We start from the raw sequence: 144,179 nt of genomic DNA on the forward strand, positions 1-144,179 counted from the left end.
TGAAAAAAATGTGTTTGGGTTGATTTCAATATATTTTTTAAAAAGTGTTTTAAAACACCATGTATGTATTCTGTCCTAGAACTAGCACATACTAGATACGAAAAAAGCCCAAAAGGACTGTAAAAGAGATTTTCCCTCATGGAGGCAGTACTTCAAGCTGTGCACTTTGCTTGACCATTCTATTTTCTGTATTTATTTCAACCAGTTGTGTTCAGCTGTATGGTCATAGAGAATGGGGCATCCCTGTGCCTTTTTGTGCTGGATGAGTTTCGCTGGGCAACGGGGGAGTTTAAAGTACTCCCTCTGTGGTTGTTTATATTGTCATGTTTTTGTGGTTGTTTTTTTAATGCAGCCGGACAGAAGAGGGTTTGAGGGCACAGGCTTAGAGAATAGAAGAGACATGAAATAGGAATGCAAAACCGCAGCAGAACAATAGCTGAGCAATCACGATATATGAGTACTAAAGTGCTGCTTATCAGAAGCCGACCCTGAAAACAATGCAGCTCAGCTTCACTTTTGGCTTTGACACGAGCGCTTCAATAAGTCCAATCTTCCCCCAGCCTAGCCTCCAAGTCACGGGCAGAGAACCTGTGTGGGGTGGTTATTATGTAAATTAGGTGAGTGGGATGTCACAATTTAGCCAAATTCAGAGCTTGCTAATAGATCATTTGTGGAAATAGTCAGCTAATAAAAGATCGACTTGTTTGTGTACGTTCACACGTGATCTGTGGGCAGGAGTGCCGGAGACCCAGCTGTACATTTATATTTTTCAAGACATTAACGAGTCTATTTTCCACAATGTGTCCCCTTTAATAGAAAGCTTAGTTGCTAAAACAAAACAAGGAAGAAAGAAAGCCACGTTCGTAGGCGTATAATGGTAAGGCTAAAGCAAAGCGACAGCCTCGGTTGAATGCAAAGACAAAAGACTTGTAATGATGTTGCTCAGGATGTGACGTTCGCGGCTGCCGTGCGTTGTTGATGCCGTCGTGTGAGGCCGACAGACAAGATAACGATGTGCAACGCTTACTTGGAGAGCTGAAAAGTGGGTCAGCCGGCCCTCTGAGAGTCCGCCTGTGCTGTTCGCCGATGTGGAACTAAGTTTTCCCGCATCGAGACTGCCAGCAAGGCTGCTTGCTCTCCCAAACGCTGGCTGGTTTGACCAAAGCACCTCCTCTCGGTGGTCACGCGCTGGATGACTCGCCCGTTTGCCAATTGCCAACACACGCTGACAGGACAACGCGTTGCACATTGAGTCTTCTTCACAGGGTCACGAAGAGAGTGGCCGCATCTACACTTACGTCACATTTTTTTGAAAAGATTCTCTGTGGACCATTGATTTTTTAATTGCTATATAAATGGTTGAGTGCCCAGTGGCCACCCCTCAAGTGTGAAATTAAAGAACCACTTCATGTTTTGACAAGTGAAAATGGCGCCGGCCGAAGCATGTGTCGATGACAGAAAGTAAGCAGAGTTGCAGTGGTAGCCCATTTAGCGTTAGCTAACACAGATTCTGACAGCAAATGTTTTTTTATAGTAGTATAGAATTTGTATTTGAAGTGTCAATGTTTGGTAAAAGAGTCTTTGTAATTGACATTTCACGCGCTGCGCTGCTAATTTGGCACCTGAGTGATGAAATTAAAAATAAATACAAACATTGAAATAGCAGGTAACTGCAGAGCTGTTAGACGCGCAGATTAGCATTAGCGTTAGCTTCTGAAATGGAGCATTTGCTTGATTGCTCTTTGAAAAAGTGCACAATAGCCTCCCAGTTGTCAGTCCAACGATTGTCAAATTGGCCTTTTGACCCTGCACAATGTAGGGCAAGATGAGGGCCGGCGGAATGCATGAAACAGACGAGTCCCAAAAATGAGCCACTTCCACCAAGGCAAGAGTATGCTGTAAAATATCACAGACAGGATTAGGATATCAGGGAAATGCTTTAAGATGTGCTATAAAAGTGCCTAATGTTAAGTGTTAATGGAACAAGAGCCAACATCCTTGGCAAATAAACAAAAAGTCAGTTCAATTTGGGCTGTTAAAAAAAAGCACAATGTGTGGAGAATCCAAATATGGGACAAAAATGAGACACAATGAGACATTATAATCTTGATTAAAAAAATCTGGGTCAGGGAAAGGGAATGCAATAGCTACACTTGACCGTCCAGAAGAATTAGTGGCGGTTACCTGCTTCGTTGGCACGATGTGCATGCACACCACAGCCTTTCCTTTTAGCAGCCATCTTGTATATTTATGTAGAATTTGCGGCAGCAGATAAGAAGTTTAATTGAAGATGACTTTTCAAATCCCCGTCTCCCAGACTTCATTCATTGACCTCCTCCCTTATCCTTCCATTGCCATCTCCTCTGTTTGCTTTAGGGAACGTTTGATTGGCAGCGTATAGCCCCCAGTTGCGCTGACAAAGGGGGGAATGTATCTTATCTGGAAAAGGTGTTCAAAGTCATTTTGCAGAATTGACGCGTGAGTACAACAAACGTAAAGACACAAACTTTGCGAGTTAAATGCACTCTGCGGCTACCATAATGCAAAGGGCTTGATTGAAAATTCATTCAATATTACAATCTATGAACATCCTTGTCCTGAGGCACCTCACTCTTATCTGCAATGTTGCATACATTCAAGTATTCACGGTAGTCTGCAGGGACAACTCAAGTTATTAAAAATTAAAACAAGTAAAAGAGCCAAAACTCAAAAATTGACTTCAAAAACTAAATAATTTACTTAAAGCGGAAGTCAACCCCTATTATTTTTTCAAGAATATTTTCTATGCAGGCCCACTAGTTGAAAAAAGGCATTATGATTCATATGAAATATGAGTTACGCGGCCAAATCAAACCGTTTTTTGTCCATTTTGTCACTTCTGTCGACTGAAATTGACGTCACAGTTGCTCAGGGCTCAGATGACGGCCAATCGTGACTCAGCTTCAGAAAATAGATAAGCCACGATTGGTCATTTCCTGAGCCCTGTTACCTAAATTTACAGTGCACAGGTAGCGAATAGTTCGATTGAAAGTTTCACTTTTATTCGTTTTTTTAACATGTACTTGCACATTCATTGTTTTAAGGTTTGAAAAATGACTTTGTGGCAGTGAAAGACGGTCAAAACAACGGTCATTATTTTTATGTGTAACACATGGAATCCGTTTGCATTGTTTGCTGTCAGGGTACAAATGGCGCCCACGCGAAATGAAGGTGGACCAGCGTGCAGGAAAGGATCTTGTCAAGGCCGTCTGTCACCTTTGCGGAGCAGCTATGTGAGTGACGTGTGTCACATATGCGCTTTGACTGGAATTCTCCAGGGATTGTCCGCAGGTGACGTCACCGCACACCTCATGTCTTCGCTTGCATGGCGATCTTATCTTGTCACCTTCTCTTGTGTTGACCAAACCCACTCGCAGTCTTTTAAGGGAAGTCAATTCTTCGTCTTTTTCACGTCCTCTGCATACATATTTCAAAGAATGTTTGCGGAGCTCGACCAGCGGCTGATGGGAGTGGCACGTATCCAGTATTTATTTTTCCCCACCTCTGCTGCGTTTCAGGAATCTTTGCGAATGACCACACTGCCTCTTTGTGGTTATTATACAAATGACAGCTACATTCGTTGCCCAAAAATTAGGTACAGTCCCTCGACTTTCATGAGGGCCAATAAAAGAGCTGTATCAAAAATTCGGCCTTTATTGCAACTTAATTACTAGTTAACTTAATTAAAAGTTAATATTATTAAGTATTCATTGTTAACTTGATATCTTCCTAAAGGTGTTAATTAAAAGTGAGTAGGAGACCTAATGAAGCTAGTGAATGAGTATGTGTAAATTCCAGACTGATACACTCATTGATAATGCAAAAATAATACATTCTGATTTTTAAATCAATTTAAAAATCTCTGCTAAAGGATCTTTCGTGAATTTAAAATTCAGTGTCGTTTTTTTGTTCGCCATCTTTCAATGATGCATTATCTTTCCAGAACTTCAAGTATATAGAGTAAAAGATACCCTTATTTACTGATCTACATTATATTTTGAAATATGGGGGCTGAAAATACCCCCCACACACAAAAAAAAAAAAACACTAAGAAAATAACGTATATATCGCCTAAAGTTGCATTCCTTTCGGTTTTTTTTTTTAACCAAATCCTACTAAATGCTCGTAACAATTAAGTTGTTTTTTTGGGGCAGTTTCTAATAACTACACATTGTTTGAGACTTGCTATTCTACCACAGAAGTTTCCCACATACTTCAGGAGGTGCAAAATATGAAGAAGATTAGACTTTTTCTTTTTCAAATTAGGGCGTAGAGCATATTAAAACTTGATAAGGCCTAAGTGTTTTAGTTTCACATGATTTCGTTCTTCATCGGATGACACTTTGCTTTTGTAGATATGATTCACTTCTTAAAACTGATCAAGAAAAAAATATATTTTTCTACTTTCCCTACTCTATTTTTGCCACTGCTAGTTAAAAGATATACAATTCACGACTGTGGGTTTGCAGTTGCAAATGAATCTTGAAATGAGCAGATTTCTCGATTTATTTTTCCAATTTGCCATTTTTGACCCTCTTCAATTGGAAATGCAAAACACACAAAAAAAATGTAGATTTTGAAATAGGTGAGGAACAGATATGGTACCACCTATTTAGAAAAACATCGTTTGCTCATTTTTTGGCTACAAAATCCTACTAAACTCTCACGAGCACAGGTCCATTATTGCCAGAATTCTTTTTATGCTGCCTGGCGTGCTCGAGGTAAGGGGGTGCATTTTTTTTTTCACCATTTCATGAAATGTACATACTCCACTTCCGGGATCTTTATTACTTCACGTTGGAGGTATTCGCTGAACATTCTATTTACACTTGGCACAAATGTGTTTGTGTGTCTTTTGTGTAGCAATATGGGAACAAACTCAATCATGAAATAATACTTGAAAGCAGCACCGGCTGGATCTGAAAGAGAGCTCTAGCGTATAGTGACATTAAGGAAGCCGAAGTGACCCTTTAAAAAAAGCCTCCGGCTGATCTGGTTTTGAACACAGTCATTTCTGCCCCGATTTGTATTATTTTACCGCCATCATGTACTTAAAAAAAAGTCAATTGTATTGCATTGGGATGTACTTTCACGCTATGTTGTACACTGCGTACCAGCTTTTGAGCAACCGACCAACTGTGCGTTGAGTTACTTGCAAACCTAACAACGGTGACCAGTTGATAAAATGTTAATAAAAAGTGTTCATAAAAACATGACAATGAGCAGCCCAAATTTTCATGACAAATCTTGAAAATTTGACGCCATGCTCCATACAGAATTGATGTTTAATTATCAGGCCCCCATTAGACTTTTGTCATGTGTCCTATCATGATCCACGTCAGTAGTGTCAAGGGCTGTTTTATTTCTCTCATGACTTTAAATGGGTTGCAATTTGCGACTTACTGTGTTTTGGGGGGTCGTGTCAAGGACGGCCCAAAACACATACATATTGGATACAGTCACACTTGCCAATCATAGTTGGGACTTGTCGGGCATGTTGACGCCCTGCAATACACGGCAAATTTAGGTGGATGCAAAAACATTCATGGCCTGCAGGGGGTGCCAAATAATGATGAATGCGCTTCTTCCAAAGTAACAAAAAAAATTATATATATATATATAATTTATAATTTTTTCTTTTACTGGCGGGAATGGGATTCCATACAAGGGCCTGTATTGTTGAAAGTAAAAACAACAACAACAACATACAATCATGTTGTTTAGCAATAGAAAGTGAAAGTCAAAAGTGCAGCCCAAATTGTTGTCAGTTTTCCACTAAAACACTGTTTCTGCAGTAAATGCGAATCCTCACAAGAACCGGTCGAATGAAGTCAAACAGCAAATAAGCATATGGTTTAGAACTGAAGATAAGTTATCGTCGATGCAATCGAAAGCAAGGAGGGATATGCTGATTGGCAGCCAGTTGACTTTTTGAGGTAGACGTATTGTCATGCCAATTTCCATACAAACTAGGCTGTGATAATTGCTGATATGGAATACAACCCATAACATCAAATTCATGTTTTGCTGTATGCACTCACATTTCTTCATCATGATGAAGCAAGCTAGAGATGAATTTTCCCAAGAACAATTGGAGATAAAATCGAAAAATCACATTTCTCTTCTTTTTTTTTTTTTTTTTTTTTTTAGAATGAAACATTGCAGCAACATAATGGTAACAATTACATGACAGACAATTTGAAAAATGTAACAATACACAAATGGCTTAAGACGAGAGATGGACCATTTGACTCAATTTCAACCATGGTGGAAAATTCTTTGCCTGGGAGAATCTTTCCAAAGGTTCTAAACTCCTGTTTCAACATTGCCGTCATACTGACTGACTGTGTCCATTCTGAGCCGAGGCCCCAAAAAGCACTTGAATGGTCACATAGTCCACGCCATGATCGGCCGTTTGAAGTTGGGGAGGCTCGGCATATTTGTTTTGTGAAACTAGGCCGTTTTTGGAGAATACATTTTTAATGAAATGGGAAGAGCAACATTCGTAAAGGTGCCAGCCTACACTGATGCCACAAAAGCACGGTGCAAAGCTGAAAAAGAAACGAGGTAGTGTGGTTGGTAAGGAGTCGGGATGCACCAGTTCATTTTTTTTTTTTTTACAATGCAGAATTTTACTTCTCCAACTCAAATACTTGTTCGGCCAAAATTGGGAAAAAATTGTAGTGTATCGAATTATCTTTTTCAGCCGCGAAAAAAAAAAAATCCCTGGTTTCATGCCGATGATAACACTAAGTTGCAGAACATTTACATTCTTTTCAAATGAAGACATTCGTAAATGAAAAACGAGAAAGTCTTCGGTCCACAAAGAAAATTACAACAAAAACGACCAGATAAAGGAAAGACAAAAATTCATGTGAGAAAAAGAAAGTCAAAATCTTACGAGAATCGAGTGGTACCTTTCAGTAAATCTTCAGAGAATAAAGTTGTAATTATATAATGAGGCGTAGTTTCGCACAAATACGTTTGTGTCGAAATGTGGCTATTCTCACAAGATGATGACTTTATTTATATTACAAATGTATTTTCATATTCTTTTTCTACGTAAAAATATGTCATCTTTGCGTCTGAACACAGACTTAATTTTCCAAGTATTTTTCACAAATGACTATTTTCTGATGTTTTTCTTCCCAAGATATTCTATATTCTTGAGAAAATAAAGTAATCATCTTAAAAGAATAAAGACGTATTATTATGACAATAAATATTTGAGATTTTTCACAAAATTCTCGTAAGATGACGACTTTTTTGCCCTAAAACAGAAAATCTTATTTCCGCCCATAACAGTGTATCAAATTATTGAGCACTTTTTAAAATGATAATAATGACCACAAGATTTCATGAAGCAGATACCAGAATTAGCTTTGTGTGCAGTTAAAATTATGAATATTCTTGCAGGCAAACATTTTGTTTTACTTGTTGAAATGCCAATTCTTTTCTCAAGAGGATGATTAAAACACAACTTTCTCTTGTATTATCAATCTGAATTTATTGTCATTTCAGTACCACTGTATTCTGGCAAGTGTTTGTTTTTATGTGTGCAAAATCTGGAATCGTTTGAGCATAAAAATGTTGCATAACGGGCTCATTTGCAATTTGACACTTTATGCAACATGGCAACTTTCTGTTGCATCAGTAACAGTCTGATTTTATGTTGTCTTTTCCCAACGTTGCTGCTAAAGTCTGTTTGGGTGTTGATGGGTTGATGATTACAGGTTCACATTTGAGCCACGAAGAACTAGATTGGGCTAACTCCATCTTTGTGCTTTTCAAGTTGCGGCAAGTGACTAATAGAGAAAAGGCATGTCCTCTAGAATTGAATACTTGTTTAAATCAAGCTTTCGTTTTGACACACGGCTCGACTTTCATCTACTTTGTTCATCTATGTTTCGTGTTGGACCACCGAAAAAAAAGAATCCTAGTACCTGCATATTTAGCCTAGCAAGTGTGCGGAAGATCCGCCCGACAGAATGACAATTTATATTATTTTATCCAAAAAGTTACGCCTACTCGGACCACGTCTCAAAACGGGAAAAGCTCATCCAACGGGATTTTGGTGAATTTGATCGGGGCACAGGCAGACAGATTCTGAGCCTGACATTGTACGGATCTTATTTCATTCATAAAAATGAAAACAGCTGGCATCAAAACTATTGAGAGATACCTCCAAGCCAGATGTAAGTGTGCCACATTTAAAAGAAATGAGAGGAGCTGCTTTGATTTCCGGCAAATGACATGGGCTGCGTTCACGGCCACAGCGGCGCAAACTGCCCCTTTTTAAATGTGCCGGCTCGCATGCGTCTGCGAAATTACCAACACCCGATCTAACGTGTCCATTATTGCTCTCAGAACTTTTCCCCGCTCATCAGTACAACAACTGGGCCGACTGTCATTCGCCAGATGGCTGCGACCATGAAACCGGGCTTTCGCGAAAAAAAAAAAAAAAAAAAAAAAATCTCAGAAAAAGAGCTTCGGGGATTAATAGAAGACTCATAATGTAATAGTGCTTTAGCTTCGGTACCAGTACATCTCCATGTTAGTATAAGTGAATGTTATCTGTCAGTCTTTCATGACATGTCGAAAGATTTGACAGATGTCTGGGAGAAACCGCAATCGGCAGAAGTTCTGCAAAGCGTTTCCAGAAGTAACCGTTGCCATACAAATAAGAGCCGAGGATTTATCGCAGCCCCAAAACGTTAGATGGCGGCCCTGCCAAGTGACAAAAATGGAATAAGCTCATTCTGGCTCTCAATGGCTCATTTGGATTCAAGTGTTTATGCGGTCGTAGTACGGCAACACAAAACAAAGGCCGCGCTCCCAAATGTGTGTGTGGTTTCGTGTGTGAACAGCTGAGATACAAATGGCACATCTTCCACGTGTGTGTACGTGACCCTGAGACAGCGTGAGGCAAGAGAGACACGCGGGTGCTGGACATTCTTCAAATTCTCTGTTTGCATCCTCACTTCTAGACCCACCGGAGCGGCGCCCGCCATTTTGGTTCCCGTCGTCGGTCTGGCATGGAGACGTCTGCGCTGAATCCTTTTCTGCTTTGGCAGCCCACAGGAATGTATGGTTACAATGCGGACCCCCGAAACAAGCGCTCTACCTCTAAAAGTAGACTTGATCGCAGATTTACATACTGTATGTATGAAAGCGTGGATTCAAAGTACAAAAGAAATGCCACAATACACAATCGTCCCTGGTAAGAATGTCTCCGTGTGCCCGAGCCAGGCATGCGGAGACTACGGGCACAAGTAACCGTGTGCTACTGAGGTAGGGCGCACCAGGCCTGAAGTGACAAAAGGAACCGGGGTGAGACCGGCAGTCTTGGTCTTTGCTTGTGCTGAAGGGCAGCGTGGAAGGTCCCCGGACTCGGGCGGCGGCCGCGGCGTCTTCGGGGAGTGGAAGCCGTTGGTCAGCTCCGAGTCCCGCTTCGCAGCGGCGCAAAGCGCCTCCGCCGCGCCTTCCTCTGGTTCCCCGCGGCGGTTGGCCGAGGGAAGGCTCTGCCGGCTCGGACCCAGCGATCGTTTAGCGGGAGGGTTCTCCTCGGTCGGGCCTAGCGAGAGGGTGACTTCGGAGTCCTTGGGCCGCCCGCAGTCCGCCTCGGCCTTCCCGCCGACCGGGTCGGACAGCTCCGAGTGGACGATGACGTCGGCCTCCACCCGGTTACTGGACGGGGACGCGCTCGGGCAATCCTGCGAGGACAGAACGACTCGGGATGCTCGATACCACTTTTTTATTCAGACCGTTACCAGTACGAGTATGCGACTCTTATACCCTCTAATACCAGGTAACCGATTAATCGAGGCGGATGGATTTTAAATGGATCTTGGATGAATCGTTACATCCCTCGTAATTCGTCTATCTGTCTATTCGTTCACACGCTCACATCGCATCCAAATGTCAATCTTCCACAAAACACCAAAGCGAACTGATCCAAAGCACATTCCTGCGGGAGGTCGACAGACGATTGCATCACGCGCGGTGTTCATTTACCGCATTGCTTGTCACGTTGAGTTCCCCGGCGGCGAATCCCGGCGAGTCGGGGGCGACGGTGTCTCTGTAGCGGGTGATTCTGTTGGCCCAGTTATGACTGATGGAGCCGTTCCAGGCAGCCTGCAAACGGATGCGCCACAATCAAACATTTCCACCTTGGGTTGAGGTGGCGGGGCGTCGGCGCTCACCATCAGGCCGTGCTCCTCGGCGGCTTCGGCGCACGTCTGGCCGCACTCTTGCCCGGCGGAGGAGGGCATGAGCGTCTCCAGCTCGTGGCAGTCGCTGCACTCTGGCACGTGGCCGGGGCTGGGGTAGCCCCCTCGTCTGTACTGGGGGGTCACTGCCGTGGAGTCCAGGCCGCCAGATACCCCCCTATGTGAGACAAGTGTAGGGGGGGGACTCTATTGAAGTCTTACCCGGTGTTGCTGAACGATGCACTAGCTGCCCTTGGTGTAATATGAAGTGCCATAATATGGTGATACCTTTTATACCAAGTATTGATGCGTTGATGAAGTATCGATACCTTATGTGACGTTATGTTTGGCACGTTCTATAACATACTTTTGGAACATTTGACGTCCTTAACGTCCTTGACGCCCGCAACAATTTTGTACCCCAAGCCTCACTGTTTCTTCCGTTACGAAATTGTACATCTGCTTAAGTATTGTTGTAAGATACAATGATGTGTACTGTATGGAATGCATTTTGATTCTGACTCTGTCTCGCTGGCTCTAAAACCAGGAAATGGGCGCGCTACATTACCTGGTCTTTGTGTTGCGGAAACTGAAACACATGCAGAGGAGGATGCATATGAGGCCCAGACACACTCCGACGATGATGCCCGTCACTGCATGGATGTCCAGCTCTATTGAAAACAATATCAAACAGACGTACACATTTGTATTGCATATATGGGTGCTTCTCAGAAAGCACGGTCCAAATGGATGGTCAAGCGCTGACTCACTTATTTTCTCCCCTTCACAATCAATCACCAGATTTCACTGCGTTCAACATTGCAGACCAACTTCACTTGATGTAAAATACACGAATCAAGCAGCAAACTTACCTGCGTCTAATGAAACGATCATCATCGATTACATCGAAAACCACTTCCGCTTATGTTTAATCCACTTAAAAAAAAAAAAAGATTTGCCGTTTATCGCCGTCAAAATGGGTGTCCATCATTCGCGGGATAGACAGGCTGGTCCGTCGGCTCTGCTAACAACAATACTAAAATAAGTAACAATCATCACGAATAATTATTGTTATTGCTTTTGATCTTGTTTTTTTTGCATCAGACTTAATTGTAATGATGTTGTTGAGCACTAAGCTTACAACGACAATACAAACAATCAATCTATCAATGCCATTTACTTATTTTGCGACATAATGCTGACAAAGAAGCGATTTGAGAATTACTCAAGTGGTCATGCATTGCTTTCATCCATAATGATGCTTTCGTGATGCATTTCCGTGTCTGCCCACTAATGTTTGAAGCATTATTGGCAATTTTCCTGCACAACAACAATCCACAATCAAGGAGCGGCAGCTATTACGTACTTACGCATTTTCTTCCCAGAACCTACACTTTGCAAACTGAAATTATTTTATCATTACGAAATTGGCAAGTAAAGTTTTGGTCTGGAGAGCAAAAGAGAAGAAAAGAAAGCAAACGTCAACGCCACTTCTTTATATAAGGCAAGGCTAAAATATAATAGCAATCCATTCAACTCCCTTCATTGATATTCATTTATGCCGGCTTATCCTTTTGGCAGCAGAGTAGAGAGGAAACAGATGGCACGAACCAACTCCCCCAAACACGCACACGCACGCACGCGCGCGCGCACACTCGCGCGCATGTACACCATCCATGTCATTTCAATTCATTGCGCATCGTGGCCAGCGCGGCGGCCCACGACAACGACATGATACTGAGACGTCACATGAAACGGGACATATTATGGAACAGTGACTATTTTATGGCTTGTATACAAATAGCTGTGTGTGTGTGTGTGTGTGTCCGGAGAGACTGCCCACCTTCTCTTTAGGACACCTGGCAATTGTCTTAAATTGTGAAAAAGATGGACGACATTTCTCCTTTGAAGAAATGCGAATGTAACATGAGTGGCACATACCGTATTGGTCTGGGGGTGTATGAATGTCCTTTACAAGCGAGTAAGGCCCGGCTCCCACCACTGTAGATGCTCCCAACTTGAAAAAGTAATGGGTGCCACTGGATAAGCCCTTCACCTCAATACTGGTGATGCTGCCTGTTTGGTAGAGAAAATTCAAGTCACACGTGCTGTGGAGTGCATAATAAGTGCAGTATCCGCTTCATAAAATGAAGCGGTTCAGAAATGGGATTTGCGCTAAGGCCTTTCTAAAGGCGGGGGGGTTTGCATGTTCTCCTCTCGCTCGTGTGGCTTTTCCGTCTTCCTCCCACGTTCCAAAAACATGCATTTTCTGTTATGCTCCCGAGGACGAGGACAATGTTTTTGACGCCCCACCAACTCTCCGCCAGCATGACTACAAAGAGTATCATTTGTCTTTAATGCTGTTGTCCGTACATCTCTGCATAACATTGTAGCCTCATTAACATGAAAGAAAATCAAAGAAGGAAGACATTTAGATCAATTTACAAGAATGAATAATGTTTATTAACGTTGTTTTTTTTTAAGTCTGCCTTTCTTTCCGTTAAATATTTTTACAGGGCCTCTCCGAAGGGTTTGTTCACTGAACTTTATATCGCCTGCTCTGTACTTAGTGTGCGCCTGCTCCGTGCAATAGAAAAAACAAAAAAGGAAACGTACACTTTGGAGCTAGTACTCCCTGCACATACTCTGACAATAAGAGCGCCACTGACATCTACAGTCATGGACATTACACTTTATACAATACAGAAAAAAAAAAAAATCACATTGCCACTACATTACAAAAAAAAATATATATATATATATATACTATATATTATACTTAGTTACATGGATACATATATACATGAATATACATTAATACGCCCCCTCTACCACTATATTAACAACTAGCATGGTCATTGAATCTAATTTGCTTATAGAATTGTGATTTTACTGTCAGAATGACATATTTGACTTCAGTATTTCTACCGTTTTATTTCAAGGAAGGTCATGCAAAGAATTGTGACCGTACGCTTATTCCTTGTCATGGAGACCAAGCGGTCACTTTCTCACCGTCCTGCGAGAGGTTCGTCCACGTGTGCTCGGGTCGGCTCAGGTTGCTGCTGAACAAGATCCTGTAGCCCACGACGACACCGTTTGGCTCCAGCGGAGGGCGCCAGCTCGCCAGCACTGAGGACGAGTCCACGGCGCTCAGGCGCAGCTCCTGCGGTGGCGAGGAAGGCCCTGGTGGAACCAAAACAGGACGGAGGGGGATGGGGGTGCAGCAGTCGGTAATTAAAAGTCACAAATAAGGTTCTCAGCTGGGCGGGGGGTGGGGGGGCGGTGGCCCAGCTTGATGTTTTGTCTTGGCGGGGGATTGGACATGCGATATGACAACCATCTGCGTCCTCACGATGCAGCCACCTGGGTACTGCCCGGAGACCACAGGCGGGCCAATGGGAGGCGAGCGAAGACTGGCGGTGGTCATTTGATGAGAACACACACGCTCATATTACTTGCCTAGCCTTGATTGACAGCACAACTGCACCAGCTGATGCCATCCAGTCCTCAACATCTCGCGTTTGACTTTCCAACACTACGGAGCCCGGAATATTAAAAACAGCTCTCGGATCAATGCTGCACCCAACCAAGAGAAGAAAATACGACTTTTTTGCCACACAATAGCCTATTTTGGATTGACAGCCGTGATTACATGGCAGCAGCGCATATTATTAGTCAGTCATAAGTCAAACGGAAAGCAACATTGGCGTGAATACTATGTTCAGCAAATAGTTGAGAAAGAAAAAGCAGGGGGAAAATAGAAGCTCAATGTTGAAATGAGGACAACTTTGAGAGGGGAAGTGACATAATGGCGACAATGTGGAGCTAAGTGGATGGGGCTGTATTCAGAAGTAACCGTTCCCCTAACTCAAACTCTTGTCAGCACACAGCCGCTACCATTTCAAGTGCCTACGATGAACCCCAAATGAAGTTGACATGTTCTAGTGCTTTGTCATTTTTTTAATTCACTTGTATATGTTATAAATCGCATCACTGGTGGGATTTTCAAAAGATGTACCTCCATTTCGGAGTTTACCTGCCATTTAAGTCTACTGTAATTCCTTCAAATATATACCGTACACTGTACTGTACACTCAATAGCTAACATTTCAAATATATGTAGATGCTTGGTGTGCTTGAGAAAAAAAAAAAAAAATCAAACAAGCACCGCACTGGAAGGCCCGCATTCAACCTCAGAGCCTTAACACTGAACTGGCAGTATTGTTTTGGCTTGTTGTGTTTATTAACCTTATGCACATCCATTTATTTCTTGATGTATTTTTGAAAACCCAGCAGGTACTCACGGTCGGACAAGGTGGACTCCTCCACGGTGCCGCTGAAGGGTCCCGCCGCATCCACGCCGTTGGACTGCACCGCCAGCTGGTAGCGGGTGAAGGGCTTCAGCGCCCCGATCAGGATCTCCTGAGCGGCACTGCAACACCACACGGCGGGTCCAAAACCAAAGTCAGTCAAGTCAGTCTGCAACGGTTGCAGAAAGGCAAGGATGCGGCATGTATAAGCGGAAACATCGTGTAGCCTGGCCGTACTGCGGTACATCTGCAATGCATCATGCTGACTGACATTTCTAACACACTTTCCTTTCAACCTCAAGAAGCTAACCAAAATATAAACATGCAATATTTTTGACAAACGCCTCATATTATCATCTCAATCTGTTTAGAATCGATGATCCCATTGATTATTCCATGGGCGAATCCATGGGGTGCGTAACCATTCAAGGACGGTTCCATTTGAAAGTGAAAAGATTCGATTTGGGTCGATTCGATTGAATTCGATACGAATGGCTCAGTTCGAGACGGTATGAAGCAATGACTTTTTTGTTGTCGTTTTTACAGACGTTTGAATGGACCGACTTAACTGTTAAGTTACAAACTGTGAATGAATATTTAACAGTCTTTTACAATTATAACAAAAGACATTACCATAATATTTTTAAATTCACCATAAAATTACACAAAATCGTTACAGTGTACTGTGAACCGTATTTTGCCATGATTTTTTTATTGCTTTTCAAATCAGCCTTCAATGCGCCCGCCTCTCCCAATGGTTGCCGGTCCGCAACGAGCACATATTTGTTTGAACTGGTCAGTGGCACAAAAATGTTTGGGGCCCAGTGCAATCTATCCAGCCTTTGACACTTTTTACCATTCGTCTTCTTCTTCCTTTCATAAAAATGATGGCGCACCCACCATAAATGTTCTTAAGAGACAAAAAAGCATCCCTGTCTGGACCCGGAGTGGCAGCAGCCGAGACAAGGAGCTGATGTTGCGAAGGACGACGGATATGCGGGCTCACCTGCTGTGGTACGTGACCAGAGAGGCGTTGGTGGTTCCGGCCGGGCTGCAGCGCACCGTGTAGTTGATGATGCGCACCGTGCTGAAGCGAGGTTTCTCCCAGCGGAGACGGATCGACGTGGAGCTGTTGGCCGCTGCCTGGATGGCGCTCGGTGGTAAAGGGGGCGGCCGCACGGGGAGCGAAGACGCTTGAATGTGAAGACAGGCCTTTGTTATTGAACAAATGTTTCTCAATATATGTTGGCTCTGAAACTTCCGACTATCCGATGAAATATTAGGGTTGTGCACCTCTCCAATAAAGCACGATTCCCTACATATCGCGATAGATGAGAGGTGATACGATATGACAAATTTAAGAGTTTTTTTATTATTATTATTATTTTTTTTTTATTCAGACGCCAATACTTTTTGCTGAAAACGGATATCGGCTCCAAATATCGGTTATCTGCCTCCTGCTTCCTACACTACTAATAATTGGTATCGGCCCTAAAAAGACATATCAGTCTATATCTAGATATGATTCAATCACGGTTCATTTTAAAGTGCTACGATTCGATTCGGTTCCATCCAGTGGGATTCCAATTCGATACGGTGCGGCTCAGTTCAGGAGGTTGTGATGAAACGAGTTTCTTCTTGTCACTTTAGATTCTAAATGAACCTGTCAGTACTTTCAATGTGGCATTATTTACATATTAGTGTTGAGCATCTTGCCAAAAGACGATTCCGTACACACACTCTTAAAAGGGGAACTATTCGAGGCACTCCATCTTCTTCATCTACCATTTACCGGGGCCACATTAAGTCAAGTTAAAAATGGATTAACTGCTTTTAACTGTACGCAAATGTACTTTTCATTGTGTGAAGGATGAGGCCTTCATTTTATTCATTTTTTCTTAAACTGCGTGTAAACACGTCAAGGGGAAAAGAGTTTGTTTGAGCCGGTTGGGGGCGCGGCATCGACAAGTGTGCGGTACCACCGCGGTCTCAATTTGAGCCAAATTAGCTTGTCTTGTTTTCAGGCATTCTGCATTTCTTTGGGATTTGTACCTTTATCGGCCTTTTCGGTCTTTCCTTTCCACACTGCAGCCGAGCCATCTGCCTGCTTGTTGAATGCCCAGACTCTCACCTCATATTGCTGGTCTGGAACTAAAACAAACACAGCAAAAGGAACAAGGATTGAGATACCTTACTACTAGCAGGAATTCATTTTTAAGAAAAATGGCCTTCAACAGACAGCAACAAGCCAACCTAATACATGACCTAAGTAGGCGCATGAACGCCGAACACCACAAGTATTTTGCTTTCTCTTTGGCTTTTGTCCAACAAAAGTGAGACGATAAACATCAAACCGGAAATGGTAGGAAAGCAGTACACTCATTGCTGCCATGGCTGCTCGGTATAATATGGTGAAGTTGACAATACCGTGCCCCCCCCAGTAATTGGGGGGGGGGGACACATCCATGAAATTTTTTGGGGGGGCGGGGTTTGACACTCAAGGAGCTCCTCAAGTCATTTCAACATAGTTCCTTGGCATCAAGATAGTGCCAAAGCAATATTTTTATATTAGAAACGCATGTGACCCTTAGGACAGAAACAGCAAAAAAGTGAGGTTATGATAACAGAGGATAGCTTCCTAAAATAAAAAGATAAAAACTGGGCAAATAGGTGAATCCACACGTGGAGGCGGCAGGAAGACAAGACATTCAGCTCCCAGGCTCCGAAACAAAAGGAGAGCAACTCACCAAGTCCAGTGAGCAGATGGTATCTGGCTTTTTTGCGGAGCCTGACCACGCGAGTCTGCGTCGTCGTCGTCGTCTTCTGCCCGTCGACGTCCACCTCTCGGCAGGACAGCTTGTAGCCGGAGACTGCCGTGTGATTGGGCGAGGGCTGCCACGTGACGTTGAGCGTGCTCACTTGCGCTCGCACCTTCAGCTCAGCGGGAGCGAACATCACTGGGTACACCAGGGAATGCGCTTATTTTAGTATCCAGGCGGGCAGGCCGGCGGATAGCCTGAGGACTAAAGCGGGTGATATGGGAGTCGCCATGGCAGCTCATTAGGCATCATGGAAATACTTCTCAAAAGCTCCATTCCCATTGCATTTCTGTCTTGAAAAAAAAACAAAACATTTCCAGTGCTTCTTGTCTAATAATTCATACAATGGTGAATTTGGAGGTGTTGTTAGCTGTCGACTATAATCATCCAGATGATACAAAATAAAATGATGAAATATTTCCCTTCCTATCTCCTGTAAACAATTTTCAGTGTTGGAACCGAACTACTGAAATTAAATGTTCAACATTATTGTGATACGTATCAATAGCTACAACTTCCGTTGTAAATGTACATATCAAGTATTAATTTGATTTTTTAAAAATAATTTCAAAGCAAGTTGGTGTTCGTCGTTCGAGTACCCACCCACTCAATTCTAATTCCCATGGAAAAAGAATCATATTTTCGTTCTTTTAAACCATTATCCTATTAGCATCACTAGCATGTCACATTTGGATGATTTTGCAGGCCTTTTGCCTTTCAAATGCTCCCCCATGCAAACGTCAAACGGCACAGATGTCAAACTCAAACCATTTTGACTGAATTCACACATAAAACAGTTGAGCAAAATGAACTTTAGCAGCACTGGGACTTCAATTGGATTCGGGTGGACAAATAGTCCAGACTGATGACATGTTTATGTTCAAATAAAAAGGACTCCAGTATTTCAGTGGGACATTTTTTTGTTGCAAGGAACACGTTTGTTGCTTTTTTTAGACTCATTTCAGCAACACAGATGTCAATTCTAAAAAAAACGAAAAACATCTTGGAAAACTTCACATCTACAGTAGAAGGGGGCGAAATGAAAAATGAACATTTTGTAGAACCCGCTAAGCCTTCCGCCTTCTCATGAACGGCTTTGAAACTCGCACACAGTTGACATCCAACCTAACGTGCGTGTCAGTGTGATGGGCACACACCTCCATGACTGACACCTCTTAGTGGTGTTATTAAATGGCCACGTTCATTATGCTTGCTCTCCGGAGAGTCTTAAGAAGCTTGACCTAGCTGCATTTTCCCCCGCTAAATTAATCCGCGTCCCACATGTTCTCCCGTTTGAGTGACAAGCCGATGCTGAATACTTGGCAATTCCTGCAAAGGCTGGCACACGCGTTGTTCTGTGCGTTTTGTTCGCGCCGCCGACTAATGCCCATAAGTGCGCGCTATGTGAAAAAATACAATTAAAAAAAAATCTTCTCACAAGTCAGACAGAAGCCGCCAGGCTGCGTTGTGAAAGCTAACACCGACAAACACGCCTTTCTTCAATGAAAAAACAAAACACAGCACATAAATCCTCCTCCCAAAGTGTGGGAATTCCCACACAACGAGTGCAAAGTCACAAGGCTTACCCACGCGGTGGCTGCTGTGGTTGTAGTGGGCCAGCGTCTGGTGCTGAGCCCACTCGGACGGGACCCCGAAGCCCACACCTGTTCCAGCTGCTATTCTCAATCTGTACGCCTGGTTGGGCTGCAACTCCCTGAGCGTCAACTGGGTCTCGTTACCGCCCACCTCCACCGAGAAAACGCTGTCCGCTGTGGGAAAACAAACACGGAAACACTCGGGTTCTTTCGCTCCACCAAAGACGACCTAACGTGACGCTGAGCATTCACCAGACCACTCTCACCATTATCTAGAGCGCTGTACTCGATACGGTAGCTGGTGACGGCACCTCGACTGTGCTGCGAGGACAACGGATGCCACATCAACCTTATGTCCGTCGGTGACATGCTGGCAATTGACAGCTGGGGGGGGGCGCTAGGCACTGGAAGACACATGAGGGCAACAGGACTTTCCAGGCGAAAGAATGGCTAGAATCGAGATTCGTCCCCCCCGCAGGGGTGATACGTACCGTCCTCGAGCATGTCGACAGTCACGGGCAGGGACGGGCGACTGGCTCCCATGGGAGAGTAGGCCACCACAAAGAAGGTGTAGGCGGTGTGCGGGAGAAGATCCTTGACGTGATACTCGGTGGTGTCGTTGTTCATTGCAAACTGGTACTCCACGTTGTCTGAATCTGAGCAATAATCCACATCAGGCCCTTTGTTGCATAGTTGCCTCTCATCACCTTTACAGGGACTGACACCATTAATATCGTGGCATGACAATGACGATATATCCTGGCAATTTTCGCGATATCACGATATTGCGACATCCCTAATGCCTAGTCTATTTTTTTGCTGGCTAGTACTAGGGTAACAACTGGTGTTTAGCCCGTTAAGGACGGGAGCGCATTACCGCGTTTCTACCACTAAAGCCCGGAGCGCTGTTGCGCGTTTCTCCCCTTCAAAGCCGGGCGAGCGTATACCTCATTTTCTTTTTTTTAATCCGATTCTCGGTCTCTTAGCCAATGAAATGCATCAGAATATACATGTGACGTTGTCGGGAGTTGCCGCAGGATATCCGGACTTTTTTTCAAGGAGTATTGGAGGCACAGTCGATCGCGGGAGCTCTGCTATAAGTCACGGCAGTGATATAGACGACACGCTCACTTTAAAGCAGTGAAACTGTCCAAACGTGATGTGTGGTTAAGATATGTGTTCGTTGACAACGACGACTTCAACGTCTTTATGAGAAAACACAGCATGTAATCGCCACTCGATTTTCTTTTTTAAATATTGCTTCACTTGCATCTTTGATTGAAACACTAAAGATGAATAAACTCGGACCTTTGTGAAAGCCACATGTCTCTAAGGTGTCCAATTCTTTTGGAATAATGTCTGCTACAGGGGCTGAGATATTCATTATTTGGTAGGTGGCGAAAATGTCAGGTTTTCAAGGGTGACGCCAAAGACGACGGTAGGTTTTAGAGGGATGTCTCACGAGGGGCTTCGGGCTTTAATGGGTTGAATGAAGATTGGATTGTGACAAACACCTTAGCCCTTGGAAACACCTGACATGTTCTGCGGTTGAAACAAACACCCCTGGCCACGATTTGAAGACGTAGCGTACGTATGCACGCTCACCCGCAGCCCGCTGACAGTGCACCGAGTAGCCGATGATATGGTCCGAGTTGTACTCTGGTTTCTGCCACGCCAGCAGGGCCGTGGTGCTGGAGTAGGGGGCGACCGAGAGGCGTCGAGGGGGGCTGGGGAGGCCCTCCCTCACAATGACGGTGAGTTTGGCGGTGGCGCAGGCGGTGCCTAGGCCGTTGTCGGCAATGCACTGGTAGTAGCCGGCGTCCTCCAGGGCCAGCTGGTTGATGAGCAGGACGCCGGGGTTTTGGGTCTTGGCGCGACGCAAGGAGCGGATTGGCTTGCCGTTCTTCAACCAGCGCAGCACGGGGGTGGGCTCCCCGGAGCTGTTGCACACGAACCTGGCCGTGTTTCCCCGGGAGAGGGACACAGTTTCTGGGGGCTGAAGAATGACTGGAGGGGCTGGCGAGAAAAGCAGATTTTAAAAAAAAAAAAAGGGTAATGACCACGTGGAGTGAGTGGCGACAGGCATTTTACCTGTGCCGTCTGTAAAACCAGTTAGAAATACTCATTATACATGTCCAAATGCGGTTCATGAATAAATCAATCAATAAATAAGCAAATAGTAAAATAAAAGAATTATTTGAAAACACATTGTGATAAATATGCGAGCACCCGGTGTAAATCATTCTCGAGGTGAATAATTGTCCATTCCAATAACGTCCATTCATTAGGAACACAAATCTACTGTATGCAGAGTCCCCTCCAAAAGTGTTGGAACGGCAAGGTCGTTTTGTTGAATACTGAAGACATATACATATACAGTACTTTGCTGTACTGTATTTGCTACATTCCGAAAACATTTGCTTGGGTAAGCCCGTCCCCGGATTTCATGAATTTAGTGCAAAGTGTGGCCAGCCTTGAGGAATTTCAAGTTTTTTAATACTGGACCAATCACTTGTCTCTTCAATTTGGTGTGTTCAAATTTTGTGGCCTATTGTGTTGCTGGAATTGGTTGAGACAAATAAGAGTCCTTGGCTGCAACACTTTTTCTGTATTCCCTCCTGGGAGAAATGTCGGCATAACAGCAGATGTTCGGTTCACTTGTTTGCTGCCCTTCAAGCACGAGAGGCCGCCATAGACACATGTTAAGTTGAAAAGTGGCAAAAGTGAGATGAAACCAAGAAAATGCTGTAACGTCTACTATAGTACTAAAATTTTATGTCCGTTTTATAATGAATCCAAAGTAATATTTGCTGTTGGCACAACTTTTACTTCTTCATGCAAAAATGGCCACTGTGTGGTCTTTGCTCCCACTTTGTCATTTGCTGAATTTTCAAAGTGTTTCTTAAAGACTCTTTTTGGAACTTAATTTGACATCCACCTAAATGGAATTGGGTCCACCGGCAGATCTAACTACAACTTTGAATTGTATTCATTCATCACTACCAGTGGTGGCTAACCTTGGTGAATCGAAGGCCGAGTGCTTACTTTCCTTTCTCTTCTCCCTCGAGGAAGAGAGTCACAACAACACTCATGTTGAGTTCAATTATTTGCCTGCTTGAGGGTATGTCAACGCAAGAGGCAAGTGTCACTTACCCGGCACATGCAGCTCGGCAGCGGCGGTAACGAACTCTCTGGTGCGAGGCTTGTTGGCCCTGCAGACGTAGATGCCACCGTGGTGGCGCCTGGTGTCTCGGATCAGCAGGTTAGTGGCGAGGACAACCACGTCCGTGGAAATGGGCTTCCCGTCTGATCCGTGCGGACAAATAAACAGTCTGTCGTGATACTTTCGACGACACAAGGAAACGCGAGTATAATATTGCGTTTTTGGCACTGAGAAAGAGGGGATTTTAGTTTTCAATCACGCTCATATGCCGGACATATCATTTTATTTTTTCCGATTTTTCCGTTTTTTTCTTTTTTTTTTTTAACATATCTCTCCATTCTCTCTGGAGAACATATAAGGAGTGTTTATCAGCATTTTCTGAAGAATCTTTTGGGGTTGTCAGAATTTTATTTAGTTTTGTTTTGCGGAGCCTTGAGATAGCCTTACTGTACGTCTCCAAGAAATGCATAACAAGACTACACCGGTAAGACTGTGTGAGTGTGTGCGCGCTGTGGAAGTGCGCATGAGCTTGATGTGACAAATCACCTAATGGAAAGCACAGCATAAGAGAACAATGGAACAATAGAGGTGACGTCTATTGTTCGCGGAGCTCTTACAGCCGAAGGTATGCAAACGTAGATAGAAGACTGACAATAAGTGACTAATCGACACGTAAAAAGAGGAAGACGGCAAAGGGGATGAAGTCCGAGAATTGTGTCAAGACGTCGGGTGGAGGTGGGTTGGCGGGGGGGGGTTTCATTACCTAGCCGGCTCCAGGACACCAGCGGCTTGGGCTGGCCCTGCGCCATGCACTCCATCACGGCCGGACGGCCGAGCACCACCGTCGCATTCTGAGGCGGTGCCACGATGGCAACTCTGTTCAGGGCTTCTGCAGAGCCTGGAGAAGAGGAGGGTCGGTCGGGGTGGGGGGTGGGGGGTCGGGGCGGTCGGGTGCCGGATGGGGTGAAGGATAGGAACACAGTAGGGCGAAAGGCTCACTTGAAACAGCTTCATTTCCTTGTCGTTAATTTTTCTTTTGGCCAGATTTGGTAGAGGTCCCAATGGTTTCATTTGGAACATTAAATGTGGTAGGAATGTCTATCAAGATAAGACCCACAACTAAAAGAGTGCGAGGTTGTTTTTCACGCTCCACTCGAGAAATGTCCGCAAGTATCAAATCAGTATGATCGTAAATGTGCTGAACATAACTCTCGGTTGGGTTGGGGTGAAAAAAAGTAAGAGCAACACTTAATCATGAAATCATACATTTGAGTTGAGTTGAGTTGAGTAACGTCTGCATACTCAGAATGTGCCATATGTCAAAATCTGGGGGGAGTGAACATGACATTTGACTCTTAAGGAAGGCTTTAGTAGCAAACCTATTTAAAGTGATATCAAAGAGAATTAAGGTTAAGATGACACACTCAGTACATCTTCTCCAGGTCATTAACCTTAAGTAGCAAACCGCTTCTTTTGTCACATGGAATTAAATTAAGAGGTGCTAGGGAGAGATCTCCGACGTGGGAGACAGAAGCTTCAGGACGCAAAGAAACATTGGCCCTGAAAGTCCAAACAATGAGATCAAAGATATGGAGAGTGTTCCTCACCTACTCCCATGCGATTGACTATATTTGTGTTCATTGTTCCGTTATTCACGTTTCAGTCTTTGGATGTAAGCTCGAGAAAGACGAAGCAAAACTACAATCTCAAACCAGAGATAAGCGCGCATTGCGGGCAAGTCGTGGTCATTTCTTTGTACGTATAAAAAGACACGACTGTCCTCGCTGTCATTTGTTGAGATCTTGGAACTGATGTCTCTCTCTCTCTCTCTCTCTCTCTCTCTATATGCTCATTTGTATTCATTATCCTGACTGCACACCGTGTCTGATGTTAGTATTACGCAAATGAAGCAAAGCGGCCATCTGAAAACGTTACATCTGTAGTACCTCACATACTATATTCTCAGATCAAACACGTTTTGGTTGAAGCGTCTTGCATCTTCGAAGGCTTCTGGTGCTTATGTGGTGGAGAAGTGTGTTTACTCTTACATCCATTTGACAGGGCGAGTGAGGGGGCCTGGATCCGGACCCTTAAAAATGTTCTCAGGGATTGTCGGGGAAACTTCAACAACAACAACAACAACAACAACACGAAAAACACAAAGCTGTGCAGCAGACCGACCTGCGGTGACAGCAAGCCGGGACTCGCGACTGACGTGCCTCCCGGCAGAGTTGGATGCGACACAGCGGTATGCGCCCTCATCCTCCCTGGTAACCTCCAGAATCTGGAGCACGCCATTAGGAAGGGAAATGAACCTGCGTCACACAGGCGAGAGATGAGAAAAGCAGACGGCAGTCAGAAAAGCAAATACAAACAGCACGCAGGGAGTCCACAAAGCCGAGTCGCGTCCGCAGGATTTCGCCCGCGGCCTCTCAGGGCGTCCATCCTCAATTTCCTTCAATTTCCATAACTTTACTCTTGTGTATACTGTAAAAACTGGGGCTGCATGACATTGGAAAAACATGCACCACGCCAGTGTTGAATACTGCGACTTCTAGTAAAAGAAATGCATTTTTTTTTGCGGCAAAATAAGCAGGATGGATGTATTCTTAGCTAATTAATTCTTTTTCAATCTTTCATATATATGTATTTTTAAGTGATTTAGTGTTCGCAATGCCGTTCTCCTATTGGATGGCAATGCGCATTTAAGGTTGCATCTGATTGGTCACAGTCAGATAAAATCAGACAATTCCATATGAAACTCATTGCACGGGCCGTTGTCGTGATGACAGTATTTTTTTTTTTTTTCGCTATATTGTGCAGCCCCCATGAAGAAAAAACAAGAACAACAAATGCGGCCGTGTGAATGAGGAAACGTGATTTAAACTATCCTCCCAAAACACTTTCACATCATTTCAAAATCATCTTTCAATACTACCCTTAAAAATAAATGGTTTACCAATTACTTGAAAATGCACAGCGGCTGTGCAAGGACACCACTTTGCAACCTTAAAAGCAACAATTATTCCTTTGCTATTAGTCATTTTCTTTCGTTTTTGACATTGTGTTCCATAGACACTGGCCTATTTGCAGTTGGCTAATAGGAAAGTAGCAGTTAGATTCATGAAATCAATTGTCACCGCTTGAGGAGGTGAATGGTAAGTTGCGAATTGGTAGGGGTCCACTCTAACTAGTAGTTATGCTGTAAAACAGGAGAACCAGGAGATGGGTAAGATAGAGACCAAAAGAAAAAAAATAGGACAGTGAAAAAAAAAAAAAAAAAAAAGGCTGCTCATGCTAGCAGCAGCGAGTGAAGACAAAAAGGCAGCTCTCAGTGACAGGCCATTAGCAACGGCCGAGCTGGCGGAGCCTCATCTCACCCACGAGCCCGCATATGTGTCGAGCCGCTTGCAGGTCACGCGAGGCTACGCCAGCCATTAGTGCCGAGTCGGGTGCGAGAGAGCCGGAAACGACGGCGGACCGGGCGCCAACAAATCTGTCGCCAACAAATCGGTCGCGTACAGCTCCCCAGGACAACACGGGAACAAACAACATCGAGACGCCGTCTCCACGAAAAGAAAAAACCCGTAAGAAAGCCTTTAATACGGCACAGCAAACTCCTTTGAACATGCGGTTGAGGCTCCACGCTGCATTTATCGGGGAGACTGTTGCTGCTAGATGCTGCTGGTTTTGCTTCGCGACAGAGTTCAAACGAGCTCAACGGTGTCGATGAACAGAGATAATTACAGTGGCTACAATAAATTAGAATATTGCCGAAAAGCTAATCATTCTACTCTGTGTATAGTGAATCTATAGAAGAAATGATTTTCCCTTTTTGAATTGAACTACTGAAATAAGTGACATTTTCCACAGTATCATACTTTACTCAGATGCACCTCTGCTAGTGTCAAGAATACAAGTGATCAAATCTGCGTATTTACAGAGTAGAAGCGAGGCTAGAGCGCGAGGCCATGAAAATTGCTGTCCAATTAGCTACTACGTTCCGTACGGCCCTGCAATGTACCAAAAAATCAGACTCTGAATGCTTGTACTGTTACACCCTGAGTCACACTAGGCTCCCAGAAATATGGGGTCCAGGTGAATAGGGGCCATTGTTGAAGGCGGTGATTCTCAACCAGTGTGCCGGGGCACATCAAATTTCAATTAATTGGTTCCAAAAATTCTTTATTTATGACAAACAATGCATCTTTGTTCCTCAATGTATAACAATGACGTATAGTTACAAACAGAGAAAATCAATGATCTTCTATTTGATCATCCGAAGTGTATTATTGACATTTGTATCCATTTTTCGCCACATTTTTGTTTGGTGGTGTGCCGTGAGACTTTTCAAACTTAAAATACGTGCCGTGGCTCAATAAAGGTTGGGAACGACTGGTTTAAGGAAACTAGGCTATACAAAAAGTTTCTTAGCAGTTTTTGTCACCTTGAAAATGTGTCAAAGAAAAGGCAAAGAATATGTAAGTGAAGAAAATAAATTAATATATAACACATGCCCATCATATGCGGTGCATCGTATTATGTTCGTTCTATCCAGCAAACAGTAAAAACCACTTAGCTGAATTAGCTTGATAACCAAGGTCATAGCACAAGCATAGAGTTGACTTTATTGTACCGCGCATTCCGGTAATAAATTCAATCAGACCCATCTTGAATGCATTTAATAGAAAATGTGATGTATTACGATTTTGTCATTAATTAACCACAACAAAAAATATTCAAACAAGGGACGTTAATGGAGTTTTAGCCAAATGACCAACATGCATCACTTGGAATTGTCCGACTGCGATCAGTCCACGGGATGACATTCACACGCACGCCCGTTAATAAAAGTGGACCATTTGCAGTCTAGACGGAGGCAATATATTGATAAATCAATTGCGCTTCTGTGGCACAAATCAGCAGCAAATCCCACAAACACAGGCGTGCTGGCGAATACCATCGGTGCCGCTGCGCTTTAGATCTATGCCACGATTACGTAAGCATAATGTCAAATACCGCCTACAGAAATGAGTTTTGCGTGTATTCGATGTGAAATACTGCGTGCAAAACGACGTATGCGATGACCTGGCGGACGCCTGCATACCTCAATTTCGTTGTAATTGTGCAATGATAATAAAGTCATTCTACTCTATTCCAAATTCAAAAACAATTATCACGCCTGTATTGCAAGCGTGACTCAGTGTATTGTACACGTAGCGGAGAGAAGTCGCGGGCGTAAAAACAATTTTGTGAGTGAGTGTGAACGGTTTTGTAGACGGGAAACACATTTTTTGTGGCATAAATCTAATGCAATGGAAATGGGCATTTTTGTCTTCTGGATCTGTAACCAAGCAAAAAAAAACGTTATTTTTTTATCCGAATAGCAGAGTTTAGAAATTTTCAGCAGGATATCCAAATAGCAAAATATTTGATAGCTGCAGCCCTAGTACCCAACACCAGTATCATCTTTCGACACCAAATTGGGTGGATGCCAATATGACAGCATGAAAAATCTCAAGGACCCATACATTCAATTTTGAGGGGTTGTGGGTTGCCCACCCCTGTACTAAAGTAGTCCACAACCACTGCAGCAATGCTGGTAACCCAAAAGAGGAAAATGCGACAAAATCCGAGGTGTAAAAGCAATTGAAGCTGAGTCACCTTGAGTCCTGCGGGACAGCGACTTTGTCCTTTTCCCAAGTAATTACAGGTGTGGGCACGCCATCGATCTGGCACTCGAAGCGAGCGGCCCCCCCAGCAGGCAGCGTCTGAGCTGAAGGCTCCTGACGGAAGGAGGAAAGACCTGCGGAAGGAGAGCACGGCGGTGAAAGGCGTCGCACCCAACCATTCTGGGATTTTTGCTTTCAAGGTGGTTCGCCAGGTGACACAGTGCAATGATCTCAAATCCCTTCCCAACAGTGCCAGTATACACAGCGCATTTTTCTTTTGAAGCCTGTCTGGTCAAAGTGGGAAAAGCACTTCCAGCATCCAGTTGCACCTTCTGCCTGTGATTCACAAACAAACCCAAAGAGTGAGTTCCTTTGTCCTATTTCATTCAATCAACGTACAAAGACTCAGAAGAAAGAAAACAACGTCTAAGATTATGGAAATATTTGAAAGAATATTCTAAAAAGACAAGTCAACCCAAACGTCTTTTTTTCAAGAATATGTTCCCAGCAGGCCCACAAGTGGAAACACGACATTCTGTTTGGTTTTGCGTTTGTGGAATATAAATTAAGCAGCAGAATGCACTCGTTTTTAGCCACCTCCGGGGGCGGCCATTTTGTCTTCTGCCGACTGAAAATGACATCACAAATGCTCACAACGACCAATCGCGGCTGACCCGTTTTCTGAATCTGAGCCGTGATTGGTCGTTGTGAGCAGTTGTGATGTCATTTTCAGTCGACACAAGACAAAATGGCCGCCCCCGGAGATGGCTTAAAACGAGTGCATTAACACTTATTCCACAAAGGCAATATTTATCAGAATGCCCTGTTTCAACGAGCGGGCCTGCATAGAACATATTCTTGAAACAAATCTGCTTTAAGAGGAAACTAAAAACGCAATTATTGTCCATGTCCGTATGATTAATAATCATAAATTTATAATTTGTCCGCAAAGTATTAATTGTCTTTTTTTTTTCTTTTTCGGAGGGTTGCTCTTTTTTTGTATTGCTTTGTTTTGTTTTGGCATGTGTCGAACTGTCCTGAGCCCCCATCCAGTAAGCTTGAAATTGCTTCTATGGGATATCCAACCGCAAGACACTCGGCACTCTTATTGTACTTGTTGCACTGAAACTATACATTCATTTCAGCAATGAATTCAAGCAAACAAAAGCATGTTTTGTCCCATCTAACTTGCCTTGCTAATAAAATGAGCCATTTGCAGTAATGCATCTGCATGTTAATCGTGCACACAGGGATCATTGACTTCTGGATATGTGCCTCTGAAACATAATTCTTTTTAATAAGGCACTTTATTCTCATCTTTGGTTTGTACCAAACAGCAACTGGCCACTTTCCTTTGTGCTGGAGGAAAAGTTTCATCTGCACGACGTTCAAACTAAGTGGAGTTAAACGCAGCGATCGGGACAAAGCGCTGGGATTTAATCCAGTGTGGCGGGATTACTTCGTCTCTTTAGCCGGAATTTGTTGGCAGGGCTCCAGTGTTCACAGCTTGGCACTTTCACACGCAGGGGGGGGAAGGCTTCCTGCGAGATCAAGCTGTGCACCAGGGGGCAGCAGCGAGCACGACGTCACCGGTGCGTTGAAGGGGCTCTTACTGTACCTTTGACCCTTTCTGGCAGGCTTTTTTTTGGACTGGGGAACTACATTTTTGGCCTGCTGCACTTTTTTACAAGTGGAGAGGAGCGAAATTCCAATGTGTCCATTCGCAAGCAAAATGACACGTAGACAATAACTGAGTGAAATCTTTTCAGTCTGCTCGATCTAGTGCCAAGTACAAAAAGTAATAAGTGCTAAACTGACATATTTTGGGTTCATTTAAAACAAAAAAAAAACTGTTCGGACAGATCAAGGGTCAATGTATGTGTAATGAAGTGAATCAAGTGAATCCTCAGCAAATTGTGGCCTGATCATCATTTCTCATCTCTGTTCAGTGTGCGCAGAGGTTGACATGTTTTTCTTTTTCCTTGGCTTTAACTCAGAGGCAACCATCTTTTTGCACAAAATGCTAAAATACGGATACTTCTAGTGACACTGGAGCGAAAGACAAGTGTCAAGTGATTGACAAATTCCTACAAAATTCGCTTGACAATCCGCAAATCGTCAGTCAATTGCTTTGCTTTTTCTTCGGCTTTTTTCGAGTTACAACAAAGTTAGACTTTGCGTACTCATCGAAAGCAGTAGGAATCCAGTGTCAAGTTCCAAGAAAGGTTTCATCTTGGTGACAGTCTGACCCCGAAACAGATTATTAAACAGGTTTCCATGATTTCATAAGTACAATTCATCATCGTTGATATTATGGATAAACAACATTAAAACACATGTAACATTCTATGTGATTATATTTTGTGGTTTCGCACACTTTTATGATATGATGTGCAGCAGATAACCTGTGCAAACTAATGACTTTTGAATTCCACTTTGGGCAGTAAGTAACCAAATAAAAATCCTAACTTACACCCATTTGCTATAGCTCCTCTTTTCCTTTGTCAATAGTAATGGCAGACTTAAAAAAGTTGCAGCCTGAATAAATGACAAACATTTTTGTGGAATCCCAGCATGTGCTTTTCTCCCTTTCGTGTTTTTCATTCCACCATACGAACGCGAAACATTCGATTGTGAAACATAAAACGAAGCTATCACTGTTCCAGTTGGGAACATTGTTGCAACTCAGGATGGTTTAGTCCCTTTGTGACCTTTTCCGATCATCTGAAAACGATGTCATCAGTTCATGACAACTCTTATTTTGATGTCTATGATTAACCATTAGAAATGTTAACACGTTTTACAAGTTACAGTAAATCCCTCAGAATGGCAACAGCATGACCCTGAAATGGATTATTTGTCAAATTCCATTATTTCCTGTGGGAATTGTGTTCATTCTTTGCGATTCCACAGTATTCATGACATGACTGTTTGATTTAACATCCCGCACTTTGCCGACTGCGCCGCTATCACTCATAACAACTGGACACTGATTCCCCCCCCCCCCCCCCCAAAAAAAACCTGGCATTTCAGAAAACTGGCATTGATTTTTGTTTGGCAAGCTTTGCAGGACGAGCTGATGATTAAACTTCAACTTCCATCTATTACATCATCATGTAAACACATCAACTACATCGGCACCAACATGGCCGCCACGTGTGCGTTCGTGCGCGTGTGTGTGTGCGTGTAAAGTTGAGAACAGCTGACCAGGGAGGGAGAGCACGATATCATCTATGAAGTCTTTTCCCAGGATGTGTTTGGGAACGTGGCGAGTCTACCAGGAACCTATCAGAGCTGGCAGCCATTCATACATGTCACATCCTTTACAATCAGGATTGTGTTCTTTTAACGGTTTTAATGGTTGACACCATGGTAATACTGTACGTGCAATATGACTTCACCGCCACTCTTTGGCCCCATAGCTATCAGATTGCAGCTATTCGCCCCCCACCTCCACTTGTGCAAGCAAGATCATCCATCCTATCCAATGACCTGTTTTTGAGTGAGTGTTACAGGCTGAGATCCCATCAAACATGACCCTGGTTTCGTATGTGGACTAAACTATTGGGACGCAAAGCTATGATGCCAGCAAGGGTGGGGTGAGGAGGGTTCTTGGATACACTGTTGACCTGAATATAGGTGTAGTAGAAATAGATGTATCATCTGTGTCATCTTCCAAAGCGCTTATCCTGTACAGGGTCGCGGGGAGCTGCTGGAGCCTATCCCAGCTGACTATGGGCGAAAGGCAGACTACACCCTGAACTGGTCGCCAGCCGGTCGCAGGGCACACACACGCAGACACCGTCACTGAGCGGGAAGCGATCCCGCGCTGCCCGCACACAACTCAGGCGTGTGTCCCACTACACCATCAGTGACTAGAAATAGATGCACTCATGGTAATACTTAAATGAAAAAGGTCATCATGATGTCTGAGTGAGGGCTTAGCTCAGGATCCTGGGGTACACCCAGGACTGGCTGCCAGTCAATAAACCATCTTATCGTGTTAGTAAACAACGATGGAGCAACAGCTTGTAAAATGACACACTGGAAACCACAGCTCCACCATTGGGTGTGTGGAAGGCAGGTATTTTCCAACAGGTATGGATAAAGTGTTTGGTTGAGTGCATTAACAAATCATAACGGCTAGACTGCTAGTAGACTGCAGAGCGCTGACTGCAGACTAAAAGAGCACGTCTGTGCTCCATCCTGTTGACAACGCGCATGTTTTCGCCATGTGGAACCAAGCCGTAGTACTCATATACACGGAGGGATTGGAAGCCCCAACCTCGGAACTGCGATGCAGACATGCTAACCACTCGCTCCGTGTAGGTTTGTTTCTATTGGAGTATGGTTCATCCAATTTCCACTTTGGAAAAGTTTTGAAAACGATGATGAGAATGAAGACATACAGTATTTACATGGCCGGCCATAAGGAGAAAGGTTAATTAAGCCAATGAATTTCAAAAGCTGTCTCCTTGAGGGGTCTGCAATTTTAGAATGTGACGTGCAGGCCATATGTTGTCGCTTCCAATGGAGTTATTCCCATTCAAATGTGCACTCCCGTTCACATTCCTGCGCATGGCCCCACTGGGAAAAAGCGGCGAGGCAGGTGGCTCGGGTAATGCGCTTTCACAGATGCGATGTGTGATATGACGTTTTCTTTTGTCCAGCAAAGAGGAGAACATCCTCTCAATGTCAATGTTGAAGCACTTTGGCGTCGACCTCTCAATGCGCTGATCAAATCTCCCTCCGTAGAACCTCCGCCACTGATTTAATTCAAACGCCGCGCGCACGCACGCACGCAAACAGAGTGAAGGTCACTGATAATGGTCTCGGAAACCTTTCTCTTCACCATGACTACTTGCCGGCACCATCCGCCTCCCCTGCATTCACACGACGGAGCCCCCCCCACGCCCTTTCTCCTTTGCCCCCGCCCGCCTTATTGTCCCTCAAACAAGAGCTCCTTATAAATAGGCATGTGACAGCTGACAAAAGCGCGGGCATCCGCAAAGTACACGGTCTCGTTTTCCACAAAGCTAATGACTCAATAAAGACTACCACCTAAGAGCCGCCGACAAAGAGGCCCTCCTCGGAGGGACCATTAAAAAGCGACTGTCTGCCATGTTGTCCCGCGAAGTGACGAAGATCCTCCGCGAGGGGCGAACACCTGCGGACATTCTTTCATAAGCTTCCTGACTGTTGCCTTTGAAAGAAGGCGCTTGTTTCCAACTGAAGCCTTTGTCGTCGTACGGGGTTCAGTGTGCCGTGCGTCTGTTATGCAACTACAGTGCAGCGGAACTTCCACAGTTGAACGCGAGCTGTTCTGTGGCGCTGGGACAATTCTTCACATTGGAAATAATGTCACGTCAGTCAATTTGTTCTCCTGGTTAAAGCTGTCATCATCTTAAACCCAGGTGGCGTCCCGGTCGCTTGAAATAAACGGAAGCCGGAAGCTTGTACGCCTCCGTATTTTCCAAAGAAAATACGTCACGAGCTGTGTTGCATAGAGTCCACGATGAATTAAAAAGATTTTTTTTTTTTTAAACACGATCGTTCCCTGGATTTGGCGGGACGCTGCATGTGATGTCGACTTGCCAATGCATTCTCACCAACCGGCGTTATCAAGAAAAACCTCCAGGATGACATTTTTCCGCTTCATTATGCACATCACACACACGGTGGACGGCCACTTACTGGCCAGCAGCACATTGACAGTCCGGCTGGTCAAGGCTCCGTGTGCGCTGGCGCTCACACAGCTGTAGCCTCCCTCCAGAGCCTGAGGGGGCGCTCCATCCTCGGAGGACGGCAGCAGGACGAGGGACCGGTCGGCGACGTACCGCCGCGTGTCGCTCCCCTCCGCAGGAAGGGGCTGGCCCTCATGCAGCCAGGTGATGTTGAGCGGCGTGTCGCCGGCCCCCAGGTTGCAGTCCAGCGTGAGGGGGAACCCCGGCTCCAAGACTACATGGCTGGGTCCGGCCCCGCAGCTCAGCTCCACCGGAACGGACTTATCTGGGAAACGGGAAAAAAAATGGAATCAGACACGTGGACTGTATGAACTCTTAAGGTGGTGCTATAACCCCAACGTGTAAAAACAATTTAAGAAAGTTATTTAAAAGGCACGATATAGACAGTGATGAACTGATAAAAGGGATTGATACATAAAGCCCGCAAACATGATACACATACGCCTAAGGATCAGCCAATTTTCACCAACCAGGGACTGGAAGAAAGTTTTGGAAAGGCACAACAAGAATTTGTAATGCATCCATGTGCAAGCCACAAGCAGATCACGGTTATTAGAAATTTGAATTTGCAAGCCGATTGCGGTTATTTTGAAGTGTAACGCCTCGCTCGGAATGACTTGTAAGCTGTGGCTACACAATCGTGACGCTCCGTATCAACCTTTTGATTAGTCTTCAGTTCAAGTTAAACATCACCATTTTCCCTTTCACATTATTGCGTTTTTGGCCTTTGGGCATTTTGTCATTTCATACCAAGGCTTCCAATGGAGTCAATAGTGCTGGCGGCGCACACACGCACACATACACACGCATGGATCGGAGGGCGGCGCATTCCTGAGGTGGGGTGTATGGTGGACAGAGTGGAGTCGAGCGAGGAAGCCGAGGAGGGGCAACGGGAGGCGCTTCGGGAATGAAACGGCCACCGGCGCTCGCAAAGGATTTGGATGTCAGCAGCGGAACATTAAATTTAGGGAGGGCCAAGTCCTGGAGCCGGAGGTGTTGGGAAATGAGTCATAGAGTGCCTCGCAAGCCGCACTGCAATGAGATTTTATGCATAATATCTATGAACATAGGAATTGATTTCCAATCCTATTTACGGATCCTATTGACGGACCAACCGACTTCTGACGGTTGAACTGACGGACTTAACTGACTGACCGACTGACAAACGGACGAAATGAATTCCGTTCGTCGCAAAGAATGACGGACTGACGAATGACGTGCCCTGGCGCTGACGGATGACAGACCGGCAAAATGTAGTAAAATGCCCACCTCTACTCATAAGTAAACTCTTGCTTCCTCAAATTTGACTTTCCCTAAATAGATGCCATTCCCGATTAGTTGCAGTGGACGAAGAAAATGCGATCCTTCTGTCCATATAGCCATCCATTTTCTGTACGGTTGATCCTTTTGGGGGTTGCGAGGAGCTGGAGCCCGTCGCAGTTCGCTTGAGGTGAAAGGTGGACCCCACCCCGGATTGGTTGCTCGTCATTCGCAGGGCACGTATATCGAGGCAGTCAACCATTCAATCTCACGTTGCCGGTGTCACTGGGTGGGAACCGATCCCACGCCGCCTTGCGCGGAGATCATGGCCAGCACGCCTGCCTCACAGTCCCGTTGTTCCTCCGTGGCCATTTGTCTATCTGGCTATAGCTGTTCTATTCCATACACAAACACACTTGTCATCCTCATAATTTCCTACTTTGATTTTGAATGAATAGCATCTGACCTTCATAGTTCAGTTGGTGTATTTCCCCCCGCTTTTTGAGAGTGCTTCTTAATTTAGTTCTGCGGAAAACAGGACGATTGCTGAGAAAGACAGAAAGAAAAGTGTGTGTGTGGGAGGGGAGGGCGGGGGTAGGATCTTGGGATAAAAGGTCCTAATGACTCAAGTCTGAGATAAAAAAAAAAAAAAGGAGCTGAAGACTCAATATCTGTGACAGGCAGCCAAAACGTGATTGGTTTTCATAAGGAGTGAGGCTAAGACAGGTAAAATGGGGGCGCTGGAATTGCTTTCAAAGGCCACTTAAACGCTCACACACACACACGCACACGCGCGCACGCGCACACAGCGAGCGATGCTTAAAGCTGCTATCTTGTGCTTGGAAGGCAGCCAGGTCATTGGGTTTATCCACTGCTGCACACAGCCCATGCATTTTCAACCATTACTGCATCTTCATCCATTATGCACCAACAGCTGTGATCTCAACTTTGAGGAAGCGCTTGCATCAAATGTGCCCAAATTTACAAATTAATAAATGAATCGGCTTCCCTCTCTACTCTGGATGGATGGTCTGTTTTATTTTATGCTCTATTCTGAGGGGGGGGGGGCAAAGAATCTTGAGGAGAAATTGTTACACTGCCTCTTGTTCCTTGTTTATCTTTGAATTGAATTATATTGTTTTTGTATAATCCATTGTTACTTCATTGTCATGGTAGTGACAAGCAGTTTTTCCCAAACACAATAAACGGGTCTTGCCCTGGTACGAATATGGAGAAGCTCTCGTTTTTATACCAAGCACGCATGCGCCTGTCTTTGGCAGTAAAGTCCATTATGCTACTTATATGCTGCATACATCTATGGCCTAAAGACAATTTTAAAATCGTGTTTGCATATTTTTCTACTTGAGCCTTCCTATCTGTTGTAGTTCAACAAATACTTAAGGACAACGTATTGTAAAAAAGTCAAATGTTCTGCCTGTAATTCATGTTTGTCATAAACATTATGGCACCCACCAAAAGTTATTTCATTCATTGTAAATTTTAATCAATTGTCCGACGAATCCGTTCTCAGATGTTTTTTTCTGACAGATATTGGAATCAACCTCTAAAAATCCCTATCACTTCAAGAAATTATGCTGTTTTGGTTAACAACGGATTTCAAATAAGCTCAGCAACATCTATGAACACAGGTAATAACAGTACCATAAAAATCCCTGTTTGGAACGTCTTTTATATGCCATCACAAATGAAATATAACAACTGCAACCTGATGTCTGCTGCTAAATTATCCAATAAATGAGAAATTCTCAGATAACATCAAAATAAAATAAAGATGTCATCAAATATAATAGCTTACATCTGTTTGTAAAGTACAACATCTCTAGGCAGGGTGAGAAGCTCGGTCATCGGGAGGGGCTCAGATATAGAGCCACACTACTCCTCTGCATTGAGAGGTGTCAACTGAGGTGGCTCGGGCATCTGCTCAGGATGCCTCCTGAACTCATCCCCGGTGAGGTGTTTCAGGCACGTACCGCCGGGAGGAGGCCCCGAGCGCGACCCAGGACACGCTGGAGAAACTGTCTGCCGGCTGGCTTGGGAACAAAATGGGATTCCCCCGGGAGAGCTGGACGAAGTGGCTGGGGAGAGGGAAGGCTGGGCTTCCCTGCTAAAGCTGCTTCCCTCCCTCTGCGACTCCACCCCGGATAAGCGGAAGAAGAGGGTGGGTTGCATGGCAATCTCTCTAGTTTGTCTTCTTTTTAGGAACGTAACACCAACAGGTTGTTTTCTTCGGAAATGGGCAGTGAGGACAAGTACAACGGCAACGGCTTGATCAGTCTGAATTATTATGTTATATCGTTATTATGTCATTTTATATTAAAATTACCGTTCCCTGATTTTTGGGCGAGTTGAATGTGAAAAATGGATCCAAATTTTGAGTTCTTCAGACACACAGACTACTGCTGTATCATCGCAGTACCGTTAGACTGCGATTCGACTTGTGGACACCCACGAATCCCATTTTACTTTGCAAACACACGTGCACACACATTGATGTCCTCAATCTTTCTCTCTCTCGCTCTGGTGTTGGATTAATTACCTTAATGGGAGATGGAATTTTTCCCTTGATTAAATGAGGCCCGACCCCCTGCCGTCACTTCCTGATGATGAGGCTGGGTAATCCACAGAAAGGCTGCGCCATGCTTTCACACACAAACATACACGCACACGCACGTCTTGGAGACAAGTGCATATACAGTACATGCATCCACATTTAAAGAGGATTTCAGAGGCGCATACCGTATTGTAAAACACGCCACTGCTCCTCATCCCCATTTCAAATGCAGTCATTAGGTCTCATTAAGTCATTAGAACAACCATTACCCAGCCAGCTCAATGAGAACTTGGCAAAAGGCAGGGCTCAGCCTGTATACGTGTTGGATGAAACAGAAGGAGAATGTGCCCCCAAAAAACTGGGCCTTCACTGCGGCGTCCTCACTTTTTTGCTTGTTTGGTGGTCTTTATGCCTGAAAATGCATGCTCTATTGGGCTGTGATCAAGCGAATGAAATGGCTATCGAAATATATTTCAATAATTTAGGTAATTAAAAAAAAAAAGTATTTGTCAGGCGGCACGGTGGTCGACTGGTTAGCACGTCCGCCTCACAGTTCAGAGGTCGCGGGTTCGATCCCGGCTCCGGCCTCCCTGTGTGGAGTTTGCATGTTCTCCCCGTGCCTGCGTGGGTTTTCTCCGGGCACTCCGGTTTCCTCCCACATTCCAAAAACATGCATGGTAAGTTGATTGGATACTCTAAATTGGCCCTAGGTGTGATTGTGAGTGCGGATGTTTGTCTCTGTGTGCCCTGCGATTGGCTGGCAACCAGTTCAGGGTGTCCCCCGCCTACTGCCCAAAGACAGCTGGGATAGGCTCCAGCACGCCCCGCGACCCTTGTGAGGAGAAGCGGTACAGATAATGGATGGATGGAAGTATTTGTCATGAACCCACATTTTTTGCGGCATTAGCCTGCATGTGACCGGAGGATATAAAGTGGCTCTGTACTTTTCATGTGGTGTGCTCTGGATCTTGAGCTATCCCTTTCCTGACCGATAATATCCATACAAATTTTTGAAATCTACAATGATCATTTTTACTTCACTGAGTTCCTTCACCGGTTTTGGTCAAGTCCATGGTGGTGGGATATAAACGTAAAAGCATAGAAAGTAACTGTCCAAATACGTCTTACTCCAAGGCTAGTTTCACACCGCAGGCAAATGCAACCCAGATCAGATTTTTGTTTGCCCGTATGCGACCCGAATGGTCGCATATATATCCGACATTGATGTCATCCAGAGCCCCAAATGCGCTGCGGGTGGGTGGAGGGAGAGTGCTGGGAGCTGTTTTGAGTAACAGTATGGACTTTATATTTGACTTTAATTTCATCCCACTTCAAACTCCAAGCATAATGTGGACACTTCTGGTAATTCAACCACAAAGATCGGTTAATGTTTTACGCACGGTAATGACATCAACGTCATCTTTAGTGACGACTCCATGAAATGAGATCCAAAAGCCTCGCCTCATCATCTACCCCAATTACTATATTTTCTTCCTCCTACCGAATCGCCTCCGCTGTAGAAATGTCCCGACACGCTGGACCACACGTACTTCAGCACACACTACATCGTCTCTTCTTCTGCGCATGCGGGTCACTTTAGGGACGCATATGTTCCCACGCCGGACAGACCGAAGTTGCATTTATAATGTCATGTGAAAGCTCACACCTAAAAATGGGATTGTACCCCAAAATACGAATTGAGCATTAAGACCTTGAGTGTCAACCGGGTCTTAGTGTATCATAATCAGTAAGAGCATTAAAAAGCGAACTGTTCAACCAAAACAACATACTGAGCTTGACTTGGCCTACAAGGAACCACCTGGGGCTCAAACACGGTATATTCACACATATACAATCCAGAAAACTTCATATGCCCCGATTTTGTGAATACATGCACACGCACACACTTACGCAAGCAGCCTATTCGTTAAGGAAGCCATTAAAGTGCATGAATGGATAAGTGCCAGTGTCCCTCAAGCAGACAGGGCAGTGGCGAGGGGGGTGCGGGATGCTCGCGGTCCCCGAAGCACTCCTTTTGCCGTTTTACACTCGACAAGAGGAGGATGGCGTCAAAAGGACAGGTTTCACCTGAGCAAATCTGTAATGAATGATTCCGATGGCACTGTGCCAACAAGTTCATAGCTGACTTTGAAAGGGAAGAACATATTGCATAACAGAAACAACTACCGCAGTTTAATTTTGCTCCCAAATGCAAGATTACAAATTGTACTGACAAAAATACTGATAACAACCGATTTAATATTATATAATTAAGAAAAAAAAGCAAATACCGCTTCAAGTTTAATTTTGCTCCCAAATGCGAGATTAGAAATTGTACTGACAAAAAAGACAACTAATAACAACAGTCATAATATTATATAATTTAAAAAAAACGTACGATAATAACCGTGGCCCTCTGTCGCCCAAATTGCCCCGCAGGATAAATAAAGACTTCCGACTCTGAATTACCACAAAAGACTCAAGCACCTGAGACAAGTTAACAGACCGTTTTGAGGATTACGAGCAAATGTATTGACGGAAATATGTTGCACCACTGCTCACTTTAAGGCAAGAAATTCAGCATTGCTCCCAATACAAAGTGGCGACTTTAGCTCAGAGAACGGTTTCAGCTGCAAGTCCAATTTTTACAAAATGACACAAATAATCTGTAAGTAAACAGTACTCAGAGAGTTCCTTTCTGTTAATGTATCACTCGAGTTCTTTAAAAGGTTTTAGGAAAGAGAGGCCAGAGAGAAAGCAGGAGGCCATCGAGAGTGACGCTGCCAAGTGAATATTTCACCGGGTCAGGCTCACTGTCAACACACGCGGCCCGTGGACCCCCCCAGTGGCCCCTGCGAGACCAAAGCTCAGGTTTCGGCAAGCCTCTAAAGTGGAGCCATAGCGAACGTGTGCGAATACTTTCAAGAAAAACAAGACCACTTCAAATAGCCAGCATTAGCACTTTAAACAGCATTGCTTTGCTGTTAAGACATCTGGTCCGCCAGTTGGCCAACTCGCAAGTTAACTTATCGAGTGTTAAAGAGACACTTGGGTGAGCTTAACATTGGCTCCTATATAATAGGTTTGCACGTAAAAATGACATCAGTACTAAAGTGCCCCCCCCCCATCCCCCAAAAGAGATTTAAGTCTTTTTTTGTGATTAAATTTACGACAAATTGCCCCTCCCCCTTTTGGGCCGTGGCTTATGTTATGTTTTCGGGTCTCAGCGGTCTACGTCACGGGAGGGAGCCAAGCGTGGTAATATTGCTCGCTTTGTCAGTTCTGTTGTCTGAAACGGCGACCGATCGCCACCAAAGTGCAAATGCGCATGGCTACTCTTGTCCACTTCAATCTGTGAAAGCATAAAAGTGTTTGGCACAATAGTTTGGATTTATTGACATAAAATGTGATCTCATCATGATCACCTCCACAAAAGCAGTGGCGTGCGTTGTCCGACACCGCTTGCAGCCGCGAGAGTGAAGCGGCGTCAGAGTGAAGTAAGACCTCACCGGACACCGGGAGTGTCGTGAACGTGCGCATCCGACTCCACGACCGAGTGTGGCCGCATTAGAACGCACCATTTCGGCTGTTACGTTCCATTGTGGACGCCGTGTTGTCGGTCGAAAAACTGGGGGCATTCCTCATCCAAATAAATGTGCACGTCCACTCATTCCCACTTCGGTCTTTGTAAATATCCTGACTGGTGTTAAATGCCTCGCCCGTCCTAACTGTGATCAGCAAAGAAGCAGTGTTTTTTTGGTATTGTTTTTTTTTTTTTAGCAAAGAAGCAGTGTGCGCTCGTCCGAGCATAAATCTATGTAGTTCTGCTCGCTTCCACATTTCCTCATTCTCATATAAATCAGCCACGGAGAGGTTAATCCTTTTGATATGTTGAAGTGGTCATTAGTAAGGATGTCCACATAAATTTTGGTGCCAATTAATCACCGTTTTTGGACGTTATAAGCAATGAAAGCACAATGATTTGCAATGGAGAGTTTGTAATCGGTTCCTCCAGTGACTCCGACCGAACAAGGATAGAACGGTAGGAATTCTCCTCATAAACAAGAGGCGTTATTCATGGAGTCACTTATTTCCTAATTTCTCCCAAATGTATTGATAAAATAGAAAATGACAACTCGTTTAATTTTCCTGATCAAAAAATATATCAAATGAACTTGTTAGTGAAAACATGGCCCCACCGTCCCTTTAAGTTGCTTCGAATTTTGATCTTTCAATCCTTTTGAAATGATCAAAAGCAAAGGCATTGGCTTTTAATTTAATATAGCTACTGTGACTAAATGATGAGGAGCTAATGGTGATATGGCCTTAAAAGAAAATCTCTTTTGCCAGCGACATATATTGACAAGCAGATCAACGATGGCAGACAACAAGGTCGTTGCCATTCATACAACAGAATAAACTAGTGGCGTCCTGAGAGTACACCAGCTTTGTGTTGGATTAAACAGGCCCACATTTCACACCAATTAAATTTGTCAGTAAATTGAGGTGAGCTCAAAAGGATTTCACTACTGTGGTGTGCCGTGAGGAATGGGTGGGTGCCTTGTCTCAATAAAGTTGGGGAAACACAGGTCTAGAACAGTGATTCCCAGCCACCCACCAAAAGCTATCACTTTACTAGAAAGAATGTGCCTTTGTACCCCTATCTATGCCTGCAATGTGTAGTGTACTTGTATTTTGTAATGTACAAAATACTGCCCTTGGCGCAACGGTTTAGAACCTCTGTTATAGAAAACAGATGGACAGTTGGATCTTGTGGGTCACTGCCCCACTTGGCCCTAATGCAACCAGACTCTAATGGCAAATAGGAAAAGCAACTATCCGGGTCTGTAAACCACATTTGATGGCTTCTTCCTTAGCCACGCCTCTACAACGTTTTGCACATGAAATTTGTAATGTTGAAACCAGACCAGCATGCAAGCCGCCTCCTGCCCAAAGTCGGCCGGGATAGACTCCAGCTTTTTCTGATGAGGACCAACGCGACGAAGAAAAAAGAAAGAAAAAAAAGACAAAAATCGATGGGTGGGTGATGATATAGCTTTTGCACTAACTAGTGGCAATCAAAGCCTCCCGTTTATGAAACAGACTTCTTTTGCTCTTGAGATGGATCTTGTTGGATTTGCAACGCTCCAAACAGAGGACTGAATGTTTTCCCTGAAGCCGCAGTGAGGCGATGATTCACTCAACAATGTGAACAGCTGCCCTATCAGGAGCGCAGACGTTCTAGTTGCATTTCCTCCCATGACGAAACTTCAATGCGCTTCTCACAGCGACTCATCTTCCTCGCAAACGACTTCTGGGAGCCGCTACAAATAACATCTTACGTGGTCAAAGATGACCAACACGACTGGCTGCGCATACCGCATGAGGAACAGATGAAACATTTTCTTTCTTTGCGTATTTTTGATTCCCCCGCTGGTGCCAATGAGTCCCCTCGAGCCAAACTGCATAGCTTGTTAAAAAGTGATCATTTGGAACGGCAACTATGTCAGGCTGTCTGCATTTTGCGGGCACAACGCAGTCCACACGCATGCTCAAAATGTTTTTTACGTGTCGTAGTTTGCCTTTTGAGCTTGGTTTTGTACTTGAGTTTTCCTTGCGTTCCTTTGTCTGTCTCTGGTTAGGTTATTGAGTCCACCTGTGCTCGTCATCCCGGTCCCTGGTGTGAGCCAATCAGCTCCCTCCTAGCCTCTGTGTCTTGTCCAGGTGTTCCTCGTTGTTTCGTCAACTTGTCTGTATTTAGTTCCCCGCTTTCTTTCAGTCGTGCTGTTGTCGTTTGTCAATGGTCATCGGTCTGTTAACCCAAGTCCTGGCCTAGTGTTTGTTTAGTTTCTTTTTGATCCTTCGTATTTTGGAATTATTCCACTGACCTGTGGCCTTTTTCTTTTCTTTTAATGAAGTACCTTATATTGCACTTCATTTTTGCCTCCTGCTTTTGGGTCCTTCTTTTTATTTTAATTCAGCTTTGCAAGGGGACTTTTTTTGTTTTTGTTTGTTAAATAGAGCAGCATGTTTATATGAAAATGCAAATTTTGAATGAAAAGAAGCACAGAGAAAAATGAATGATAATTTTTTGGGGGTTTTTATAAAAGGAAATATTTACCTTTTCACTTTTAAATAACCCAATCAGAAATATTCCCATAATGACTTTTATACTCACCATTACTGTTAGCTCTGAAATATTCAATCAATACCATGATATGAATTTCAGGCCATATTGCTAAGCCCTCAGTCTCTGTTTGAAGCAGTTAGGTGTCTAGCAAAAATATGGTAAAATATTGACATGTAATCTTACGTTTATGTACAAAGAACATGTACATTAGTACAAAATTGAAAACATTTACATACTATGACACATAATTGTATATTTATACATGATGGCAAGTAGTACAGTAGGTCTTGCCTTACTTGAATCCTTTTAACAACCTTGAAAAAGGACAGTGTCCATCACAAAAACCTCTTTAGTGTACTTGCATCATTCAAGTAAAGGTTTTAATGTATTTGATGGTATGATGTCATTTGATGTCATATTTGTAAATGAATCTTGTAAACGCGCTGAAGCTTCATTTGAGGAACGTCGCAAATCGAATTGAAATCTATCAGAAAAATCGCGCTACAATTTTTTTCCTCAAATCGTTCAGCCCTACTTAAAAGCACTTCAAGCTTCTTCCTGGGGTCTCTCTTGCATCCCCATTGAGTGTACGTGTGTGGGAACCAGATCATAAGTGGACAGAGGAGAAGCTAAAGAATGAGAGTGTGGGGGCGGGGGGGGGGGGGGTGGATGGGGGTGCGGGGGGTTAGTACGGCAAGCCTTCATACCTCCTGCTCTATGTACAGTGCTCATTCATCCTTGCCTGGCGTCAGCCAATCAGAGAGAGGCGGGGCCCCTCTTGGATGGGGGGGGGGGCCTCCGCATGGCCAGGACAAGCACTGAAAAGTCGTACTCAAACCAATTTCAATTCCTGATCAGACCGATCATCCAGCAACGTTAGTAAATCCAATGAATACGCACTAGACAAACCCCAACGTTTAACTTTCTTCTTCTTTTTTTTTTTTTTTTAAATAAATGGCCCCAAAAGAATATAAGTAAGGCTACAACAGGAAAGTGGAAACAACAGATACCAAGACAAGGGAAAAGATATGGGCAGAGATTTGGAAAGGACTAACCCACCTCTCTCGTTCTCGTCGCTGCTCACCGAGGTGACATGCACAGACTTAATATTGCCTCTCGCCCCAGAATGATAAATGAGGCTGCGGTGTGACATGCTGAATGTGCCACCAGGGAACAGAGAGTAGTGACGGATCAACATTTCCACTATTATTCACCGTCTCACATCTGCATGCGCGTGACCACCTCCAGCTGAGCTCCTCCTGTACAAATAACTCATTCCCAAGTCATTACTTTATATCACGCCCGGTCGATGCTCATTTAAGTGTCTTACTCCCCCGGAAAAAGTCGTTCCTTGCAGCTAAATGTGTGTGTGTGTGTGTGTGTGTGTGTGTGTGTGTCTGTGAATGTCAGGGTAGTCAATGGCAGCCTAATGGTCCCAGCGCCACGTGAGCAATTCGATTGTTTGCTCGGTGAATCCTTGTAAGATCGAACGAGATAGTCTCGGAAGAAGCCGAAGCTACCCGTGAGCTCCTTGTTGTAATATTATTGTAGATCGTTTAACGTGTGTGGGGGTGTGTGTGTGTGTGCGTGTGTGCGGGGGGGAATGCATGGATGTCATTTTTTTTTAGATTTCAGTGCTCAGGCACACTATGATATTCACCTGGCGGTCACTGACATTTCTTGAGGAATTCCTTAGTTAGAAATGCAGGTACCCTGGCACAAAGAGAGGGACAACTATTCCTACCTTGGGCCAAATAAGAGTTTTAATTTGTTTGCATTTGTCACCTCTAGCTGGACAATTGCAATTAAAGTTGCAAACTTTTCAAAGTTGCAAACTTTCTGTAACTAGCTGGAAACACAACTCCACTACACAATACAAAAGTCTCCTTGTATGTGTAGGCAGGGAGAGGCAAAAACCAAACAAAAAGATTTGCACCAGTCCAAATATTGGTTGTCTTCCTTTTGACATTTCAAGTAAATGAATGAATCCAAGGAGACCAGAGTTAGTTTGAGTTTTGGAGGAGAATGACTTTGCTAATAGGGCTTAAACTGAGGCAGTTGCTCAATATGTTGGCGCTCAATTCAAGGCAAACCTCAAATGCATAGTAGGGCTGGAAAATTATGAAAAAAAAAAATAATGATTATGCTTATTTTGACTGAGATTGAAATCAAGATGAATAAAATGATTATTAACTGACTTCAGAACGTACCATTTATTCAACTACTAAAACTCAAGCAATCCAAACGATCATTATAGCTTCATTGAACACTTTATTCTTGATCTCTATTTTTGTCAACTACAAAACGACCTTGTAAATATCATGTACAATTCAAGCTTCTTGCATTTTATTTCTCCTACAGCAACGTATCTTTGATGCCTTGAATTTTGAGGAAAGCAAAATCCTTGAAAACTCAACTTGAAACATAACTCGAAAGGACAAGGAGAAAATAAATGAGTAAGAAAGTAAAATAAGAATAAACTAAAATAATAGCAATAAATAAATGAAAAAAATACTGACTGTTGGCTTGCATAAATGAAATACACCCTTACAATGAGATAAGAAGACAGCTGCGATGAAACTTCATAAATATAACTCATTTTTCACTGACTGGGAAGAATTTATGCCTTTTGAGTATTGTTGTTACCTTTTGTGTACGTGTTTCTACAACATTTGTGTGCGTGTGTATACATTGTTTAAAGGAATATCATTTCGTAAGTCGATGCTAATTTTCAGCTAGCATGTCAATAGGATATTACTATTACTTTAGCATTAGTGCTAGCAATGTTTTTTTTAAAATGAAGCATGTCTTGAAGTTACATATACATGTTGTGTGTTTAGCTTTACAGTAAACTCCAATTAGTGTGTCATTAATCAGCCAAAAGCAGGATCAGGGACAAAAGAATCACACATAACGCTACACGCTTCATACACAAGCAGCTTGCAACTTGCAAACACACAACGCCATTTTGCACATTAATAGCTTTACTTCGATTATAATGTTTTAAAGATTGAGAGAAGCTTTACGCTTCAATTTCGATGAATCGTCTAGCCCTAACGCCTAGTGTGGGCAGCTCCTTAATACTGATATTATTTCAATTTCTCATAAAAAACAACAACAACTATATATAAAACAAACCTTGGGAAATAATCAATGTATTTGAATTAAAAAGTCGTGTTATTCGTAAGATGGACGCACAGAACATTGCAATGTTTTTGCACGTTAGAATCTAAGAAAATGCCAATCGTTGTGAAGGGAGATCAGAGTATTCAGAGTTTTTTTTTTGCTTCGGGAGGTGCTGCCGTTTCCTTTAGCAACTGAGTTTAAACTGTTAGTGAAAGCAAGATCATCCCACAATTGCATTTGGTCGGCAATAGGCTGTGAAGGGCAGAAATGTAGAATAGTGGTCAGCACGTCTGCCTCAGAGTTCTGGCGCTCGCGGTTCAAAATCTTAGCTGGGACTATGTGAAGTCTGCATGTTCTTCCCGTCATGCCGTGCGTACGTTTTCTCCACGTCCTCTGGCTTCCTCCCACATTCCAAAAACAATGCACATTGAAGACTCTAAAGTGGGAAGGATTGGGTGTACCCCTCTCGACCTAACTGGGCCGTGATTGGCCCCAGTTCACCCATGACCCTAAGGAGGACACGCGCTAAAGAAAATGGCTGGCTGATGGATTCGTTGAACTCGTTTTGCGCAACCTCTGACGGTACCACTGTAATATGAGACAGATAGATATCAATGCAGCATCAATTCGCCAAATTAGATCACATTAACACTCGGATATGCAGTGTCGGGGGAAACTGAACATTTCTACGAAACCAATCGAACATTTTTCTTCCTGCTCTCTATTCGGTCAACCCAACCGAGGTAGAGATCTGTGAGACCGCGGGAGACAGAATCAGCAAAACGAAGCGTCCCCGCGCTGCCATGTGAGGCGGGTCACAGCAGCAGGGAGCCATTCGTGCAGCATGACCTCACTCAAACTCCATGAGAAGCACGTGAAAGGCGACCTCAGCTACATTAAGTAGGACCACTCCGTCAGTGAAATGAGGATAGACAGGCCTTGAAAGACCCGCATTGAGGAAAAACGCTTTAGTTCTTCAAACTTAACTCATCCAGGGAAGGCAGTTGAGAAGAGATTTGCAGACAGCAGAGTAAAACAAACGGGTAGGCTTTTGGGTTAGGGAAATAATTGGATCCCCAAAAGTTGAATTCTCCTTGAGGACAATGGAAACGGCAATCCAACAGGTTACAATAACCTCCAAAGTCAAATGCCTCTGAGATCATGACATTCAGAATTTGACCCAATTTTGGAGTCCTAAATCGCACAAAAGTTCAAAGATCCATCCGCCATCCCATAAGGCGTGACATCACCCATTGCTCATTCTTTTTTTTGGACAACTGTTATTTTAAATGAACAAGTTCAGTGGAGAGGGCTTCGAGTTAGTATTGTTAAAAGTTGAACGTTTTCATTATTGTAAAGTTACACAGCTTAACACTGGAAGAAATGATTTCTATCCCCACTCTTTCCTATGGTAGAAATAGCTTTGCAATCAGAAAAAAAAATTGTGACTAGCATAGCATAACAACACGACACCATCCTTTTGTTTAGCTGCATTTCATCAAACAATTTGTAATTTGTGTCATCATTATTTTCCTTTGCCAATTTGTTGAGGAAAATGATGTGCTATCAAGCCCACTGCATCCCAACCGGGAATTCATCCAAGCTACAGTGGACGTCAAATCAGCTTTGGACTGATGTGGAAAGAGTAAGTAAATACATCACATCACCTTGAGATTCATGTCATTAGAGAAATATATACTGTATAATAAAGTCGTTTAAATTCCGGACGAATCCAAAATAAATGTAAGACTTCTTCTGTGATGGGCTGAAAATGCATATTCAGAGGACTATCGTATCTAAAGAGGAAGAAGAAAAAGATCAACATATTCATCACACGAATACATCCAAATGAAAGTCAGCCGAAGGCCCCTTTAAATAATATACACCTTCATTTAGAATGGACTCTCAAGGGATGGGGTTGAGATGCACTGACAAATCACAGCTGATGCATTCACAAAAGAATGCAGCCACACGCGCTTTGGTAAACACACACACGCGCACACCCCCGCACACACACGCGGCTAATTTACCACTAATGTGTAACGGACTATGCTGTCCAACATGCTCATATTTAAGTCCCAGGAGGAATACCTTTTGGAGGACTATAAAATTGTGCTCCATGAATTTTATTATGCGTGCATAATATTTTACTTGGATATGTGCTAAAAGTATTTCATGATGAATGTACGTTTAAAAAAAAACATTTATGCAATACAAAATATGTTATTCAGCTAGGGGCAAAATGAATAAATACATTTTAACAGCAAATAAATGAAATTCATAAAAAAAAAGTTGAAGCCAAAGAAATCAATAAATTAGATTAAAAGAAGTAAATGTATAATTTACTGTTGACGTTGAATGCCCTGTGGTCTATATACAGAATTTTATGTCTATTAAATGTTTATATCTTTCGTGACCAAATAAAAAAGAATGAAATTAATAATTCAATGAACAAACAAGTAATTAACAAAACGGAAAGCAACTATTGTCAATGAACATGTGTGTCGCACGCACCGATCCACATGCGCGCAGAATTGAACAAAGTGTAATGTGACGGCTCGTTGACGAAAATACAAATGGAACTCCTCCTTTGTCTTGATGGGGGCCGGCTTTTCCTTTCAGACTGTGCCGCTGGAGAACAACGCTCACCCGGCCGCAACGCTTTAGCTCCACCCCAGCTCATCAAGGTAGCAAAATGCCATTGGCCCCGCAGAACAAAGGGGAGGTCTGAGCGGTGGCGTGTTTGAATGAGACGGAACCCTAACCCTCAAAATGAGTCGTTTCAAACAGTGCTTCGATTAGATTGTTGTCGTAGCGTCGCGTCATTGCCTATTTCGCGGGGTCACTTAAGCAGCTGGAATCCGTATACGTCATTTTCTTTTTATTATTTAATTCTCGGTCTCTTCACCAATGAAATGCATCAGAATATACACGTGACGGTGTCGTGAGCCCGCGGAGGATGTTCCGGGATTCTTTCGAGACATAATGGCGGACGCCGTCGATCGCGGGAGCTCCGAAATGAGTAACGGCAGTGATGCGCTTGTGGACTTTGAACCGGTACAACCAGGCAAATGTGATATATGCATGTAGACCATGACAATATCGACGTCTTTGTAACAGAATAGCGGATGGTAATTACCACTCGATTTATTTAAATAAAAAACAGCGCTTCTCTTGCACTGACACTTTATTTTTACATCTTTGATTGAAACAGTAAAGATGAATAAACTCGGGCCTGTGTGAATGCCACATGTCTCTAAGGTGTCAAATTCTTTTGGAATAATGTTTATGATCTGCTACAGGGGCGCATGGATTATTTTGTAGGAGTTGGATTTCTTGGAAAACTTCAGGTTTTCAAGGGTAATTCCAAAGACGACCGACGGTTTTGGGGAGCTGTTGAGCCAGGCGCTTTAGGCATTAGGACAGTTTTTCAAAGGTGCCACATCCTATAGGGGTGTCCGGATCCAGGAACCGAGTGGAACCGGGACTAGCCTCCTCATTTTCTTGTGACAAGGGGGCCTGGCTTTGAGATTTATGAAAGAAAAAAAAAAAAAAGCGCAACTCTTCCACGTGCTCATTTAACCGGGATGAGCATGGTGAGGGAACACACTCACTCGTGGTGATTTATTTAGCCTTAGAATGACAAAGAGTGACAAAGCCGGCACATGATAAATACTGTGTGTGACTATTCAATGTGGACAGTGAGCAGGGGTCGCGGGTCAAAGTCGCAGCGAGCCCGCCTGCAGATCGCCTCTGCTGCCGGCGTGGCGGCCACATGGCGCCGGCCTTGCGCGTTACGGCGCTCTCGTCAAACTCTGCCGGCGACGGGAGATTCATCAGGCGCTAAAATGGATTCTCAGCATGTTGCTGACAGCGGGGTGGCTGTCCTGGCTTGATAACAACTCTTCCTGCTTGATTGCATTTTTATTTATGATACTCAGTAGGGGAGGGAAGAGGGGAGAAAAGTCACAATAAGCCTGGATGACTTGGTTCCGATTGCAGTCGCTGTGCTGTGAACGTTGCTGTTAAAACGCCGGTAAAAATCACAACAAACACCGTTTGCATCTGCACAATGCGTTTGTCAACTCTGTCCTTGGGCACGGCTGACGGAGTAAATCATATTCAGCATCGCGGAAAGTCTTCCTTTAACGATGATATCCCAGGACCCTTTCAGGGAAAATCCATAAGAATGCTGACATTTTTTTTTTCCATACTCAGAAACTGCAATTTTTTCCTAAATATTTACAACTCCTTTTTGCTGTCACCAGCATAGTTGTACAGGGTCGGATGTTTTCACTCTTTTTAAAATGGAAAACAATAAATAGATGCGTAATTCACACCTGGCCGCTGAACAGCATCCCGCCAGTTTAATCAACACATTGAAAAAAAAAATAAAGATGACGACTCCTGAGCTGTTGAATGAGATGTGGACTTTTGCGTTGAAACTGTGCATTCAACTGCTATCAACACAACCGGGAAATCCTATTTCCGTGGGAGCATGAGAGGAAGACACAACTGTTGCTGTGCTGCAGTTTCACTTAGTGGCTGAAATGAGTCAGGTTTCTATTCACAACTGCGCTGAGCGGACTCGGAGCACGTACAATGGGAATGTAGTTTCTTGTCTTTGTGTTTTAATTCATTTCATTGTGTACTAATCTACATTTGAATGTTTTACAGCAGACTTCACTTTGGCGAAGACCCAATAAAGTTGAACAAGAAATAGGCGTCAGAGTATTTTTCAATTCTTGATCTTTGAGATATTTTGACGGAGGTAGGTCACAGACATCCAGACGTAGGAACTGTTTGAAAAAAAAAAAAAAGTGTGGAAAATGCATCTTTCACGAAAAAAGTTCCAAATTGGACAATTTTCACGGCGCAGTAGAAACAAAGGCGCAGGGGGCGCTTTCCTCCCTTTCATGTGCTCATAACGTGTTAAATGAAGTTGACATATTTCCCTGTGATCGTTAGAACGGACAAAACAAGCTCTTTGTTGGTGGATCTAGCCGTGGCCCTTGCCCTCAAATTCGCCTCCGCCGGCTCCTCCTGCCGATTCATCTCTGTCCCAAAACCACCCCGCCGCCCCCACCCCCCGAGTTCCCACACAAACTCCGCCGCCTCCAACTCATTCATGCGCCTGTTTCTCAACCCCGCAAAATGTGCACAACAGACAAAAGTACGAGCTGCTCATTTGAGGTGGACAGTGAAGAAATGCGCTTTCAGATTTGAAGCTCTTCTTCCCCGATGAGTATACGTGGATTTGTGCCGACACTGCATTTCATGGCGATGTAATGTCAAAGCACAAACAAGGCTCCTGAAACTTTTTTAGAGGCTGGTGCCGTCTCATGAAAATGAGCCACCTCTCACTACACCTGTCTAGTGTGCCTTTCGTTTCCATGACAACTGGGTAGGGCTAATCGATTATGAAAACAATATTAATCACAATTATTTAGGTAATAATTGAAATCACGATTATTCAAACACTAATTTATTTTTGGGGAAAAAAACGAGAAAATGTTTAAACGTAAAAAAAAAAAAAATGTTCACGTTAATCGGATGTCTGTAACGCAGAAACCCCAAACACGTAAAAATAAAAAAATAAAAAGGAAAAAAATGGACATATGTGTTTGTCACAAGACAGCGACAAAATATATATCACCGCCAATGGGCCAAAACCGCATAAGTAACATTTTGGTGAAGTTCATATTTTTTCAAAAATCTATAGGCCTACTATTGGTCAGTCCACACGGCGGGGGGGGGTTGCTTTTACACATTATTGACCAATCAAAAGTGTTGACAATGGCTTGCTCTCTTTCACGTTGCAACGCTAATGGTTGAACAAACTTGCCATTTTTGGGGTCTCCTGGAAAGTGACCATTTTGGAGGTACAAGGTTTTGGCCCGACGCCAGCGATATGTATTAGCGGTGCACCGATCGATCGGTTTGATTTCGTTAATTTGGGGGGATCGGTGATAAAATCAAACCGATCTTCTTAAATGTATGAAAAAGTCATCCGCTGTCCTCTTCTGCTGTGAGATGACTAATAGGCTTTTATTTTATTCTTGGGGGGAGAACTAATTAACATGCCGTTAAAACAACCTGTTTGCATTGTTTATCCGTTTGTCTGTGCGTGTGGATGTACATGTGTTCGCCCTGGCTCCCACAGCGGCGGCCAAGTTGACTGACAGCACCGGCAACGGAAGCGGCGCTACCGAACGTTGACGACTTTTGTAAAGAAACACACATGTGAATAACGATTTATCGAGTCAAGTTTACGTTGGCAACGGTCAATTGAGATTAGTAATTGTCATGACAGGACAAATGTTGAGGCAGCAAAGTCGTCGGGCCTGAATCCTACTTTGCAATAAAATCCACGATGCAATTCCGCAACATCACCCCGATGGTCACGTTAATGAAATGACAAAAAAAAAAAAGGCTTTTCTGTATGACTTCGCCGTTAGATAAACTCGCTCACATCAAATTCATGATTCACTTCCATCAGGCATGGCACTAATGAAAGCAACCTGTCACGTTGCGCCAACAAATGTGCTCAGAGGCGAGAACAGCAAAGTCCTTGAACAGGAGAGAGAGGGAGAGAGACGCGACGACCCATTTGCACGACCAGGCTGCTCATTAAGAAAGACGGCGGGAGTGTCAACCGTCATCAAACCAGGGCAGCGGACCTTCTTTCTGCTTGCATCACCGGTTGACTTCATGTTTCAACCTTTCCTTTGGTTTTTAGTCTACAGATTCCCCCAGGAATTTGACGGGGAAAGAGACAGAGCCCTGCCCGAAGGAGCAAAAATCAGCGAATAATGTGACACCCCTCTAAAAACAAAAGAGTGTGTCTGTTCCGGTATAGGAGGGGTCACCAACATGGTACCCACGGACCCATAACTACAAAAGCAGCCCGTCTGCTTGTTGAAAAGTAGCTCGCCAATGATGGGAAAGTGTCATTTGTTGTAGTGGTGAGCATTCGAAAATGTAACAATTGCAGGTTTATAGGGCGGCACGGTGGTCGACTGGTTAGCACGTCCGCCTCACAATTCAGAGGTCGTGGGTTCGAATCCCCGGCTCCGGCCTCCCTGTGTGGAGTTTGCATGTTCTCCCCGTGCTTTTGTGGGTTTTCTCCGGGTACTGCGGCTTCCTCCCACATTCCAAAAACATGCTTGGTAGGCTAATTGGACACTCTAAATTGCCCCTGGGTGTGAATGTTTGTTTGTCTCTGTGTGCCCTGCGATTGGCTGGCAACCAATTCAGGGTGTCCCCCCGCCTAGTGCCCGAAGACGGCTGGGATAGGCTCCAGCACGCCCCGCGACCCTTGTGAGGACAAGCGGTATAGATAATGGATGGATGGATGCAGATTTATAGAAATACTCTGAGGGGGGCATTTTACTCAATTTTGCTGGTCCGTCGTGACGGTTTTGTGACAAACTGAATTGTAATTATCAATCCGTCATTTAATTCAGTTGATCCGTCAGACGGTCCCCAAAATAAAACGTCAGAGTCACGGGCGTCCGCCAGTGACAAACCGCCAGTCAGTTAGTGACGAATGAAAACCCACTTGCGTTATTTGTCAGTCCGTCTATTTTTAAATCTGTCCCGTCAATCGTCAGTGACGGACTGACGGAATCCCCACCTCTGGAAATACTAAGTTGCAAATGGATATTGGTCTATTTCCTACCTTGTTAAAATCCGTCCCTCCATCCGTCAAAATCTGGTCCCCGAGGGCCACTCTCCTGCATGTGTTAGATGTTTCCCTCCTCCAACACACCCGATTCAAATGATCGGGATTGTTATGAGGCTCGCGCAGAGCTTGCTAATTTGCTGATCAATTGGAGGAGGGAAACATCCAACACATGCAGGATAATGGCCCTCAAGGACTGGAATTGGACACCTGTGCTTTGTCCAAACCGCTTATTGCTATTTCATAAGTACCGGAAGCTCTTCAGTACTCAGGAAGTAGCAAATGGGTATGTTTGACCTCTCTATAAATAGGGCAAATATTCTGCAATCGCTTCGCCGCCAGAAACAGCGTTGCATTCGCAACTCGCGTTTGTCATTCGCAACCGGCGAAAGTGCCATCGTGCGCTGCTGTTCCGCGCGGCTCTTTGTTTTGGGCGGCCATTGGTTCACCCACTCGTCGCCCGTGTGGGCAGACTTTTCCTGCGCATTGTTCGCCACTCACTCGCAAGCGCCGCCGCCACGTCTCTCAATGTCAGCCCTCGGAGGAATCTTACACAAGAGCCGGCATATATGCTCGCATCAAACGCTGCACAAAGCCCCCCCCCCACCACCTTTCCGACTCACATCTCCAGTGTGCGCCTTATGAAAGCCTGACAACAAACTGCTTTGCATCACATTCAACTGCAGAGCTGGGCATCGCCTATTTCCCGTCTGCATATTCAATGGACCCACGCGGTCACAAGGCAGTCGGGTCAGCCAAACGACGTTGAGCACGGACTTAACTTGTACCACGTCACACGCGGGTGCCGCACTCGTGACACGTGGCCGAGTACGGAAAAAAATCAAAAAGAAAACAGTGCTGTGTACCGCAGATGTAATGACTTGCGCCCCATATTGTTTGTGTGTGTCTGTTGTTTTTGTTTGATATTTTTTCTTTCTTTGTTTGGCGGCGGGTCTGCTCGTGCGGCGCCCGCGCGTGGCATTCTCGACGCCGATTGGCTGTCGCCGACGAAAGATGGACCGGGACCGCGTGGTCAATTAAATATGCAGGACGGACAGCGGCGGCGGTTAGGCCATGCCCAGCTCTGGTGCACTGACTGAGCAACCAACTTTTTCAACACGTCAGCTCCAATTAAAGGGAACATGAGAAGTTCATTTCGGTCCCTAAAGCTACAATCTACACTAATGAACCCTGCGGGGCTACAGATTGCACCATTTCTGTCTCACTATAGTGTAGGTCGTAGGCCCTCAATACACTCTCAAAACAGTTGGGTTAAGAATTACACAATTTGGGGTCAAAGATGGGCCGATCCATTATTTGGGTCAATTTGACCAACTTTCTTGCGTTGTTTTGTACAAAACAGCACCATTTGGGGGGTTGTTTTGTACAAAACAACTGCAAAAGTACAAAAACCTTGAGATGGTTCTGCTCCTTCTTTTGAGAGGAATTGAACTTGATTGGGAAAGGCACACCCCTGTCTAAATAAGACCGTACAGCTCACAGTGCATGTCAGAGCAAATGAGAATCATGAGTCATAGGAACTGCCCAAGGAGATGAAAAAAAAAAAATATATATATATATATATATATATATATATATATATATATATATATATATATATATATATATATATATATAAAACAACCACAAGAATTGTGTTGTTTTAGTTGGTCAAACTGACCCAAATAGTGGATCGGTCCATTTTCGACCCCAAATCGTGTGATTTTTAACACAACTTTTCTTAGAGTGCAGGTGGCCCCGGGCCAGGCTGCATCCAATTTTTGTCTCTTTCCGGGGTCCGAAGAGATGGGTTGTTCTCACAGTAGTCGTATGAGCATAAGCCACACTTTTCTTGGCTACGTGTTTTAGTTGGGTCGTTACATGTATCCCAGGACTTGTCTCCATGCCAACGATACACAGACAGCCTTTTACTGGGTCGCTGAGTTCACTGCTGTAAGTGCAATTATCAACTTTCGGTGACACTTGCTGTGACAGCTGTGGGAACTTTAGATTGCACAAAAACGGAGCATTCAAAGTTTGCCGTTCACAGTAAAGTGGACGGTGAAAATGAGCAATCCAAAGCATGGGAAATCGTTTGCATTCTCTGCAACCAATACATGGAGACGCATGTGCTCCATGTGCCGCAAGACAATAGCTGGGATGAAGATTTCCAATGTGAGAAGACATTTGCTCCAAATTCCGAGGAAAGAACAACAAATGTAAATACGCCGAAATTGTCATATCAAGCTGCGAGCAGGATTCGCGTCACATCTAGGACAAAGCAACAAAGTGCTCACTTAGAGTGGAATGGATTTTGGCTAAGCACAAGACGCCTTCTCAGATACAGAAATTTACCCCCCCCCCCCCCCCCCCAAAAAAAATGCACGGCTGAAATAATGGAGACAATCTTTGGAGGAAATGACACCTGCAGTAAAATTAAGCAAATTACCCTTACAGCGACTACACACCCCGAGGTACCGCCTAGTGATCTAGTTAACGGTGGTGCCGTTAAATCAAAAAATGCAACGTGCATTTTGTTGATGTTAATGCTTATGATGAGTCCAATCGCAATACTCTGCTAATGGTGTTTGTAAGGCATTAAGGCCGAGAAAGAGCAGTCAGACGTCGGGGAGCGCCGTGCGATTGATGTAGCGATCACCGCGGTAACATCGGATCCCGTCGGCAAGCGTCTGGCGGGCGTTTCAGCGTGTTCAATCGCCGCCGTGAGTCGGAGCATTTTGTCACTCTGATTGGCTGTTAGCTAGCGAATCAGCGCAAGAACAGGAAGTGACGAATGCGGATAAACAGCAAGCGATGGAAAGCCTTGAGAATTCCGCCTTAATCTTTTTACAAGTACAAGAGCGAAGGTTGACAATGTAAGTATTGCGCGATACTGTGTCAAGAGTGTGAGGGTTTGCTTCACGTGGGAGTTCTTCGTGAGTGAAAAATGTAGCGGACTGCGTTGCTTACGTTTCTATATTGTGCCGACGGCCAATCGCTTTCCAGTTGGATTGTTCTAACCATGACGAATAGTGACTACCGCCGCCGATGGTATGGAGGGGTATTACATCTCACGCATGCGCAGAAGTTAGTTTAATGGTCAGCGTCGCTGTCTGTCGTTGCCGTGTATTTTTCCGACGTGATGTTCCGACAACCGGTCCTACGCCACCGGGGGTGGGCGTCGGTCACAGTTGGCCGAAACCCGCTTCGGTCCTTGATTAGTCCTTCCTCTTTAAAACAAAAAACTTCTCATCCTCCGTCCACAAAATGGGTCCCGGATGGACGGACCATTTCGTCCTTGGGACGGAATGCAAATCTCTGATGATAACTACTTTCAAATGCCATCTACTAGTCATAGCCAATAAATGACATGCTACTAAACCCCGCAAAATATTGGGTTTGTGGAATATGAATAAATCCACCCGTTTTTGGCCATCTCAGGGGGCGGCCATTTTTTGTGATTGGTCGTGAGATGGCTAAAAACGAGTGAATTTACTCATAGTCCACAAATGCAATATTAATCAGAATGCCTTGTTTCAACTAGTGAAACATATTCTGTAAAACAAATGTTTGCGTTGACTTCGGCTTTAAGTAATGAAGTTGATTCAGTACTTCAACCAGTCTGTTTTACACAACTATGTGAAGCCTACTCAAGTACAGAGCACGTGAGTACTTTTGTCACGTCAGAAGTGTGCGATAAATACATTCAAATCCAATTAGTCGTGTTCAATATATGGGACACTAGTTTTTCCCAGATAAAAGGTAATGTATATAATTGACAGTCACAATTATTGTTTTACTTTTGTACTTCAGTACATTTCAGAGTCTGACTTTACTTTATTTACTTTACAAAATTGCTATTTTACACAAGCACCTGGACTTCAAGTGTGTGAGTGCTTCTGCCACCTCTGCTGTAATGTAGCATAATTACACCACTTTCAAATGACTAAAGTACTCATATCCAAAGAAAAACATGAAAGAAATTGTAAATTGCAATGTATGCCATGCTACGTACCGTACGTACGACTCCATAAAAAGTATTGTATATAATTAAGAGTTCTTTTTGCCTTTGTTCTGTACTTGGGTGGATTTAAGTCAGCACATTTTTACTTTAATTACACACGAAAAGTAAAAAATAAAAAAAAAAGCTATTCATATCCAATATATGACATTATTATAACGTTAAATTTAGAAAAACGCATTGAATAGAATTGACAGCAAAATAAAATCGTGTTTACTTATAGGGACGTATATGTTAGTCAGTACTTTTTCACTTTTACTAATGTACAGGAGTTGAATCAGTGTTTTGTTTGTTTGTTCATACCTGTCAACTTACACGTTTCCCCCGTGTTTTATACGTTTTTGATCATTTCAAATTGTGCACGCCGTATAACAATTTTTGTACGGGGGGAAAAAAAATTTAAAACTCGTTTTTTGTTCGACCGATCTCGTCTTGCCCATTTCTCGACTCTAATCCGGAGCGTCCGTTAGCGATTCCGACTGCAAACTTCGACAGACTTCGCCGAGCATGCCAGTATTGAGAGTACTGTCCAGTATTGAGAGTACTGTCCAGTATTGAGAGTATTGTCCAGTATTGAGAGTATTGTCCAGTATTGAGAGTATTGTCCTGCACGTTGCAAGGTGCACGTGAGCCCCCCGCCGCCCCCAAGCCCCACTCCATGCACTCGCACTCAAAAAACGTGGTAAAAAGTAAAAGCATGCGCACGGATTGAAATGTTGCATTTACCTTGCTTGGATGGAGCGCAAAAGAGCAAAAGCACACCGATGAGCCAAGGGGTGCTCTCCACCGCCATGTACAGCCTTTTGGTGAGGAGGGGGGGGGTCCACCAGTGGGTAGCGCGGGTCTCCTCGTCTGTGTCTACACGCCAGGCTCGACCGTCACAGCCACATGCGATGCATTTTCTTTTTGCCCACGGGTGGTCAGTCTGCTATTGTCTGCGCGGTTTTTTGGGGGGGGGGGAGGGGGGAGGTGGTGAGGGGCAGGTGGGGAGTCTCTCATCCCACCCGCCACCCCTCTAGCTCCCACGCTTTTCTAGTAGTCCCAACAACAACAATAACAGCAGCGCGGGTGGAAGAGCCGTCGTGTCCCTCGGCGAGTCAACGCCATGTTACGAGCCAATGTGGAAGAGTGGCGGTGGCGGTGGTGGTGGTGGTGGTGGTGTGTGCCTCTGCTAGCTGCTCCACACACACACACGCACACACACACACCCGCACATACTTGCGCACACACTTCTCCACTCGCACACGCACGCGCACATGCGCGGGGGGGTGCACACAGCCAGACACTGACTTATTGCCTGGCTGGCTGGCTGAAAGTCCACTGGATAATGATAATAATAATAATAATAATAATAATAATAATAATAGTAATAATAATAATAATAATAATAATAATAATAATAATAATGCCTTTTCACAAACTTTACATTCATACATATTCAACTGCCCAACTACATCTTCAGTATCATATCTAACCTCTTGCCCAGGTTAAAAAAAAAAAGTTGCCTTTTTTCCGCCATACCTTTGATTAAGGTCTTTTAAATTTTTCAGTTTCATTGATTTCAATGTCACAGTCTTGGTATTTTTAGAAACGTGACTTTTCTTTCTTTTCTTTACTTTGAAATGTTTACAAGTTTTCTTGTTGTCAATGCATGTTCTTTTAGTCATTTTTGGTAGAAGCTACATTTGTTTTTTTCTGCTTTGTTTCTGAATGTCGTTAGCTTGTCGTGTTTGTAAATGCGTTTATCTTATGTGAAGCCCATTGAGTTGCCTCGTGTATGAAACGTGCTAAAGAAATATAGCTGCCTTGCCCGTTGTCTTGCCTTCATCCTCCCGACTGAGTTGGTGCACCCCCACGACTGCACACGCCTTAAAAAAGATCGCTGGTGTTTTCCCACCATGCAGCACTTTCAACTTCTTGATAGATTTGGCGCACCCCCTCCTACCAACAAACAATGTTCAAAACCGCACGCTTCTCCCAAATATTTTTAGCCACACAACCCGTCAACATCACGACGGAGTTGACGCACCACTTCTTCACTACACACACCCTAGAAATGGGTGATTTCCCCTGTCTTTTCCAAATGTTTTGGGTCACAACCCTTACATGTCCCAAAAGAGTTAGCGCACCCCCTCTTACCTAGAAATACCCTCTAAAAATGGTTACATTTCCCAAATATTTTAAGCCACACACCCCGTAAACATGGGCGGCGCACCCTTTCCTCACCACACCCATCCTAAGTAAGGGTGTTTTCCCAAATATTTTGGGTCGCACCCCTTAAATCTACCAACAAAGTTGCTGTACGCTGTCCTTCCTGCACACACACTCTAAAAAAAGATTGCCTTTCCCAAACATTTTAATAAGTCACACACCTCAAGTTCCCAACAGAGGTGGTGCGCCATCTCTCACCACCACATACGCCCACTATAAAAAGGGGACTTTAGACAGATCTGATCGGGTGGACAGATCGGCACATATTTTGCATTTTATCCACAAATCAGTGATTGGTTGTAAGGTCATAATTTGCAGATCAATCAATGATCTTATTTTATGGATCCGATCAATGACGTCATTGATCGGACCCGTAAAATAAGATATTACAGCAAACCCAATCTCGTTCACTCCAGGGATGTTCTGTGCTGCCATCGTTAGTAAGCCAAGGTTTCTCGGCATATGCAGTAAATTATTATTATATATGATATAATTATTCATTTGTAAATAAGTTGGGGGGGTGGTTTAAGCAAATTTTGACTAGTCGTGGTGCTTGTCCCAATCAATAAAATAGATTGAATGGATTGGTCCATCTTCTGACAAACGTTTGGAGCCACTCACCACTTCAACATCCAGGGAGTGTTGACACAGTGACTTGCCTTTCCCAAAGGATTTCAGCTGAGCACCTCTTAAACATCCTGACAGAGTTGGTGCACAATTCCAGGCACGCTTTTTCAAAAAGGATGCCTTTACAAACTTTCAGCCACGCACCCGCACAAGTCAACCTCATAATAGAGTTGCTGCAACCACTTTTCCCCACACACAACCTAAAAACAAACGTTTTTCCCCCAAAGTTTTAAAGCCAACACCGACCTTTGACAGCCAACAGAATTTGCAAACCCTAAAACGCTTCAACATTAAGAATGGGTCTCTTGCCTTAACCTAGCCACGCACCACCTTGCGAATCCCTGCAGAAATGGTGCACCCGTCTCCCCACACACGCCTTAAAAAAAGGGTTTCTTTCCCAGCCTTTGCCAACTATTTTATGCCATGCAACATCCTGACAGAGATGGTGCACTTCCTTTCCACACACAACCTGAAACTCTCATTTCCACATGAATTTCTGCAGAATTTTCCTCATAAGACGACGAGTACGTGAGACCTTTTACTCGCCTCCTATTCAATATTCATAAATCCCTTCATCAGTAAATATCATTGGTGCGAGCGAGACACATTTAAGCAGGTCTGAGTGGTCAAATGAAAAAGTGAGCAGAATGCGCTCTTCCTTTATTTCGAACAAGATTGGGCAGAAGGCGGACGAGAAGGGGAGGGGCGGGGAAGGGCGGGGCGCTGGGCTGGCGGTGTGCATCCCAATCAATCAGCTGCTGAGTGCTGAGGGCTTCAGTGACTCGTGCAGGCAAACACATCGCGGGCAGCCAGCTGGAGCTCTGCCTGCCTGCCACACAAAGGCAGCCTCCTCGAGGAAACAAAGTGATGAAGAGCCACAGTGTACGCGGACGCTGCCTCCGCTGCCTCCGCGGCCTCCGCTGCTGTCTGAATTCAAGTGCGCCAAATAGTCCGCCTGCGATGCGGCACAAAGCTCGCTTGTGTGGCAAATGGCCGTGCTGGTCTTTTAACTGGAAGCAAAGACACAATGATGAAAGGCTTTCGTGGAGGCCCTCCCATAGAACGCACGCGTCTCCTCACGCTGCATGATGCCACATTGATTTGGTCTGATGAAATGAAATGGGATGCCTGCGTTTCCCAGGCGTCTGATTAAAGCAAACGTGAATTATGACGGCATGGCTGTGTGACTGTCCCGTGTGATTGCGCTCAAGCTCCGGTCCCCCCCAGCGTCTCTTTTTTTTTTGGTTTTCTTTCAAAGGCGAGCACATGGCTTTGCTTGCATTTTGTCATGAAGCGGCAGTTGTGGTGGTGTGCGCATATCGCACGACGAACGAAAGAGCAGTCCAAGTGGTACAGTGCAGGCCACAAACGTCCTTCAACGTCCCAGAATGGTAGCGCACCCCCTCTTCCCACACGCACCTCAAAAAAGTGTGTACTTCTCAAAACACTTTAAGACACTCACGTCATTCAACGTCTGCACAGAGTTGGCGCACCACCTTTTTCTCCTACGCTCACACCCTGAAAAGGGTGCGCTTCAGAAATGTTTTAAGCGATGTCCTGCCCGCGTTTTGAAAATGTTGGCACGATTTACTCTTCATCTAACACCACCCCGAAAAAATGGTATACAGTATCGCCCCACCCTCTCCACTGAGGTTTGTGGTCCTGCTATTTTACAGATTGTTTTTTTTTTTGTACAGTTAATAACTCTTTTTTGGTCAAACGCTTGTCGATTTTGGGTGTAATTCCACTGTTGACCACAAGATGGTGGAACACTATTTTGTTTGAGATGACTTGTAATCCTGCTTTTCATGCTTAGTGTGTCACTAGCCAATATGTGTTGACACCCCCCCTCTTCCCCATGCACAGCCTAAAAACAGGCTACCAACCTTGCCCAAATATTTTAAGCCATGCTACTATTTCAGCAACACGTCATAACTGGTGCACCCCCTCTCATCTAAAACACCCTGAAAAAAAAAATTTGCCCAAATTTACCAGTCGTTTGAAGTCAAACACTACCTTCAACATCCTGACAACGTTGGCGCACCACATCCTTTTGAGTCGCACCACTTTCAAAAACGTTCTGATAGAGTTGGCGCACCACCTCTTCCTAACACAAGACCTTTCTAGCCTTCTAGTGCCACATCTTCCCGACAACATCCCCCCAAAAAAGAGTCTCATTCGAATGTCTTTGAAGCACTACCTTCACCACCCTGACAGAATTGGCACCCGTGCACGCACACCCTAGAAAAAGTCTCCCTTTCCTTAACAACAGTTTTAGGATCCGTCAAAATTTTGACAGAGCTGGCGCACCACCTGTGAACTCACACTGCCTACTGTCAATCTGACCTTGGACCTTTGCTAACCTAACCGTTGAGGCTTGGCGATCCTTGTCAAACCGATAAGCCTCTTGAATATGAATGAATAACTTTCACCAAGACCATTTTGCCAAGTATTTCTGCAAAGAAACACGAGCTGGTTTTAGCTTCGGAACCTCATCTTGACTCAGCTGTCATTCAAATAGCGTACAATTGGTTTCTTGCTGTGACTCGGACCTCTAATGGAAAATAGCGCCGCAGTGGACTTCGTAGACTCCGTGCGGCCGTGACATGACACATTTGGACGTTCATGCTGGCTTCATTATGATGTGTGCACATCTCACAGAGACCAATTAGCAGAGTAAACTTGATTCAAAACGCATGAGAGCGTTTTAGTGGTTCCTCTTGGCAGTTGAAAGAGGCAAGGTGAGTGTCTTGAAAGCGAGCCAAGAAAACGTCCTCTGATGCTTTTTTAGTGCTGCGAAATAATACCCGGGCTTGTTTTCCTGTGCCATCATTCCATACATTCGAATTGCGTACTGCAACCACACTCACTCTTCTACTGTATTTAAGTAGTCTATGTAAACCTGATGTCATCATGCATTTGTGTATGGTATAGTAAAAATATGTATTTATTAGGGAATATGTGTTTTATTTAGCCTACAATACTCTACTTGATAATATATACTGTATTGATAAATGATGTCATGTAATACCCATGTTCAAATTAAACACCATAATACATCAAATATAATGTGGTAGTTGAAGCCCCAAATGTAAATGAATTAATCAAAATATAATATAAATATATATTTTTTTTTAAATGAAAGATGATTTTATAAAATAATTGTTGATACAATTATATATGTATAAGTACGAAATACCTTTGTACACTTACCGGAATAAATCATTGTTTTGAGAATGTACATAATGTTTTGCAAATTTCAATTCAGATGTGAGAAAGGCGCCAAACTGACTGAGAAAAAGTGTAAACGAGTGGATAGCATATCTGCCTCCCAATTTTGAGGGCGGCTGTTCGAGTCCAACCTCTGGCTTTCCTGTGCGAAGTTTGTATGATCTTCCTGCGCCAGCGAGGGTTTTCCTTCTCCCGTGTTCCAAAAACAAGCATGTTATGGTCTTTGGAGACGTATGGAAATGTGTTCTTTCACTGAAGCGATGCAAGGGACAAACCTTCACCCGGACAGCACACCTGGTCCAGAGGAAAGGCGTCTCCATGGCGACTGAGACAATGATGGGACACATGGTCTCATAGGAGGGGTCGACTCGACATGTTTGGAGCGTGTTTGTGTGTAGAAAAGGTGAGAGCGCGGTCAGCTGTTTTTTCTTTTTCTTTTTTTTTTTTTTAAGCTCTCAAATGTGTCCTACCTAAATTATAGATGCTTACGTAATGTTAGTAACCGGTTCTGATGCTTATGTATGACTATGAATAATTTAATGAGGTGCAGCCTAATGACTTCATGTAGTCAAGATATTGCACTTGTAGATAGAGTATATATATATATATATATATATATATATATATATATATATATATATATATATATATATATATATATATATATATATATATATATATATATATATATATTAGGGATACTCCGAACGATCGGCCACTGATCATGATCAGCCGAGTTTTGTGAAAAATTACATGATCGGAATATTTGATCAAAGCCTTTTTCTGCGGATAAAAAATAATCTGATCACCCGCACTTCATGCTTCGCAGTCTACAGCCATGAGGGACAAGCTTGTGTGCAGTGTTGCTTCACCGGCCCCCGATGCAGTGCTGTCACAGCGCAGTATAAGTGACGTTATTGCCACAGGGAGACGCGTTGTGGGTCATATTTATGAAATACTGTATACAGATAATCCATGCGATCAGTGTCATGATAGTGTCATCATGTGGAAGCTCGGTGAGCATGTATTGTACTTCTTGGAAAACAATGATTGTTTTTCTTTTTTTTCCCAAGATGCAACTCGAATAGGAAAATAAAACTTCGATAATAACGAATTAGTATGTATATGTATAATATTGTCTTTATAACAGCAATATTTACAGTACACCGTATATTGGCTCACATTACAACGTGCAAGTGCACTTTGAATTGCTCCTAATAGTGCTCACGGGCTCCTCATTTATAATGAAACAGCGACCTCACTTGGGAAAATGCAGTCAATACAATTTCCCGCCATACAGTAAATCATAATCGTGCGAAAGCAACCTGCACTCATTCAACCTCACTAAAGTAAAAAATCGAGGTAACAAAACGTGTTTTCAGGGTACTTGCCTGTTGGTAGAAGATGATAAGGGAGTTATGGACAGCACCATTTTAATACAGACGTATATTGTTCCATTCACATGCCAAAAATTGAAAAAAAAAACAAAAAACAAAAACAACGGTATTTGTGGGAGTAATTAGTCATATAATAATTTCTATCATTTGATAATCATACATTTGCTGCTCATGATGCTTTCATAAACTAATCGCAAGGAGGTCAGGAGAAGTCAAGAAGGTTCACAATGTAATTTGATCTAATTCAAGAAGACGAGCAAGACGAATAACATAATGTTTGCCTTAACCCCTCAACCCCACCATTAATGCTTTTCACCGATAGATTGTATAGTATTTCTTGTCTTGAACGTAACTTTCTAATAATCCGGAAGAGAATCTTTGTAACAAATGATCCTACCGATCAGAGCCTACCTACCTTATCCTATCAGAATCATGGCCCGAGAGGCGGTGCCATCAAGGATTAGAATTCTGTAATCCCAGCCCTGGTTTGGAGAGGAAGCTTGATTGACTGCTCAGAGGCGTGGAGTGTTTGGGATTTAGCCAGGCCGCACGGCTCCGTCTGCGTACTATAATCGACTCAACCTTTTGCCTTTTCACATACCCTATTGCAGTTTATTATTATTATTATTATTATTATTTTATTTTTTTTGCACACTCCCGAAAGGCCTTCCGTTGTACGCCTGACGTGTTTGAGGCCACACGGCCAAACTGCTCTCTGGGGGAGAAGGTAAGAAGATTATGTCTCTGTCCATAAGTCGTCTTTGCATTGCCTTCTTTTTTAGGCCCGTTTCCTCGAAGTGTATAGTGTGGATGCATGGTACTTTTTATCGGGGATATTTCAGCATGCGACAGACCCCCCCTTCGTTTTAATGGCAGCTGCTTCTTTAGCCCCCCCACTGTCAGGCGCCTGAACCAAACTGTGATGACTATATGGCTGCATCACAGCATGTGATAGCAATCCTCAAGAATTGGAATTGGGGTGGGAGGAGCCCCCTAGAGGCTGTGAACAAGAGGGGACATCCAACAAAGCTGGTATAACTACTGACAACAGAGGCGGCTGCAGAATTTTTTCCTCCCCTGGGCCTGAAAGGGGGCTTGACCAATACGTAGGGGTGCTGATAAAATAATGTATAAATACAGGGCTCCATACTGCCACTATGCCCTGCGATTGGCTGGCAACCAGTTCAGGGTGTCCCCCGCCTACTGCCCAAAGACAGCTGGGATAGGCTCCAGCACGCCCCGCGACCCTTGTGAGGAGAAGCGGTACAGATAATGGATGGATGGATACTGCCACTAAATGGTCACATTTTGCCCCTAAAATAAGAAACAGCGCGAGTAATTTCTTTCACCAACTCGCGCCAAGTGCGAACAGTGTCACCAATAATGGCGACAGTAAGGTTGTTTAGGGTTAGGCTGTCAAATCAGCCTACGGTAGGAAGGTTTGCATGGGTAGGACATGTTAGCAGAACACCAGCACAAACGGATGTTGTGATGCAAGAAAAAAAAAATGTGACAGGCACACGCCCGGGGACGTGCACCCGCTTGGCGGCAAGACTTGAATGGGCACTAGCCTCATGCCGCTAGCTTCAGCTAACCCTTTCGCTGCTCGTACAAGTGGCAGCGGGGCAACGGAATATAACAAGGGCAGTAATGCAAAGTCATGCTTCATCGCCAGATCACAACACAGCAACACCGCGTGCCAAAGATCGTAGCTATTTTCGGAGACCACCGACATCAAGACATTTTTGGGCACACTTCATTCAGAAAAAGCCGAGAGAGTCTGGCTGCAGTCAGCATTGGTGCTGTACTGTACCGTACCGCACCGTATCCCATTATACCGTATCATGTCTTATCGCATTATATTGCACGAGATGCATATGGGATGACATCAGAGTAATTGATTGGTGTTTAATGCCATGACATCGTTGCCCCCCCAATGGCTTATTAAGTATCTTAGTGCATCTCACATATTCTATTGCAGCCAACAGTATTGCACTGCAGTGAATGGCATCGTATTGCATTGCACCCTATTGAATCGTGCTGAATCGTATCTCTCCTTTGTGACAGGCAAAAGAGACTGGATTGGAAGTGGATCTAATATCACGATGGCTGGTCAGTACTAATACGGCCCTACTACAACACTTGTTTATTGGCCCCGCCCCAAAATGCCGACTTTGGCCATTATTTTAAGAGGGTGATGTTATGCGTGTTCCTCCTGTCGCTATTTTGCAGAACCCAACTTCCCGCCGCTGCCTGGCTTCATCCCACTCAAGCCGTGCTTCTACCAGGACTTTGATGAGATCCCTGAGCAACACCGCAGCTTGTGCAAGAAAATGTACCACCTGTGGATGTGTGAGTGAACGTTTCAAGAGCTTCATTGAAGAAATGTAGTCATACGGATTTGCTCTCTTCTCCACTCATGATAAGAGGGAAATGCTTTACAAGGGTCCTTCTGCCAAAAAAAAAGCCTGTCCGCAGTGTCCTTTTTAAAAAATTTTTTTTTTGCTCCGGTTTATTGGCTAACGAGCCACAGGGCTGAGCAGATGGTCTTGTTTTGAGCTGAGGAGGTTGGCAGGGGCCATTTAAGAATAGAGTTATGTCACTTTTTTCTTTTGGTTTCATCATTTTATGTCACCATGAACCAGCAGTGCACAATATGATTGATTGGCTATAAAGCTTTACCCTGCAGCAATTGGACAGCCAAAATTACATTTCAAACTATGCTTACGCATTGCTTGTTTTGCGGTGAAACGGTGATGCAACTGTAAGTAAGATTATACAATAAACCTCCAAAGATTGAACACTATCCACACACACAAAAAGCAGTAATGACAGCAGTGCATATTTCATATGTCACAACAAATCCACAAAAAGCCAAGGAAAAAGCAAAATGCCCAAACTAAATTGAGGTCATTTGAGACACTCTGAGATCTTGTGTAGTATATTGAAGTCTAACGTAACGTCATATTGTGCAATAAATGGCCCAACAAAACCTTGAAAAGCCAAAGGAAAAGCAAAAAAACCACGCCCACCAGTTAGCATTAATACTGGATCAACTGATTTTTGAATGACTTTAGGGGCTTAATTTTCCTTGAAAATGTTGGTTGAATTCCAAATTTTACTTTTATCGGAAATATACTGCTGTCACGCAAAAACTATGCAAGTCCTGTGCCTGACTTCCTTTCATTCTTGTTCTTTTCTCTTTCCTTAGTAAACGGCGCCACTCTGACAGTCAATCTCTTGGGCTGCTTCGCGTGGATGTTCGGAGGAGGGGGCGTGACCAACTTTGGCCTGTCAATCATATGGCTGCTCATGTTCACGCCCTGCTCGTACGTGTGTTGGTTCCGACCTATTTACAAAGCTTTCCGGTAGGCACGCAACCCTCGCACAGCATCATAACCACATAATAATAAATGATAACATTGTAAAATGAATACCTACATAATAACTTTATTATTCGAAAAACAGTATGGGATAGTAACAGGATAACTTAATGTTATGGCCTACAGAAAGCTGTTTCAGCATTTATTCAATATCTTTGATTTCCATCTTTAGGCCCTTGTATGAGTACGCTCTTTGTCGCACCAGTAAGGCAATTCAGTGCACTAGTAGAACAATTATTACCCTAACAACAACTGCATGCGTGTGTGCATAATATGTGGCTCACATACAACAGTGCAAACAAACATATATATTTCAAACCTACATTATTTTTTATGTCTGAGTGATAAACAACTAAACATTTCTTAACAACCAAAATAAAAACTATGATTGTAGGGGAGTTCTGCTACTTATTCACAGATTCAAGTAAATGAGCTGTCTTCACACCAGTGTGTTGGCCAAACACCACTCGAGGCCAACTGAAAATGATAAACAATGAATACACAGGAGAAGTGTTTGTCTTTCCTCGCTCTTCTCCAGTTTTCCGTCATTCAATTCACTTCTATCTTCATACAACAATGGTACACGATTGTGGGCTATGGGTATTTGGGTATGGATGTGTGTATGTGGCTTTCCTGAATCAAGACATAAAATAGGTCAATATACGTGTGTACGCCATATAGACGAAGACACTTTCACAGAACAAACCATATAAAACAAAGCGTAGTTCGGCTAGCAACATTTAAAAAGCACTTCCGGTTGTGCTCTTATACTGACACTGAATTGGTGCAACTTCCGGTATGCGATTTCGCGACAAGACAAGTACGCGGTACCGCGGGGTCATGGAAAAGGTTGCACTACACACTCTAAAAACGTTTTGGTGGAACAGATCATAGCCAGTTCTAACAATGTGCATTCAGACACGTAAATAAGAATGACACAACTAACTGGTCAGAAACGTACAGTGTGCACGCCATCCCAGTACGGCATACTCGGTCTCAAGTCCTCTCACGTGCTCGAGGCACATGTGTGTCACAGTGTCTGTGCGCGCTGAATTCACGTAAACTCGTTTTTCACTCAAGAACTTCATACAAAGTATGCAAATAGTAACATGCATGCATACTGGTCAGAAAGTGGAGCTGCAGTGTGGTGTTACGCCCACTCTAGTCCGGTAGGGGACGTTACTGTACAAATTTTAGTTCAGACACGTCTCACACTTTCAAGTCCGGTATGAATACCAACAGGCTCAAATGTACATAATTACACAGATGCAATTGTAAGTGGAAAGCTCTCAATCATATTTCCGCCGCAGGAGTGACAGCTCGTTCAACTATATGCTGTTCTTCTTCGTGTTCATGGCTCAAGTGGGCATCAGCGTCATTCAAAGCATCGGCATCCCGGGATGGGGAGTGTGGTAAGTCGAAACCGTTTCAAATGATAGCCGGAAACATATGCAACAAAAATAGGTATCAACATCAAAGGAAAAATAACTGGTGAATGAAATAAGGAATGTATCATCTTAACATTACAAAGTATTTTACTACACTTTATGAAATAATATAAACAATAACATTGATTTAATAATATTTTGTGTGATACATTTGATAGTTACATTCGTAATAATCAAACTAATTGCGATGCGTCTACTTCAATAACTGCTATTTCTTCTACTGCTACTTCTACTTCTACTACTACTACTACTACTACTGCTACTATAATACTGAATTTCCCGGTGGTAAAATGTGTTTGATTAAAGTATAATAAATCAAGTGAAATAAAGGAACACAACACAAGAAACATGCATAAAGAATATCAACAAATTCACTAGGGAATACAATTAGGGAGCATACCTCAGGATGTAGGTGAACAAAAAGTGAAAAAAAACCAACAACAGCCTCATATTGATAACTTAAATACAACAAAAAACAAAATAAACTAAAATGATATTAATAATATGAACATTTTAAAAGTACACGTGATCAAATATAATTAACATCAACAAAACTAGAGACCAAATCCAATAATAATAAAATACACAATAAATAAATGAATACAATTAGAGAGCACACCACCCGGTTTTACAGAGTACGGTGATAATTTAAAAATACAAAAAAACATAGACATATACTAATACATAAAGGACAAATCTAAACTTCTTCATTCTGGCCAGAGGGCTTCATGCATTAGTGCTGCAAAAGTCATCTAAAAATGTGTAAAGCAGAGCATATAATGTGCTTCCTCCGCTGAAAGACGCGTTTGCCTCAATGTCTGTCGCCGCCATTAACATGACAGTGATGGACCATTAGGAATTAGCCTCGTGGACGTTTTATGACGGCTCTGTTATTAGATTTTTAGAGGCCGTTAACGAGCGGCCGACTGGGCCCGATGCCCACAAATGAATCTCGTGACGACGACAGCCTTCATAAACTTTAGAAATGTCACCACGGCCGGTTTGGATGCACACCTGTACGCGCCAAGTGCTGCAAAGTTTTTCATCCGCTGCTACTTTAAAGGCCACTAAATGATCGGCATTTAATGTCCAGATGGCCAAGTGGGTGCTGGCGGTGATTATATTGTCTTATATCTAAGCGTGAGCCACTTTTATGCATGAAACTTTTATTTATTTCTTTGTTTGGGTCTCCCTTGCAGCGGCTGGTTGGCCACTATCTCCTTCTTCAGTTACAATATATTGATAGCTCTGATTATGTTGGTGCCTACCGTCATGTTCACCGCCGTCGCCTCGCTGTCCTTCATCGCCCTCACTAAGGTAACACGCAACAGTTTTTGAAACAGACGTTTTATATTCATTGTGTCATTGGTGGAGCTAGAGGGACCGCAGGGGCGCTCACCCCCCCATCCCCCCGAAATATGCTTGGACCCCACGTATTTTCCAGACACCTTTTCCTCCCCCCCCCGTCCACTGTAGGGAACATAAAATACATTTTTATCAGCGTTTTCTCAAGAATTTGGGGGGTTGTAAAAAACGTTTTTGCTGTGTGGACCCCCTGACATATCATGGGGGTCCACACGGCAAGAAACAAGAAAGGCATTGTTTTCTTTCGAATCCACAGTCGTGGTGTATCAAAGCAAAATCATGAAAGGTCACAATATGCAATGCAACTCCTGTATCAGACCGCATGAGAATGACCTGCCAGTGAGTGTATTGAATAGTGCGTCAGATGATGCCACGTACGTTGCACTGGCACCGGCTCTGCAGAAGGCCCCGATTTTGCTAACGTAAGAGCCCCTGTGATCCCACCGCCCTTGCAGATCCACAACTTCTACCGCGGGAGTGGTGGCAGCATGACCAAAGCGCAGGAGGAGTGGACCACGGGTTCCTGGAAGAACCCCCACGTCCAGCAGGCCGCCCAGCAGGCCGCCATCGGGGCGGCCAGCGGCGCCATGCAGGATCAGTACTCGGCCCCGCATTACGACAACCAGATGTAAGACGCCGATGGCGGCGGCGGCGCTCTCGCTGGGGCCAAAGGTGGAACAGTAGCCTCATCCGTCTGCTGGCTTGAATTGGAAATGAATGATTCAGAGTGTTTTCAGGCCACTTCATCATTTGTCAATCAAATACAACACATTTTTCATCTTTTATAACTTTTGAGGTTACATACAGTGAAGCACATTCACCAATTTCTTTTTTTGGAACTGATCCTTCATTCAGTTTTGTAAAGCAAACCTATTTGTTTTTTTTGTGCTTCGGCCAAATCATTTGGCGCCATTTGGTGGCAACATGGTGCTACGGAATTGTTGAAGTGAATTGAGGAGCTTCATGTAGACTAAAGTGGGTTTCGTTTTGCCGGGTGTGGGAGGTGTCAATTATTGGTGGATTTTTGCTATTACAAAATCACAAATACCGAACGAGGAAAACACAATGTATCAAGTTTTTAATGTATTATTTGGAATATTTTTCTGTTGCTTTGTGTTTAGGACTGACTGTGGACTCGTGGATATTGCATCAACCAAAGAAAAGTTAACATTTTAGTCGTATTTTGCACTATGGAGAGAAAAAGGCTGTCATATTATTTTTGCTGTTACCTCATGGATGATTTCATGGGATTTGTATGCACATTTTTTTTTCTTTTAACGCTGTGAAATTAAACAGTGTTGGAATGCCCTAAAGGAATGTTAGGGCCACACTGAAAAGAATAACAATAGTTTAATAATAATGTCACAAAATTATGAGCATAAATATAAAAATAGCAGTGCTAGTAATGTTATTATTATTGATTCATTTTTCACTTCTTGAATCATCTTTTTTCTCCTGTTTTGGGGTTGGGTATCGTCATTTTCAGGGATTTTGTTTCTTTTCAGTGTGGCCCTTTGTGTAGCTGGGAACAGTAAGAAGAGTGTTTTTAAGTTAACGATCACTTTAATCCTATTAAGGACACATGTAAAGTAAGCATTTAATGTACCAAAGTTTATTACGAAACTTGTGAGTTTTTTTTTTTTTTTTTTGAATTGTCACTCAATATAGTTTGTGATGTTTTATAAAGTCATGTACAGACAGTATTGCAGTGACCTGCCTCTTGCTCTGTGCCTGTTTGCCCACAGGGAGGCGCTAAGGGTTTTAGTATTTATTTAGATATTGTATGTGATTGCATTACTTCCATCCTGTTTTTTTCCCTCTCCCATTCTGATGTAGCGCCACATTGTTCGTACATATTTGTTTTCTTTTTTCTCATTCGTTTTAATCCTAATTGCATCGGACAGTGCAAGTTTATATAATGAATTTTCCACTCAAGCACATGTCATAATACTACGACAATCACCACTATACTCAGTCATACACCCATCAAAGGCTAGAAAATATACTGTATCTTGCATTGATCATGCGGGACTCTCCTCTCCCAGTGTAGTGAAATAATTAAACAACACGGCGATGACATTTTACTGCAGCGGGTATTCCCACAGGAGCCAAGTTGCGCTTTAATCGCCACACAAACACACACACACACTTGTACACACTCACACGCACGCGCACAAATGTACGCACATAAACCTCCAGAGAAAAAATTGTGACAGCTTCAGGTAAATAGGACAGCTTTTCATAGGAAAAATAGTAATTAATTAATAGATCTCAAGGATGTGCTAGTGCATTTCTATAGCCGTCATTTGAGTGGGCGACTCAAACGAAACAGCAACACAATCCTCATGTAATGTTAAAGTCCCAAGTGACTTCGAATTTTGAGACAATACAGAGAACAGTGTTGTTAACCACTCTGATGATTGAAAAGAAAATTAAATAAAAATTCACAAGGTAAAATGAGGCTTCAAAATCGTGAAAAATCAAGCCTTTGTCCCCGTTCTCAAGCATTGTCTCCGCCCAATGTGTTTCTACATTTTTCCGCCACAAACACATATCAGCTGAAAGCCTCCCACGGTGTTATCGAGGGGTTTTCCACGCCATGTGGAAAGGCGCTACCCATCAGCTATAGTAGGAGAAATAAATCTCTGAATTCACTTCACAGGGTATTTAAACTTGAAGTCGAGGGTGGACCTTTTGAATGGAAATGTGCTGTTATGGTAACTGATATAGCAACTCGAAGACTTGAGTACAGGAAGCTACAGGTCTATACGGATTTCATATTGTGCTCTGTAACTAGGTATTATCTCAAGTGAAAATATTTAAATTGCTAACATTATCTGTGTATCATTTCTTCTTTCTATTTTCAATTTAAAAAAATATGGACTTGTGAATAGTATTCTGATTTTTAATCCAACACAAAAAATAAGAACGCCTGATTTTTCACATTTCTATGTTCAACTCGGATTAAAAAAAATGATGGAAAAATGGGCCACAGGACTCAATTAATTCTGATATTTCACATGTATGTTTTAGGTGACCTGAAAGTTTATGAATGTTTGCTAAGATACAGTATGTTAGCATGTCAGCCTAGTTGCCATTTGTTTTTCGATTGCCAGTGGAAAATGTAAAAAACAAAAGACACCATATGGTAAATTGTAACCAGAGTGCAGAAAGCCATATTTACAAGGATGCAATTGTACATTGTTCCCTCTAAACAGAAACGATTGCAGTGAGAATTTATGAAATGCTACCTTGCTAAAGTTGGTATGCAACAACTTGTATTCTTATCAAACTAGTTATTAGTTTATCTGCTACCAAGAAAACTAACTCATGAAAGGAAGCACTCCGACAGGTGCATAAGGAATATGCATCTGGCCTATTCATCATGCTATTAATTCAAAAGCCTCACCAGATTAGATACAATACTAACACGCTAGCAGGTGGCCAATTTGCCTCGACAGGAATTCAGAAAAGGAAGTCAACTGAAACATATTTTTTTCAAGAATATGTTCTATACGATCCCACCAGTTGAAACGAGGCATTATGATAAACATTGCGTTTGTGGAGTAACACTTAATCCACCCATTTTTAGCCATCTCCGGGGGCGGCCATTGTGTCACTTCCGATGACTGAAAATGACATCACAACTGCTCAGGTGACGGCCAATTCACGGCTGACCTGTTTTCTGAAGATGAGCCGTGATTGGTCGTGAGATGGACAAAAACGGGTGGATTTTACTGCTTAACTCACATTCCACAAAGGCAATATTCACCAGAATGCCGTGTTTCAACTAGTGGGCCGGCTGGGAAGATGTTCTTGAAAAAAATGTGTTTGGGTTGATTTCTGCTTTAAGGCAGACTCATTAGAAAGGAAAGCAAACTGCAAAAAACTTGTCACATTGAACACACCAGTCTGAATGAGCCAACAGCCATCAACAATGGAGGAGCACAAGGGTGCCCTGGATTTACTTCTATGAAAAGGAGACAAATTTTAGGCAAGAGCGGACTGAGGGCAACGAGAAAATGGGCCACTGCAACAAAATGGCGTTTGGCGTATGGAACTAAAGTGCCTACAGATAACGCACAGCAACATGGTAAGCTATCATTAGCATGTGTGTTTATTTCCAATGATATGTAGCCTACTGTAGCCGTGTGTCCTCTTGCAGTGGTTTCAATATGCTATGATTATCAGCCTTTTAGTACTTCACACCTGGTTATGCTTTATTTCCTTGGAAGAATTTAGCCAGAGAGGACTGTAATGCCCACAAAGGATCATTTGGAAACAAGTAAATTCAGTCACAAATAGCTTACGGCGAGCCACGAAGCCATCGTTTCCATTGGCCATAGAAAACACCGAGTATACTTTGGACTTTAAGAACACAATCACAGAGGCCCAAATGTGTTTGACAGATGGACGATAGGGGACCCCAAAAAAATGAGGCTTCGCTACGGCACATCCTGAAAGGCAGACTGGCCCATTGTGTTGTACTGTTGGATTCAATGATACAGTTCAAGTTTAGGATATTTCGCAAAACGGTGGATACCCTAAAAATTTACCTCGGAACAAAAAGAAAGACCATTGTTATTGACAATCACTGGCATCAATCTTTTTATTTATTTATTTATTGCACTCTTTCATTGTGTCACAATGACAGGGCGTAAGTAACCTTCAAAATCGTAGTTTTCTAACAGTTTTTGCTCTTAATTGCAAGAACACTCTGATTTTTGAAAGGCACTTATGTGCAATTGCTCCACAGGGATACTCCAAAATCGCCTTGCCACAGTTATTTTGCTGTACTTTTTTTGCTTTCAGTACAAAAAAACCCAGAAGTTGTTGCCTTAATGGAGAACTCATAAAGTTAATGGGAGTCAACACTGAGGTAATTATGTTTTTTCCTTTCAATTGCGTAGAGGCTGTCAAAGAGAGTTCTTTTCTTCATGATTTGTCAAAAGCAGATTTAAGGGGGTGGGGGCCAAGGTGTACAAAAGTAAGTAGTGGTGGTGATGGTTGAGGGTATTTTCCCCTACTAAAATGGTCATGTATGACCTTAGCTGACGGAGCACAGAGCAGCTTTTTGTTGGGTGTCCCAGGGGAGATGTGGATAGAGTGCTCTTTCATGCGGTTGAACAAACACGCATGTTGCCGTCTGGACAACGTTGGCTGGGCGTGCTCCTCACACAGGCACGCATTGAAGCTCTTGTAACATGAGCGTAGCTCAGCGCAATGCAGGCCAGCATCCGGTGGGTGACGTGACTGGTATGAGGAAGACTGTGCGCTGTGTCCTCATGTACGCGGCGACTTTTTAAAATGGAAATTCCCAGAGCTGGGAATTCCGTCCCAGGGACGGAATTCCCGTCTGTCCCAGATGGACGCTCATTTTGTGGACGGAGGATGAGAAATATTTTAAAAAGGACGGACTAAGCAAGGACGGAGGAAGGTTTTCATTCGTCCCTCTAATCGTCCCTAACCGGGTCAAGCCCCGGCTGACGTGTTGTGTTGGGTTCTTTTCAATAGTAAGACTGCCTCGCTAAACCTGCACAACACCGGAGTGTTTGTGCATAAATGTGAATGTGAGTTTGAATTGTTTGTCTCTATCTCAGATCGATAGTCAAACTCTGGCCCTTGAGGACTCACTATCCCGCAGATTCAAATGATCAGCTCATCAGCAAGCACTGCAGGAGCCTGGTAATGATCCTGGTGACTTGAATCAGGTGTATTGGAGGAGGAGGGAAACATCTGAAACATGCAGGATAGCGGCCCTCGAGGACTGGAGGTTGTTTCTTGTGACTGGTTCCAGGGTCTCTTGCCCAAAGTCAGTTGGCGGAGGTTTCAATTACCTGTTAAAAGTGACGTAACGGGTTGGATGAAATCAAGGGCCTTGTTGTCACATACATGGGAACTTTTTTTAAAATTGGAATTTCCCCCTCTCTTGAGCCATTGCGTCCCATCCATTGATGCCTCTGCGGCTTGTTCCAAATGACTCATCACGAAAACTTAGACCACAGAGTGATGCCATCTTTACAAGTGTCAGCTACTGTATATCAACCACTGTGGACCACTGGTTTCAGAAAATAAAATGGTGCTGTCTTTTTGCTATGCAGCAAGAAAAGGGAAAACATGTTCAGACTGGACTGGCTTCCGACTTGGAGCACAATCAAACCACATCTTCTAAGATTAGTTTTTCCCAAAATTGAGATGTGAACATAGAGTTTGATTTTCGACGAAAGACATAAAAAGATACGCAGTGCCACATTTTTTATTTTCAAAAACACAGCGGACCACGAAACATGAGTGACAGTTGGCAGTTACAGTCCCGCAGTCTCCCAAGAAACTCAACGATGGTCGTCAAGTACGCTCTTAATCATGTTTCCTTACTAGTGCTGGGATTACTTCATCCTGAAAACCATAAAATTCTACAAATCTCTCAAAAGGCCGTGCCAGAGTACCTTTACTGAAGAGTGATGGGTGTGGAAGATGATCTTTGCATGCCGCCAGATGCTAAAGGAGGGGTCGCCCAGCTGTCCGGAAGGGGGCCATGTTAGTCATCGACTGCAAGGGAAGGGTTGCCGGCGGCGGCCTGTGTGATCACTAATCTCATGATGAGAGTCGTCCGCCTCTGACAGGGAATGATTCTGGTGAAATATGCTGCTGTAGGAGGGGGCGGGGGGCACAGTATTCCCCATGGCCGACTTCATCATCGGCCCTCGACTTGGAACCTGCGGGTTGCGGATATGTATTTTGCCCTCGAAGGATATCCCCCAATCATCCCTGCTCAGACGGGACAATGCATTTGGAACCATGCCATCCTAAATGTCCTTCAAGCAAGGATTCCTCAGATGGGTGCATGCACCCTTGGAGGTGTGTGAGTGCCCACTGGGGGTGTGCCATTTTGCAAGTGCAATAGTCATCTGGAATCGCAGCTAAATATCTACATGATTAAAAAGAATACCTTGTAGAGTGGTTGCCAATCCCTGGTCTCTCAGGTGGTTGTCTCCAAACCCGAAGGTTGTGGGTTTGATCCTCAACCCTTTTGACCATCTCGAAGTGTCCTTGAGCAAGATGCTGCGTTGTCAGTCGGACATGCAGTACATACTACGTAGAAGAACAACTGAATCATTCAATAGAAAGAAAATACAGTTCCCAAAATGCACATTAGCAGCCTTGAAGTAAAAGTGTTTAATTCATAGAATTTATGGCAACTTGAGGACATAGTCCATAAAACTGGTGAAGGAGGAAAAACGAGGGAATTAAGTTGTCTTTGTTATGAGGCCCACAGACTGTCTGGCTCAAGGCGGACACAGCCAGCAGCTCCTACCTTCACCATGCAAGGACGAGTTTATTCTCGCAGAAATGGGAGAGTCACTCATTTGCATCTTTATTCTCATAATTGGGTCGCAAAGCCGAGACGCGTGCAGTCGGAAGATGAATTACCTGTGGCCTTGGTGCCGAGCCACACGGTCTACGTGCAAAAAGTCTCCCTTGAGTTTCTAGGTGGACTTTTTGGCAACGTCGGCTCAAAGCCCTGTTACAATGGACTCTATGCACGCGCCATTTACGTATTTGGGCTACAGAGGCGCGCTGACTTCCGGTCGCTACTCCAACGCGTAGCGATCGCATTGAACTCTTGAAAATATGCTCGCAACCTGCAGGAATGACGTATGGTTACCATAAATGACGTATTACCTTATTATTTGCCTCAGATAGCGAAGCGATCAAAGCACCGCATCTCATTTAATGAGCCATTTGCTGTTTGACAGTACATGCAGGTCCGTGTTAACGCAAGACTTGCACATTTTATTTTGACACCTCAAGCCGACATTGTTTGGAGGATACAAAAACAACCACAAAATAGAGTACAATGCGCGAGCGGTAGCTTGTGGAAGTTGCTAGTCGGAAACGCGAACGGAAGCAGCAGCAAAAAGGCATCATGCGCTGTTGCTTTGGGTGAGCTTTGCTATGCCTCTCTGTCCTTTTCTAAGCTTTTTTTGTGGCTTGAATTCGGCAGGCAAACGCACGATTGATATCAAATATATTGTAAATAATAAATGGTTGTGACTGTGAATTCATATGTCACCCAGGACAGAAAATCAAGATGTGAGAAGTGAGGCAGAGTATCGCCTGGATTCATCACCAGCCAATTGCAGGGCACACATATCAAACACATGTTGGACTTAGTCAAGTCTTTAGTGTTTTGGGAATGTGGGAATTCAAATACTGAGTATCCTCGTATTTGAACCCAGTGCCACCGTGGAATAAAAAATGCTTCAGGCATCAGTATGTTTCTTGGTATGTAGCCTACCGAAGTTCAAGTGACCAGATGTCTGGTATCCATTTTTTTCCCCAACCGAACAGAATTTCACTTCTCATTTTTTCCATGGGTTTACCTGAAGTCTGACCACATGGGAAAAAATGCATAGAATCAGCCCCTGGATCACAAATATTGGGAACTACATTGAAGATGTTATTTGTTAATATGTCACCAGGTGACTCTGCACTAACCCTGACAACAGTTGAAGCTTCAATCTGGGGACAGGGTTAAAAAAAAAAAACATGAATTTTCTAATTCCACTGCCCACCCCAAAGTTATGATGAGAAAAGGTCTGATTGAAGGTGGGCCTTTTAGGACTACAACATTACCATATGTCGATAAATTGTCACAGCAGCAATATTATTCACACATACACACTTCCATTAATACAACAAAGTCAAGAAAAATACAAACAGCAGTGAGGAGGTGTTAAACTACATTTTCATCGACTCTAAGCAAGAAGTAAAAAAACAGACTCATGAAGCCAACTAGTTAATAAACATGGTTCAATGATACTCTAGCAATTTTTGTACAGTTAGCGCCAAGGCGGAAGTATAGATATAGATGGATTAGAAGTCTAATATTATTGACAGTGTAATCTATCGAAACTGAAGCTGTCGATGTGCATAATATTGCATATGCATTCATATTCCATCCCAATCCCATTGAAAATCAAATTTGTATAATGTAAATGAAATTGTCATTTTGGCATTGTTGTCTTTGTTCAATGTAACTTGCATGCGTTAAATGTCACAGTTGCTCCGTCCCAAATACAGGCTTGAACCGCTAGTTCAAGCAGACAAATATCAAAAGTCTCTCTGCATAATCCTCTGGTCCGTTCCAGCTTCTCTTTGCTCCCGCGTGCAGATTGCAGCGCTGATTTGTACTTCAAGTCTCCCGCTGCTCCAGTTTTCCCAGAAACCACGCTGACACTGGCGTCTCTGGCAGTGTGCATTATGTATATGGCGTATCTTTGTAACGCAGTGGGTGTCTGCTGGGTTTTGGCTCTGCGAGCGCCTCGGGCAACTTTTCCTTTGCGCTTTGCTGAGGCACATGCCGCCCTTGCTCACCCTGCCTTTTGCCACATTTGTGCATGTTGCTAATTTGTTTATACAGTCCAAACTTAAAGGGGACATATTACGCAAAACAGCATCCAGTCCATAACTGGCTTACTTCACAATACTCCAAGGAACAAGTATTGTAACACACTTCAAACACATTTCTCAACTTGCTGAAATCAGCTTGATTTTAGGGGCCAAGCCCTGTTACAAATGATCGCATTTTGCAAGTCAATGACACCCCTTAAAAAAAGTTGAGATTTTTATTAGGAATTGAATGAAATTGTGATTTTTGTTGTCAAATTGTCTTGACCCTTGTACTGTTATTTTCCTTCATAGTATTACGACTTTTTGTCTTGCAACATCATTTTGTTTCAAAGTGTCACAACTTTTCTCACGCAAAATTTTCATGTACTCATATCAACTGTCATTGTATTTTTTTCTTTTCATTTTGGTACTTTGGTACCACTGCACAATCCAGTGTGATTCACTACAAGATATGTGTCCCAAAAAATGCCTGTCCAGCGATCGGGTTGGAGACCAGTTACTTGCTAAAAAATTGAGTTAGTGAGTTAATCCAAGTACCATATTGTTAAAGTAATTTAACTTGATCACTTTTCATTACTTTTGGATTACTCCAATACCAAATATGTGAATGAAGACAAAATAAATTAAATATTACAATGTATTTTTAAATATTTGTCTGATATTTTTGATCTTGTGAATGTTTAATGTTGAAGGACGAAACAAAAAAAAACGGCACTCAGACAGATAGACATATTGATTGATTGATTGATTGATTGATTGATTTGAAGTCATTCAAAACAATATCTTGGTTTCATGAAGTAAGCTGTTTCCGGACTTTCCATGAAGGCAAAAGCTCACATGGATGGATGGATGGATAGATTGACAGACGGACACTTTTTTCATCCCGTGAGGGAAAGTAGATTTGTTTGCTCCATATCAAGTTTGTTTTTATAACGAGTGAAATGGAAAAAAAAAGAGGACAAATGAACTTTATGAAGGCAACATTTGCAGCAGTACCTTATACCAGCAACCAACATGGACCAGCACGAAAAATCAACAAAAACAGCATATTGTCGCTGTACTGTGAAAAACACTTATGTCCATTTTTTAATATTTTTTTTTTACAAGAATGGTGTTTCTGCGTGACAGAAAATTACAAAATTGGACGTGTTTTTCTCAGGACAGCGACGATATGATGGATTATGCTGGTGGGCATCTATGCTGTTTTTTGTTTTTTTTGTTAGCAGCGATCTGTATTCCATTACTCCCCAAGCCTGCCAGGGTGTCTCAGTAGAAGAGGTAGGTGTGGAGATGACTTCTTTTGTCTTTTCTTTTGTGGGCACTGCATCACAATTCTGAGTTTGTAGTATTTTATTTCACCCCATGATCGCACACAAATTCTGATAACCCATAAAACACATAGATTGAACAAATGCAATAGTTACAACGATATCAAAACCATCATTTAAGTCAGTCATGCATCAGTGGAGTATTTGCTTATACATTCTTCCAAAAAAAAAAAAAAAACAAGGCATTGATGACCATATGTGCCACCTGACCAGTGTTGGTAGTTGAAGAAGACAGTGTAAACATATGGCTTACATACAATAATCATGAGCCTTCTTTTCAATAGAGCACCTTCTTTTTAAAACACTGGAATGTGCATGCTGGGCCAGTAAAAAAACCATACACTACTCACAAATGTATTTCCGTAGTTTTTGCACAACTTGCAGTTCTCAGGTTGCACAGAGAGACTGAAAGAATCACAGTAAGTTGGAAATCTATTGGTCGAATCTATAGATCAAACACCTGTTGTAAATGCAAGTTGTGCATAAAGTACTGAACTTGTGATGATGCTGCTGCTTTGGTTAGCAAATGGAGTTCAAATTGATTATTTGATGTTTACAAATAGTGGCTGGGAGAGTTTGTTAACTCAACTGCGGATAGAGGAAGGCGACTTTATTTTTATGGACATGGACACACACAACATCGTGGAGTGACCATGTCCAAATTTACTGGAATGTTAACTGCTGACAATTCCCCGCATAACTTAAGATCATTTATAATACTACGACGGGAACTCGTTGACAACATGCGGCCTCCTCCTCATCTGAAAGACAGTTTACATGCTGCTGTTTTGCTTTGCAACAGAGTTCAAATTAACCAGTCGTTTACTTTTTTAGTGCGCGAGGTGAGTCCGAAAAGTTGAAAGACTGATGTGACAAAAGAGATATTTCAAACACAAACTAGGAGTCTTCCAGAAGTTCACCCAGCAAATCTCCAAATAGATCCTGTGGCTTTATTCAGTGCGTGAGAAGAGGCAAGACATGACGTGACAGGACAATCCCCAGCTGCTTTACCATGACAACGCACCTGCTCAACATGACTGAGCATCTGACAGTTCCCAGAAGAACATTACCGTTCTGGGCTGTGTCTACCGAGTGGGTGAAGGTCCCAGAAAACTCCTCCCAGGAGTGCAGAGAAGGCTGGTTAAGTGCACGACACTCCAGGGTGGTTGCTCCCAAGAGAGGGACTTGTAGTTTGGCATCAAAATATACCTTTTGTGACGCCACTCCTGAACCTTTACTGACACACGCTTGTGCATGTTTGAAACGACATGCAGTATTTACAGTATTATTTGGGGAGAGGCCCTTATTTCTTTCAAGTATAACACAACACCCATGTCTTATAAAAGCGGAGGCCATTATATGAGGGAATAGGGTAATGTGTGTGATCAATAGCATATATTTTGGGAGGTGTTTTTATTTCTTTGGAGGATGATTCACCCGTGATTAAATGTGGCACGGCAGAGTGGAGGCAACTACTTGAGGATGTACGGGAAAATGCATTTTCAACCATGGCGTCTATGAACTACTATGAATTACTGCCCTTTTTTCTTCATGGGGGGCGAGACGGCGTCTATTTGAGGGCGCTACCACAAGTAGGAAAGGACAAATTGGCGCATGGAAAAGTTAAAAGCAAAGTATTGTCACCACAACATTAGACAAGATGAGTACCACACAATCCCAGACCAGCCTGACCCACTTTAACAACAAAATGGGCAATTTCTAAGTCAATGTGCATCTTTTCCAGACCCAAATTTTGACATCATCCTTATTTCCCATCACTGGCGCCATTTTTTTTTTTTATTCATATTTCAAACAGCTACTTTGCGGGACCTGATGGCAGACACCAATTAAATTCAATGCAACATGTTTTCACGTAGTCTGTAAGCAGAATGCCAGGATGATATTAGTATAAGGAGGCTCAAGGGATGTGGAAGTTGATTTATAGCTTAATAAGATAACAGCAAACAAAAATGCATTGTACAATATGGTCACTTAAAACAGAGGTGGATGTCTTTTTTTTTTAAAATTATTATTATGGGCCATATCAGTTCCCCGAGGGCCATATTAAAGGACCTGTAGGTAAAAATCTGGTGCAGCGAACAATTATTACAAATTGTGAGCAATTGCTGGCTTTTCTTTGCCCTATGAGGTTTTATTTATTTTCAGAATTTGCATGGCTTTGCCGATCACATACTCCAGGGGGGCGTTTGTTGTCCAGGTAGGTTGCCCACCCCATCTTATAATAACCCACACCAAGCAATCGAATCAGTGCCAAAAGCGGATCCCACTTCTTCCGTCACGAGGGGTCGCCCAAATCTGAGACAGCGCAAAAAAACAAAACAACAACAAAAACAAAACAGCAAAGACAAACAAACAACCAGCGCGAGCCGACGAGTCCCATTCACATTCCAATGGCAGAGCAGTCAGGGTCACTCGAGTGTGGTCATTCGTTGGGTCTTCCAGTGCCTGATCAAGACCTGCAACGTAAGCAGTGGCTCATATTCGTATGGAGAACATGTATTCATTTCCAAAATGGGAACATAAACAAAATAGCAAACATGGAAGGACATAATAGAATGAGACTGAACAAAACACAACATTCGGAGCGACCACCCACCAGTCTTGGTCTTCGCCACATCAAGTTAAAAAATCGCAGTCCGTTTATCGCCTTCCACCTACAGCCGGGTACCTGTCCGTTAATCCGCCATTTTGTCCGGCCGGACCAAACAGTAATCGGTGTGGTTACTCCGTAGCGGCTGCTGTTTTGATCAGCAGCATACAGTGGTTCAAATGGGCTCAGTAGTTAATGCATTAATGTCCATATATCAACAACGTAGAGACATTTCAACTACAGTGACCCCCAGTGACAATTGAGAAACAAGTTGAAGAGACAGAAACGGGTAGAATGTCCTCGAGATTTGGGTTTGATGTATGCATTGAAACAATTTCATCTCAAATCAACCGATCTTCCGAGTATTAGGGATGATCTTATTTACTATGACAGGTAAAGAACAAATTTGAATCGGGGTGTAACCTAACGCATGTACTTGAATTTTTCAGGAGCTACCTACGGTGTTCCCGTTATAGAACGTAAGGGACAAAAAGTGCAAGCGCCTCACACTTTTGCCACGTGTCTCCTCCGTAAACATGCACAGTGCAGCTCAGCCTCTCATCTGTTAACATGCTTAGGGCAGCACTTGGTAACTCCTTCAAAACAGCAAATCTGGCTGTGATAAATGTCAAGGAATTTTTCCATTTACAATGGGGACGTTTTGATGGCTCATTTGTGACATGAATATAATACATCACGTGTATTACCGTAGACAGGCTGATGATAGAGATGAGCTCAAATTAAGCATAAAGAAACTATATACATACGTACATATACAGACACCCACAATGGAGGTCACGCTGGAGGTTACATCTGCAATTTTGCCTTATTTCTGTACAAGGTGGGCCATTACGTCCACTTTTCTTTCATCAAAGACGGGAACTGCTTTTGCGAGCATATTTCTAAGTTTGCCGCTTTGAGCAACTTCTGTACTGCTAATCGAGCTGGAGAAAAGTTCATCACCTCTGCGTCTTTTCTTCGAGGGGGGAAAAGAATGTGAAAAGTTTCAGAGGCCATTAATCTTAATTGAAGAATGAGAACATAATTTGTTAAATCATCAAATAGTTTAGCCGGGGAAGCCATTAAGTCCACTAATAAGTCGTAAGTAATTTGATACACTTTGATGCTCTTCATTGAGCTACCATAAAAAAATAAAAGAAAAAAAGTGCCATTTCTATGCAGTACTTCAGCGGAAGGTTGACATGATGTGAAACCTAATTTACATTCCTCGCTTGCAGGACAAAACATTAGGTACACCTCTACAATCTGTGGGGCTCTAATTTAGGTAAAGACAAAATAATCCACAAAATCCTCTTCAGATTGCTCCTTATTATGCTTGCGTCTTTGTCGTTGTTATTCTGAGGCCAAACATATCACAAATAATAGTGCAGTTGTGTTCATCCTGGTCAAAATTGACATCTCAAGCAAGACCCCTCAAACTGAACTGTTGCTCAACCCGCTCCCCCCCCAAAAAAACAATCCTGCCCCACAATACTTTTTTATTTTTCAACACGGCTTTCAGTTAGCATGTCAACCATGACTAGACACAGGCAAACGTTTCAAGAACCCAAATGGTAGCTTGTCAAAGTTGGTAGTCGGAATCGCTAACAGAAGCCCGTTTAAAATGATAGTCGTACTGGCATACAGGCGAATACTATTTGGTCCGGCCAGACAAAATGGCAGATAGACGGACGGAAGAAGGGTACCCCGCCTGTAGGTAGAAGGCGATAAAGGAACCACACATTTTTTGTAAAATGCCCAGCTCTGGTCCAAGCCAATGCCAACATTTATATGCAGTATTCAGGTTCTGGTCAAAATTGCGGTTCCTCAAACATTCGAACTTACATGCGTGATCAATTGAAATATCCCGGTCTAAACCACAACGCACGGTCAGTATCAAGACAAATTGAATATGAGCATATTCGCTTTTTGTGGGTGCTTAAATGGGCCTTCAAAACCTGAATATTGCTATTATTCGAATATTGCTATTATTCGGGGTTTGACTGAGTAAAGCATGATTTTCTGAGTACCGCTAAATTTGGACTTACTGCGCAAGCTGGCATTTGGTTGTCGTAACAAAGCGTCCAGTGTAGTGGATGTTACACCTGACCACGTTGTTAGTAAAGTCCGATTCCATCACCAGGAATTTGGGGTTGACCGTGAGCTAAAAACAGAAACAGAAATGAGATTTGAGTTCAAGAAAAAAAAAAGAAAAGGTCAGAGTGCCACGGGGTTCTTACCTTCAGTATGTAGTTTCCAGGCTGGATGTCGGTGATGTCAATCCATTGACAGTCGATATCAGCGTTGTAAGTATCATAGCAGCCTGGGCTCAGACCCTGAGCAAACGGATGGATCATAAAAGTCATTCATATGGATTTTCACATGATATTTTACTGCTACTTTTTTCTCGCTATATTACGTGATTCCCATAGTGTCATGAGTTAAAATAATTTTCATTTTAATATTGCAATAATAAGAAGCAATGTTATGGGGAAAAAAATTCATTACAAAGAAAAGCAACATTTTTTCTCACTCATTACGACTTTGCTTGTTCATCTCTAGCATCATAAGTTGTTGTAATAGTTGTTCACTAATGTTACAATAATTTGTATTGTCTTAAAAGCGGTAACTTTTCATGTTTGGCAATGCTCCAATGTAGCTGCCTTTGCGCGTCACCGCGCTTGCGTATTAGCGAGCCGGGGCTGTTTCTTTGGGGAGGGGGGGAGGAGTGAAGTGAAGCTAGATTCCAAACTTGATAACAGTTTGAAGACTGCATAGTCTACCTATGACTGAAAGTCATACCATTTGTTTAACGTGCTCCTTTGCTTAGTCAGCGTAATATTTAGGCTAGCATGCTAGCTAATACTTTTGATGAGCCTCGAGTAAAGTGGGTTGTTTGTGTTGAATAACTGAACAGTCATTTGTGGAACGTGGGCTGGTGACTGCGTACATTCCAGATATACGCTGTTGATGCTTTGCTGATTATTCTTTGTGTTGTTACAGAGCACATTCAATTCATCAATCCAAATGGCAGGACCGGTCCTTGTTTTGAGTGCTTTGCCGCCAGAGTATGACATCCTTAGGCAATTGTAAACCCCTTTTAAGGGAAGTGTCAATTATTTGAGGTTTGCTGAGCTGCTACGTTACCTGAGTGTGTGAAGTACACGCATAACGCTTCAGGTGTCCGAAGTCGCAAGTGGTGTCCTCCAGACAGAAACTGGCCTTGTGTCCTTCGGCCACTTTGCGACCCGAGCTGACCTCCAACAGGTCGTAGTGGCTGAACTCATCCATGCTGTGATAATGCCTGCGGCGGGACCAAGGAGACAAAGAGCAGTCGCTAAGGAAGCAGGCAACACACATTCATGTGACCTTGAGTTGCGCTCGTTCCAGTGAAACTCTGTTCAGTTGATGTAAATAGTGTGAACTCATGTGTTAGTGTTTGTGTGCGTGTAATGCCGTGCCGTGACGCGCACACGTTAACGGGATCTTTCACAGCCAAGCGAGATTAATTAATGACAAATCAACACGTTACGTACGTAATGAAAATAAGTGTGCACGAGCTGACACAAGACTTGCATTATGCGAGTATTTGCGCAGCTTTGGCAGAGCAGGAGAGCATGTGGTGACCACGGACTCTCTGAACCGAACAAAAGTTGGATTCTTTCATTCCCAGTCAGCATGTATTACTCGTCACTCTGTGCCATGGATTTCCGTTTAGTATGATTATCCTTTTTCGGTCGCGCTTGTCCTCATTTGAGTAGCTGCTGAGCTCGGGCCTATCCCAGCTGACTTTGGAGCGAGAGGCGGGGGAACACCCCGGACTGGTCGCCATGTCTATCGCAGTGCGTAAAAACGCATATTCACACTCACGTTACCGACTATGGACAATATAGAGTCTTCAATGAACCCCGAACATGTACGGTATGTTTTGGAGGTGTGGGAGGAAGTCAGCATATCGTCGCTGTCCTGTGAAAAACACGTTTGTCCAATTTTGTCTTTTTTTAAAAAAAATATATATATATATTTTCACATTAATGAGATGTCTGTTATGCATAAACCCCATTAACGTTAAAAAAAACGGACATAGGTGTTTTTCTCAGGACAGCGACGGTATGCGGAATAAACCCACGAAAGCTCAAGAAGTGCATGCAAACCGCACAGAGCAAGTCGAGAGTTGAACTCCGAATCCGTGAACTGTGAGGCTGACGCGCTAACTATGATTTCACTGTGATGCGTGCGAGTTAATTCCTTTTAAAATTCCCTAATGAAACTTAACGACACTTCAGAGGCCTTCATAATATATAACTGTATAAAGTGCGTTGCCAAGTGACGTTTGTGTGATTGAGTTAATACTCCCATTAAACTTCTATACAAAGGACATTATGGGATATACTGTGCGTTTCAATAAACGTGGCGCATAATAAAATGAAAGTGTATTTCCAGTTGTCATCATTCCGATGAGGTAAGCGCTAAGGACTCTTCAAGTCACACAAATTAAGATTGTGCAAACATTGCTTTATTATTATTATATTACAACAACATTTTTACGGGAACGGTTGCTAATAGACCCAAAGGACGACTTGGAAAGCAAGTCGGAGTCAACGGGGTGAGCATTTCTGCACTCGGTCTTTCCAGCGGTGACCATTTATTTACCTCCTTGTGTGTTAGGTCTGTCATTATCAAGGCCCCGCGTGAAATTCAAATGCGGGGTTTCATTGTTGTTTAATTTCTGCAATCCCTCTGCCTGTGCAACGGTGTCAATGAACAACCATTTATATGGCATGTTAGATGCCACATACAATGTATTGCATAATGTGTGTTTATGTGTGAAACATGGGAGTGGAACACAGAAGTACTTCGCCTAAAGTGGGTCCCGTAGGATTCCAAGATCCACTGCTCCCCGACTACATATAAGCTCTGGAGAAAGCGACAGATAACTTATAGCAGATAACTTATAATGATAATATACAAGGCATTCAAAGTCCTCATTGTTCGTCATGGGCCTGTTTTCCAGCGGCAAGTCACTTAGAGGTTGTGTTGACTATTTTTTTGGAATCGGTGACCTGACGCTCCGCGCAGCAAAAGCAAGATATAAAGACATACTGTACGCACAAGCGGCCATGACCTCGAAATGTCACATAGCCACAGGACACAAGATGCGATTCGAACAACACTCCGGTAGAATGTTGGTTTTGCTGAGCGCTTTAAATGGGGGGGAAAAAACAATTGGTGGCGACTTATACTCCCTCCAAAAAGTTTTTGCGGCAAAAACTTCCAGATGGTAAGAAGCACACATGCTATACCCAAGGATGCAAAATTGTGAGAAAGATGAAGGCCAGGCTGGAATTTGCCAAAAGGTACTGAGGAAAACCTCCAAAGTTCCTTGAGAAAGATTTATGGACTGATGAGACAAAAGACATACCAAAAAGAATGGGAAAAGGGGCTCAAGCTTTCTGCTCACGATCCCCAACATACAAGCTAATCTTTGGAACTCAGTGGCTTGCTTGGCTCCTTCTGGGAATGCGCTCACTGACTTTACTTGATGATGTAACACATTCAGGCAGCAGCAAAAATGAACTCAGACGTCTACAGAAACATTTTGTCTGGCATTTTAAAGACAGATTAGCTGCCAAATGCTCACCAGGGGCAAAACATGGATGGTTTGAGGCTCGCCAAGTCAACCTATGTATTTTTTTTAACCCCCCCGAAAACAAACTGAAAGAGTCTCCGGTGAAAGCATGAAAAGGCATCACAAGAATTCACGTGTTCAGTGACATCATTCGGTCACAAGCTCCATAAAGTCTCGTTAGGATTTGCACTGAAATATGAAGTTTGATTCGCTTTCATCTGTTCCAGTACTTTTGCTCACTTGAAAATGTGGATTTCCACTGCAGCTAATGCTATCGTCTAAGTTGGGTTTCAAATGCAGATGTACATTTTGGGTTTTTGTTTTCTACAGCGACAATAAAAGTAGTGGCCTCACTGTTCTGATACTTTTGGAGGAGGGTGTAACTAGTCCTTGCACGACATATGCGACATGTGTCCTGGCTGGTCCTCTCATATTATGAAGCACTAAAAATCGGGGATGTAGATTGCCATAGCAAGTACAAAAATGCCATTCTTCTGATTTTAAAGCAGTGTAGTCCTCTAACGATTTGTAAGATGTTATTTTGGTAAGTTTTTGTTTCGTATTGTATTGCTTCTTTAAATTGAAAAGGAGGTAAATCAGCATGAGGGCTGTCACTATTCAATATTTTTAGAATCAATTACGCGATTATTCCATCGATTAATTGGATCAAATTTTATTTGCATTAAAGTGTGTTACATTTTTTTTCACAATTACTCTATAATAAGCAACTATTTTTGCTTATTTGGTATTATTTAGAATAACAATGAAGCTATATCACACGAGAGGGATTGATGTGGTACTCACCAACCTTTGTGAAACGGATTCAGTTACTTTTTTGGTCATTGTTCTCCAAAGTAAAAGCAGATGTGTGCAAATGTCTTATTTTGGTTGAACACAAAGATAATCGGTCAATCGATCATGAAGGACTACAAAGACTGAAATCAGAGGTTTTGGACATTTTTAAGTTCAACAATGGTGCTAAACGATTACTCGACTAATAAAATAGTTGTTGACTAATTTGATTATCGATTCGTTGTTGATGAATCGATAATTTGGACACCTAAATAAATCATGTACCGGTAATACAGAGCAGATTGTATAATCATTTTTGGAATATTTACCTCAAATGTTCAGAGATTATTGATTGGGGCACTGGTGTAGCTTCCCGATTGCGACATATTTTTGCACTGCTACAAAAAATAAAAAAATGCACACAGGTTTCCATGGAACAAAAAAATGGTACTATTCCCCTCTCCCCCAATCCTATCTCTGCTTGGACCGGTTGCTGGCGAGTAGTACTACTGATGTAAACCACAAAAAGTTAGTACATCTGGGTCACCATGGCAACTACCGAAACACTGTCCCCATACTATCCAGTGCAGTCACGAAATGACTTTAAGCTGTTTTTAAGATGATTTTATTGTTTTGAAAAAAACAAAAACCTTGTTTTTACTTCAATGTGAAAAGAAGGCACCTATCCACCAACACCAATTCTCCATCAAGAGCATTTGTGCTCTTTTAAAAAAACAGAAAGAAATGGCATTTTCTCAGTGATCCCATGTTGAGAAAGCTGCGTGCGAATAAAGTTCTCATCTGGAGAGCTTATTGAATAGAAATGTAGGCCAGCAGAGTTTATAGTAAGAGATTGTGAAAGAGATTCCTTTCATAAGCAAACACTGTGCCCCAGTAACCCATATTCCAGCCGTGGCACTCGAGCAGCGATGTGATCGGGTGTCACGGATTGACAGCAAAAAATGAAAAAAAAAAAATGTGTTTCTTTAAAAAAGATTGATTTGTCAACTCAGTCATTGGAATGGTTGCCTTGGCTTGCTGCCTCCTGTGCCAATGCCGGCTGACAACTATAAATAAAAAAACAACAACACTGCCAATCTCCTAATGGCTGCTTGCATTCCTCTTCCGTGAAGACGGTCGTCCAGAGTCTTGGCAAGACCGTCGATGTGGAATATACCGTCATAAGAATGAGAGCCATAACACCCCCCTCCCAACCGAATTCACAAGGAATTCCTGAGTGACATTCAATTTGTTTCACCGGGGTCTCGCTGAGCCAAGTCAAACATTTCCACGGAGGGAGCTAAGGACGCCAGCTAATATGTCTTTGGAGTAGATGGCGTACAGGAATCCGCCTTTGTGTTCTCACGCGGGATTTGTAAGGGACTCACCTAAATGGGAGTCCTGTCAAAACAAGACTTCTTTTGATGATGAGCCAACTCAAAGTTGATGGAGGTAAACAGGGTCAAAGTTACATGGACCCCAGGTTACCGCCAAGGCATTCTTCTACAATTTTTAGGGGGGGTAGAATGCACGAGTCAAGATGACCAAAGTAGTCTTGTGCAGTGATGCCTTGAGTTACCAAACTTGCCAGTATTTCCACCTAAGAGCCGTTGATATGAGCGCTGCATGGTGGCAGTGAACTCAACTGAACTCACTTCACAACAAGCAGCAAGTTGACAGGTTGTGAACATTTCCTCAAAAAAGAGGCTCCAAGGTGTTTAATATGGAAGCGTGGAGCTGACAATGGGAAGTAAAAATATTTTGACTGAGTACATTGAGTACATTCGAACATATTTAAATACAATCGAATTTACGTTGTGCGGTGCGTGATGCCAGGCGATTTCATGGAACTGAAACTGACAGTTAGACATAGGACAATCATACATGAAATCATCGCCAAGGCAAACATGTCTTTCCGATGAAGTGCTTACTGATGGCAACTGTGCCACTCCCAGGTATGATGTGGCCTGTTGGGCATGAAGTCAGCAGTGCCCTTGTTCTTCACCCTCTGCGGGAATCGCAGCAACACTCGCACGTCGTAGTCGTTGGTCTCCGCTGCGTACGCCGAGCTGAAGGATGAACAGATACAGCGAAGGGGGGGGGGGGGGGGGGGTTGATGGTTTGTTTATTTCTCATAGCAAGACTCGGAATGGTTCATCGAGGGCGGTATATAATTCATCCCGCAGATTACTTGCATCTCATCGCTCGTTGAGCGGCAAGCCACGGAGATGATATACACTCTTGTTACAGGATTCACTTTGGTACGAAATAAGACGAGGCGCGACCTCAACCGCGGAAGATCCCAGCCATTCATCTCGCGGCGCTTGTTTCGTTGGGAGCGGACGGCAAATTACGGCCGCCCATCTGGCGGTGATCGCCGCAAACTCAGACAGGATATGAAAGGGCTTTGAGGGATGGCCGGGTGCTCTTCCTGTCGTCATCGCAGCGGTGTCCTCAGAGGAGAGTCGGGCAAAAGGCCGAGGCTCCGGGGTTCACGCATGCCATTGACTTAACAAAGAGGCCTGCAGCCCACAAAGACCAGCACAATTTAAATTGTTCTAATGCGTCACATTCTCTTGTTCACTTTATCTCTTATTTTAGTGTTAGGCAGCTAAGGCAAGGATTACCACCCCGGGGATGCGCTACATTAAATGTAATGGTGGTCTGGAATGGCTGTTTTGTGTGAATTTTTTTCCCCCACCAAATAAAAATGTTGAATGTAAGAATTTCCTCTTTAAAAGGTTAACTTAAAAAAAAAAGGTTACAATATAATAAAAATCAAGTAGCAATGAACAAGCCCTCACGCGCCTGTTTTCACGGTTCCTTGAAACGATCATCAAATTTTGACAGAAATCTTGGCCTGCGTTTGACAGCCTTGCAGAGAGATGGGCTACTTAAATGCCGGAGGGGACGACAATTTTTCATCTCTGCTACTCCGGGGGCCACATAGGGCCACGCATTTCCGAACCAGATGTATGACAAAAATGCAATTTCATATATGGGCAAAATACATGCATTGGTGCAAAATATGTTTTCTTAACATATTTCGTTTTAGTTTATACAATTAAAATCAATGCATGTATAAAATAGCAACAGTGCTAATCCAACAACAAAATAACCACACACTATCGTTTTTTTTTTCAGTGCACAGGGCTTTCTTGCATGAAAACTGCTGAAAGGAAACTAACATTGAGGGCAGGAACTCATTTTGTACTTTTTTGAACAAAACACAACAACTCATTCGAAATGTTGAGTTACTATGTTTGTCCTGCATATCGTTCCATATCCGTAAAAAAAAATATTAGGCCAGCTCACACAGTATATACAGTAGTAGTAGTGTAGGGCACTATAAGACCTATAAGCACACTTACAAAAATGGTGGTCTGGTATAACATTTTCATATTTACATCATGTTTGCGGAGATTTTTTGGGGGTGGGACGGATAAAAATGAAACTAGGGGGGAAAATGCTCCACCCACATTAGACAACAGGGCAAAAAGGAAAACAAAAACTTTGCAAGACTCAAACACTTGCCAAGAATCCTGTTTTGTGATTGGTGTTCATTTGGGCATGTGTAAAACCTGGAATTTGCCCAAAATGGCAGTTTCAAACCCAAATTGGCAACTGCCTGTTCAATTTCATTCATGGGTCTTTAAGTTATTTTCTTGCCTCCTGTTATCATACACATGGTGTGGTCCATCTCTATTTGTGTCGATTGGACAAAATGCCTGTTGTGGTTTAATGTGTTGTTTTGATTTTGTGTAAAAAGACAAAAGTTCAGTGGAATGTAGGCCCGTGGAGATTATTATTGTCGTTTCTAATCCATTGTTTTGGCTTTGCTGTCTTGTTAAAGGTCATCTCTGTATTAAAAATAAATGTCAGGGTGCGAGGCCTGTACACTCTGTGGACATTAGTCTTAGTAGGACTAATGCCAGAACATTATTTAAACCTGTAGACCTTTCATTATCTAACGAATAAATAAATTTGCCAAAAATCCCATTTTAAATGGCAAATGAACAACTAATCCTTTCTGTTGCTTGAAAACCACAAATAAGTTCTGTGGAATATCAATACACGGGACATCAGTTTTTACCTTGACAGGCATTTTTCCTCAGCGGCACAGCGCAGTGAGTACATGCGAGCTCTCTGAATGTATGTAGAAGCTTGGACATAGTTGGCGTCTGGAACTAGATCCGGCAACCCTAATGAATGAAGAAAAGATCAAATATAAATGAGTAAAAATCCAGGAACCACAACAATCAGTCAAGAATGTCATGCTTCAGAAGATTGTGTAACTAGAAATACATGGTCGTAAATGACTGCAAAGGGCCGGAAAACCCCCAAAATAAAAGAACTCCTGAGAAAGGACTCCAGCCGGAGGGCTTCCCCTTCCGCCATGACCAACGGATTTCGAGTGTGCGGCATTTTCGTATGGTGCTGTAGAACGCTAATTGAAACAGCCCAAGAGTCCATCTAATGAGATGAAGTGCCAGAGTTAGATGCCTTCGAGGAAAGTGCTGTTGCCACCTACCTATCTAAAACGAGCACGACGGCCCTGATTAAGGCGAAGTTCAAATAGTCAAACAGAAGAGATCTATGTCCAATCGTGCGAGTAAACCAGCCCTTGTAAAACAGCCCGACTCATCCTAGCCTCCGTAACAACACAATATGGTGGAGACAATTTGGATTATGGAACAAATAATCCCAAATTGATAATTGACCTTAATGAGAAAAAGGTTTGAAATCCCAACAAATCGCATTGTGTTCCACTTGGAAAGTTCAAATCTTTTCACATCAAAGTGGTTGCCTTGTACACTCGCGTGATAGCCAAGAATGATTAAAAGTTACTTGGAAGGTTTTACACTGGTGACCGTTTGACTCTTGAAGAGATTAATTCAAATTCCATTACTTTTGATGGGAAAATTGTTTTGAAATCCACTCAAATTGCAAGTCAACCATCTAATAATAGATTGTGTTGAAATTTAGAGATTCCTCTGAAGAAATCAATGCCTACCATGACAAGCTATCTGACATGGATCATCTTTTCCAATCTTTCTGCAATCCAGCCCTTTCCTGCCCCATCGTCTCTATGTCATCAATTTTTAATTCCGTGGCATTTCTGAAAGCGCTGATGGAAGACACGAGGCGGCAACAGCGACGGGGTCGGCGGTTCAAGACCGGGTCGCGGTGCAGAGAGTCTTTGGCTGCTCATTACTGTACATTCCAGATGATTAGCACGCTTTTCTAATGAGATGCTCCATAGGCCTTTCCAGACCAGAGGGGAGTTTGGGGTGACTGAGCCAAAGGGTCGCATTTTGTGTGTGTACAAAATTGCCCCAAAAAAGAACAGAACGCATACTAAGCCTCGAACTAAATGTTATGAATATCAGGCCGATGCCTTATGCAGATGATGTTATGCTGCCTCAGCTAATGTGATGTGATCCTTCCTGACGCTCGTTTTTATTTTGAATCTGCCACTTGAGGTTAACCTTTAACGAAGTATGTCTAGGTTGGTGAGTTCTATCTTGGGGGGGGGGGCGGGGATAAAGCTCGACTTGGAAACATGTAAGATGGTTTACGGGAAGGCTTATTGCCATTCAGCGTGAGTTTGTCATTCTTTGCTCAAGGGGTGCGGGAGGAGAATGAACATGTCGAAGAAAAACAACCATAATCTCACAGTTGTTTTTTTTTTTTTGTTTGTTTGCTTTGTTTTAAAGTGGGCCACTGACAAGTTTGTGTGAATGTTACAACAGCAAACAGAAGTTTGATTTGTTTGTCTCTCTAAAACTTCAGAGGAGAATAACCGTCTCCTGTATTTACTTATATAAGGAGACACGTTTTTAATAGAGGAGAGACTGAGGACAGCAAGAAAACGGAGCGCTGCAGCAAAGTGGAGACTGTGGAGTGTAATACTGCAGCACCCAGAGCTAGGACACAGATGTAGGGTGTTTGTTGCCATTTGTCCTTACGTCACCGATATGATATTGGTCAGTGGCGTGCTGTCAGGGCCTTGCAGCCTTCAGAAGCACAATTTACATGAAATGGTAATAATTTATTTCCAAAACTCTTTGCTCTTCATTTCATAGCGTGTGTCTTGGCCGTGCAGGTTCCAGTTGTTCATTTTTTTTTTTTTTTCCGTCCAATCAGATTTCTGTTTCGATGTGTTGCCATGTAAATATATTATATCGTCACTGTCCTGTGAAAAACATGTATCTCCAATTTTGGAAATTTTACATTCATGCGATGTCTGTAACGCTGAAAAAACATTAATGTAAAAATAAGAAAAATGAAAACAATTGAGAAAAATGGAGTTTTTCACAGGACAAGGACAATATATATTTTTGCCCAACGTTTTCGGAATCTTTTGTGCTGGCGTCGACCACACATACCGTTGAAATCGTTGTTTCTTTTAATCAGTCAGATTTTAGATTCACCAGTGAGTGAATTTTTTTGTCCTCTAATTGGTTCAGCTTCATTTAGCCCCTGATTGGTCGAGCTTAAAATGTGCATCAGAGATTGATTTCCGGGGGTAGACGATGTCGGACATGATAAAAAATTCACTGTCAAGGGGCACTTTTCAAGAAAAACTGGACTTTATGAGGCTAGGTCAACCAACACTGTTGCTGCGGCTTGTTTCAACCGTATTTATTTATCCTTTGTTATAGTACCTCACTACAGGCCAGGGCAAGATGTGAAATCCTCTCGATCTCCCTTTGTACTTATGTCGCTAATATCTTACTTTACGCAAGAATACGAACCGTGGGAATTTCACCAATCAATATTAAATTCAGTGCAATCTGATGTGTAATTTATGTTTTTAAAGCTTCATTAAAACCAGACAGTATCGTGACATACTTGACACATGTTTGTGGTGTGTTTGTAGGAACCACATAAGACGTTTTGACGTGTTTGCGGAGTGTTTAGCATGCAGGTGAGTTTAAATGAGGGCTCTGGCTCGCTGGCTTCTTATGCAAACATCCCTTCTCAGCGCTCACTGGCCACGTGAGGCCGATGTAGTAGGACAGGGCACACTTCCTGGGGCAGACCATGTAAACATTGTGAGAACCGTGTGAGACCACCATAGTTTTGCTTTTTCACTCCCTCTCCCTCTCTTCCACCCAAGAAAAGACTTTGTTCTCTGCCCCCGCTAATCTTTCGAAATGAGAAATTGGGTCTCTTTTATAGGGATGAAGTGTTTGGAGGGACCAAAGCTGATCGGCTTCTCAACAGCATGTGACAATGCCACATATAACGCTCTAAGTGGGGCACGCTTTGGAGACCTTGCCAGGCATTTTATATGCCAAAGAAGTTGTAAAAAGGACATGCAGGCCTGCCTTTAGGATACTTTTAAGCTAAAGCCGCAGAGAAACGACGCATCAGAGTATTTCACATTTATTGAGGTCATATTAAAGACGAACAAGTGACTCATCGTTTTAGCTCAGCTTTCACGGCACACTGTGTCGCCTCGTAAACTTTCGGGAAAAAAAATACGTTTTACTGATTTAGTAGGTAGCACGCCAACTGTTTGTATGTCAGCATTTTGTCATTTCCCATTTGTCTTTGAGTCCGACAACCAGACATATTGTAAACACCCCATCGAGCCGAGCCAGCTTTGTACTTTGTTGCAGTCATGTTGATGTCCATCAATATACTGCCAAGCGCCATTGACTACGTTGGCCATCCATCCGATTTTCGTACCGCGTATCCTATTATTTTTCGATCAATTTTCATTTGAAATATTACCTGACTCCAGGTCATGTGAAATCATCATCAACCCGTTCCATTGCTTTTTTGTTATTGTTTCTGTAGTCAGGTTGCTAACTTGCAATTTGTTAATATAGCAATATTTGAGAATTATATTAGTTCTCTTTTTAAGGAATATCCAACTACCAGACGTGTTGTAAAGTAGACAGGTTGCTATTTTGCTCTACGTTGATGTCATTCTATGTACAGTATTAGCATACCAACTACTTAGCATGTCAGCATTTCATTAATTTTCCTTTGAAATAGTAGATGATTACCAGGAATGTAAAATCTTCATCATGTGTATGAATTTTCATTTGAAATACTACCCAACTACCAGACATGATGTGAAACACTGATCGAAGCACATTAGTTCTTTTTTTGGTTGTCAGATTGCTATTTTTTCTGTATGTTAGCATGTTATGTTTTTCCATCCATCCATCAATGTATTCTCTGTACCGCTTAGCAGGCACATACCACCAACTCGGTCACTAGGGAAGGATGATTTGAGATGCGAGTGTTCTGAGTTGCGGGCGTGGTCACCATCGTAGTACCCGACTACTGTACAGAGCACGATGTCAAATTCTTATCACTCTGCCTTAGCACCTTCTGTACTCAGGGAATTTTGCCTTGTACTGCTACTTGCTGTTGACTGAAAATGACATCACAGTGCCTACGGGCTCAGCTTACCAACGCCACATGGCCGAAGCCCGAAAACAGGTGACCCGTGACGCTCGTTAACTGATCCCTCGTCTGCGACGCTACAACGTTTTTCACTGGCGAATCGAGTTTGGAATCGCAGAACAGCCAGTGGGCAACGGTCAGCCACTCACAAAAACTAGTGGCAGGACCCCGCGCACTGCACGACATTTCCGTCGGTTTCAGCTGCAGTGCTCGGAGTGCAGTGGGCCTTAGTTGGACATCATCAACCTCCGAAAGTCTGCTGTAGTGTATCATTAGTAGTTCTCTTCTGTACTATCATGCAATAACTAATGAGCCAAATAACTTAGAATGCTGAGCAGCGGCCTTGATGAATTCATCAGTGTCAATTATTGTCTCATTTTTCTTTGTCGTGATGTGCAGCAGCTTTGTTTGTGAATATTTGAGGAAGGAAGAGTAAGGCTGAATCGCAGCGTATTGCAAAGTGTGTGTTTACGGTATTTTGAAACACACAAACACAACTTTGCCAACTTTGGTCATTTGGATTCAGGAATTAAAATGTTTGTGAATTTCAGGCTAAAATCAAAACATGTAAAAAATGACAAAATATGGCATTGCTATCGCTCATGCGATTACTCATTCAGCATGTTGTTATTTTTTTTCAAAGCAAAACATTTGGGGGGAGCCATACAGTATAAGATTGAAATGAATTGTAGGGGGTACATGCAGGAATCCTTAAAGGTGACATATGGAAAACTGACTTTGCGCATATACAAGTAGTCGTGTCTCAGGAGTGCCCACCCGCCAAGTGTGACATCACTCAAGTACATTTTTTGTGAGAGTTGTGTTTGTGTATTGGTGAAGATGTGGCTGCGATTGCAATGTTACAATTTGACTAAGTTGCATCATGCTTACCGCCCCCGAAAAGCCAAGAGTTAAGCAGAGCTGCAGTGACTTTTGTCGGGTGCACAGAGTGTGTTAGCTCTAAGCTCTTAGTCTTTCTGCTAAGTCTAATTTGGCCACTTGGTAATGAAGTGCTGCCTCCAAGAGTGAAAGGACATGCTTTAACTCTTTATGGGCGCATACGTAATCCTCCACAGGCTAGTAGTAAGTGCTCGCCTCATGCCAACCCCAAAAGTTGTAGTCTACATTGGCTCTGCTGTAGGGGGAAGTGGGACAAGCAGTGGCGCATTTGCATGAGACAGGACTGGAAATTGATATTATGTAAAGTGCGCTGGAGACATCTGGGGACTGTTTTGAATGGCAAAAAAAAGCACAATGTCTCCTTCCATACTTTAATAGAAATGCAGCAGACACTCTGTACGTGTCATGATCTGTGCTTGTTGACTTTGTTTGGATTAGATTTTGTTTTGTCATATTTACCTTGTTTGCTGGTTTTCTCGTCTTGCTTGTTAGCTTTTTGTTCTGCCTGTTCACGTCAGCCCGGTCCCTTGTGTCAACCTATGAGCTCGTTCCAGCTACTCATGTCTTGTGCATGCATGCCTCGTTGTCTTGTATTTAACTCTCTGGTTTCTTTCTGTTTTGTGGGTTCGTTGTTTCTGTTGTCTGTTGTCGTCAGTCACATTTTCCCAACTCACGTCTTGTTTCTATTAGGGTGAGTTTAGTCCCAGTTTTCGTTTGTTACTTTGAATCTTGTTTTTTGGACTTTTGTTTATTTAGTATATTTTTTATCCTTCCAAAGTGATCTTTTTAAGTGCTTTGCTTTGAGATTACTCCTGCTCCCCAGTCTTGCTTCCCTGCACTTGGGTCCACATTTTTGCCTGAAACACCGCAAAAACCTTCACATCGCGACTATAATAGCTTCATTGTTTTCAGTGAAGAAGCAATTCCAAGAGTAACCCTCTTGTTGCTCCCAAAACCTAACAAACTGGGCCAGAGCGATGACTGAGCTCGCTACGACATCTGTACGAGTACGCATGATGTCATTTTGCGCTGCGAGCTTGTTGGGTGCTGAATGAATGAAGCTTTTGCGAGGATGAGGAACAAAACCTGTAATGTAATGTAACGGCCCTCTGCGTGAGACACATTGGAAATCTCACATCACACATGCCGTTACTCAAGGCGTCGGTAGAAAAAACAGGTTTATCTTAAGTACTGCTTGTTGTTCGACACATTAGGCCTCTTTTACCTCTTGCGGGGACTTTCCTTCTGGGGGAGTGGTGATTGGCTGTATAACCCACCCCCTCTCATCCCAACCCACCCCTCTTGAACCTTGTTTACTCTCTCTTGTCCCCAAGTGAGGGAGGGAGACCAACCTCTCACCAGACGCAATGAGGTCACCACCGCTGTGACCAAACTGCACGTGAGGCTCACAGAACACCCCGTCACATGCAAACAGTGTTTCTTGTGTGCTGGACTCTCTTAAAAAAACACACACACACACACACACACAAAATAGCACAAGCAGCATAAGATGAATTTGCAGCCCGTTCCCCCCGTAAAAAAGTGAGGCTGACTCTTACAAAGATTGCTTAAGACATCTGATAAACATGCAGGAAAATGATGATTGCATATTTAAGAGGGCGGCGATAGCGAGTGCTCAACTTTTGCATCATTCAAATTCCTATAAGGAATTGCGATGAGAGGCAAAAATCCCCTCAGTGGCTGCAAGTGAAGTATTACCCTGTCTGACTGTGAAATATTTAAAGAATTTAAGAGTTTTCTTCAAACCCTAACCCTCTCTGGAGAGCCAACTTCCAGAACAAAATGTGTATATTTGTCATTTTTGCAAACTACTCCAAGTGCAAAAAAAAAAAAAAAGGAGGTTATTTTACCTCTTTGTTCTTGTTGGTATATGCTCCCAACATTGGTTTGCTCAATGGCGGAGTTTGGAGAGTTCCTGCCGGGCGGGACAGGCTGCAGGAAGGGAGGCTGCGGTCTTGCAAATGGTGGGAACTGCTCATACTGAGGACTCCGTACCGGTGCCTGTCCTGGCTGGTCCACTCTGCTTTCGGGGACTGAGGCGGCGGGGTCCTCGTTGTAGAGACTGTGGGTGTATCTGCGGTCCAGGCCATCTGAGAACGGTGGCTGGGCGGGCTGGGCGGGCTGGGCGGCCTGCGGGGGTGCAGCGGGATTGGACCCATAGCTGAAAGACTGGTAGAAATGGTAACCGTCATCTGTGAATTCAGGTTGCGAGCCAGGCTGTACCGGGCCGACACCGTAACCGCCTCCGGTATACCCCTGTCCGCCGGCATATGGTCCGCCAACGTAACCCCCTCCGGGAAGTGGCTGAAAGGGCGGTTCGTAGTTCCTGTACGGTCCCTCCGCATAACTGGGCTCAAATGGCACAGGTTGGTAAACGGGCTGTTGAGGAACGGGATACTGAGGGTAGGACGGAATACTATAAGGTGATGAAGAGTAGGAAGATGAGGAGCCTGTGGATTGTCTGACCCGGGTGCCGGAGGACCCCTGGAAAGGTGTCCCACCTGTGGAGCCTGACGATTGCCTCCAGTTATCAGGCACTTGGCCAAATCCGAAAGGATGCCTGGCCTGTCCGCGGATCGTCTCAGAGGATCCCCGCGAAGGCGCCTGCCTGCGAACGTTGCCACCTTGAGGTCTACGGGACGACTGAGGGCGGGTGTCGGCGACCACTATTCGGTGATCTCGGTCCTGCCTGCCGCTCCCGGCGGGAACATATTCGGACCCGCTGTTGAGCAGGCTGAACACGCGACCGTTGTTTTCCCACTGGATCACCTGCCGCCACGGGTTGGCTGAGCTTTCCTGCCTGGAGGTCCGACTTTGACTCTGGGCCTGCCCCGATCCGGCCAGGACGAACACTAAACAAACAACAGGCAGCATTGTGACTTCAGACTCAAAACACCTGCAGCGCCGTCAAAAACACATGAGTGTCCCGGTTCCTGGGCTAGGTCTGTCAGTGGTGTCGGGGTGATGCCGGTCTTCTGCTCAGGCACATCTGCGGGTCTTCTTCTGACAAGCAATAGGAAGGTGAAAGACGTGGTGCTCTGTCCCACGTCAGACGTTCTTGCCTGCCTGCTGCACCGCTGCAAGTTTCTATTTGCCTGATTGCTTACAATGAGCTGTGAAAAAATCTCAAAGGTTTTTTTTTTTTTTTTTTTTCTCTTCCCTTTTTTTTTTAGGAGAGGTCCCACATGGCCCTAGTGCTAGCGATGTTTCCTGGCCTGCAGCGGGCCAGCCCTCCGTGAGGCCTCCAGAATCAACATTACCATCTGCAAAGGCATGTACTGTAAAATACACCTCACTTTGCACAACTTCTTGGACTCTTCACATTGTGTCGCATAGACACACATATACACATATGCGAGCAGCAGGTGTTTATGTGGCTGCTATTGCACTTTCACTTTACCTTTTAAACTTCTACCACAATAATGACGAGCAGATGTGAGCTTTAATTGGTAACAGTGAGCATTCTGTCAGAGAGAGCGGGTATACTTACACAATGAACACATGGTTGAAACACGTTGCTAAGGGAAAGGAAACTAGCAGTGAGTCCCTTGGAGTCAAACACTTTCAGGAAATTGTAGAAAATGCATCATTTACTCAGAACGGGTCTTAAGTGCTTTACCTAGTTAGCCATACGTCAACATGTAACGCATTTTGAGACGTCAAACTCAAGTGTATGTTTCGTTTAAATGGGTTTGTTTTATTCCAAACGAAATAGGCTGTACATGTGTTGCTCATTGCCTCTTTTTCAAATTCACCTCGAGCTAGCGCTCATTGAAATACCCGGGCGGCTGAGACAATCGCCGGAATACACGATTAGTAAATGTATCCATTTTCTTCATCTCCTACTTCATCTCCTTTTACTGTAAATAGCGGCCACTAGTACTCAGAGTGAGGCACCACATAGCTCAAGTAGCTTGCGTTACAGGCTGCACTGAAGTGAAAAGTGTAGCAAGATTGCTAGAAAAACATGAAGTTAGATATATGTTAAAACGTTTTTGATGACAAGTCGTTACTCTTAAAATTAGGGCTGCAAAATATATCGAAAAAGTAGCGATATCGCGATAATGCAATATGCAGAGCTGGGCATTTTCCTACAAATGGAGGCCGGTCCACCTCTAATTTTTGATCGGGTGTCGGTCTACGATTTCTTCACATTTGCCAGATGTAAAGACATCATCAAGTATCGGTACGCGCTATCATCATGTACTTGGACTTGGTCTGAAAGTAGTGGTATCAAGTTTTTCATTTCATTTTTCTTGATAAAATGCATTCCATATGAATTTTTTTCCTAAATGGACTAATCTTCTAATACACTTCAAAATGAGACCTTTTTTCCCCCCCAAAATGTTTTTATTAATAACATTAAGAATATATTTTGAGTACAGATTCACAATCTTTTAACATTTACTGCATCTTTAGAATAGTAACATAATGTTAATGTAATGGTATTATAATTGTATGCAATGTGTATGAAATGTATCAATTATTATGCGAGGCGTTTTATTTCAATACCAGTACATTTGCAAATATAACAGTAAATATGAACATATTAGTATTATTTTTACAGCTGATTGACCCTGTAATAGTGGGAAGTGTGTGTTCTCCCCTCCCATATCCTGACACACACAGCCACACAAACATGACCACTTTCCTCCTCCCCTCAATAACGCCCATCACACACACGCACACAAAAGACCCCCTGAGGCTGTGATCCAAGACACAGTTGAGCCCAATCAAAGTGTTGCTGCATGCACTCTGAACCTTCATTTGCACAAATGTTCAGAGACGAGTCATTAGTCCACATGCTCACATGGGATTGGAAACATGCTGAAGTGCACGCAGGCGCGCACACACAAAACCTTACAGTCCTCCCCTCTGTTATCAAAGTCAGCAGTTTAGAAGGTGTTTTCCTTGGAAGCCACTGGCCACACAGCAAAGTCACACAGCCAAGGAAGGACAACATTCCTCCGGGCCTTAACATTCCCTTTGTGTCCCATAGAAACGCAGCACTTTAGTGCATTTGGTCAAGGGGAAAAAATGCATATCTGGATATTTTCAATGCTTTTCCATTTTTATCTGACAAACAAACACATACTTAAAACAATACCTCTCACAAGTTCAAGCGGGCAGAGGTAACAAACGTGGCAAACCGGAATTTTAGTCTGACTTATGGACCGTAATGAATTTTTACGCTGACTTAAAGTAGTTAAAGCGGAATGTGGACTTTTTAAGAGAAAATCCTACATCATTATCCAACAATCAATATGGGGGCCCCGGTCATAATTGCGATTGAAGTTATCATTTCAGTCACGAGGAACCCTTGTAGAAAAAAGTTCAAGTTGTGACATTTTGTGGCATGTCTTCAATGGCTACAGCTGTGTCTGTCTAGTGGAGCAATTTAAAAGCTCATGCACCATTTCGTTTTGCATTCAAGCCATTACCCAACATGAACTCCTTCAATGGCAGCCATTTTGAGTGCTAGCCAATTTAGAGCATTCTGACTGATCTTTCTGTGCTCCCACAACATTCTGTTTTATGACAATGTAAACAAAGAAGCTACCAATTGAAAGATTAGACTCTCCTCTTTCATCACAAAAATGTTTCCACCTTACTGCATATTTTAGTAATCAGCTGTAAAACATGGATTGGTTTTACCAAAGGCACCTATTTTGGAGCAAAAAACAGCTTTTGTGAAAGCATTTTATGCACAGCAGTGACTTGGATGCTAATCATTTTTGCTTTAGTGACGCCTGCCAAATATAAAATACTAAAAAGAACAATGACAATTCGTTTTTTATAGCAACAAAAATATATTTACAAATAATCACTAGTGTAACAATTTTGCATTTGACTCAAACTTCACAAATGCTGTTTGTTAATCGTAGTAGTATTTAGTAGTGTGTGTGCGTGTCGTGTTGGTGTGTGCGTGTGTGTGTGTATGTACGTCCATTACGTCATCGCATATACTTGTAAATTCAAATAATCTCGATCATCTTTTCTCTGTTTTGTGACACTCTTTGTGGGAGATTTAACCTGACAAAAACTTTGATCATGCTGCTTGTAACGGTTGCATTGGCAAGGTTCCGCCATGTTTTCACATCTTAGACATTGCGGTGAAACAAGGTGAGCTCATCCCAAAGTGATCCAATGCTGCCATTTGCTGGCCATAGTTAATTCAGTATTTTATTTTATTTTTTTAATTTTCACAGCTTAATGATAAAACCAGAGACGGCCAAGACTTTCTCGCCCATTCCTGTAAAAAAACATGGTTGACCATAATTGATGCCAACGGCAGTCCTCATTACGATTAACAGCGACACGGTCTTATTGTTTCAGTAGCAAGGCATCCTTGCAGTAAGGGTGTGAACTGCCGTTCCAAGCTTTGAATGGGGAAAAAAGTTGTCCCAGTTGGACATGAAAGAACACACACACACACACACACACACGCACACACACACACACACGCACATGCACACCCACACAGAATTTCAGAATCAGAAAAGACTAAAAGATGTAAAATGTTGCTGCATTCTTTGATTGGCGTTGTAAAACGGCATTTTCAATGGACTTGTATTGGTATTAGTCACAAATGTGTCACTTTGCTTTGATATTTTATTTTAATTGAATAAAATGAAAAACGAAAGGGTGCAAAATGTCAATAGGAACCGTTAAGTGTTGAAAATGTAGGCTTTTAATGCTCCGATTTTGATTGCCTGTTAGAGCAATGCTACAAAAACAACTTGCAAATTATCACAGTGGTCGTGTTGTCTAATTAATAAGTAATGTTGCCGTGCGTTTAAAATCAGAGAGTACGATTTTCTGAAAATTGGTTTAAATTGAGACAGTTTTCCCACTTCTCGCACACATTCCTTACGATGTTAGTTAGCTTCATTAAGGTGTACGCATTTCCATCAGAGGGATTCATATTGAGCTTGTTTGCGTACTCGTCAAAGCCTTGTTTTTCTTTCTCGTTTAGCAATTAATCATACTCTTAGAAAATGTTTTTTTTTTTTCCCAGTGATACATCTTGAGGCTTTTTGTTTCTTTTGCCCCCCTTCTCTCCGTGCTTAATTACAGATTGATCCCAGAGGATTTTTCTCCAGCAAAAGAAAACTGCTGCGAGAGATATTGGGAATGTCTTGAGATGCTGTCAGTGGAACATTCCGGTGAGATTTGCAGAATTTTTTCCCATTCGTTTGGTGTGTGTTTCCTCCACCCTCTCTGCTGCCGTGAGCCTTGTCACGTCGTGGCTCTGAGAAGTACACTGAAAAGAGCACTTTTAATGGGATTGACTGTGCAGAATGGGATGAGAGCCCAGGGTAGGGAAATGGAATGAGGCTATGGTGGAATGTTGCTCAAGCCCAGCGTCCTTGAGGTTGCTTGATTTTCGGGGGGGGAATAATATGTTTTTACAATGAGCTTTTTCTCTGTCTTTTTTGCAAAACGGATTAGGCATTGACTGTATAAGGAAGGCCAAGCCTCGACAAGTGGTTTAAAAGAAGAAGTCGCAAGTGGCTAGCACTAGCCCAGGGGTCACCAAGTCCAGTCCTCAAGGGCACCTATGCTGCATATTTTTCACCTCTCCCTGCTGCAACACACCCGATGCAACTGATTATCCCCCCCAGCAAGCTCTTCAGAAGCCTGATAACGATCCTGATCATTTGAAACAAGTGTGTTGCAGCAGGGAGAGATGGAAAATAATGCTGGATAGGTGCCCTCGAGGACCGGATTTGGTGACCCCTGCACTGGCCGTTAACATTAGAGGACTCATTTTCATGGCTACTGACCATCAACTCCCGGCGTGAACATGATGCCACAACACTCGAATTGCTCTTTCACGCAGCTGGGTTGCCGCTCTAGTCACTCAACTAGCACTAGCAGCTAATTTTAGTATACTGATTTTTGTAGCTTCAAGTTCATTTATTTATCTTTGATTGGGCATCAACAATAAATGATAGAACATACCTTAACTAGAGTAAAATGCTATAATAATAATAATAACTAATAACTAATAATAATAATTGAAAACACAAATGAATAAGAAGCTTATAATGTGACCCCCCCCCTTTTTAAATTTTTGTTATTTGCAAATACCAGTTTTACATATGTCAAATTTTCTCCGGTCAGGCTGGTCAATATGCTGCAAATGCCTAGCATTAGCAGCTAACTTTAGCAGATTTTTTCCCGTAGAGTGTGGCAGTCAACTCCTGGCTCAAGGAGGTGGCACTGAAAAGATAGCTACTGTGGCTGTCCCACATCTAACTTGCAGTCGGCTTGTGTCTACTGCTAGCAGCTAATGTTAGCTGACTCATTCCGATGGCTATCAGGCGGTTAACTCTTGACCCAACAAGACAGAAGGGCACTAAAATTGTCCGTCAAACAGCTAACTAGCACACTAGTCAGTCAGCCTCTAGCAAACACCAAGATAAGGTTATCTGATTGAATGTTAAAACACAATGATAAAATAAATGATGAAAAAAAAATACTGTGTCGCGCAAGCTAAATACACTCCGTCAATGATTTATAATGCTGCACTTCAGAGAGCTTTGTGATAAACAAATCTGTGTTTTCACATCTGAGAAAAGTTAACTATTTTTGTTTGCAATCTTCAGAAAACGTTAATTCAAAGACTGGAACATTGTGCTGCAAACAGTTTTTAGGTCATGTTTCTTTTTTTCATGATTAAACTTTAAGTAATACCGTGCATTTGTTGTGGGCCACCATGGAGGTAATCTGCAGGTCCTCTCAATTGAGGGCAGCCAATGCTGCAGATGTTGATTCCACACTTGATTCCCTCTTAGGGTGTTCCCGACATTTGAAATAACTTGACCTCTTTAGCCTTCCTGTAACTGCTCCCATGTTATTTTCTGTGTGCATCACACAAAACTCAATGTAGATCTGCTTACCTCTCGGTTTTGATGTAGCATTTTTGGCCCTCCTGGCCCAGTCTGCAAATTAATGGCACTTGTCTGAAGCCGCCACTGAGTAATTTAAGAACACAGTAAACTTCCACCTATTCTCGGTTTGGGTTTGCCAAATTCACCAATTCCCGTTTTTTTTTTCAGTGTAACATATCTTTACCTATTTGCTGAATAACTCACCTATTTGTGTTTTTCTCTGCCATTCCTCAAACAATCTAAGACTCCCCAATATGGCACTAAGTGAAAATAGTAACTGGTGTCAACAAATGAAGGTCTTTGTTCTGCATGTAGGCATGGGGCTAGTTACCGATTTCAAGGTATACCACAGTTTTAAAAAGTCTCAAAAGTCTCAAAACCGCTAAAACTTTGCAACAGTGGTGTAAGCTTGTTTTTCTTTTTTCCCCCTTCCTTTTGGTGTCATCAGTGCAGGCAAAGTGACACGACCCCAACCACTGTTGGTGCCAGCAGTGAGCCCTAAGGCTTTTCCCCTTACTGAAAATGATGATGTGTTTTGTGATGAGTGTGTGATGTGTTTATGGTTTAAAATGTATGAATACAGACAATTACGAGGATATTAAGTTGGGGCATCTATGACTCGTCCCTCACCTTATTCCCGAAGACGAATGCAATTTTACATGTCTGTCCTGACCGCTTCGAGAGGAACAGAATGTCGTTGCTAATGCTAATGGCATGCACATGCAATAGCGCAGGCAAGAGGATGAATACAGCACGCAGACATTCAGACATCCAGACAATTGAATTAGAGCACCATAGCTACGTTGAAAACACAAACGTCCAAAGCAACATTGGCATATTCAAGGTCAACATATGCTACAATCTTATTTCCCTTTACATGCCTGCCAGTAAAAAAGGAAGAAAAAAAATGAAGTCATCACTTGTCTCAACGACGCTAGTTATGAAAGTAGACGGGTGGCAATGGCCGCACCGCAAAGGCGTGCGACCTTCCCTTGACACCACCCGTTCTTTTCCTCTTTCATCTGCTTTGCTCACTCTGGCACCAAATAGCCACTTATTATTACTTCCATCCAGCGTTGCTGCGTCGCAAGCCGGTGATTGCAAACACATTGGGGGCCATTCCGCTCACGTCTGCATCCTTTTGAAGTCCTCACCTGCTTTGCATTAATTTCATTTCCATTCATGGAGAGTCATCAGGCACCTGTGCTCCGGTGTAACTCTTATGTGTTCAAATGGACCTTGTGATCTCTCTTCAACGAGATTTAAAGTGACGGTTTGCTCTGTCAAGAATGAGTGCGGAAAACTGATTTAGTGTTCTAAGTGTGTTTGCAAATCTTCTGAGAGCTGTTGGCCAAGTTACTTACAAAATCCAATACATTATACTTATATGAGTTGATTTACTGGGCACTACGGTGGACTAGTGGTTTGCACGTCTGGCTGCAGGTTTGAATCTCTTCTTCTGTGTAACGACTCACTGTGCTTGCATGGGTTTTTTGCTCTCTTGGTTAAACAGTTGCAAACAATTCAGTCGACTCACTATACTCCCAGACGGTAAGTGGATGTGAATAGGAAGTTCGCCAACTATCCATCCATCCATCCATCCATCCATTATCTATACCGCTTATCCTCACAAGGGTCGCGGGGAGTGCTGGAGCCTATCCCAGCTGTCTTGGGGCAGTAGGCGGGGGACACCCTGAGTTGGTTGCCAGCCAATCGCAGGGCACACAGAGACAAACATCCGCACTCACAATCACACTTAAGGGCAATTTAGAGTGTCCAATTGATTAATTGATTAATTAATTACCGAGCATGTTTTTGGAATGTGGGAGGAAACCGCATTACCCGGAGAAAACCCGTGCAGGTACGGGGAGAACATGCAAACTCCACACAGGGAGGCCGGGATCGAACCCACGACCTCTGAACTGTGAGGCGGACGTGCTAACCAGTCGGCCACCGTGCCGCCCGTTCGCCAACTAATGAGCTTTAAATAATGTTTATGAGTGCACGGAATACAAGGATAGAAGCGCTTTAAAAAGATGAGGGAATCATGCCTCTTTCAAATGCTATGTGTCGGCTATATGCAAATGTGAGTGTAGCATGTTCGCACAGATTACCCGTACCCGATGTGTATATACATCGGTTTCTGCTTAAACAACACAAACAAAAACAAAAATGGACAGAACTAAAACATATATCATTAAACATGGTCTAAATATGCTGCATTTAATGTGTGTCTATTGTTAAACACACAAAATAATTGCCAATAAAAGGATGAGGTTGTTATACGATTATGAATAAGGATGGAGGGACGATGACGGAAGGGTGCCCGGGTCACGGACGGCGGACGGACTGGCAAAATAGGGTAAAGTGCCCATTTCTGCTGTCAAGGATACCCACTCCCCATAAATGTTTTATAGTTCCGATAAAAGAGAACATCTGGTCACTCCAAGATTAAAATAAATTTCAACTTATTTTACTGTGATTTTAACATGTATGATATATACTGTAATATCTAAATGTTATTTCTACATGCCCAAACCCTTTATGTTGCAACAAAAGGGAACGTTGTGACGGAGATCCTGCTGCCATGGTGTCAATATGTGTAATGGCCCGAGTTCAACTTTGGGAAAGGCAGTAAAAGCAGATAAAAGGCTAGGAATGCTGGGAACTCGTAAGAAAATATACATAATATATGATAACCTGCCCCACAGTACACATTTTTGCAAAACTGGCCGTGCAAAAGCCCCATGTCTGACCCCGCCCGTACTGCTTTGTACAGTAACCCAATGTTGAGTCAATTAAACTTTGCCTCTGAGACCCACTCCGGGCCCCCAAAGCCCGATCAAGCCAAGATTGTCCTGATTGTTCCCATGAGATTGTTTTGGACGCATTCCGCTGCTTACGTCTTTGCTATTCTTACTGGAATCAGATGATTTCTCAACGAAGGGAGGAATTGAATGGAGATGTAATTAACATACCCTGTTTGTTGGAATCAGCTCTAATTGTGGTGGTGAATAACGACAAAGAAACGTCAACCTTCATTTGGACATCATGCCGTATGAAAGGACGGGAAGCCCACTCGCTTTTTTTGTCTTGCTGCGCTGATGGTTACGTTTGTGTGATGCTGTTGCAAAGGAGTTTGGATACTGTCAAAAGCATATTGCGATGCACTCTTTGTTTACAGAGAAGCTTGTGGCTACAGTGCAAGACAGTAACACTTGATTTCCCTTATCTAATAGTTTACGTGGTAACGCTACACCGCACCACCCGTTCCACAACAAATCAAAACGAATGTACTGTTCCACATTTGGTAGGTGGTCCTGTTCAGCAAGGCCTTCCTCATCTATTATCTTCATTTTGTAGCGTTTATCTCGGCTTCTAGTATGTGTACACTGTGTGGATGTTTTTTTTTGTTTGTTTGTTTTGTTTTCCGTCCAGTCAAGTGTCCGCCTCCATGTGCAGCTATGTCAAACTATTCTATTCTATTCAAAGCATTCAGAATCAATAGTAATAGTAATGTAACATATCAGTAATGGGACTGTTTTTTTTTTTTGTTTTTTTTACCAATCAGATTTTAAATTATTCCGCACAAGGCCAGTGAGCTGTCCCTTGATAATGTCAGCAATTTTCCATCCTCTGATTGGGTAGTCAGAGCAACACTTCTTACAGCCAATTTGGACTTGCAAAATACGCCTGTAGTGATCGGCTTAATCATTAGCATCTCTGGTCTTTTTTTTTGGGGGGGGGGGGGGGTTGATAAGCACTGATTCTGAACTGCTCCAGATGATGTACAGTATGTGGCATAGTTGTGTGCACATTTGTATTGATGGTTTCTATAAGTGCGACTTATGTTAAGAGATGGATGAAGTCAGGTCAAGCCACACTGAAGGCCCAGGTACCAAATGCCCAGCCCACCACAGCGTTATGCCCTTACTGAATACCTGAAACACATATGCACCTAAGAACAGATAAATATACGTGGTGGAAAGGTAAACAACTTATAAAGGCATTTCTGTGATACCAGGCTATATCTGATCCGTCTGTTATCTGCCAACGTGACGCTGCTAACACTTGTATCCGTATTTGGAAGAGGCCTAACTTCGATCGGAGAGTATCCATGACTTATATCCGCACGGTTCAAGTGACACAAATGCCCGATTTTTATTTATTTTTTTGCTCACCAGTGGCACAATTCGGATATGCGTCATGGCAGCATAAATATCACATAGAGTCAGACCTTCAGATGGGGGAATCATGCCTATTTCAAATGCTATGTGTCGGCTAGATGCAAATGTGAGTGCGGCATATTCACGCAGATTACATGTACCCGTTGTCTATATAGACTACATTCATGTCTGCATAAACAACACAAACAAAAACCCGCTTTGAATTGCTGCTGAAATTTACAGAAAAAGCATAAATCATCAAACATGGTCTAAATATGCTACACTTAAGGTGTAGGTGTCTCTTGTTAAATAAACCAAGTAATTGCCAATGGTGTACTTATTCTCATCTAAAACAATTGCAGTAATATTCTAATATTTGTATTGTTTATGTTTCATTGTATGTCTCCATATCCAAACCAAGAAGTTGTCTCCCTGACACCTGGTGTCAGTTGGGATCAGCACCAGCACCCCGCGACCCTGAACAGTATAATGTACAGAAAAACTACTTCCACATTGTCATTGCGCTGTTTGGGTGTCTGCGCATGTAACTTGTTTCATGTGATCTGGCAGTGGAAACACAACCATATCAGACACACCTGTACATGGAAATAGAAATTGGATCTTGGCATTCATTTGGAAGAGAGCACTTGGACCTGCAATATGAATCCAGACTCAGAAACCGCGAGATCCCCTTTTAGCCCTTGTGTTAGCAAGAGTACGAATATGCGACCCGTGGCCCTTAGCTCAGACTCAAACTACAAAGGTAGGGGGCAGGAGCACGGGGGCTAATTTGAGCTCGCCTCCATCATGACGGCAGCATCCGGCGCAAGCGGCTCAACCTCAAGGGAAGGACAACGAAGCAATACCCAATCTAAATCGCAGATGATAATGCAAACAGCCCTGCGGGGTTCGCTAATGGCTAAGGTGAACCCGAGATGCGGCTCCAACTCTGCTTGAGGAATACCAATTAGGTCTCTCAGGGACGCGGCTTCAGGTGGTGGGGGCGTGACTACGGGGGGCATAGTAAAGGCTAAAAGAAACACGGAAGTCAAGATGGGTTCAGGGTCCTCGGAAAATGTCATTGTCGTTCAGTTTCCTGAGAAAAAAGGAGGAAGGTCTGAAAATTTGTCAGCGAGGCTCTTTCACTGCGCTCCAAAAGCGTCCGCTGCACAGATGTTCTGTCTCCACGCCCCAAACAAGTGTGGCCTACCCGCTTGTCCTCTAAGCCGCTCACTCCACTCCACTCCCTCCCCACTTGGAAATGTTCTCCAGACGACACAAGGTCCTGCTAATCAGATATACGGACAAATACAGACAACAACTGCATCGGAAATCATCTCACATCTCCGCTTGATAGTGCTCAAGGAGAAAAGAGTCAAACGCACAAAAGCAATACAGTGAACCCCGCGCTATTCACAGATTCCCGATTTTGAGCTCACTTATTCAGGTTTTTTTTTTTTTTCGGGTGGAACACAACTGACATGTCTAACGCACCTGATTGGGGATCAATTGGGGGAATTCCCAGAGTCGGAGCCCTGGATTTTACCCAAAATAGGCAAGTTCAGTTTTGAATGTTGGCCCTTGCAATCTTTTTGCTCCTCCCGTCAAGATACACATGTCCACCAAATTGCGTGTTGATTGGTGGAACTGGTGTCCAGGGTTTTCTTCTGACTTTCCCAGAGGGTGCTACTGAGTGAATTTTGGGCGAAACGAGTACGGGACCCTTTAAGTTGAAACATTTTCCCAAGGATATAGCCAAGGAGATGTATGCACACACTGAGAGAGTTATTAGACTTCCAATGAGGGACGCTGTCTTTTGATCAAGGCATCTCCAAATTCCGGACACTCCACCAGGGCTAATTTGCTGATCATAGCCTATATTATGCACAAATGGCCGCCGTAATGTTATTCAAATGTGTTACGCACCGTAACCGATGCGCCATCACGTTCAAAGTGCTTCTCGCTTTGCATGCTAAGTGAAATAATGGCCCAAAAATGAAGGCGGTAATTGAGCAATGGGGAATTTGTGGTGGGCAGAATCGCATGTGTGATGAGGCGGGTACATTTGCAGCAGCTAAATATAATTATTGGCAGATGATGATGCGTCAGTCCAGCTGTAAATAAGACACGCCGCCAACGCGCTAAGAAGACCAACTCCAAAATAAACATAACCTTACCAAATAATATATGGACATCACAGCCTTTGAAAACTTTTATTTTGAAGTTGTTCCTCGCAGCGTGTCGCGGTGTAACGGCTGACGTGACTTGTCTTCCAGATTGCGTTTGGCCGTTTGCCATCACAAAGCGACTTCAACAACATGACCACGTCCTGAAATAACGTTCAATCGGCAATTAAGCACACTAAAATCGACTTAATTACGCTGAATCTGTATTGTGTGGCGCCTGTTGCCAACCTTTAGCGGTGGCACCAGCGCTAGCAAGTGCAAGCAGTGCTCAAGCACTCCATATAGGCTGGCGAGAGCCGGCGGATTACTTTTCAAAGGCAGTAGGCGTAAATGACTCCACACACTTTGATGCTGACAGCCCGGCATGGTTGCCGTTCCAACTGATCACTTTTTAGCCGAGGTTGGAGTAAGTCACATATGTGCAAGTCACATTTAAGTCACCAGTCGTCACCATCAAGTCTCAAGCAAATCCCAAGTCACCGTGGAAAAAAATCAAGCAAGTCAAGTCGCCACCAAATTTCAGGCAAGTCAAGTCATTACTTGGTTCAAGCAAGTCCTATGTCATGTCATAAAATCTTGCTCAGTAAAACAGAATTGGAGTGCCTCTTTTTTCTTTCTTTCTTGCTTTCCTACCTGAAAAGGCAAACTGTGTTCAAATGTACATTTAAAACTATAAACAGGATGGCTTGTCAAGTCTAAGTCAAGTCGAGTCACTTCGATACCAAGACCCAAGTCAAGCCATTCCCGTGTTTTTGGCAAGCAAGGCAAGTCCTAAAAACAGCAACTCGAGTCTGACTCGAGTCCCTCATCTCTGCTTTTCAGCAAACCAAGCATACTTAAGTGTGTTGTTTTGGGCTGACAAAATCCCTACTGTGGTTCTGACCTCACTTTGTCTCACAGAACAAAGACTCTGGGGAGGGATTTGTGTAAATCTCACTCATGTTTCTAGAGAGGAAAATAGTGTGCTTCAATGGACAGTTTAAGTGTGAGTATAACGTGTTGAATATCTAAAAAATTGCCAGTTGGACGTTCAGTAAGTGGAAATCGTTTTTTTTGTCTTCGGTACTTATTACCAAGCAAAAAAAAAGAATACATTTTCCAAATACCCAATTATTTGATAGAATTTTTTGTAGGATATCCGAATACCAGCTCCATTTCAAGTGCAACCCCAAAGAGGATAAGTGGTATAGAAAATGGTGGGATGAATGGGCAAGAGGAAAACACTGATAAAACACATTGTTTTATCGTGTTTTTTTTTTTTTTTTTAACAAGGCATTCTTCTTTTTCCGGTGCCTCCCCTCATCTAGGCCCCCTCCTTTCTTTAGCCAGACAGAGTGATGAATCTGATACGCCAGCGAGTCAGATTACATTATGCAGTTCTCACAGATAAGAGAAGAGCGAAACAACTATTTTCTTTGGCCTTATCTCCTCCGAGAGGCTGTGTTTCTAAAAGGGGAACCAGCCTCCCCGGCCAGATTTCATTAGTCATTCTGATGCGAGGCCTTCAGTGCTGATTAGACTTTATGGGCTGGGAGATTTCACACCGCCGTACTTGCACTTTTTTCTACCCCTCCCCTCTCCTCCCCTCCCGTCCCTCTTCCCATCCTCCCTCAAGGTTATATATACACATGCATGCACGTCTCACATACACAAAGAGCATGCTAATTGTTTAGTTCAGGTGTTGCATGCGGAGGTCACACTCTGAAAGGTTTGGATATTTTGGGTCGGGCTGCGAGCGTGAATTTAAGCCTCTTTGGTGCAAACCTTCAGTGCGGCGTGCTGCACTGCACTACACGGCACGGGCTTCCCCCAAAGGGATTGGAGACCTTTCATGTTTATGACGACTGCAAAGAAGTCGTACTGCTCGACCAAAACAGGCCATAATTCAGACTTTCCAGGCATGTGTAGAACATGTGGACGCCATCTGAGAGTCCAGACTATATGACATGATGTCTCCCTTTACATTTACATTGGAGCACAATCCGTTTGTTTACATTTGACAGCAAAATAGCTCCGTACGAAACGTCAGCGATGATGTCATGGAAGTGTAAAAACCAACGGAGCGCAGTTCAGTTTCAGATTTCAGAGTTTGCACGGGAGGCGAGACTCTTCATCAAAATCCAACCAAAGATAACATTATAGGATACATAGCCTTTGTTCTTTTATTCATATCCTACTTAGCAGGCAGAGCCGCTCCTATATCACAATAAGCTCAATTTCCGCTTCTGTGGTGTTCTGCGGCTAACACTTCATCCATTGTGTACCCCGCCTCTCGCCGCCAAAGGACAGCCGGAATTGGGTTCAGCTCACACACAACCGTCCCCCCCACCCTCCCAAATTAATTTGGTTGAACTCCATTTGTGCAACAAAACAGTTGAAACTATAGAAATCCTATTCGATATATAGAATGTATTCAATGTAATACAAATGATATCAGTTTGATTATTAGGTATAGAAAAATACAAAGATAGCATGTATTACAATAAATACAACATATTTCTACAATTCATTCTCAAACAGCTGTATGCATGCAGGACTTAAAAATAGAAATCCGATTTTTAATTTAGTATGTTTACAGTTCACATTATATTTTGATGAATATTAATACACAATTTGCGGGGGATATGGACTGACCGCAAATAGCGAAAATCAGCAAATAATTGACGCTTGTTAGGATTGTCATGAAAAAAAAAACATGAATAAGCGGAGGTTCGGGTAAAAGAAAAAAAAAAAGAAATAAACTAATAAGATAATAATAATAATAATAATAATAATATATTAATGATGATAATAATAATAATAATAATGTAAATAAGCAGGGGATTGGGTAAAAAAAACCTAACAAAAAAAAATCTATATATAAACACATTTTTTTTTTCAATTTAGGTAGTTTTAAATGCCTCCAAATAATAAACACCTTACCCCAAATAGACATCTGATACTCTGCAATTAAATGAAAACAAACTTTTATAAAGTTGAGTTGATTTGAGATACGAGGAATTATAGCCTGAGGTGCTATTCTAATGCTAAAGGCTGGTTGCTAAATCCTCAACTTTAACACTAAAGCAGAAAATCAACACCAAGTTTCAACACTTGCCAAATCCATATTGCACACGTTTAGGGGGTGATGAACTTTGGAGATTTCCACTGTTTGTACAAAAAACGCCCCCAAAGCCCCCCCTACACACACACACACACACACACACACACTTGCATGCACAGCTTCACGCTCATACATATAGCGTCAACGCTAAACGTTATGTCTTCTACACCTGCAGCTGTGCTGCAGCTGGAAGCTTCAATGCCTTGCGCCAACGCACACCAGCAATAAATGCAATGCACGTGTCGTTTAAAAAAAAAAAAAACAATAACACATGCTGCCCAGACTCTCTGAAAAACATAATGTTGGGTGTTGAGAATGGCCTGTGATACAATGAGCATCAGCTCCCAACCGCTTACCTGAAAACAGCCTAAACTTAAACTGACTATCAACAAGTTGCTGCCCTCTTGTGGATCATTGCACGGACAAACTTGTAGCTGACAATGGATTAAAAGGCAGGAATAAATATGACATGAATCACCAGGAGCATGATTTATCTCCATGGTGCCATCTTATTAGGAATTATCATGGGGCGCATCTCACAGGAAATAGAATTACTGTCATTATTTCCATTTGAAAGCAGGCACCTTGCATGAAAGCCATTTCATGTGGAAGCGGCTCAAAAGTGTTTACACTTGAAATGACATCCCTGTAAACACATTGCAAAAGCAGCTCAAGACTTTTCGAAGGCAGACAACAATGTATAGATCATGCTTTTCATTGAAGACGAAAAGTAAAGGCAGCAAAATGTTATCCATTAATTTGCCTTTCAAAGTCTTGAGTTGATTTCACTGGAGGCTTAGCCGTTATATGAGCCGTGTTCTAAGAGCCTTAAAAAGTCTGGAGTCGATTTTATAATGTTTAGGTCCATATTCGATTTTTTTCCCCTCAAAAAGTCTTGAGTTTCTTCAACAAGAAGTTTCAGGATTGCATTATCTGCATTGCGCATCTTTAGTTGCTTCATGTTATGTCTTGGCTTTACATGATCCATATTCCATTTCTTTGCATTGAAAACTTTTTGTGCATGCTCCACTTTTATGCGATGCTGTAATTACGCATAGTTTGGAGCATCCTGCTAAATGTAAGCATCGAGAGCAAGTTCCATGCTTCAGCACTTCTCAATACCTCTTGTAATTTTTCCCATCAAGTTTTATTGTGCACCTCTTGGCAAGTTTTTGAGCACCTGGAACGCTGACTTGGGATCTGCTTTGCCAGGCTTTTTTTGTTTTTTTTTCTGTCCCCCCCGTCTCTCTTCTTAACTCAATTTGGAGCGCAGGTGAGAATGAAAAAGCCATTTTGAAAAGCACTTAAAACAGGGGTTAAACCCACAATCTTATGGCACTTAAAAGAGAGGCCTTTTACCGACTTAATCAAGGCACCGATTGCACATTACGCACTCGATAATGCTGAAGAATATCGCTTGGAGCCAAACGGTATAAGAAAGCATGTTGGCAAATCTTAAATCAGTCAAATCAATTTGCAAAAGGTGGCACTAAAAAGTTGAAAAGTTGAAAGTCCAAATGTTATTTGGAGCTAAATTAGCATTAATGTCGCATCCTCGGTTTCCCTCTGTAAGAGACAGAACGTAAAAAGTAAATACAGTTGGACCTCAAAACCAAATCTGTCTGTTAGCGGTTCCAACTCTCAGCATCATCATCTCTTTTTTTAAAGTGTACAAACTATATTTGACCTCACCCACTCTGAAGAGATGATCATGACGTCATGACTTCCACTTTATAGCAGGCTAGTCTGGTGGTTAGCATGACGCGTCGCTCTGTGAAGTAGCCCCCGCCTGTTGCTGGGGCCCTGCCAGCAGCTGGTGACCAGCTGGAGTCTTCCTGGTGTCACCAGCTACAAGCAGGGTAACAGCAGCAACAGCATGATGGTCTTGCTGGGTGTCTTTAGCGCACTCGCCCAATGAGCCAAGGTTCGGCTTTTTCATTCTTGGCTGGTTATTTTTGCTTTTGCTGCAGCTGCTTTGCCTGCTGGTGACACCAGCATAACCCAGCACGAAAACACAACCAAACCATATTGCTCTATTTTTTTTTCAACATTTTTTTGAATGGATTTGTTTTTTGTATTTTTTTAGCAGGGTTGACTTTGGTGAGACCACTGTATTGATGAGTCAATAGCAGGCCTGATTCATTATTCCATTCAGGCATCAAGCACTACTCGGTCTCTTTATCAAGTTTCCTCTCGCGCCCGAGTAGCTTTATTCCCCCGCAGCCCCCCCCACCCCCCAGGAAAGATAAGCAGACAGCTCAGCGTACTCCCCCACCAAAAATCTTATAAGAAGAAAAAAAAAACATGTTTTTTCATGCCACTGTTGAAAATGTCACCCTGGCGTTGCAATAAATCACACTGGCTTAGCTTGTGATGTGTTTACTTATTACAGTGTGGCGCATCGCTGTATCCGTACGCTCTTATCCGTACGCTCTCCCTCCGCTGGTCGCTTGCGCAATTCGTAGGCTGACATTTTCCCTCTTTTAAGCAAATGGGGCCAAACGCCTCGCAGACCTGCTTACAATCTAGCCCCCCAGTCCAAGCCAGGGTGCGCTTCTTCCTCACCGAGGCAGATGAAATGTCGATACGCTGCCATGAACACGATACACTCGCGATAGGTATAAATTAGGGCTGTCAAAGTTAAAGCATTAACTATGGAGATTAATTTAAATTTAATAACGCACAAAAAAAAAAAAATGTACTCAGGTAACTCCGTTTTATTTACTTCCCGTTGCAGCTGACCTGTGCTCACTGTGCAGCCCAACTTGGAGGAAAGTCACTGCGGCAAAGACAGACTTTTACGTAGTTTTACTTTCAAATTTTGCTCGACAGTTCATTGGAGAAATCCCAAATATTTTTCACACTTTGCAAAGCCAAATTCAAATACCATATTTAGTTGTACATCTATGGGCATTCAACTGTTGTATTTGACAGGAAAAGAATGGTGTTCAAGGATCAAAGAAAGCTATTAGTCTTTGAATCGAAATATACGTTTAATTCCAAGATTTTACTCGAGGAAATATTGGTTCCAAGCTTCATAAGAAATTGTAGTTGAGAAATGCGATTAATCGCGATCAAGTATATATATATATATATATATATATATATATATATATATATATATATACTTGATATAATTTGATACAAGACTTATGATGTGATGCAGTGCAAAGAATATTGCATGTATCAGTGTTCGGATGGCTTCAGTCTCTCGCTCCCCCCAAAGACATTTCCCTACAAGGCTAACAAATTAGCAGCCGGGATCAAAGGCAAAAGCCTCATCGCTCTTCACGTCACGCTATGGAAAGTCTGGGTTGTGGAACCAAAACCCAGCGCGGCACAAAACAACATTCCCCGGCAAAGAGCGCATAACTTTTGTGTTGCTAGTTGGAGTGTGAAAGGACGACATGTCAGACGTTTCCCCGATCAAAAAGTGATCGCTAACTAGGTCTGCTGCTGAGCCGCACAGTCGTGGCTTCTGCTGTAATAATGAGCGAGGTGGGAATGTTTGCAAGACACCTCACCCCCTTTTCACAAGGCATGCAACTGCCGGCGTGATTTGTGCTTACTCTGAAGAGGTTTCGCGGGCGTTACAGTGGGGGGTCCGCGACAGGAAGTGACAGCAGTTTGATGAGAGCAACAGCAGGCAATTACAGTTCAGCACCTCAGCGGGGAATTGGAGGCTGCAACCTTTGTGTACGGACACAGAGCCGTCTCGGGGAAAATGAGAAGCCCAATTCTCATGCTCGTCTACCTTTCGGGCTTTTTTTCGTCATTTTGCTTCGGTTGCTGGCTCATGAGTCAGTTAAACAAGTTAAAGCATTGACAACAACACGTCAATGTATGTAAACGTGTCGTCCTTATCGTCCGCTCATATCTGTAGTTTAACAAGTCACGCATTCATTGGCCGGTCTCACACGTGAATCAGGATGGCAGCGCCTTGACGAAGATGAAGATGGTGACCAACATGATTTGGATGAAGAAAGAAAATCAATTTCTCTTGTCTGCATTGAAATTGTTGAAGTGCAAATATTTGGAGGATACACAGCGGGATACAATCTGCTCATCTACACTACAACCATGCATTTGTAATTTTAAAATAGTTTCTTCTTATTATTATCATTATGATTTTTTTGTTAATTTATTTAGTTCACTTTTTTTTCATCAGAGATGCGAGAATTTTTTTTAGACTCAGAATCGCATCTTTTCTCTAACACATCAGGTTTTCAATAATAATAATAATAATAGTAATGTAGCTATATTTATGAATTAAGGGTTGGGTTCAGTAACAGGTGGAATTTTTTCCTGAAACATCATAACGCACGGCAAAATTAATACTGCACAAGTTTTTATCGGCGAAACTTAAAACCCCAAATTGAAAGTTCAAATTTGTTATGGGAAAAATAATTATCAACAAGCATATAAGAAAGAACACTGAAAAATATAGTAAGTAGTAGTAGAATATAGTAGTTAACTATAAAATATAGTAGACTAAAAACATCCATCTACCTAGATCCAGATGATTTTATTTCATGCAACCAGGAAATAAATTGGAGTAAATTCAACAAAAACTTTTTTCAGTGAAGAGATGGCATTTGACAGAAATTTACTTTATTGACACAAAAAAAGTGAGTTTAACCAACCGACACGTGTTTTTTTTTCACCCCGTCCTGCTTCTCTCATCGTTCTTTCACGATCCATGGCCTTTATGTTGAGTATATGTCAAACAGTCAGCATTTTCTATTCATGCACTCTTACGTGGATTCTTTCCACACACAAGGAGAAGAATGACGAATTTGAATGAATTTTCAGCCAAAATGCGTGCCGTGTGCTTGAGAGGAGCCTGAAAAAAATGACAATAAGACAAGGGGGCCAAAGGGGGTCTTGGATTTGTCTGCCGTGATGAATCGCCGCCAGCCCACTCATATCGTTATTGTTGAAAAAAAAAAAGCCTGAGTGTCTGCCCTTGGGTGGTCATTAGCAGTGACCCCCACCCCCCCCTCGATCCTCCCCACACGGAAGATGGCGTGGGCGTTCCTACTGCTCCACGCCCAAAGCCGGGGGGACGCTCCCCCCATCCCGTCTTCATAATGATGACTTACATAAGAGTGCAGTATCTCCCTCTCAGCAGGCTCCCCATAAGAAACGATTCTTTAGATCTCACAGCCTGCTTATGTCGTTCTTTTCTCTCTCTTCTTTGGTTCCAGAAAACTTTCTCTCCCTCCCCTGTCCCGGCTTTGATCCCAGACCTAATTAAGCAGCAAGTGAATGAATGCAAGCAGCGCATCATCTGCCGATTGTATTAGGACGTTGCGAGGAAACGTCTTGTTTGTAATCCGATTATTACATGCGCAAGGAAGCTGCAAATGAGCAGGATGATGGCGGTTTTGCCCGATAACGTAACGGATCTTTTCCGATCGGTATTACGGCAACATCTTACTCAATTTTGCCGGTCCGTCATGCGTCAGTCCGATGAGCCGGATTGTAATTGTCAGTTCGTCCGTGCTTCAGCCAATCCAGCAGTTAAGTCCGTCAGTCCGTCCAGCCACCCTTAAAAAACCGTCAGCAAAACGGGCGTACGTCAGTGACAGACGCGGTTATTGACGATTACTTTGATGGACGAAATGCCACCTCCGTCAGTGCGTAGTGCGTCATTTTTAAAAAGTGTCCCGTCATGCGTCAATTGTCAGCAAAACGGGCGTCCATCACTGACGGTCTGACGAACCGGTCCAGACCGACGGAATTTTGGCACACCAATATGGACACGTATGGCGGAAACATTTTGAATAGGAACTTGCTGAAAGTCTTCAGGCGGTCTCTTTTTGTGCAGTGGCTTTCATTTTGCATGTTGACCTGGAGTCAGCCTCTCGGAACAACGCTTGCCTGTGATTTCAAAAAACAATGATCACCGTTATAGTGACTGGAATTGAAATCAGCATTCTTAAAACGATTATTAATTGATTTCAAAAGGGGATCGACAAAACGACGGAAGCGCTTTAAAGGGACGAGGACGGACGGGGTCGGAGGATCGTTTTTAAAGTGTACCGATCTACATTGATTTCCTGTTAGCATTTGGAATGGGATGCTCCATTGACTTTAGCATTAGCACTAGCAATGTTTTAAAAATGAAGCATATTTTGTATTTAGATACACAATGTGTGTACTTATTTTTGTTGTGTGTTTAGTTTTTACAGTCTGGGTGTCCTGAAACACTTTGAAGCACGCTCAGGGATGGCAGAATCACATACACGCTACACGCTTGCTACTCAGGCAACGTGGTGCGTTTAGGGGACTTTCACACCATCGGGAACTTGTAGAGCCGCCACGCCACTCTGCACGTGAATCGTTTTTCTTTGACTATTCCTTTGTAAAGATAGAGAGAAGCTTAGCCTGAAGACAATATCTGACCCCATGAGAAAGATAAACTAGCTGAGGTCAAAAGTCAAAGTGTCCGGCTGCACGTTTCCTTCTCTGTGGTCCAATTTATTATGTGCCGGTAAGAAGCAGATAGATTTTGCAGCATACTAGAGAGAGACATGAGGTAACTGAGGTCAAGTGAGCACATGTTTGTCCTTGCCTTTGTACCAACTGAAAGTAAGTATCCAGTACTGTAGATTTGAAAGGACGCAGACTCATTTTAAGGAATGAGGAATTAGCAAAAAGTGCAACTAATTACATAAACAGACGTAAATGGTTTTTTTTTGTGGTATTTATTACCTATTCACCTTGTTTGTGCTGAAACTAGCATTAACAATGTTGCTTGATGGAAAGGCAAAGTAACTATGTTGAAGTTAATTGAGAGGCTTTCAAATGTGGTGCTTTGCCACCATCGTGTGGCATCTATTGGCAATTCTAAAAAAAAATTGGATGTTTTGTGTGTGTTTAATGTCTGGATGCTAATTTTATGGGAAACATTCCAATCTGTTTAGCTTATGAATATGTAAAAATCTCATGAATGCCTCACCAGCCATGAACCTCACTTAGAGAATGTCACTGGTTTTCATTAGCACCTAAAACTAGCATTAGCATGACAGGTCAAGGATGCTGTTGCTAACACAAGGACAGCAAGTGAAGTAAATGAAGATGAAAATTGAGTCCTTCCCAACACATGGTAAAATTTGGATGTGTTCGGTGTTGCTGTTTAATAAGCCTTTAATACACGCGTATTACATATTTATTACATTGGTGCTAAAAGTAGCATTAACAGGTGAATTAGAATTTGAGTTTTCTTCTTTTTGGGATGGGGGAGGGAGCCCCACACAGCACACCATCGCCTCTGAGGAAAAGTGTCGGAAGATTTGCAACGTGTGACATTCTGAACGGCACTAAACATTGGTGCCCTCCAAAGTCGTCCGATTACACGCTGTGTGAGCTCGTCGGCGTGATGTCTCCTGACACATTCAGGCCGAGCAGGTCACCTCTGAGAAAGCGTGGTATTCTTGACCTGACGCGCTCCAAAGCTGAGAAAATCAGCGAGAGCGGAGCCTCGGAGACGTCACACGTTACAACCAGCTTGCTTGTGAAGTGGAATGGTGGGAGAAGTGTTTAGCACGATATTCACAACAACCGTCCGTCCCGCTAAGCGCACGGCACAGGTTGGACTGCAAACGTCCTGATAGGTTTATTACTTTACTTGAATGATGCAAATGGATGAACAACAATTCCTGCATAGAAAATGGATCACATTCGGTGCTATTCAGTGATGTTTATGAAGTGAAGTAAATACACCTGAATAACTATTGCTGCAACACCCAGTGGGAAATGGGCCATAATAGTCACTATTCATGCTTATTACACATGTTTATTAGCACACGTACACTTTCTATTTAAACTATTTGATAGAAGGGCTTTATTTGTACTAATGTTTGTTTATGTCATCAGTCATCAGTAACATAACATTACACATCTTCATATTCAGTATAAGGACAAAAACAAACGTAGTACATTGCGGGCGTACAAGAAGAAGATCTTGTCGAAATAGCAACATGAATTAAAAAAGACGGACGGGTGTGTGCGTTGGAATACTTCGGGGATTGAAAAGTTGTGCGGTGAGGTTTACTGATCTTGGCTTATCAAATATGTTTCGAGTTTGGTTTGAAAGTTGCTTAGTGAGCTGATATTGGGATTTGGATTGATATTTGCTCCATAGCTGCGCCCCGCCCCCATAACTGGCAAAGAACCGTGTGGCACAATGGTAGATGTAGCTGATTTGCATATCTTGTATTGAGATTACGAACGTCTCTGTCGAAGTGAAAAGGAACAAAAAAAAACTACAGAGCTAACTGAGACTGAAAGACTGAAACCGGACTGCGTAAATGAACATGCAGCTTCTGTGTTTGTTCATGTTAAAGATTGATAAGAGATTTTGCTGTTTGAAGGCTGGAGCTGAACGAGCGGCAAAGTTACTGCGAGTAGCAATTTTTCTACATCAGTTTTGCAGGGATAAAAAGCTTATGAAGGTGGGAAGGATATGTACCTCCCCGTAAGACATTACAAGATACAAGATAAGTACAGCGAGTGTTCAGGCACTCCTCTTGCGTTACAATGAGAACGGCCAGCAATCCTTTTATTATTGCTTCCCGTCTGTAATATGGTGCAAAGTTACGTCCATTCCAACGTTTCCAAACCGGCGGTAAGACTATACCGATGTGCTGCTTGTTTGACCTTTTAGTGATTTCGTTAACTAGGTTTCATTTCAAGCCAGCTTTTCAGGATTTATCCACTGTTTATTTGTGGAAAGCTGTATATTGCGTACAATGAAAAAAAAAAAAATGGCGCGTTGAATTGACTCAATTTCGTCAAGTGGGTGTCGTACTTCTTGCAGTGTGAAAATTGTGGTGCTCCTGAGCATGACTCATGGTCAAAAGGTGCTGGGTTGGAATCTCAAATGAGGCCCCCCTGCGTGGCCTTTTTTTCCATCTCGCAGCCCTCTGGCCAAGGGCGTGGCCTGGTGAAAGCAAAATATAAGTAATGATTGGCGGGAATAGACGCAGACGGCGATTAAAAGAGCGTGACATTGTTGGAGAGCTGCTGCAAAGCGTGGGCGCAGAGGGACGCGGCGGAGGTTGCGCGTAGCTCGGTCCGAGCTCGGCGGTCTTACCTCCAGCTTCCCTCATTAGTCTTTTGCGCTCGTCTTTGTGCGCGTGCAGCGGGAGCCTTCACTCCAACAAAGTTTCCATCGGCGCGACTCGGCTGGAAGACCTTCTCTTGCAGAAATTTGGAACTGCCCGAAAGGCTAATTACTTCTCCGGCACGCGGCCTCCCCTCCGTTATGCGTCTTCGGCAACAAAAGAAAATGCGGCGAGAGCGCCTCCCGAGACGCAGAGCCAGCATGGCTCCGTGTATTGATCACATGTTGATAACACCCCCGGTCGCAGTGTCAACTGACTTTGAACATGTGACACCACCTGGGGCGGGCGCCGTTAAAAATCCACGCCGTGTGCCTAAGCCGCGTGTGAGAGAAGACGCACTGGCAGCAGTAACGGTTGGAAGCAGCCTTTGACAAGTCAACAAGTAGTTCGGAAAAAAAAAAGTGGGATGATACAGAGCGGATGAGATGTTGTGAGCACATACAGAAAATGATAAGAACTTTCAGGGCGCGTCGTCAGCCGTCTTTTCGACGTGTCCCTCCTGGATGAGGGAGACACGAGGGTCTAAAAGCGGCTGGATAGGCGCGCTCGAAGTCCGGACTGGGGCACCCTCACCAAAGTTCTAAGATTGGCCATGCCCAATTAATCACGGAAGTCGATGGGCAAACCGATCAATAGGTCAGTATGCAGATCACTTTGAGGAAATGAAGAGTCTCTCACTCACAAAATTCTCAGAATAAGACGCCAAGCGTGGTTGCTTGTTGGTCAATTTCAGTTGAAGTTTACTAAACGTTGTTACATTTGGGCTAGATGACTGCAATGCACTTTATTTTGGAGTCAGCCAGTCCTCTCTCAAACGTCTCCAGTTGCTCCGAAATGCCGCCGCCCGCCTCCTAACTGGAGCTCGGATGCTGGAGCGCATAACGCCAATTGTGGCCTCCATTCACTTGGCTCCCGGTGCATTTTAGCGTTCGATTTAAGATTCTTCTATTTCTTTATGTTTATGTTCATGTATAGATTTCACTTGTTGTATTATGGCTATTCTGTTGTTTGCGTGTGAAGTGCTTTGTTACAGCTCTAGCTCTTGTGAAATGCGCTATACAAATAAAATTGTATTGTATAAACCATATCATTATTTCTAACAGATGTTTGCTAGCTTAGTGCTAATATAATGCGAAAGGCCATCGACAGGCTAACAGATATTAGCATCGAGGTTTCGGACTAGATTTTGTTTGTGTTCTTTACAGATCAATCAAGGTGTAGGTTTTCTGCACTCTTGACAAACAGGTTCATTATTGAACGACTTCATGAAAGTCTTCCATTCACCGCGGATTCTCATCACACTAATGACGTACACGTGGTGCGCTGAGGAATTAGAAATACAAAAAGAGGGGGAACAAAACCGTCAACAACCACTTGGTGCGAATAATTCAAGCATCCATTAAGGTTACGCCACACGACCACACTGCTTGTAATTATGGGATTTTTTTTGCTGGCAATTAGCTCCCTGGGAGCTTTGTTGTGTTCTTTCCAGGCAACAAAATAAAGTGAGTAAACACAAATGTTGAGTTGCGAAACTCAATTTATGTCAGTGTATTTCCTCAAATGGACACTGTGCCTTTATTAGTCACCTCTCGCCTTGCACACACCCTTTTGTCCCATTAAAGCAAGGCACTTTATAGCTGTAATGACATCTATTATATCCACGTCGCCACTCAAGGCAAGGCAAGGCAAGGCAAGGCAGCTTTATTGATAGGGCACATTTCAAACACCAGACAACTCAATGTGCTTCACACAAACAAAAGCGCCACACTTCAAAGCAATAACAAACAAACAGCTGAAGACATTCAAAGGCAAAGCAAAGAGAACGAAAGCATCTTATTCAACTTACGAAAAGAACATACATTGGCCATTTCAATATTTTTGAAAACAAAAGATTCAAAAGCAAAGAAAGGAAATAAATAGTAGCTGTCTGAAATGACTAAAAGACCGTATTGCGAAATTGATTTTCAAAATGCTTGAAAGACCACAATCAAAGGAATGGAGGCGGGTAGCATAGTTTTGAATCTGGATTTAAATACATTTATACTTGTAGCTGACGTCACTTCTGTTGGCAACTTATCCCATTTGACTGCAGCCTAACAGCCAAATGCCTCTTCACCATGTTTGCTTTGAAACTTGGCCTCCGCTAATTGACGCGAGTTTGCCGACCTCAGCGCTTTAGATTCAATTAGCATTCCCAGAAAGTGGTCAGGACGGAAACCATTCAGTGATTTCTGGACCTGTAGCGGAATCTTCAAATCTGTTCTCCAGCTATCTAAAGACTCCAGTTTGGTTTGGTTCAGGTGTAGATGGTTGGCTACGCTACATGCCGTTTTGGTAGCTAAGCGTAGGTAGGGCTCACGGGTAGGCTTCATCTTATCCCAGCTGACACCTTGGACAGGTTGCGAGCCAAAAAGAGAGTATTGTCATCATCGCAATGGGAGAGCATACAAACTCCACACATTTCAAACCCAGAACCTCCAAAATGTGGAGTAGGCATGCTACTAGTCATTCACCACGCTGCCATCCACTATATCACGTCTGCATTCAATCATTTCAGCCAGTCTTGGGTTTTGTCCCGCCCTCGTTGATCAAAGTCAGCTGGGTCAAGCGCCAGCTCTCTTGAGTAAGTGGTATAGAAAATGAAGAAATGAATAGGACAATTTATCTAGGATCACGTATAAAGCAAGTATTCCGTTTCTGAGCCTTTTTCAACATAGTGCCATCTGCTGGATTTGCTGCGCTACTACCTCACTTCCTCCCAATGCACAATCGCAACTGACAGCAGGGATCCGCCGTCCATGTGAAAATCTTGCTCCTCCGCACAGAGGAGCAGAAAGCAAGCTCAGACGTGACACGCATGCTGTGGAAGTTTGCAAGGGAGAACGTTGTGAATTATTGAAAAGCAAACAAGACCTCGGCGAGGGGCCGGGATAACCGTTCATTTAGGTAATGCATGCCGAGGGCACTGTCAAATTCCCCCTGAAAAGCAGCCACGACGCCACCAAAGGAATTGGAATAGGAAAAAGCACATTGCAGCATATTCGTGTACTCGTTCATCGTGAGAGCTTGCCAAAGACTTTTTGATTCGCTTGCATCCTATTAAAACAAAACAATGGTGGATGTTTTGACTCGAATAACATTATGCTGGGATAATCTCATTTACAAGGCAGTGTGAAGTTATGCACTATGCACTCCCCCCCACCCCCCTTCTTCTCCAAAGGCTCGCAGTCACTGGAATAGAAAAATTTGATGTTTGTGTAACGGACTGAAAAAGCTCCATAGTATCATACCTCTGCACATAGTGGGCGAAATAATTATCTGTTACAGGTGGGTGGTTATTTATTCAATAAAGATTTTGGAATACTATTAAACAATGTGATCGATCGCTGTATTACATTACACACATTTGTGTCAAGTGAAAATGGTGTTTAAAAGTTGAAAGGTGATACCGGATGGAACTCATACATGAAACACACATTGGCTACGTTTACACGGACAAAATTCCTTTGATCAGAGTTCGGATTAAATTGATGATCGGATGCGCTGTTTACATGGACACTAAAATATTGATGTGATTTGGACTTGCGTGTTCATGCATCACACTTTCGATCGGAAAACACATTATTTTGGCATGCGCAGACTGACCAAGTATTCCGTAAATAGTAGTAGGAGAAGAAGCCGTAGCGACTTCCGCGTCAACAAAACAACACTCCGTCCATTTCTACTTAAAGATTAGTGTTATTTCACGTATTTCCCCATTTGCTCTGTTAAATCAAGTTCACAATTGTGAATGGAGCTGCAAATGTACCGGTTCAGTCTTGCGTCTGCTATGTCTGTCCTTCATTCGCTCCGCTTCTACTAGCTTCCGGGAATAACAGAAATGCGTATACTGACGTCACAGACATGCGCGGTAAACACGGATTGTTTCAGAAATTTCAGATCATGTGTTTTCAGGCGAGCCGATCGGATTCACAATCCACATAAACCGCCTCTCTCGTTCAGAATAAAATCTTGATCGGAATGGGCTTGATTGGGTCAGAATATTCCTTATGGAGTGTACATGAAGCATTTTTATGCGTTGCGTTGTTGACGTCAGTAGGCGATGAGTCAGATCAACCGTAAAGCGTGATCCGCGGCCAGGAACAACTTCACAATAAAAGCGTGCCAAGGCATTGATGTCCTTATATTTACTTGGTCAGGTCAAGTTTATTTTGACGTTGGCCTTCTTACTGCGTTGGTGGCGTGTCACGGTCACGCATGAGCAATCGTTGCTGCGGTTAGCTTGGCTTCTTCTTTCTGACAGTGTACATGTGGTACCCGAATTACTCGAGGACCCGTTTCAGCCCTCGTGCCGGTGGATAGGAGGGAGGATGCCGAGCCAGGAGAAAGGTCGCAGTCACGCTTGACCTCGTTCAAGTCGCCTATCTTCTTACGTGCCAAAGAGGCCTAATCCAACAATTGCATTGACATTTAAAGTGAGTGCCGTTCGGTCTTATGCCTGCCGCCTCGGCGCGCAAACTCACGCACTGGCTTCGTATCCCTTCCCTTCCTTCATTTCCTCTCATATGACACGAGTCAACTCGCATTTTCCAAGTGTCACCAAAGTAAATCCACTCATTAGGCTTTTGCGTCTTATCAGTTGTTTATGGGATCGCAAGAAGTCCAACTTTATTGGCGGGTGAGCCCCCTCTAGGCGCTCTCTCGTCATTTATCCGGGCTCTGCTATCTTTGTATCTTTTTGTAAAGCTTACTGTCATCAAGGAGCGCCTTTCTCATCTCCATCGGCTGGAGTTATAAGTGTCTGCCATTAACGCGGTGCATGTGTGGAAAGGAGCGGAAGAAAAAAAAAGAAAAACACAACCGGCAGCCTCTGACTGATCTTATCGAGGTCGTCCCCTGGATAGCAGTGAGGAAAATAAAACAGATAAGCCATCTTCTATAACTTAATTAGCTTTTTATCACACAATGCAATTACAAAATTGTCAAGCTATTGGGTGTCGGGAGACTGCCGCCAACACTTTGACGGAGCGAACAATCACAAAGTGGTCAATGCCACTCAGAGAGTGATGGCTTCCCCAGCAAAGGAGGGCTGTAAAGTTCTGTACTAAAAGGCGATGCCGCAGGGAGCAATGTGTTTATTTAGCATCCTTTGAGAAAAAGCTACCTCAATGCAGAACACGCAATCAAGGGCCAAAGACACAGCGGTGATGCCGATAAGGGAGATTAATGGTGTTGTCCCAGCCGGTCGCACGGGCACCCCGAATGTGTCCGCTATCGAAAAAGCATCGCGGCGGCTGCATGAGGCGAAAGGACAAGATGTCGCATGAATAAATAAAGCGAGAAGGACAGTAGGGCCAGTTCCCACACATTCTGGTCAATGCACAAAAATGACATTAAGATGCGAAAACGCAGCGATGTCCACATTTATAAATACATCATAAGGTTAAGAAAAGGAGTTTTCACAGCCATGGCAAAAAACAAAGCAAAAAAAATGGATGTGTTGCTGTAAGTGTGCTCCAAAATTTGCATGGATATTGCATTGCATTGATTTGTTTGAGTGTGTATGTATGAGTCGGCGGAGCCGCGGGTCTATTATCACCTTTGTAATCTTGACGCAGTGGCGCACAATCACGCTTGCGTCTGGATCTTTTTGTCACGGGAAGAGTGTTCATCAGTGTTCATGTTGTTGTTGCATGGAGCAAACATTGCCAAGCAATGGATGTTCACAAAAAAAAAAAAAATCCCTCATTGGTTTTACATTTCTAAAGCTGGCCTTACACCAAGTCATTTTCACAGTCTCAGTCCAAAAAGTGAAAGTCCAAAGGAAGTTTTACTGGAGTCACTGCGCGCTCCTGTCATCTGGATTGTGTAGTGTAATGTGCTAATCTCAGCTGCTTTAAACCAGTCTTTTCCTTGTCTTGGCCTTACGACAATATCAAATGTGTTTAAGATCATCACAAGTCTTTCAGTCTTTCCGGTGACGTGACACAACCAACAACAAGAGATGGAACATCCAGGTCCAGAAAGTAAAAAGCCTGTCACAGTTTGGCTTTAGCCACAGGTGCCTCTACTCAACCAGCAGGTAAACAAGCTCAGTTGAGTAGAAGCACCCGTGGCACAAGACAAACTGTAGCAGGGTTTTTAATTTCTGGACCTGAATTCCCCATACCTGCCAAAAAACGATAGATGAGCTATAACAAAACCGCACACAGGAACCAATCACAAGAGCGGCATGCACGAAGGGGAGACACTGGCGAAAATGAAATGCCTCAAGAATCTAGTTGCAGTCTTTGTAAATAGTGACCCCGCAAAATGCAGTTTTTGCAAAATCTCAAACTGAGCCTCGGCTGTGACTAAAAATTCTCGACCTTGTCTTTAAATGTGAGCAGATTCGAGATGATAGTTTTTCAAAGCTCTTTTCCAAATCTTCTCAAAGTCTTCTGATGTACAGGTCGCTTAGGGCAACTTGATTTTCCTCCTTGCCTCCAACACACCTGATTCAAACGATCAGCTCGTCAGCAAGCAGCAGGAGCCTGATAACGATCCTGCTCATTTGAATCAGGTGCGTTGGAGGACGGAGACATCTAAAACATGCAGGATGGGGTGTTTGACACCTGTGTAATCCAACCAAAATGACCAACATCCATTTCATACTCTGACAGTGGTCCTTGAGACTTTTACGTGCATACTTTCATGGCAGACATACTAACTACATTCCGGATGGATCAGTGGAACTGGCTGCTGCGGCATTTTAATTTTTTTTTTTCATTCAGGGGAATGCTAGCGCATCCCCTGGAGGTCCCGGAATATGGCAGATTCTAACCAAAATAGCCAATTTCCATTTTGTATTCAGACTGAGGTCCTGAGACAGTTTCATGCGTCCTGTCATGTCAGGGCTCTGAACAGAATTCATGTTGATCGGTAAAAGTGGTGGAGAGGAGCTAGTGAGAAGCTAACGTAGCAGTCTTCATCTTCTCAGATGAAAGCACACACAGGCAGTTGGACTCAAATGCATGAAACCGCCAGCCACAAAAGAGCCAAATTAGTGCCTTTGTAACAAAATATGATCAATACCAACTAATTGTGCTATTAATAAAATTGGTGAATTGGAATCAGGCAAGCAAATGTAGCCTAAAACAGGTGAATGAGCCCCTGTAGTGCTGCTTGTTCCTGTCATGTTTTAAGTTTAAAGCAAGCCGTATCCAAGACATCAATCAACGGGCCATCGGCTGAGAGGCCTTGATTAACCCGATGCATAATTCATAGTAAGCGCATGACGGTCTCAGCATGTGAAGGAGCCGCATTTTTGATTTCGGCCAATCTTTGAGTGCAGCCTAAGAAGAAGCATGGTGAAATGAAAGCGGCCCCTCTTTTTTGGTGCGCAATCGGCAAGGCATTTCTCAGCAGGATTGCTCTAATGGGATATCACTGGGGGGGCGGGCGTGGTGCTCGCCGTCCTCCCCGAGCTTCAGAGGAGGCGCCGTGATGGAGATTGAGAGCCGTGTTAAGATCGGCCGTATCTCCAAACAAGACCTCCAATCATATTAGGGACGTGGAATTGTGCTCCTTAATCTACGTGCGATTTATCACGCTGCAATGATGTCAGCATAGGTTGAGGTCGTGTTAGCTTTACACTGGAATCGCTTGATGAATGAAGCTTGAAAGCAGGAAGTCAAAATGTTGGGAATAAAATGGTCACAAAATGCTGCGCTCACATGCAATGGCATCCACGGAAAGGTTTCACCGTAAAGCGGCGCACGTAACGCATCCGCAAATTAGTCACAGCACTTCACTTTTGCCATGTTAAAGTCTTATTTCAAAATAGAATCAATTGTATTTCTCCCCTCTTCAAAATAAATTTTTTTTTTTTTTTCCCCGATAATATATTTTCAAAACAACCTGGAAATAGTATGCAAGTATAAAAGTATTCATCGCCTTTGCCATGAAGCTTAAAATGTTTGCACCGATTAACTTTATCAAAGTCCACCTGTGGTAAATTCAGTAGATTGGACATAACTTGGAAAGTCATTTCAAACTAGGGTTCAGGTTTCAAAGTCGGGTTTCGAGCTAGAGTTAGAATTTCAAAGTAGGGTTTCAATGTAGGATTCGGGTTTCAAATTAGGGTGAGGTTTTCAAACTAGGGATTCAAATGATTCTAAAGGGTTTCCAATTAGAGTTTCAAACTAGGGTCAGAGTTTCCAATTAAGGTTTCAAACTGGGGTTATAGATTCAAAGGGTTAGGGTATTCAGAGAAGGCTTTCAATTACGGTAAAGGGTTTCAAACTCAGGTTAGTGTTTCCAATTAGGCTTTCAAACTAGGGTTAGGGATTTAGAGCAGATTTTCGAAGTAGGGTTAGGGAATGAAAGTAGGGTTAAGGTTTCAAAGTCGGCTTTCAAACTAGGGTTAGGGTTTCTAAACTCAGGTTAGAGCCAACTGCACCGGGCATCCACTGTGCTTTGCATTCTACGCAACCTGACAAAGTTAACACACCGCACACGCACGATTGAAGTGAATGGCTGTCCATATGTGGCCTGTGATTGGCTGATGTGGTGACTTACTTATTGCTGCCTAGTCATTTTCTCTTCTTGTTGAGTGGGGAAGAAACAAACAGCCGAAGCAAAAGCAAAACATGAGCACAGATTGACTCTTTCCATGTTTACGGAACCGATAATGAGCTTGACTGGAATCACACTGCGTGACCAGGCCTCCGCTGCCTTTTTGTCTTGGGACTTTTGGCTTAAGGGAAACGTGGACACATTGCTTCACGTGACTGAGTGTACACTTTACAGGATCTTTGTAGGATTGTCTCCGTTCAAACAATATCCTCTGCAAAGCATGGAAGGCCTTAGTTCACAAGTGCTATCTAGAAAAGTCCAAAGGTATGCGTCGGTTTGTTGATTTTAAAAACAGCAACAAAGTTGACCTTTTAACCGTGTAACAAATGGATAATAAACATGTCAGCGATACAATTTATTGGCGCATATTTTCTCTGTGTTGGGAGGAAAAAATATCGGCATGCAGGTACTTTTAGTTTTTTGTGTGAGAACATCTTGTCATTCACATTTACTATGCTATATTCTCAAACATTTTAAGTTCATAGAGCCTTACCAAGGAGAAAGCAACCCCCCGACCCCTGAATCCTAACACCAATTAAACGGCTATGTGTACCACTAAATGCCACAGGAATTAAAAAGTTGCACATTTTTGAGGGACAAGGCCCCATAACAAATGAATATTTTTTCAAGGGAGAAACAGCATATACTTTTTCACATTTTACAATGAAATAATTATTCTTATCCACCCACCCTTTATTGAGAACTCTGATATTGTAGTCCTGGACTCACTCTGTAACCATGACAACAGAGTTCTCGGCGTTATATTTGTTTCCATATTCTGGAACACTGTCCTTAAATTAGGTTTAGTGAAGGAAGTCATAATTTGGAGCCAGCAGTGGCGGCAGCCCCCGTGGTCCGTGACATTGCTCGCAATGTTTAATTAAACTGCATCTACTCTTGATGGTGCAAGTTGCTAGTCACGAGCCCCCCGAGGACTGGCGAATGGCTGAGTGAAGCACATTCATGTTGTTCCTGAGATTGTTTTCTGTCGTTAAAGCAACAGAACCACCCGAAGAAGTTAAGGGAAGGGGAGCGCATGTCGCCGCCGAGGATTCTACCGCCCTAATATTGTCGACGTTAACACAGTGGGAATTAGAGACCGTGAGCTTTTCTCTCTCAAATGGCAAATGACTCTTTTGTCTGGAACAAATCCTTCCACTCAGACTGAGTGGATGGGAATCAGATTTGTCCAGCCCCCATGCCACGGTTTACCCTTCCGTCCGAATGCACCTCTCCCAATCAATATGTACATTGAGACTTCAATCATAATCATAATAAAGCCTCAAGCTTCAAGGCCAGGGGGATATTCAACTAACATTTAAAGAGGCCTACTTTGAGAACATGTCTGGAAGAAAATGTCCCGAAGATCGTCATGTCTGACTACTTCGTATTTATTGCGATATAAAATAGCCAAGTCGTTATTGCTGTCGCAGGATGCGCGGAAGGTAAATTAAGGAAAGCAGATAACACAAAAAAACTAGATAACAAACTGTGGTCTTTCATAAACAAAAGGTGCATGGAAAACTATCATGAATAAGTGAACAAGAGAGCAAAAAACACTAACTAAAAGCGTCGAGAAATTAATGAACTAGACAAACTAAAGATGCGCAGGTGGAGAAACAGGAACAGGCTCCACCGCGGCTGGCGTCCTCGCCCAAAAAAAGGAGAGGAACTGCGCTGGGACAGAGCTCCTCCCTCCGCTCTCGGTGACGTTCTCACATCCGGTGGTCTGACCCCGCCGGAAACGGACCCTGCAGGACCAGAGGCAAGTGGTCCCTTTCCCACCTGGCTGCGGGTGCTCATCCCGTGGCCGTCACCCGTTCCTGTTCTGGCGGCGCACGTCCCGCGACCGCCACCTCGTTGGCTGTCCCTGTTGTCCACCCCATGTTTGGAGTCTTGGACGCTCACCAGACTGGTCCCATTATCCAGACCCTGTCCTGCCTCCGGGCCCCTCTTTTTTTGGACTATCTTTTGGGGTTAACCATTGTGACGTCTGGGATCCGTCTCTTGAGGGTGGAGTACTGTTATGATTTGAAATTGATGTTTGCTTCGTGTTATGTCTTGTTTCCTCGTGTGCTTTTGTCTTCCTTGTTGGGTTTTGTTTCCAGCTGTTCTCGTCATCCCGGTCCCTTGTGTTCACCGAACAGCTCCCTCCAAGCCATGTCTTGTTCAGGTGTTCCTTGTTGTCTCGTCAGTTTGCTTGTATTTAGTTCTCTCCTTCCTTTCAGTCTTTGTCGGGTCATTGCTTCTTTCGGCCTTCCTGCGCGTGTCCGTTTGGGGGTCCATTCTTGTTGTGGGGCTTGCCTCGTTGTGTCGAGTTGTTTTGTACTCTTATTCATTTCATATTTTTGATGATCTTTTTGTTTTATTTGGGGAAAACAAATACGTTATTGCTTTGAGTTCATCCTGCTTTTTGGCACGACCGCCAAGTTATGACAATAGCTACACTTGCATGAAATCAATACCTCAGCCAAATCAAATTCATTCAGTACAACTCAAAAACATTTGGGCATTTTTTTTCCTGTCAGGTAACAGAACTGAACGTGCATGACATTTCTAAAATGGCTTCAAGTTTTATTTGAATCCCGTTAAAAGTCATCATCAGTGCTTTTTAAAGAATGGAACACCTATTACAAATTCTACCAGGGTAGTCTAACTTATGTGTAATGTTCTCTCTTTTACTTGATAAAAGTAGGGCAGCATATCAAAGTAAGAGCAAATAAATGCAAATTGACGGCTGCACGTTTTCAAGCGCAGTGCTCAATTTCAGAAAAATAAAGCAAAGTTTGAGAGTCCAGTTTTGTGTTTAACTTCTCGTCGCAACAATTTCAAGAAATGTTACCAAGTTTAATTCAACTTCTTCAATTCCAATTCTTCCCCCTTTCCTCACTTTTTTTTTTTACACAGTGATAGAATTTAGTAGTATTTCTGTAGTTGGTCCTGCCAGCATTTTCTGTCATCTCACTTTAGATTTTGACTGGCTATGTTAGTTCACAAAAGTGTTTTGTCTGTTAATGGTGTTTAACATTTGCACTTGCAATAGGTACTCCCGGTGGGGAGTCAAAAGAGAAATGACTCTCGCCATTACATTTTCATTTTTCGGAGGGCGCCATTTGTTCTGTGTTTTTTTTCCCTCCCTTTATCCGTCATTTTCTCTCCAGCGTGGCAGTTTTAGCTCCCTCCCCTCCTTCTTCTCTCAGCGTCTGTCTTGTCTTCACTCGCTGTATTGCCTAACATTGAAGCGCCCAGCCAGGTTTTCAATCTTTGAGTCTTTTTTTTGGGCTGTAGGTCTGGGTCCATCTGGAAAATATTCTGGGTGTGGATCTGGACTACAGTCCGTCAGTTCCTGACCTCTTTTGGTCCTTACATCATTCAAGCGTAGCATTGATGCTCGTCTACTCTCGACATTGATTATTTCAAGGCCCTTTACCACTGCAATGCAAATCTGAAAATATACTATTTTGATCCCGACAACAATTTAAATGGGATTTTCACTAACTATACATTAACATACAGTACAGGCTCTACGAAAATATTTTGTTTTAGTAGAAGTCGGTCTTCGTAAACTCTGCCTGTATGAAATGTAAATGACGTTGTGCTAAAATGAAAACACAAAGTCATACATAAAAAGTTTGTATGGTTAGTTATGTACGAAGTGTTTTTGATATACGGTCATGCAGAAACTAATAATATGAATGAGGGGTGTGTTTTACACACTAACTTTGTAATTATTTGCAAGTCTCATATCCTGGTTTACCCTCAAAAATAATAATGACAGTAATATATGATAAAGCCATAAACATGTCTCTAGATCCAATTTTATGACCAATAAGTCATGCTTGATTACTTTCTTTCAAACAACACAAACACGCACGCACACACCACACACACACACACACACACACACAGAGTGTAAAGTGTTGTGTCTGCAGGAAGCAAAAATAATATATATATAATCACTTTCATTCCCTGAAGGGCCCAGACTTCTGCTTTTTCATGAATTATCGTTAAATATTTCAGCTAGCACTCTGTCTGCGGAATATTCATGGCTAGGCACCCAAGAGGCCACAGTGATATAACATGAATGCTTGTAAAACACACACAAACGCCTTAATAACAGTGGCTGGTGCTTGAGGAAATATGAAATATGACATTTGTAGTCGTTTCATGAGCTATCGCCGCTGTGAGTATCTATTTTCTGTACCATTTGTCCTCGCGAAGGTCATGGGTGAGTTGGAGCTTATCCCAGCTGACTTTGGGAGAAAGGCGGGGTTACACCCTCGGCTGGTCAGCGGCCACACAGTATGTACACACAAAGACTTGTTGATGTGCTTGTTACCTCCCCCAGTGTCTGCTTAATGCCAAAGCACTCACTCAAACATGATTGTCTTTAGCTTGATGGACCCGCAGCCATTACAATCAGTGTAAATATGGTGCATGAACGTGGCGCTTGACATTCGCAGTCTTGGTCGGCTTTCCATATCATTGCCGCTAATGTGACTATTGAATGCCTAATGTGATGCCCGACCTGGGATTCATCCGCTCGTTAAGAAACTTTTTTTTAACACTGACACGCCACTCGAAGAATGAATTTGCTTGGAGGTATTTGTGTCAAAGGGTCTTTGCTTAAGCTCCTAGATGGCAATAATATTTAGCGATGTGATGACAAGCTGTGTGAAAAAGTCGACACCGCAGAATTGTCTGTGAGACATTTACAGCAAATCATCGGCGGGAAACATTAAAAAAGAAGCTTATTGACTGCTTGAGACACTGTTGCGTTGACTGAGAGTGACACTTGTCAACCGTGAGAGTCATGGATATTGATCAGTGATGAATGATCTGCCCCCCAGGTAACTGCTGCATTCCTAATCATACAAGCAATCATTTGCAAATCAGACCTCCACCAAAACGGATGTGGGCATCTTACTACATTTTGCTGGTCCATCATCCGTCAGTGGCCCGGGTACCCGTCCTCAGTCAGCCGTTTTCCATGACAAACCGAATTGTAATCGTCAGTCCGTCAGTTAAGTACGTCAGAAGTCAGTCGGTCACCCCACCTCAAAAAAGAGGCAGCAAAACAGGTGTCCGTGTCTTGGTCAGCTTGTTCATAAGTGCCTGTTTCAGATTTGAGGTGTGAATGACTTAATTAATAGTTGTCAGGGAAGCTGGGTTATAAGTACCGTATTTTCCGGCCTATAAGACGCACCTTTATATACAATACAATTTCATCTATATAGCGCATTTCATAACAGCTAGAGCTGTAACAAAGCACTTTACAAACAACAAAATAGCCACGATACAACAAAATGGAATCAATAAATTAACATAAAACACTATATACAATAGCCTTACCTTTCTATAAGCCGCATGGTTCAAAACCTAGGAAAAAAGTAGCGTCTTATAGTCCAGAAAATACGGTAACTAAAGGGCGGCTATCTGAGGATTTATTGTTAGGTTTGTCCCCATGCTGCTTTACTGTCAGATAAACTGTCTGATTCCAACTTCAACTTTCTCCAAAATATGACTTATGTGCTTTTAGCTTTTGTTTGCTTATGATGAGTTCGAACTGTGTAATACGGCGAGTTACCTTTGGATTACTTGAAATCATTTTTCAAATACCTCTACATTTTCCTCGAGGGCAAAAAGAAACTGCTTTCTGACCAACGACTTTACAATAGCTCAGAGGATGGTGCGCTGAAGGATTCCGTCTGGATTCTATGATTTATTCACCATTGTGAGGAAATAGGATGCTGTTATATATATTTTTTTTCACTCCACCGTGTTAGACAATGAGATGAATGGTTGCATTAAAAGATAAAAGTTTGAGCGCAAGAATAGAATACAAAGGAGAACACAAGCTTAGTTCCACAGATATGAACTATAATTCATTTCATTAGGCAAGCACTGACCTGTGATACCATTCTCTCTCTTTCGCCATTGTGGCAAGGGATTGTGGGATTTTTCTCGAAGGGATCCCAGACTGTCACACAGTGCGGGATTTGCTTCAAAGGTGGAAAACACTCTCTCCCATTTCAAGTGCAGCGCGTCCAGCCGGTCATTGTTACGTTGTAGTTGATGCGTCACTGTGTTTTCTTGGTCCCCGTCCTCCAAAAAAATACTTTGGTGGTGCAATTAGAGCGAGAAAATAAAGAATGATGCAAGTTTCAGCAATGTTCCTTTGGCTTATTGAAAGCTTTTGAAGAGGATTATTTAAAAGAAAACTTTGACTGAATCAGTTGTCAGATCTTTTTCATCTCCGACTCAACATTGTGTCAAATAGTGTCTTCATTTGGAAATTTGTCATGTGTTGCTCACTCATGACGCGCTCTTTTCTTGCACTGTTGCCCATTTTTTTTTCTTGAAAACGATCCATATCTTGCCTGCCTCACCTCTGTAATTCCGAAATACTGCGGATTTAATTAGAGAACATGGAAGATAAAGTCACAGATGAGAGGAAGCAGGGCCATTTTACTTATCATCATCATTATGTTGTCACTGTGTTGTATTGCGATAATCATCGTTAGAAGATTCACTTATCTTTTCCCCGCTTCACGCAGATTAGCAACATTGACTGCTTGATCGCTAGCATCCTCATCAGTGCTGATTGGCGTGAAATATAACTCATGTATGACAGATTCATTTCAAGTCTGCATCTGTAAAATCAGCAACCTTCAATTCTGAATTGATATAGCCCACAACTTCAGTACGCGTCAGAAAAAAACAAAACAGGCCATCTTATTTGTAGATCATACCAGAAGTGGGCATTTTACTAAATTTTGCCGGTCTGTCATCCCTGGTCCGTCAGCGACCAGCTGAACTGAATTCAAGCTGAACTGAATTGTAATTTTCAGTGAGTCCATCGGAAATCCGTCAGTCTGTCTGTTGGTCTGTCAGTCCCTCCATTCCGCCCCCCCATAAAAAAAAAAAAAAACACGTCAGCAAAATGGGCG

The 144,179-nt window shown here is 43.2% G+C and overlaps 3 protein-coding genes and 1 long non-coding RNA gene across 5 annotated transcripts; 2 read left to right on the plus strand and 2 right to left on the minus strand.

Moving 5' to 3' along the window:
* Window positions 1–4,906: 4,906 nt before the first annotated feature.
* On the minus strand, window positions 4,907–59,498 carry igdcc4 (immunoglobulin superfamily, DCC subclass, member 4). Its single transcript, XM_086026755.1, has 20 exons — window positions 59,070–59,498; window positions 33,501–33,815; window positions 27,799–27,940; window positions 24,316–24,449; window positions 22,898–23,032; window positions 22,125–22,277; window positions 20,577–20,987; window positions 19,463–19,627; window positions 19,238–19,375; window positions 18,963–19,145; window positions 17,305–17,514; window positions 16,610–16,708; window positions 15,564–15,750; window positions 14,552–14,679; window positions 13,260–13,430; window positions 12,189–12,323; window positions 10,816–10,918; window positions 10,242–10,425; window positions 10,054–10,173; window positions 4,907–9,752 (listed from the first exon to the last, which is right to left on the minus strand). Exons 1-20 carry the CDS (start codon window positions 59,134–59,136, stop codon window positions 9,300–9,302), a joined length of 3,633 nt encoding a protein of 1,210 aa, XP_085882881.1. The 5' UTR covers window positions 59,137–59,498; the 3' UTR covers window positions 4,907–9,299.
* A 6,798-nt stretch (window positions 59,499–66,296) lies between these two features.
* Window positions 66,297–73,708, plus strand: LOC147149541 (secretory carrier-associated membrane protein 5-like). The gene is made up of 7 exons (XM_086026919.1): window positions 66,297–66,536; window positions 67,877–67,921; window positions 68,042–68,161; window positions 69,021–69,177; window positions 70,503–70,604; window positions 71,840–71,957; window positions 72,461–73,708. Exons 2-7 carry the CDS (start codon window positions 67,915–67,917, stop codon window positions 72,635–72,637), a joined length of 681 nt encoding a protein of 226 aa, XP_085883045.1. The 5' UTR covers window positions 66,297–66,536; window positions 67,877–67,914; the 3' UTR covers window positions 72,638–73,708.
* Window positions 73,709–75,696: 1,988 nt separating this feature from the next.
* Window positions 75,697–108,341, plus strand: LOC147149542 (uncharacterized). The gene is made up of 3 exons (XR_015086018.1): window positions 75,697–76,098; window positions 104,301–104,398; window positions 108,205–108,341. It is a non-coding gene; the product is annotated as an uncharacterized LOC147149542 (long non-coding RNA).
* loxl1 (lysyl oxidase-like 1) lies at window positions 82,752–104,215 on the minus strand. 2 transcript variants are annotated; one of them, XM_086025403.1, is made up of 7 exons: window positions 102,978–104,215; window positions 95,873–95,981; window positions 93,711–93,848; window positions 88,506–88,662; window positions 87,599–87,694; window positions 87,407–87,522; window positions 82,752–85,224 (listed from the first exon to the last, which is right to left on the minus strand). In XM_086025403.1, exons 1-7 carry the CDS (start codon window positions 103,999–104,001, stop codon window positions 85,218–85,220), a joined length of 1,647 nt encoding a protein of 548 aa, XP_085881529.1. In that variant the 5' UTR covers window positions 104,002–104,215; the 3' UTR covers window positions 82,752–85,217. The 2 variants fall into 2 exon arrangements, with proteins under 2 accessions (XP_085881529.1, XP_085881530.1); XM_086025404.1 differs by lacking the exon at window positions 82,752–85,224 and having other exon boundaries at window positions 87,403–87,522.
* Window positions 108,342–144,179: the final 35,838 nt, after the last annotated feature.

The sequence above is a fragment of the Filicampus tigris genome, chromosome 3 (genome assembly GCF_054856515.1).
Source record: "Filicampus tigris isolate MCC_2025a chromosome 3, RoL_Ftig_1.0, whole genome shotgun sequence".
Classification (NCBI taxonomy): Eukaryota; Metazoa; Chordata; class Actinopteri; order Syngnathiformes; family Syngnathidae; genus Filicampus; species Filicampus tigris.

Bases quoted from the DNA above. Each gene is read 5' to 3' on its own strand.
- igdcc4 (XM_086026755.1), bottom strand. From the start codon at position 59,136: ATGGCGGTGGAGAGCACCCCTTGGCTCATCGGTGTGCTTTTGCTCTTT. The intron at 33,816-59,069 runs GTAAATGCAACA...CCCGTTTCCCAG, and splicing joins TTGCGCTCCATCCAAGCAAG to ATAAGTCCGTTCCGGTGGAG. The intron at 24,450-27,798 runs GTGACTCAGCTT...TGTGTGACGCAG, and splicing joins GCTGTCCCGCAGGACTCAAG to GTTCATTTCCCTTCCTAATG.
- LOC147149541 (XM_086026919.1), top strand. The intron at 69,178-70,502 runs GTAGGCACGCAA...TTTCCGCCGCAG, and splicing joins CCTATTTACAAAGCTTTCCG to GAGTGACAGCTCGTTCAACT. The intron at 71,958-72,460 runs GTAACACGCAAC...CCGCCCTTGCAG, and splicing joins CCTTCATCGCCCTCACTAAG to ATCCACAACTTCTACCGCGG.
- loxl1 (XM_086025403.1), bottom strand. From the start codon at position 104,001: ATGCTGCCTGTTGTTTGTTTAGTGTTCGTCCTGGCCGGATCGGGGCAG. The intron at 88,663-93,710 runs GTAAGCACTTCA...GTCCCGCCGCAG, and splicing joins GAGTGGCACAGTTGCCATCA to GCATTATCACAGCATGGATG. The intron at 87,695-88,505 runs GTAACGTAGCAG...CCGTTTGCTCAG, and splicing joins CGTGTACTTCACACACTCAG to GGTCTGAGCCCAGGCTGCTA.